Here is a 119,702-nt window from a genome sequence, read left to right on the forward strand (position 1 = left end):
TTCAATAAATATTTTATACATTATTTTATAATAAAAAATGTAATTTATTGTAAAGAAATTTTCCACTAAATTGATATTTACATAAATTTTTGTGAAAAGTTAAATATATCTTAAACATTAAAGTTCTCAAATCATTGATTGCCTTACACCTCAAAATATGTTGCATTGACCCTACTTGTGCCAAAATATATATCTTATGAAACATAAGTTCTTCATATGTAAGTCTCATTAATTATTTTTGTTCAAAATCTTTTGTCACTGAAACACTTTTCATGAAATAACTATGTGATTCTTTTAATTACATGTGCAATATAAATTGTCTCGTTTAATTTCATATAGCATGTCTTGTTAGATAAGTCATACAAATATTACACAAAAAGACATGTTGATTACTTTAAAATCTTTCTTTAACAAATTGAAGAGATGATAATTTTCCTCTATTCAATTTTTTGTACATCTAATATCCACACATTAAATACAGAAGGGACCATGGAATGAAGAGGAGGATGCAATTCTAATTGATGCTCATAAAGAAGTTGGGAACAAGTGGGCAGAAATTTCAAAGAGATTGCCTGGACGTACTGAGAATTCCATCAAGAATCATTGGAATGCTACTAAGAGGAGTCTGAAATCCAAGATGAAATTAGAAAAGAGGAGCAACACTAGTCCAAGAAGAAAATTGCTTCAAAACTATATTAGGGAAGTCACAATTGCTCAAGATTGTGAAAAGGAAATGATGGATAATGGGAATGAGGATGACAACAATGACTTCAACTATGAAGATTGGGCAACCCAAGAGGATGATGTTGGTGGCTATATTGATGGAAATGAAATGAAAAATGGATATGGCATAATGGATTATGAGGTTGGAATCTAGATGTTGTTTGAATTTCCAATGGACACCTAGTTAAAATAAAAATCTTGTAGAAAGATTAAGTTAATAAAAGATGTCCAATCACTGAATAATATATTGCACCCTTTTTTAAATAACTTTAAAATCTTAAGAGAGATCTTGGTATATCATTTTAACTCAGGTTTTGGTATAGTCCCCCCAAAATAGGTTGCTTTTCTTTATGTTGACTATTTTAATATATTTTGCGGTATTTTTGGTGATTTATTAGGATTGGAGGGGCCAACATAAGTTTTATGTCTTTTCTCTAATGTGGTGTCTTAACACCGCAATAGCCTTCTCTAAAAAAAATTATTTCAAAATACCACTCATAGTGATCATATTAGTAAGGGTTTAACAATTTATTTTGGTTCGATTTTAAGTCAAAATTACCATACAAGCAAAATTCATGTTGGTTTCTTTTGGTACAGTTTTCAATGTTTTTTAAAAGTGGAGCCAAACTAAATAATATTTAGTTTTTTCAATTCAATTGATCAGTTCACCAAAAAATACAATTAAAAATAATATTGTTTAAATATATGAAAAAGGTGCTTGATTTCCTGTGCTAAGTGGTCGTTCCGCCCAGTTAAGCACGTCGAGCATATTTTTTCATAGTAGCAGGATCACTATAACTGACTCCATTGAGTTCACCCTGAAAGAACTCAACAGTTACACCGACTTGTTGAACATTATACTTCGATTATGCCCTTCGAAAAAGAACATTCGCTCTAACAATTTCGTCTCTGTCTTAGTCTTACCAACATACTATTAAGTATTGCAAAAATAAATGAAAAGATTGTAAAAATAAATATTATTACGAGTTAAACGAATTCAGAAGTACTACATACAAGTACCTTTAAATTTTCGATTTACATAAAGCTAAAAATATCGTCAAAAATATATCTTTACTTGACAAAAGCATATATATATGGGATTTGCTAGAACACACCCACTAGTTTTTATGTGGGAGTGTTTTAGCAAAGCTATATATATATATATATATATATATATATATATATATATATATATATATATATATATATATATATATATATATATATATATATCATTGAAGAAAAAATGAGTTAACTATGATAGATGAGTCAAAGTAAGAAAAAAAAGTTTAAAACTTGTATATTTCCAATGAAGAAATAAAAATTAAGAACTGTGAAATATCATCTTAGTAAACCTAGTGATTACATACAAATTTTGTTTATTTGTTGTTTTGGCGTGAGAGTGTTAGTAATACGTTGGGTATAAGCTAAGTAAAAGTGGACTTAGGATGTTTTGTAAGCATATCTGAAGGTGAGAAAAACACAAGAAGGGAGGTTGAATTGTGTCGACTTTTTCAAACTTTTCTTAGTGTTAACTTATCAGAGTCTGAAGCTACAGTGCAGAGACTGAAGCAGAGTTATGAAATGCAGTGGTATGAAACACACACACACACACACACAGATATATATATATATATATATATATATATATATATATATATATATATATAGAGAGAGAGAGAGAGAGAGAGAGAGAGATCAATTTATACTAGTTCCTCTCACAAACCGAATAGTCTAGTCCCCTTGCACTTCCAACATATTTTCACTATAATCACTAAAGATTACAAATGCTAAAGCACACAAGGAAGAGACTTACAATGCTCAATCACATAAGAAGCAGCCAAACCTCCACATTCAGATATGTGAGTCTATCAAGTTTCAAGAGTACTCATTTAGTTATGTATACTCCACTCCATATGAGTTATAGAACTCATTAAAAAGTTAATTCAACATTTCCCTTCACTACAAGATATCAACCATTCTTTCTCTTTTACTACTCCCTCCATCCCTATATATAAGCTCCCTTTGCTTTTTTTCACATTTCTTAAGAAAAGTTGTTATTGTAATTAATGTGTCTATTTTGTGTGTTAATATTATCAAATTGTCCTTTGTTTGTATGAGTATTAAATTTGACTTTTCATATTTCAAGACAAATTAGTAATATTTTTTTTTGAAGAAACTAAAATGAAATTTCATTACTCATAGAACCTGACAATTCAAGCACAAGGAGTGCCTGAAAACAGGAAAGTCAAAACAATTACATCAACAGTCTGATAAAAGGAACAAAAGCAAAAGGAAGCTCATTACAAAAAGATCCCGAGACAATTAAGAGGATTAAGATACCACAAGTGATAGTTAAAAGCAGAGTTGCGGTTTGCTTTCAGCCACCAGAAAGTTTGAAGCTTAATTTTATCAAGCAATTATTGTAACGAGGATTCTTTTTTACGAAAAATCCGAGCATTTTTTTCCTTCCAGATTTCCCACGCACAAGAGAGGAAAATGAGATTAAAAACTAAGCGAACACTTTTAGAAAAGCCGCCTAAAATTTTAAATCGGTAAAAATGATCTGCTACTTGCGCTTGTTGAACCATTAAGCCAAGCTAATGCAAAATGTCATTCCATATTTTCCCAAAATAGTTAAAAGACAAGAATAAGTGATCAATGTCTTCCATTGAACCGCACCCACCCACACAAGGTTGAGCGTTATGCTGAAGAATGTGTCTCCTTGATAAGTTGTCCATTGTTGGTAACCGATACCGAAACAGACGCCAAACAAACAAGCTGACTTTGAGAGGGACCTCCTTGTTCCAAATTGATTCTGGATGGTCAACCTCCCTGACCATATTGAGCGTCGAAATCAAGTGATGATAGACACTTGTAACATTGTAAGAACGGGAAACATGTAATTGCCAAAGCCACCTGTCAGAAATATTAGACTGCAAAATAATATTAGTTAGCAAATCACTGCACTCACGCACCTGCTCCTCCTCCCACACTAATAACCTACGCCTCCATTGCCAAACTTCACCCTCTTCCCCCATCCAAGAGCATACATTTCAGCCATTGTTCCCATTTTATTAATAGATAAATCAAAAAGGCGACTAAAAGTATTTTTCAACACAACACTGTCAATCTAAGGATCCCACAAAAAAAGAGTATTATTACCATTGCCTACATCTCTACTAATGTTGTCATCAATCCACCTACCAACTCCAACACCAGTCCCTCGCCTAATCGTGATCAAATCATTCCATCAAATCGAATTAAACCTCCCTCCTTCCGCAATACTACCTCCCACCTCTCCATACCTCGCCACTAGAGTAGTATTAATTAAGGATATATTTAGGGAAGAAATAATAAATACATCTAGTAAGTTGAAAGGGGCTAAATACATCTGGTAATGTGTCTAAAAAATATTAAATACATCTAGTAATTAATAATTGATTGATATTATAGTTGGATGATTAATGTTATAATTTGAAACCGAATGAATAATAATTGTAATAAACTAATCTTTAAGTTTTTCAATATTATTTAAGTTTTTAAGTTACTGTAATAATTTGAATATTTCATATCATATGAAAAAAAATATTTAAAAGATTATTAAATAGATGTAAGATTATTAAAGATTATTAAGTGCAAAACTTCAGGGGGTATTTGCAAAACGTCATGTTGACTAACAGAAAAATTTGACGGAAGGGGTAAATTGATTAACGTTGTGCAATTTCAAAGGGGTAATTGAAGTTTTGTTAATTTCAGGAGGTAATTGACGAAACTTACAATTTCAGTGGGTAATTGACTATTTACTCCAAAAAAAAAAATGAAAAGAACAAGTTATTATAATTAAACATTTAAAAAGAATTTAGCCTAATTTAGCGAAAAGAACAGTTATGTACCTGGTGTTGTCGTTACGAAAAGATTTTCTATCTCCAAACAGTCTTGGAAGAAATGAAAGCCCCTTCCACTCTTTTCCTCAAAACCCATTTTCCTTCTTCAATTTCACTCCTTACAAACCCCAAAGGTAAATTTCTTCCGATTCTGAATAAGTTATTCCTTTTTCTTCATTTTAGCGTAACAATTTCAATATCATAATGTCAAAATTGCAGGAACGCGTAATGCTAAGTTGCTTCCACACTTATGCTTCTGTAAGAGTATTCAAACTAGTTCTTATGAAGTTGCTAAAGGAAGTTACGTTCCCACTCCCACTTTGGAGCAGATAAAAGATAATAATATCATGGTATGTTTTGCTTTCTTTGAACCACGACACAGACACGCCGACACAATTAAAAATGAATTAATTGAATGTAATTATATGTGTTTGTGTCGTGTCAGTGTTGGACACTGGACAAACCTTCTATCAGAAGTGTCGGTGCTACAGAGGTTGTTGCTTTGACATGCATCTTTATTGGAAAATATTTCAATGAAAAAATAATTAATGAATGTTTTGGATGGGCGAATGTTAGTATATTAGTTGTTTATGTTAGCATTTTCTCCTTTATAGAGTTTGAACCTCGGTCATTTAACTCTTAGCTCAGACTAGTTGAATTACCCAGTCCCGATGAATGAATCAATTTTGGAGATGGAGATGGAATGGAGATTAGTTAGGATATCTTAATATTTGAGAGAGATGGCTTGGCCACTCTATTTTATGTATTACAGATATGTTTTTTGTTTTTGTTTTTTTTTAGTATTAATTTTTATTTTGAAATAATGTTCAAACAAGATTTTATTCTCCATTGGTGAATTCTTGATGGGAAGGTGAAGTTGTTGACAAGAGGAAAACATTTCTTTGTTGTTTGGTAGTTTAGTAGAATATTTAGCTGAGGAGAACCGAGTGAGGAAACCAGACCGATTGTAGAATTTATAAATTGGTTTCACCTTACAGGCTCTGCGCTTGAAAGACTGTGTGTTATCGTCATGTCATTTATTGGTCGAACCTAGGCCAAACGGGGGAAGGAGGTTTAGAGTATGTTTCTGGACATCCACATAGCACCTCCTGCATTGGAATATCTTCCCTCACGCTTCTGTTCAATTCTTCAATCATTGAATTCATGAAATATCTTGGGATTCGTGATATTTCCGTTTATTGGCCTTGCCTCAATATAAGTTTGACTAATAGGGTATGGGAGGATTTAAACACCTGACGTGAAAGGGGGAGAGAAAAGACACACATTGTACTAGCCTAGAGTTTTGATCTTGGTGATTGATTCTGAGAATTTAAACACACGTGAACAGTCGCAAATAAGATTAATATGAGTTGGAAGTTATAATCTGAAGACCTTATATAACATTAACTCCATATTTGTTCATGCTCTTTTGAAGCTCTGTGCCAGTATCATGTTATTTTAACAATGTTTAAGCTTCCTTTATACTTTGGAGGAACCTTTTAGGAGACTTGGTTTGCTTTTTCCAATAACTATCACACTTAAGAGTGTAAATTATTTTCATCGCGTACTCGTGGATATTATCGGGGATATATATTTTTGGTGTGTGTTTGAACTACTTGGATAGCTTCAGTGTTTTGATGTATCTTTTTAAATTTGTTTATAGGTGATTGGTCATGTTAGGACAAGACTAACAGAAGCCTAATTAAGAACACCGGAACTAATGAAAGTTAGTTTGGTTAAAGGAAGTAGAGCAAGATTGAAGAAAACTTTAGAAGAACCAACACAAAAAAACTTGCTCTGTATGATTAATTGGAATTTTGATTTTCGATAGAAATAAGTGGCATTGTGTGATCCTTGAAACTGACCCCATCTGATGGGATAAGGTTTTGTTTTTGTTGCCTGTCTTTCTTTTTTTTGTCTCGATGTATACTGGGGAGTGTGGATAAATAAGAGGGAATTGTTGTCCCATATGGACATTATATTGAAACAGAGAAGAAGGGTGCTCTTGGACATATCTAATTGTAAAGATTTCCATAGCTGATTTATTTTTAGAATGTTACCTTTGGCCATGATCACTTGGGCCAATCACTGGGCGTGATTTTTTTATTTCTGCTTTATTTCAAGGATGCTGAGTTTTCACTGTTTCAGTTATACATCTTTTTTAGCCTGTTTATGTTTGTGATATTAAATTATTAATATTGTCAGATTGAAGTGGCATTGTTATGTTTTGGCTTTAACATTCAAAGACTCCTTTTTTTTGGTTTTTTAATCCATTATCCGATGTCTTATTCCCTCTTAAGTGTTTTTGTGGTGTATGGAAAAAAAGATTTACCAGCGTTCTCATGTTAACATTCAAATTGTAGGAAAAGCCATCTAGAACATTTGAATCTGTTGGAGCATTTCAAAAGTTGCCTATAGTGATGCCATCTATTGACATTCTGGGGTCAGCACTGAAAAAGGCGAGGAGGATATCTGCAACAAAAGGTTCTTGGTTTTTGTTCTTCAATCCCAATTAGACTTTTCTGTTTGTATCCTAAACCCTGTGGTTGACACTAATTTTTGTAGGAATTGTCAATATTGCAAAAAGAGAGAAAAACAAAGGTGCAAAACAACTTGACGCGTTGATGAAAGTATGTTCTTAAAATTTCTGATCTTGTCATGATTGAAGCTATAATGTCAACTTCAACTTCTATTGTCCATTTTATAAAAAAGCATGTTGCAAAAGTTAATGTTAAAGCTCATCTTAGGAACTTGCTGTTCCATTGAGGACGTATGTGGAGAATTTTCCTAACAAAACACACCTTCATCCTTATGAAAGGTCTCTTATTGAGCTGACGCTTGGAGATGGGTACTATGAAAAGGTATGTCATGAGAATTGCAGCGCAGCACCTTCATTGTACTTTTTATGATGCTTGGACGTATACTGTTTTGACTATTCATTATTCCCATTTTAAAAGGCCACGTGAATAGTTGAATACATACAAACTTGTTTTTTAGTCATTTTCTAATTGTGGATTTAAAATTGTTAAACAGGTGCTAGGGCAGGTAGATGGTTTGAGGAAGAGGGTAGTATCTGTTGGAAAGGAACATGCTTCACTTTGTGCTAAGGTTTTATTTAGCAATATACATTTTGATTTTGACCCGTTACTTTGCTGGGTGATTTTGGTGTCTTCATTTAGGAAGTTTTAGTAGGAAAAATTACGAACCCTTTTGCCGGGCCTAGATGTCATTTGTTATTTGTTTGTGTTGAATCAATGAATATCTTATCTTCACATATATACGACTTTACGATGTTTCAAATTTTCAAAGAGATCTTTATATGATTTTCGTAGTCTCATTTATTTCATCCTAATGGTAGGTACCATTGCCCCTGTCAGTTTTATTTTTTCTGCAAATAAATTCTTTTGAATGGAGAGTTTTGATGTCTCTTTATGTAATTACCTTTTTACTTTGGTGATTTTTTTTTTTTTTTTGTCATCCTTTGCTCTAACTTATAACTTACCATCTGGACAGTCTTTGACAAAGCGAGAAGCAGAGGAAAGATTGACCGAGGTGAGGTGTATATCTTGTGTAGGGATACCTGGTTTCTAATTTCTGTGATTTCACAATATATGTTGATGTTATGCAGGGTCTTAAAATAATTGAAGAGAGTTTTGGTCAAGAACGGAAAGTTGTTGACGATTTGTTAAATATAGCGAAGGTAATCTGCTTTCCAACATCTGAAATCCTCATCGGTCTGTCTGTCTATTTATTTATTTTTTTTTTTGTTCACCCATGCACTTTCTGTAATATACATATCGCTATGTTTAATTAGGTGGTCAGTGAATCTTAATTTTTTTTTCTTTCAATTATTTGCCACCCGAGCTTAATCCATATCATATGCCTGATTGCTGATAAATGTTTCAGACTCTGAGGGCAATGCCTGTAATAAATTTGGAAACACCAACTCTCTGCCTTGTTGGAGCCCCTAATGTAGGAAAATCTTCTTTGGTCCATGTACTCTCTACTGGCAAGCCTGAGGTATGCAGCTGAATTTGAATATTTGTTTTTTAAAATCCTTCTTACATACTGTGCTTTTATTTTACGCTTCTTAGATGGCTTGAATTGAAATATTGATATTGCCAAGGTAACCAGTCCTTAGAAATTGTGTTTTATGCATCTCTCATATTATTTTATGGGTCTTCCACAGTTCCACTCATAAAGGTTATCAGAATTTTCACCCTCTATCCAATAAGTTCTTTGTAATAGGATGTAACCTTTCATTGAAAAAGCTTATTTCACTCAAACTTATCTTTATGGAGAAGAATCTTGGAAAGATAAAGGAAATACATCTTAGGTTATTTAATCTTCCACATCAGTCTGAACCACACCAACCCAAAATTCAACCCCGAGTGAATCATGTTGGTGTCTCAACCATCTCTATCTTCTTTTGAAGCTGAGTCTAAGTTAATGGAAGACAACCTTCCCAATGAAATTGAGTTTGAAAATGATGTGTGGTTTAGAAAAAATCTGGTGTACACAAACAGGTCAAAAGTCATTCCAATTCCAAATTTATACATATTCAGGTCTAAGAGTCGAACTCAACTCTTTCAAATAAAGTAACAATTTTCAATTGTTAAGCTTTACAGGATGAAGTTGAAACCCAGACATCTTAAGATGAAATGCACCAGCCACCAAGTTCCAAATCTCATCGTTATTATACTTTGTTGATTGTTGTATTTATCATATAGTAACCTAAGCTAGATTAAATTCAACAAATGTTTTGCTTTGGGATTCAGCAGATCTACTTATTTGCTGAAGATTACGCTATCCGTATAATCTTTTCTCATGCTTACACCTTTCCTCCCTACTTAACATTTCAGATTTGTAACTATCCCTTCACAACAAGAGGAATTCTTATGGGTCATATTGTTTTTAACCATCAGAAGTTTCAGGTTAACAATATAATCTTTGACTTGTTTGCTTTTTTGCATATTTTATCGCTTAACTACATATCACATAGTTGTAATGGCATGCCTGATATGATTGTAGGTAACGGATACCCCAGGCCTGCTGAAGAGACATGACGGTAACATTTCTTTTCTTTTTTCGTTTCCTTCAATTTTTTAGTAGTATATGCTCAACTTGTTTGTCAAACCTTTACATTACATATCCAAAGTTTTCTCAGTAGAAGATTTCTTCCTCCATTCTTGCTTTTAGGATTAGTTTTAGGATTGATTTTAGGATTAACTTGCTGTTGTCTAGCATGTTAATTACTAATTATATTTATTCATTTCTTGATTACGGATTAAGTTGCCTTGCCATAACTGATGGATAATTTTTGGAACATTTTTTTTCTTTCTAATACAACAATGTTGTCCATTTTCCTTATATTGTTCTGTTGTGGTGTTTTGGAACAAAATGACTCATGAATTATCTTAGACAACCCTAAAAGCTTGCTCAAACAGTGAAGAAATAACTGTTTGCAATAAAGGCCAACTGATTACGATAGGGGTTGTTTTAGGGTAGTTTTCAGTTGATGGTAGGAGCAGGGTATGAATGTTGATTTCAATGAACAATCAAGTATTCTAAGTATAGAAGTCCTATTACTAGTATAGGAAAACAAAATATCCCCCGTGCTCTTACCAATAATCCCTTGATTTAGGATATTTTCACCGGTTTAACCTAATTACAGATTACAAACTAACTACAGATTCTTATACTAATTAATATGGGTTGTTGGCAGATGTTAGTTTTCCTGTTCCTCATAATCATTTCTAGTAAATGATAATTGATTTCTTGGTCTTTAGTGTAGTTTTAGCATAACCATTCTATCCTTATATAATTTTTGTTATTTGTGTTTTGTATTTGTAGATGACAGAAATAATTTGGAAAAGTTGACACTTGCTGTCCTTTCACATCTACCAACAGCAGTTTTGTATGTTCACGACCTTTCAGGGGAATGTGGGACCTCACCTTCTGATCAGGTGTGCTTCTATGACAATTGAATTCTTAAAATAAGCAAAAATTAAATGTGAAATTGATCTTTTTTTTTTGACAATGTGAATTTGATCTTTAAATTGCTAAAATGATTTTTTTGAATAACTCAAAATTAGTGTTAAACCTATATCTTCGTTAAATAGCTATCAAGAGAGTTTTCTGATTCATTGTTTAAATTTGTATTGCAAATGTGATTTGCTTTGAACAACTGAATTATAAGTCATGACCTTCTAACTGCTACAAAGTTGAATTATGTACTTTCTAGAGTCTCTAGCCTTGCTCAAACTTGTGGTTGTATTTAAGTAAGACATTAATCAAAGGCTTCTATTTATGTTTGAATTCAGTGTTTTTTCATTCTAATGTATTTGGGGCAGTCATCTTTTGGATATTATCCATGAAACAAGATTTCCACCTATAAATACACAATAATCTGAAGTGGAACGTCTGTTAATTGGTGATCCTGCCTAATCTGCATTATATAATCCAGTATTTGGGTGCTTCCTTGCAATATGTATTGCTGCGTCCCAATGATCAATATAAGGCGATTGCATAATTGACTAACTACCCCAACTGCCAAAGAAATATCGGGTGTGGTAATTGTTAAATAAATACACTTTCCAACCAATCTTTGATATCTGCCAGTATCTTGATCTGCCTCCCCTTGATAAGGAAGCAACTTATGATTTGGATCCATAAGACTATAAAAAATCTCCAATTTAGCATTCTTGTTTCTTTAAGGATGGCTAACGCGTACTCATCCTACATGAAAAGACAATTCCATTCTTCGATTGAGCCATTTCTATGCCTAGGAAGTGATTGAAGAAGTGCTCTTTCAACCAGAAATTTTTGTATGGTCATTTCCTATGATTCAATCTAATATAAACCACTAAATAAACATGTGTTTTTAGTAGAAGAATGCATTTTTAATGTCCAGTTGATTTAATGGCTAGTTAAGGATAGTAACCATGGCAAGAAAAAGACTTACCGAAGTAATTTTTACTACTGGAGAAAAAGTATTTTCAAAGTCAAGACCATAGATTTGGGTATATGCTTTGGCTACCAATCTAGATTTGAGACGATCGACTTTTCCATTTCGACCAACTTTGATAGCATACACCCATTTGCAACCATCAATTTTCCACATTTGGACAGTAGATTTGGGGTATAGCTTTGAGACAATTGACTTCTCCATTTAGACCAACTTTGATAGCATACAGCCATCTGCAAGCAATAGTTTTCTACATTTTGGACCATATATTTGGGTATACTCTTTGGCCACCAATCTAGCTTTAAGATGATCGAATTCTCCATTTGGACCAACTTTGATAGCAACTATGTTCAAGATCCAACTAACAGGTTTCTTCCCCGGAGGAAGGGGAATCAACTCCCGTTTACAACTATGTTCAAGATCCTGTACTTTTCAATCATGGCTTGTTGTTGTCGCCGTCCTGGATGGGCAAGTTTCTCACAAACATCTTTAGGAATTGTAACAAATGATGATGAAGACACAAATGAAAAATAAGGAGACAACCAATAATAACTTAAAACATTATAGATAGGATGAGGTTTTCGGGTAGATCAAATACCTTAAAGAAATGGGAAAATCAAAATTTGTGTCAGGGGGCTCCACAATATGAGTGAATGATTGAGCAAGACATGATTCTTGTGATTGTTGGACCAGCATCATTTACTCGCCGCTCATATGTGACAAGAGGAGGTTGGACCAGTGCTTGTATTTATATAGTTTATGAAGAGCAATAATCATTTGGGTGTCCATTTATTATTGGTTGCATTCCTTGCTTATGGTTGTCTGCTGGCTCGTATTTATGTTGGACATTTCAGAGAAATTTGGATGCTCCTTGTTATGTTTGCAAGTTTTTTGCTTTGTTGTTTTCTGAACTTCCATGCAAATGTCTCGTGCTAATTTTTGTTTTAAATGATAATGAATTTGGATGGGGACACCACACCGATAAATTAAATGATAATAAATTTTTGTTTAAAATGTCTTGTGCTAATTTCATAATATTCGTATTTTTTTATTTTAAAATTCATGTTTTATATTAGTTTTAATATATTTTTTATTTTTATGAACTATTATGGCCATGTCGTGTCCGATAATTTGTAAAGTATGTTATACTCCCATCTTATCCATGTACCACATCGTGTTTATGTCTTTTAGGTTTATTTGCTTTGTATAAAAATGTTATAGCAGTTGTAATCTTTTTGTAAGTTGCCTTTCGTTAAAACGTTTGTTTCATGATGGTTGCTTATGCAGTATTCAATATACAAAGAAATCAAAGAAAGGTTTGATGGACATTTATGGCTTGATGTTGTCTCCAAAGCTGATCTGTTGAGGACGTCTCCTGTGATATATGCAACAGAAGATCGTGATCTCACACAGCATGAGCTGGAGAAGTACCGTAAATCAGGTCCCGATGGAGCTATTAATGTATCTGTGACAACAGAGGAAGGAATACATGAGGTGAGAAAAATGTATACTAAATTTTCATAGAGGGTAATGGTTGGTATTATGTATGAAGAAATTGTTTATTTTAAGCCTAAGAAATGTCCAATAAAACAAAGAATTTTCATACTAAAGACCTGTAGATGTGATAAGTTCATAATAACATGATTAGTATTCCTAAAAGCATAGCCATATCTGACAGGAAAACAGTTTTTAGTTATTTTTAGCCTTTAAGTTCCGCATTCAATTTTTTTCTTTAATTAAATTCCTCTATATTTTCTTCTGATACTCATACGATGATAGATTTTCTGAAAGTTTGTAGTATGATGGACAATAAACTATAACCACTTTTTATTCCTATTAAATGCCATAATATTAAGGGCGGAAACCTGTAATACGCCGCTATATTAACTAACATTCTTCAAGGTCCTCACGAATGTTGTGTACACTGCATCCTTTTGAGGGCAATAGACAATCTTTTGAGATGATATAAACCAGTTTGCTCCAGTGTATTCTTAACCAACTCTCTAAGATTTAGCACCTAAAATAGTGTGATTTTGGGTTTCACTTTCGATTTAGGACTATGAAAGTGTAGCCAAGAAAGACACACTTGTAGGACTAGCTTAAAAGTCTATCAAGACTGAGACTGTAACTACATGACTTGGCGCTGAATAAAGAGAATAGAGAACTTTGAGATGTGTGATAATGGAGTGAGAGCTCCATGTAGAAGCTTATTTTTTTAGTAATTTTTGTTGCAAACTCTAGCGAGATGCCGATTCTATATTGAAGTTGCCTTACTTTTTCTGAGGTGAAGTATAGGGCCAAAGTTGATTAACTATTTCGGTTATTGTTTTTATTGTGTAGCTGAAGCACAGAGTGAATGAGCTTCTCAATTTGCAGATGGCCAAGATCAAAGATGCAAGCAACAACCAAGAGAACTAGAGAAATGAAACTTGAACTCCAAAATTTATGAAGAAATTTTCGTGTCCAATTGGGAGGTTGAAATCTTCATTTGTAAAGTAAGTTAAACAAGTTCTTTGTGGGCAGCCTCCAAACCGGAAAACTCGCAAAAGTGATTTCAAGCCTCATTACTGCCAGCAAGGAATTAGGCATTGTAAAGTAACTAAACTGAGGAGTGACACTCTGAAACTTGCAGAAAGTTGATTGTTACAGAAAAGTTTTGAGGGGGTCTTTTGTTGTTTCAACCATATTATCGGACCATCTTTATGAAACAAGAAATGCTTGTTTCTTGACTGCCTTTCAAGTCCATCTGGTATTTGGCATTTAATAATATTTTCCTTGGTTGTAATCTTGATGTATCTTAAATCCATTGTTAGGTGTCATCATTAATTTATTTTTTAAACAAATATTAGTATCGTTAGTATTTTGAGCTTTTTTGGTTGAGGGTTGAACCCTTAACTCCTTATGACATTAGTCCTTAACCCCTCCACTCCATCGATTATTGATTTAATTAAAAATAGTACCACAAGAGTTCATTTTTTTTATCCTTGTTTGTGTTTGCTCTATAATTTAAATCCATGAACATGCTAATCTAAATCAAATTTCAAGGTATATCAAATGTCAATCAGCTAAAAAAAAAGCCTAGTTTTAAACAAATTTAAGGTATATCATGTATTTAATTTAACTTTTGGATTTAGTAAAAAAATGTTAACTTTAGGATAAGAGTATAATGTATGAATAAAAAGCCAAAAGAGTGGGGCATGAGAAAAATTGGAGGTGCAACAAGCAATCCCCTATCACTTCAAGCTTGACGGACCATATAAAGCAACAAGTCTAGTGGCAAAATGGGGTTGGCGTTCACATTAAGGGATGCTATTTTCACCACCTAATTTTTTCTACTATTTCAATCTGTTTTATCTTTCATGAATTTGTTCTCATCTGTAGGTGTGTGTGTTTAAAAGGCAGTTCTCCTAAATATATAATTTTGAGTGGAACTTAAAAGTCATTTTGATAAGTGGGGATATAAGATTTACCACACTACTATTCTTTTTCTTTTTTAAGGAAAACACAACTACAATATAATTTATTACCAACTTTGAAACCTGAAGTTTAACTAAATGTAACCTTTTTTTCCTAAACATAATTAAATATTATAAAGGTTAAAAATAGATTTTGATTATAGTAAGGGTAAAAGTGGAAGAAAAAACAATAAGTTATAAGCTCAAACGTTACTTGAAATAGCGTCTGGAAAATAAGCTATAAGCTCGTGATTTCAATCTTTCAAGCTAACGAATTTTCCAAGTGCAATTCCTTCTTTTCATGGTAGGAGTACAACTCCTCAAGAAACTATTAGGATGAACAAGTTTGAATATCTTATACTTTGTACTGATAATGGAGTCCACTGTCTTTTTGAAATTATTTTGAAAGATAATCTATCAAAGGCTAAATTAGGATTCCAATGGAAAGAATTTTGTTTATCTAACAACTTCAATGATTGGGAAACCATCCGCTTCAAATTTTGTGTATTCAATCCATACAAAAGATGTCATGTCTTCAAATTGAACTAATTGACATCAACCCCAATTGCGAGTGTGTAATTTATAATTACCATTCTACCTTAAGGACCTGTGTTGTAATTCTGAATTATGTTCATGTTGCACTTTATATTTACGCTCCAAATTTATTTTATCTTTTTGAATCTACTTAATTACACACTTTCTTTTAAGGATCAAGGCAGAAGGCTTAATTCTAAGTTAACTTTTACAAAATTATATTTGCGCATTTGAAATTTCTGTGTTGCCCAAACATGTAGTAACCACCAAAAGAAATGAATTCTGCTCTTTACCCAAACAGTTTTGTTCATTCCCAAAGTAAATGACGGATATATATTTACGTGACTTAACATGCGCCAGTACAAATTGTGCATAACTTAAGTCAAGTAGCGTGACTTAACCTACGCTAGTACAAAATACCACGTGACTTAAGTCACGTGGCGTGTCTTTAGTCACGCTAGTGTAAACACTGATTCAGAACATGCCCCCAAGCAGACAATCAGTAGCGTGACTTAACTCACGCTAGTTTTAACACTAGGGTGACTTAACTCACACTAGTTTTAACACTAGCGTGACTTAACTCACGCCGGTTCTGGTGCTCTGCTCGCACCAGAACAGACTGGCAGTGGCAGTGGCAGTAGCTACTGTCTTGTTCCTTCATTCCCTGTTTAGAGTACATGCATTCATTGATTCAACCAAAACTCATAATTTAGAGAACATGCATTCATTCATTCATAATATAGAAACGCAATTTTAACGAAAATTAACGATAAATGTCATAAAGAGGCGCAACCGCGCAAATGTAAATATCATACAACCAAAATGTCGAAGAAAAATACTACAAGTCATAAAAAAAAAAACAAGTCAGAAACTAAGACCCTAGTGCTGCTACTCCTGCGGAATATTACTCCTAGGCCTCCTCCTCGGAAGCTGCTGATGGTCAAACACGCTATAATCGGTCTGGATGCCCTCCAAAATGCCAAAGAAGAGTGGATTTGAAACCACCTCTGGAATCTCCATCGCATGCTTCCAAGGCTCGTCGTCTGGGACCTGGGCACCCCTCTGCTGGTGGGGAACGACAAGCAGAGCAAACTCCAAGAAGGCAGCAGCCACATCTGCTGGGGCAAGATACATAACCGTAGTAGGAGGTCGGGGAACCTTCTGAACATGTTCGTACTGCCTCAGCACCCGCTCCGGCAAGTGACGAACCATCATCTGTCTGCCGGCCATGATCCATCCGGAGTACCAGCACATGTCATGAAAAGGCGTCACGTCTCGTCGGTGCTCGTACAACCTCCAGGTGACATGACAATGCTCCATCGAGTCCAACAAGCCTCTGAAGTGGTCAACATCAGCAAACCCCCTTTTAGGTTTCCATCTACCCACATACGGGTCCTCCTGGTCGTAATCTAGATATCTGGACCTCGAAACCACATGTCTAAAGTGAGCTATAACCCATCCCTGCAAAAACAAAGAGACAAATCTATATCAGCACATGAGTGTCATACAAGAAACTATACATTTACGTTTAACTTAAAAAAAGAAGAAATAATATATTACCACAAGCAAGCTCATGTAACCACCAACTGAGCCAACATTTGAGTCTGAGGTAAGATTCAGTTGCTCATACAAGAAAGCAAGTCCCATCGCGCCCCATGACCACGTTGGCAAAAAGGGTGTAGCCAAACAAGAGCAACAAGAACGCCTTGACACAGGCGGGCCTAATACGACTCAGCTCCTGCTCCTCCTCCTCTGATAAATCCTTACCCAGCAAATGGTTACACCTGTTCAACAGGTGGTCATAACGGTCTTTCAGGGCCGTGTAAGAGACAGAGGCACCAAAATCAGTCACCTGCCCAACCGCATCCTCCACCGGAAACAAAAGGTGGGTCACCATAATATCTACAGCATGGTCATGATCTAAATCCTCCTCATGAATGAGCCGTCCAGCGACGGGGATGCCTAGGAGACAAGCAACATCATCCAGTGTGATGGTCATCTCCCCAACAGGCAAATGGAAGCTGCTGGTCTCCTGATGCCATCTCTCAGCCATGGCACACACTAAACCGTGGGAGATGTTGTCGTACCCAGTCAGAAGGAGGGGCCTTAGACCCGATCTATCAACCGGTTCCCAGAACCAAGGGTTAGCATCTACCGGCAACGAAAGGGACAAGGCAGAAAGTTTCAATTTCCTCCCGTGCGAGATGTCTTTCATCTTACGATGCACTTGCAACTGAAATACAAAAAAAATAATTAAATATGTAAAATAAACATGAAATAATAAACTATAAATATTCTACGTATAATAAACATGAAATAATAAACTATATATATTCTACGTAACATAAACTTTGACATAATGATAAACTATATATATTCTACGTAACATAAACTTTGACATAATAATAAACTATATATATTCTACGTTAAAAATTAATCAATTATACTTAAATATGTAAAATAAGCATGACATATTATACGTAGGTATACTTAAATTAAATAAACATATTATACGTAAAATAAACTTCACATAATAGTAAAATATCATTAAATTAAATAAAGCAATTTATACTTACTGTTTTATCGTTCCAAAGCTTGCATGCCACGTGTTTACCGAAGTCCGGTAAAAGTGACAACTCGTAAGGCCCCCCTGGAAAGCCCTCGTCCTCGTCCTCCATAGCAGGCTCTGCATGCTGCTGCTCAGGATCCTGCTCAGGATGCTGCTGAGGAGGCTCGACATACTACTGCTCAGGCTGATACCTCTCGTGAAACTGTGGGTGATACTCATACCCCTCCTGATAGTGATAACCTAGCTGAAATCCAGCCTGCTCCTGATAATGCTGATCCTAATAAGTCAGCTCCTGATAATGCTGCTCATGCTGATACTGTGGCGGGTCCACAATATGGGATGCACCCGTCTGTGACGACGATCCCCCCGCAACATCAACAGTAGCAAGACTCGTGGCACCCAGTCTCCCTCGACCTCGACCAGCCGGAGGCTGTAACACTTGCTTCTCCCTCCGTGCACTACCAGTAGGGGCACGCCTCCCAGCCCTAAAACCGTCATTCCTCTCCTGCTCAGACATATCTGCACAAAAAGCAAAAAATATTTAACACATTTGCACATAATTTCGACAGCAACAACACACGTGTCATCTTTAACAATACAACAACAACACTATAATGTCGACAGTGTCATTTGAATCCATAAACTACCACATTGCAGTCAAATTAACTATAATCAACATTAACAAACATAACTCTAACTAATTACATCATTAACAATCCAAAAAAACAAAAAAAGTATCATTGAGACATTTCATCGAACACGTAGTGTGCATTTTTCAAACAACTATGCAATCTAGCATTTTCGAAACCCTAAACTACCACATTGTACCCTAAACAACATCTAAACAACAATTCCTAAGTTAAATCATCACTAACAATCATAATCTTTAACATGCAAGACAATTTTTTAAAAACATAAAAATGTTAATTTTCTACAAAAATTCGAAAATTTCAACCAAAATAATGCAAAGAAGTAGTATAATAATCACTTACTTGATATTGTGGACGAAATTTGGTTTGAATGACGCAAGAATGGTGAAATTTGGATTGGGGGGTGAAAATTGTATTTTTTAAAAACTTGAGAAATGGAGGAATGGAGGTCCTGTGTTGCTGCTAACTGACTTAAGTAACGCTGTGCAACTTAAGTCACGCTGCGCAACTTAAGTTGCGTTAACGTTATAATTGGCGCAAGTTAACTCACGTAGCGTGAGTTAACATGCGTAAGGGCAAAATTGTCTTTTACTTTGGGAATGAGCAAAACTGTTTGGGTAAAGAGCAGAATTCAAAAGAAATAATCGCGCATCTAACATCGATCGATGATCAATTACGATATTTTGAATTGAGAAAAATATGGAGGTTATTATTTATATTTTTATTTGTATTTTTGTTCCAAAAATTATACGCATGTGTCTAAACTCTAAATGCAGTATCTTTTATATATTTGCGGGTGCAGAATTCTTTTTTTTTTTTGTTTTTTGTTTTTTGGGTGTAGAATTCAAATGGGATAGACAATGTTTTAATTGCTATTACCATGTGGGCTTTCCTCATTAAATTCATATCGTATTGGCGGTTCAAATAATATTGTTTTTTGAATTCTGCTCTTTACCCAAATGGTTTGGCTCATTCTCAAAGTAAAAGATCAAACTGCCCCTACGCAACTTAACTTGCGTAACGTGAGTTAACATGTGCAACGTGACTTAAGTCACGTAGCGTGAGTTAACTCACGCTAAGTATCATTTTTCGTTCAAAACCCAGCAGGCAAGCACAAAGTGCCATTTTTTTCTTTCCCTCCACCTCCAAAAACCCAAAAAGTACGAATTTTTGGGTCATAATCTTCATTCCAAATCATTGCAAATCGTCAGGAAACAAGTTTCTACGCTCATCAAATATCAAAGATGTACCGTCAAAACTCAACCCTTTTTCCTGGTTTTTCCGCTACTTTACGTCATTTTTCCCGGTAGGTTATAGGGCTGAGCGTGAGTTAACTCACGCTAGTTGTAAGTGCTGCGTGAGTTAACTTGCGCAGGAAGATAACACTAACGCGAGTTAACTCACGCTAGTGTGTTGCCCATATTTTGAAATTTTGGGCCTCTTTTTTTACTTGCTATGCTTGCCGCACAAGTCATTTATTTATTTTTTCTTTGTTTTTCTTTATTAAGTAGACATTGAGTGGCATGGTTGAAAATGTGGCGGAGGATGGCGTTGAGCCAAAACCGGGCAAAAACAAAGCTTCCGGTGAAGCTTCCGTCGTAGGCAAACCAACCAATGATGTGAAGTTTAAAGTGGTACCTACCGGTATTCGTGTTATTCAAGTAAACACCGGTACCTACCGGTATTCGTGTTATTCGTGTTATTCAACTAAACCGGTACCTACCGGTATTCGTGTTATTCAAGTAAACACCAGGTCATTTTTTTACAACAAATGAGAGATGGAAAGATCGAGAAGAATTACTTGGTTGGGTTCGTCGACAAGCAGCTAGGGCGGGATTTACTATTTCTATAGATAAATCTAGTACAATAGCGCCATACATGACGAAATGTGAGAGGAGTGGTGAATACAAGCCACCTAAGACGAGGAAGAAACCGAAGCTTGACGGCACGGGATCAAGGAAGTGCAATTGTCCGTTTAGGTTGAAATGCTTCTTTGAAAAAAAAACACAAGAATGGTGGATTGCAATGCTTTGTGGAGTTCACAACCATGAGTTGGCGCCAAAGTTATCCGGCCACCTTCTTGCGGGACGACTAAATGGGGAGGAGAAGCAAAGAGTTATCGACATGACAAAGAGCTTGGCAAAGCCTAGGAATATTCTCACGGATTTGAAGGAAAAAACAAAGAAAGTGTGACACTCATCAAGCAAGTGTATAATGCACGAACTAGATGGCGCAAGGGGCAAAGAGAGGACAAGACCGAGTTGCAATACTTGATTACAAAGTTGGAGAAGCATCGGTATGTCTATTTCACAAGAGCAAATAGCGAGGAAACCACTCTTGAAGATTTATTCTTCGCTCATCTGGATTCAATTGATATGCTCAACACTTTTCCCACCGTTTTGGTCATGGACTTCACCTACAAAACCAATACATATCGAATGCCATTATTTGAGATTGTTGGTGTCACCTCTACAAAATTGACCTATTCGGTTACGTTTGACTTTCTTTCCTTTGAAAGAGAGAATAATTTCATATGGACACTTGAGATGTTGGTTGGTCTTTTGACCTCAAAACACAACATGCCTAAGGTGATTGTCACCGATAAGGACCCCACTTTGATGAAAGCCGTTGCCGAAGTTCTCCCTAAAACGGACCATGTACTTTGCTATTTTCATATTGAGAAGAATGTAAGATCTAGGTGCATCACGGATTGTAAAGTCAATGCCAAGCCTTCGAAAGGAAAAGGAAAAGGTGTTGGCAAAGAAGAAAAGGAAGCGGATGATGACAAGCAATGTGAGCTTGTTATGAAAATAGTGAGTGCTTGGAGAGATGTGGTTAACTCTCCTACGGAGGATTCATTTGCAATTGCATGGTTGACGTTCAAAGATGAGGTATGCGGACCGTTTCCATTGTTTGTTAAATATGTTGAGGAAACTGTTTTGCCCCTTAAGAAGCATTTTGCGAGGGCATGGACTAATACATACTTGCATCTAGGGTGTAGGAGCACCAACATTGTTGAATCGGCTCATGCACAATTGAAAAGATACTTGAGGAGTAGTGTGGGAGATTTGGCATCATGTTGGGATGAAATTGACAAAATGTTGAAAAACCAATTTGGTGAGATACATGGGAGTTTTGGGAGGAGCATAACCGTCATGGTGCACAAATACAAAAAAAAAAAAACAAGTTATTCTCCGAGTTGGAGGGGTATGTCTCTAAGGCCGCTTTGAGTTTCATCGATGACGAATTTGAAAGGTCTAGAAGATTCAGCTTTGCTAAAGAAGATTGTGGTTGTGTGCAAATGACAACGTACGGGTTGCCTTGTGCTTGTATTCTTGTCGAGAAGAGAAAGAAAAAATTGCCTATTCTTTTGGATGAAATACACGGTCATTGGCGAAGGTTAAGTGTAATTGGAGAAGAGGTTGATGCCAATTTTTCCGTTACGGAGGAATGGGACGCCGTTCAAGAACGTATCAAGAGGGCCCCTTACAAGATGAAACTCTTCATCAAATACAAGTTGCGTGAAATAGGATTTCCGAAGGAAACAATGTTGAAGCCACCTCCGAGAAAAGTGGCCACCAAGGGGCACCTAAAAGGGTGAAGTCTACACCAAAAACGAGGTCCACCGGTCGAATCCCCTCTAGGTGGGAGACTATTGATGCTCAAAATCCCGATAGTCAATGCTCACATGCCAAGAGTAAGTCTCAAAAGACTAAAGGTTCACGTCTTGGAACTTGCTCCCGCTCACAAACTTCAACCCCTACTTCCAAAAAACAACCTTATTTGCAAATACCATACATGTCACAAATTCCAAATCTCACGAGACCTTACGTTGAAGACATTGTGAATGTTAGAGGGGATGGTAGGCACATGGTTGGCACATGGGATTTAATGAGGAAGATCATGTTTTGGTTCGTCATGCACTTATTAATGAGTTGAAAACTCACAAGAGTGACTACTTGCCAGTATATGCTACCGAGAGCCGTTACAAACTTATCTTGGATGGTTTACACCCTCCAACAAGTAAAAGTGGTATTGCGCCTCCAGAGAAGTGGTTGACCACTCCGGATATGGGTCACATTGTTGCTAGTTGCTACAATAGAGCGGTTGTTCTATTGACTTTGCCCGAATTGGGTGGTTCATGTGAGACATATTTTCCAATCCGGAGTGCTCCACCACTTAAGCCACATTCCAACATAATGTGTCTTCGCTTGATTCCCGACCACTTTCTTCCTGTGAAGTTGAAAGAAAATTGTCTGCTACCACCTCCTCCTAAGGAGTGGATGACTCACAAGATTGGTGAGGCGGAGCAATGGCTTTTTGAGTTTTTGGATAGAAATGCCGCCTTCGATGAGCTTATGTCTAAGGAGCTGAAGCCGCCAAAGAAACCAACGAATGAGCACAATCTTATTACTTTGGACACTCCGGAAAAGCCAAAGCAAGAGAACGAAGTCATGGATGAAGATAAAGATTATGCACTATCACTAGTCTAGTTAGATAGGTTATGACACTTTTGGGTCGGTGGGTGTTCGTCCTATTTTTTGGTGGTATTACATCCCGACATATTTTTTTGGTGGCCGATTGTGTAATTTTGATATTTATGGCCAATATGTAACTAATATTATATAAATATATGAAATGAATTATTTTGGATCGTTTACGTGTCATTAAGTGTGTTTAAATTATTACGGCTCATTACCGGTGAATTTGTGAAATTTGGACCGTTTGGATCGTTTATGTGTGATTACGTGATTGTGAGAAAAACAATTTTTTAAGTAATTTTGATCGATTATGTCATATTATCCAATATACTTCTTAAACTGGCGTAATTTGGTTAAGTTATGAATGTGGCGTGATTATGGGTCTTTCTAGACTTTTCAAAAGTCTGTTATGTCTGCACTGCATTTAATGCAGTTTCTGTTTCTGCTATGAACGTGAGTTAACTCACGCTAGTGCAAATGGCAACGTGAGTTAACTCACGTTACACATTACACTAACACATGTTAACATATGCTACATTTTTCTACAAATAACACTAGCGCATGTTAACCTACGTAACGTGAGTTAACATACGTTAACATTTGCACTAGCGTGACTTAACATGCGTAGGGACAATTTGGTCTTTTACTTTGGGAATCAGCAAAATCATTTGGGTAAAGAGCAGAATTCTTGTTTTTTTGACATCAAAAGTTTCATAAAAACACAAGTAAATGACCAAATTACCCACCGCGGTATTTAACTATTGCTGACAAATCCGACAGCAGTTAACTACCGTTGGCTCCCAGCTGCAGTTAACTACCGCTGGCTTATCTGCACTTAAGTTCGGTTCATCAATTGTGATTTTGCGCGTTTCAATCGAAAAAATTAAAAAAATCGAGACATATTTTGAATGCTACGGAACTTTGCACATCCTTTATATGTATTTTCCGGTTCAAACTGACCCATCAACGTGAGCCTCTTCCCGAAATCGAATAAATATATATCGATATGAGGTCAGTGTAATCGGTATAGTTTTAATCGCACGGACATCGATATGGACATCAATGCGACCTGAGCAATGATACAGTTACAACTTATTAACAATTTGAAAATTATATAGTTTTGTGGATTCATCGTATCGTGTCGTGTCAATCTCGGGTACTGACTAACACGTATTCGATTTCAGAACACGCTAAATCTGATATTTGGTATGTGATGTTGTGTAAACAAAAGGTAAACTTACTCAACCACACATGATTTTTTTTTTACTTTCTTCTTATAATGATAAGGTTATTGCACGTAGAAAAATCCTCCAAGATCTTTATCAGGGTTGGAGCCCCTACTTGCTCCCCTTCCATCTGTCTCTAGTTCAAGTTAGAACATGTAAATTTCAATAACGTGAATTCAATTAACTTAAAAATCTAAATTCGAACTTTAAACGACAAGTATATGAACCGAGTTTACATTCGATTTGCAAACGAAGAAATAAACAACTAAAACATAATGTTAATGTTTCAAAATGTAGCAATCTACTAACATATGCAATCAAGTATTGATGGAATAATTTGTGATTCAATTTTTTAATTTTTCATTGAACTTAATCACATGTCCAAAGATGTTTGTAAGAGATAAGAGGTGAAGATTTAAAATGAGAGATAAAAAAATAAATTCATATGAACAAGGACAATTTCGATATCATCATTAGATTTGGGTGTATTGAAAAGAGTTTTTCTATCATGTGCAAATATGCACATGTTAACAAGTTTAAAATAGCCTTGTCAAAAACAAAAAAAAAGTTTAAAATAGTATTTTTGTCTTGAAAATTATGCATTTTATGTTAAATATGTAGCCTTTGGGTCATGTTAACTTGTGCCCTTAGGGCACATGTTAAGCAACCCAAAAATGGAAATATTTTCTTAAATTTTGTACATTCAATTATTGAAAAGTAAAAAAGTTAAAGTCAAATGCATTAATTACAATAGAATATTTCTATTTTGAATCATTAACTTGTGTCTTAAGGGCACAAGTTAACATTTTCCATAAACTAAATACATTAACTACATTACCAACTTTTCTTAAATATGTGTGAAATTAGTGAAATGAGTTTTTAATACTACATTACCAACTTTTCTTAAATATGTGTGAAATTAGTGAAATGAGTTTTTAATAAGGGATGAAGACCATAAAAAAATGTTAATATATGCCCTTAAAACACGTGTTAAAGTATTAAAAGTGAAAATTATATATTGGAAATTGTGCTAATTTATTATCGAAAAAAATTACTTTTTCTCATTAACTATTTACTACTCCCTCCGTCCCTATATGTAAACACCCTTTTATTAGAGGGAAATGGTGGTTACATATAGGGACGGAGAGAGTATTTATAATTTTTAACATGTGTTATACTCCATCCATTTCAAAATGAGTGTCGTTTTAGCCAAAAAAATTTGTTTCAAAATAAATGTCACTTTCAGTTTCCAATGCAATAATAACTTTTTCTTTTCAATTGTACCCTCCAATTAATACTCTGCATATTACTTTCAAAGTATTACTTTTAAAACTAACCACTAGTTAATAAGGATAATTTGGTAAAATAATCATTCTCTTTCTTTTTAATCATTGCATTTTTTAATATGTGTGTAAACACTTAAAACGATATTCATTTTGAAACAAAGGGAGTACATGTTAGCGTTCCTATAGATGTACATATATTTCACTACCAAAAAAAAAAAAGAAAAGATGTACATATATTTTCCTTTGTTTAATTCAAAAAAGTATTTTGCCGTGTGTCTAGAAATAATCATCAGAGGTTAGCAACATTCTAATTAGATTTGTCAAAAAAAAAAAGAAATGATATTTTGACAACCACTTTTTGACAACTTTTGGACAACTTTCTCTCTCATACTCACATGATGTTGTTATTCTCTCTCTTCTTTTTTCTCTCTCCATTGTTTTTGACCAATAAGAAGTGAGAAAAACAAGGTTGTCAACAAAGTTGTCATCAAATGGATGTCAAAATATCATTACTCAAAAAAAAAAAATTCTAATTAGTTAATGTATTAATTAATTAGTGAACCAAACCTCAACTAAGCACCTAAAAAAATCAAAATACTCAACTTTACCTATTTTAAAATTGATATACGTTTGCAATTTGCCTAAAAAATAAATTAAGATACGTTCACAATTTACATATTTAATTTAAATAGAATCAAAATTTAACTGAAACTCCTCTTTCTCTCAAGAAAAAAAACTGAAACTCCTCTTAAATATAGATTCTAATCAATAATAATAAAAAAATGTATTTATTTATTCATTAATTATATCTTGATAAAAAAAAAAAAAAAAATAGTAGTAAAGTAAAATAGTGAATTGGATTGGAAGAGTGATCGATTCCTCTTCTAGTTCTAGTTTAGGTTGGCGCCATCATCATAACACACCTTCTCTCACACGTTTACTATCTAAATCAAAGTCAAAATCTTTTCTCTCTCTATTTTCTTTCACAACAACGTTTCATTTGATTTGATTTTTCTCCCTTTGTTATCTTTCTTGTGACATCACTTTTTGTTGTTCTTTTTTCTCTCTGTTCTCTAAGTCTAAGTTACTAACACAGAACAAGAAAGAACAACGTTTTTTCTTGGTTTTGTTCTGTTTGTTTTGTTTTTCATCTCTTGTTTGTGATGGCTGGTGTTTCTAACAGAACTCGTAGCAAGAATGTTCCACTGTTTCGTAGCATTTCTCCTGATGTGTCATTTTATTCCAAACCAAAGCGGCGAAAGAGTGATGAAGATGATAAAGGTTTGGACTCTGTTTCTGGTTTGTCTAGCAAAACTTGTAGTAAGAGTGTTCCGTTATTTGGTGTTTCTAGCAGAACTCGTAGCAAAAATGTGCCATTGTTTGGTTGTCTTTCTGTTGATGGTTCATCGAAACGGAGAAAGTGTGATGAAGGTGAAAAGGGTTTGGACTTTGTTTCTGGTTCTAAGAAAATGAAGGTAAAAGAAGAACCTTTTGTTGTTCCTAACGATGCTAAGGTTGTTATTTCCATTGATGATGATGATGAAGATGTGAATATGTTTGATGCTAAAGATGAAAACTTTGTTGAGAAAAGATGTGGTTTGGAAGAAGATAACCCGATTACAATATGTTCAGATGAGTATGGTGAGAGTGATGATGAACATTCTGTTGGTTTTGGTGCTGATAACGAAGAAGAAAAAGAAGATGATGATGTTAAAGAGGGAGTAAAAAAGGATGAAAGTAAAGGTAGTGGAGGAAATGGTGATATTCATGTCAAAGATGAAAACTTTGTTGATGAAAAGTGTGGCTTGGCACATGAAAACGTGATTATAATAGATAAAGATGAAAATGGTGAAAGTGATGAAGAAGAAGAACACTATGTTGGTTCTGATTCTGATAATGCTGACGACGATGATGATGTTAACGAAGGAGTAAAAAGCGATGAAAGTGGAGGAATTGACGAGTTTGTTGATGAAGATTTTGACGAGAGTGATGAGGATGATGATTCTAGTGATGATTTTAAAGTTGAGGAGCTGAATGAGATTTCTGACAATGATGATGACAGTTCTTCTGACTCTCCTTATGTTGATGAGAAGGAGGAGAAGAAAAAGGGTTATAGAAAAGATTTCAATGTGGTGGAGAAGTTGATTAGAGAGGTTATGGATAGACAATGTGGAATTTCAACAAGTACTGATGAGTTGGAACATGCAGAGCATGCTAGTGTTTCCTCTAGTACCTACGTGAAGAAGGGTTCTTCTTTTAAACTGAATGGAGTATCAGAGGCGCGGAAAGCGAAGAGTGTTGATGTGGAAGTGAAAAACGTCTCTCATAAAAGTGTAAATGTTGGAGTGAATGCCAAATCCGAAGACAATGTTGGTGATTCTGAACAAGGAAAAGATCAATATGTTGGTTTAGATATTGGAGGAGTTTCTTCGGTTCAAACAAAGCAAGAACAGAAGAAGGAATCAGATAGGCAGGGGGAAGAGAATGAAGTGCTATGGGATGAATTGGATGCAGCCCTTAGAGAATCAGAAGCGGTATCTAAGGTAAACCTCCTCTTTAAGCTCATTGAAATTGAACTTTGCATATTAATTTTAATTTGTGAACTATAGGACTGGTGCTTACGCTGATTTTGAACTTAAATTATTCATTTGTTTAAACTTTGGTTATTCTTCTTCATGCCAGAATGAAATGTCAGAGGGGAAAAAAGCAAAAAGTGTAAATGTTGCCAAATTCAAATCCAAGGTCAAAGACAATGCCAAACCTAATAACTCTGTGAATGTTGCTGACTGTGATAATGGAAAAGAAAATTATGTCAAAGGTTTAGATGATGGAGGAGTTTCATTGCTTCAAATGAAGGAATCAGATAAAGAGAAAATGATGGAGAACAAAGGAAGGGACTATAAAGGTATAGCTAACATCCCTATTGTGAAGAAGAAGGAATCTATTGATAACAATGGTTTCAATCAAAGGGGAAAAAGCACACTTTTTATGCCGAAGGAGTTGGGTTTACTTGAACTGCTTGGTAAATGCCTCTGGGACGACAAGAATACCGTTAAGGATGTTTCAATTGTGTTGGAGATGAAGGATGTTGGTGTTGATCAGCAAGATATGCAGAACCAACCGACTTGTGTTAAGACACCTCATGAACGGATATGGAGCCTTAAAAAGGTGGAAAAAGTGCCAAAACCCAAGGAGGAGGAAGAGCAGGAACCGTTATGGGATGAATTGGATACATCCCTTAGAGAAGAAGATGCTGTATCAAAGGTAATCCTCCTCTTTCAGAACATTTAAATTTGACCTTTGCATTTTAATTTTAATTTGTGAACTATAGGACTAGTGCTTCAGATGATTTTGATTTTAGATATAAATTGTTTATATGTTTAAACTTTGGTCTAAACGATATCAGTAAGATGCTCAATGAGATTTGTAAAGAGACATCAGTGACATTGATTAACTTAGTGTGTTACTATCTGCAGATTGGAAAGTTAGAGACAGATGAAGCTAGTGGAAGTCCATCATCTTGTTGTGAACACAACATTTTTCTCGATGAAGAGATTGGTGAATTTTGCAAATTATGTGGCGTGGTTATTACTGAGATCAAATATATCTCAGAACTAGTGGTAAGCAAGGTTTCATGTCGATCATGTAAAATAACTTGGTTAATTTTTTTATTTTTATCTTGACTAATGAAACTTTAACAAACTATTGTTATTGTGCAATACGCTGCGATTCATTGCTAAGTGGTGTTTAATTGCTGCTACAGCGGTGCTATTTTGAATATACCGCTATTTTTTAGGAAAGGAGGCACTGATGTAGTGATGTTTGTATCTTTGATTTTATTTTCATTTTTATAAAAACTAGTTTAAGTTTTGGATTTTTGGTTGACTCTAAACCAAGCTAGTTGTTGCACCTTATGGTAATTTCTTTTCACTATTGAGTGTTTGCATTCTTTTCTTTTTTGGTTGACTCTAAATAGAAGTGATTGACGATAACTATATATGACGATGTAGTGTTTATTTCCATAAATTTCTTGTTTTGAGATTCATGTATTTATATCATCCTGTTATTCAAGGCCTATGTTGTATGTTTGTTCTGAATGACTGAGATATATGTGATAAAAGGTATTGATTTTTTTGCATACTTTTTTTGTACATGACACAGGACGATAGATGTCCTAATGAAGGTTCTGGAAAGAGAGCTTCATCTGATGATTCAGTAAATGCCTCACTCTTTGATGGCTCTCAGTTCAATGTTCCTGATGGTGATTCAGATGCTAATTTCTTTCATAAAGAAGGAACAGTTTGGGACCTAATTCCGGATGTTAAACAAAAGTTATATCCTCATCAACAAGAAGGCTTTGAATTCATTTGGAAAAACTTGGCAGGAAATACCAATCTTCGCAAGTTAAAGAAAGCCGTTCCTTGCAAGGAGGGTGGCTGCATTATCTCCCATGCTCCTGGAACCGGGAAGACAAGGCTGGCTGTAGTATTTCTCATGGCTTATTTGAAAGTGTTCCCGAAATGCTTGCCGGTTATTGTTGCTCCTGCAAGTTTGTTGCATACTTGGGAAGAAGAGTTCAAAAAATGGGACATTCCATTTCACAATTTGAACAATCGTGAGTTATCTGGTAAAGTGCATGATGATGTTGTTAATTTGCTTAATTGGTCTAATTCACAGCATAGTATAGATACAATGCGGATGGTGAAACTGATTTCGTGGTACAAAGAAAAGAGCATTCTTGGAATCAGCTACAGTTTGTACGAGAAGCTAGCCGGAGGAGGAGGGGAATCTGACGATGAGAGAGGGGAAGATGAGAAAAAGAAAAAACAATCAAGTTTGGAGAAAAGAAAAGAAATTATGGGAAATGTTCTACGTCAAATTCCTGGTTTGTTGGTGTTTGATGAAGGACATACGCCAAGAAACAAAAAAAGTGGTATTTGGCAAGTTTTGTCGGAAGTTCAAGCACGAAAGCGAATCATCCTTTCTGGAACTCCTTTCCAGAACAACTTCATGGAACTATACAACACTTTGAGCTTAGTGAAGCCTTCTTTTCCTAACACGATGCCACACGAGCTGAAAAAGTTTTGCCAAAAGCGGGACCATAAAAAAGCATCTAAAGAATGTATTTGGGAACCAGTTCCTGAGGAAAAGATCAAGCAGTTAAAATTGCTTATGGATCCCTTTGTTCATGTTCACAAAGGCGCGATCCTTCTAAAGATGCTTCCCGGGTTAAGAAAATGTGTGCTGCGTTTGATGCCGGACAGCTTTCACAAGAAAATTCTTGAGGGGATTCAAAGTTCTCAGAATACATTGATCTTTGATATTAAGGAGACAAGGGCATCAGTCCATCCGTCTCTTCTGCTCGAACGCGACCTTTTGGAAGAAGAGGAGTCTGTTCTTGACAAGGACCGGCTAGAAAAGCTTAGATTGAACCCCTACGCAGGCGTCAAAACAAAGTTTTTGTTGGAGTTCGTTAGACTTTGTGCTGCTTTAAATGAGAAAGTTCTTGTGTTCAGCCAATTCCTCAGTCCTTTACACTTAATTATAGAGCAGTTATTAAACTCGTCTTTAGAATGGACGATGGAGAAGGAAATCCTCTTCATTTCTGGAGAGATAAAGGACAGGAAGTCCTTAATCGATACCTTCAATGATGAAAACAGTCATGCAAAGATTCTCCTTGCAACGATAAAAACTTGTTCCGAGGGAATCAGCTTGGTTGGAGCTTCAAGGGTTGTACTACTCGATGTCGTATGGAATCCCTCTGTTGAAAAACAGGCTATTAGTAGAGCTTATAGAATTGGGCAGAAGAAAGTTGTCTACACATACCATCTACTCACTGAAGGGACTAGAGAGTGCGATAAATTTCGCCAACAGGCCAAAAAGGACCGGTTATCTGAACTAGTTTTTTCGGCTAAAAATGATGATAATAAGGAGGAGTTGAGGAGCTGTGCAGCGAACATTGAAGATAAAATTCTTGATCGGATGATTCGGCATGAAAAGCTCAAAGACATGTTTGTTGAGTGTTTGGTACAACCGAAGGAGCGAGAATTTGAGTTTTGGTATTGATTATGATGAATGTTAACTTTTCTATCACTCCAGTTCTTTAAAGGTAAGATCATTTCTAGTGGATCAGATTCATTTAGGAGTTTTGTTCAAATTTTTTGTTAGTACTCATGATGAATCAGTGATTTATTTTGACAGAAGGATTATTGAAACATAAAAGTGTAGTTGGTCTTATTTTCCACCATACCGTGAACAAACTTATTTTCCACCATTGAATCATTAAATTTCATCATATTTAATTTAATAGTGCGATTTATTTATCATATGGTAGAAAAACAACCTTTTGCATGGTGCAATGCATATGGTAGAAAAACAACCTTTTGCCTCATAATTAAACAGATTAGGAAATACATTTGTGTGCCAATGACATATAAATATTGTCATTGTTCCTAATATACATTATTTATATTTTAATTGAAAAAGTATAAATTATGTATAGTTTGGGGTAACAAGGTTTGCACTTTGAAGAAGGGAAATTAATGTTAAACCAAATTTTACCTCATCAATTATCACTATAATCTGATTTGAATTATGGTTTTTGATTTTCCAGGGGACTAAAATGTCTGCAAGAGCATATGGATAGTGTGCAAAGCTTGATTGGATCAGCATATAACATTATTATATTCAGATTCTTATTTGGTAGTATTTACATATTTTGTAAATCCTGCATATAACTAACTATCAGTATCTTGAAATTGAGAACAATTTGGCTTGATTGACTTTTAACTTAATTATATATTTCAATAGTTTATCCAATTAGTTTAACAGTTTAATTGCACCATAAACATAAAATTTTCCATTTTATGTTTAAATTAGAGGAGTAACATTTTATGTTTCAATATTTTCCAAAATTAATTCAATTACGGGAGAAAAAAGAGGGCCAGTTGAATTGAAAATCACTCTTGCAGTGTTTGGATAGCTAAGAAGTCTATTTTGGTAAGCAAATATTTTGGTAAGCATAAATTGGTTCAAGTATTACCACATATCTTCCTTGCAACCAACTTTAATTGAAAATAAAAAAATATTGTAAATGTTGAACCATACATTATTGAGTGTGAAGTTTCAATTATACTACTTTATAGACACATATACCAATGGTGGCGCAGCTAGTGACTATGATGGATTGGCAATTTGACATTATGAGTAAAAAAAAAAAAGGCTAATTTTTGGATGAGTTAGAATTTCAATGATGATTCATTTTTGGGGGTTTTTCATGCTGCTACTTTTTATTTTTACAGTATTTTATTTCAATATGGCGTTGATAACTTGATATTGATATGAGAGGACTTTCTATTTTCTTGTTTGTCATTACTAAGCAGTTTGCATCATTGAACTCTACTTATTGTTACTGTTACTTGGAACTTGGAAGGTTCAAGTAATAATTGTAAAAAAATTGCTCCAAAAGCCCGTTAATCTTCAAGGCTACAAAATACAATTACTACAAATGAATTTTAAAGTTGTAACAGGCAAAAACTGTCACGTTTGTAAGATTATTTAATCTTAATTCAAGTATATGAAACATATACTCCCTCCGTCCCGGAATATCTGACTCATTTTCTAAAAAAAAAGTGTCCCAAAATAACTGAGTCATTTCAATTTTCAATACAACTTTCATCATTCCCAATACAATATAACTCTAATTAATACTACTTTTATCATTCCCAATACAATATATTCCACTTTCCCCTTTATTTATACATTTTTCTTAATTTGTGTGAAAAACCAAACTGTCTCAGATAAAACGGGACGGAGCGAGTATAAGAATAAGACACTAACTACTTTTATTTGCTGCTAAAAAATCCAGCCTTAATATTTGTTACATGTTCTAACGAGAATTGAACTAGACCAGTTTATGGAGTAACATGAATGGAGTCATTCAAACAATTGAAGGCGTGTTTCATGTAAGTGTTGGTGGCTTTGACATATACAGCACTCACACATGTAATTATTGTTGTAATTTTATAGGTTAATTAAGTAAATGGTTCATATAAATATTCATAATTTTGTTTTTAGTCCCTATAAAATAAAATCACACTTTTTAGTTCCTATAAAATTTTCCATTAGTATTTTTAATCCCGATAAAATTTTTCCATCAGCATTTTTAGTCCCTAAAATACTTAAGAAAAATGTCACAGAGACTAAAAAGTGTGATTTATTTTGTAGGGACTAAAAACAAAACTGTGAATATTTATAGGACTAAAAACTTAATTAACCCTAATTTTATTTAATAATTTATTCTAAAGTTAATTGTTATACTTATTATATTAATTATTTTTCTCTTTTTAATGAGTCCTACGAATGTCAAGAATTGATTGTTGTATCTTGTGGAGTACTAGTTTTGAGATCAATCACATTGAATAGCTGACATATGAGTATTCTGAAGTTCAATGATTTTACACCACTCAGTCAAATTCAATAAATTTACTTACTCTATTTTATTTTATTTTATTTAAAGCTTTTTCTTGTTGTTTATTACTTTAATTATATGTTTAATTTTTTCAAATAGTATATTTAATTTTTTTTCTTTCTAAAATTATTACAAGGATCAATGTGTCTTTTCTTTTTTAATAACAAATATTAGTAATTAATTGTTAGTATTAATTAATCTTCCTTTGTCGGGGTTTAAACTCTTAACCTTCAACTTCTGTCAAAAAAAAAAAAAAACTCTTAACCTTCAACTATTTATCTCCTAGCTCAAATCAATTGAATTTCCCAACCCTTTGATCAACATTGGTGATTTGCAGGAGACCATTGATTTATTCCCTCAAATTCATCCTCCCCATTCACAATATAAACCTCTCTAAAACACAAATCCAACTTTGATAACTTGTTTTGATGATATTAATTTTTTTGACAACTTTGATAACTTGTTTTGATGATATTAATGACTTTTCTCTATCTTTCTCTTAACTAATTATTTTCTTTTACTAAAAATAGTAATTTATTTTAATCATTCCTCTATCATTCTCTCATTAAAGTACATTAAAAAATAAAATCATAAAAACTAAAAGTCACACAAATATTTTCCCTTGAACACCCCCACAATAACTTCCCAATTAGTTAGTACTCAGTACATAATTGGTGAATTGTCCTATACACTTTTACTAGTTATATACTCTCTCCGTCCCGGAATAACTGACACATTTTCTAAAAAAAAGTGTCCCAAAATAACTGACTCATTTCAATTTTCAATACAACTTTCATCATTCCCAATACAATATAACACTAAATAATACTACTTTTATCATTCCCAATACAATATATTCCACTTTTCCCTTCATTTATACACTTTTTTTAATCTGTGTGAAAAACTAAAGTAGGTCAATTATACCGGGACGGAGGGAGTAATCTGGTAGCTGTCTCATACATCATGTCATCGCCATGCTTAGTATGCATCATTGTATTCCTTTGCCGTCACTTTCCTACATTTCCTATTTTGTTGTACATGTCACTTTTGTTTCCCAAAATACAGTCTGAATGTATAATGCTATAAAGATAAAGATTGTGGATTATTTCCAATTATTTAGCTACCTACTGTGTGGTCCTATATTCCTACGTCATCATCAAATCTCAGCCTACATATTTGCAGAAAGTGCTAATTTATCATCCATTATTAAAGAAAAATAAGGGTGCTAGTTAGAATTGACCATTGAATTTGTTGGACTAATTTTTAAGATATAAATTAATTTGGAAAATGATATCCTATAAATTTTTATAGCTATTGCATTTAGTCTATGTTTTATTTGGGTGCCTTTGAACGCAGTTCTTGTTTGAATATCTTTGAGAAGAGTTTTTTTGGGTCTATTCCTGATCTTATGTGTCTTAAATTTAACTTGGTTTGGTTCATTCCCTTTGTTTTTGGACACTAGAAGGGTGGGAGGTTTGTTTTTTGTTTTGGTGATTTTTTGTGATGTTGTCTGTGTTTCAGTTTTCTCTTTTGATTTTGCAGGCGTCCTTATTTGGTTTTTGTTGTCTGTCATATTACTCTTGAGAAATCAATTTGTTAAATGATTATTTGTTGATAATAATTTCAACAAAACTCGATTACATGATTCTCTAGCAAAACAAATATTTGTACATTGAATTCTTTAAAAAAAAATATTTTTACCTTGAAAATTATTTCTATGATATACATCAATCACAATTAATGTTTAAAACTCATATTTAAATTTTCATGATATTCGATTTTTTTTTTCTATTTATAAAGCTACAACTTGGTCTCCAAGTTTATAATAGGTTCTCTCCAAAAAAAAAAGTCTATAATAGGTCTTTTTCTTCTAATTAAAGGCTCATGTAACCCTACTTAGTTCATTTAAGACGTCATGGTCGAGAAACGATGCCTAATTCATACAACAATGTTAAGTAGTGGAGTTTAAATTCTACAAAACCATCAAAGTCAAGTGGGTTAATAGGTCTTTACCCCCTGTAATATATGGTACTTTTGGTTTTGCCCCCAGTAAAAAAAAATTTTTGGATTCGGTCCTTGTAAAATTTTTTTGTTTTAGAATATCCTTTAGGCCAGCTGACTGTGCATTTTTGCTGACGTGGCACGTTGCGTCACTTTTTTGGATGACGTGACGCGCTGATTGTATAATTTTTTTTATTTTTTTATGGGGTACATGTGGCATTTGTGATTTTTTTTAATAAAAATAAAAAAAAATTAAAAAACGAAAAAATGAAATAAATCCTGGAAAAATAATTTAAAATAAAGAAATCTGAAAAATTAATAAAAATGAAAAATATGATTAAAAATGAAAACAATTCTGGAAAAATTAATAAAATGAAAAAAAATATGGAAAAATTAATAAAAATGAAAAAATTTCTTGAAAAATTTAAAAATGATAAAAAAATCTGGGAAAATTTAAAAAAAAATGAAAAAATCTCGAAAATAATTAATATATATCGAAATTTTCGAAAAAATTATAAAGAACATTTGAATTAAATTAAAATTATAAAAAAATTCAAAAATATAATATTATCTAATTAATTATTTTGATTTTGAAAATTAATTTCCAGAACTTTTTTTATTCGAAAATATAATCTAGATGAATAACAGGATACAATGGATATTGATTGACACCGGTATATAAAATAAAACTTTTTTGAAGGAATAAAATAAAACTTATTATTATTTTCAAAAAAAAATATGAATCTTTTTTCATTTTTCCAAATTTTTTTAATTTTTCCGGTATTGAAACATATCTGGAAATATGAATTTTTCGAAATATATTAATTTTCTAATTTTTAAAATTTTTCATTTTACCAAAAAAAATTTCATTTTTATTAATGAAAAAAATATGGAAATATGAATTTTTTCCATTATTTTTTTATTTTTTAAAAATTTTCCCAGATTTTTTTCATTTTTTTAATCTTTTTTATTTTTAAATCATTTTTTCCAGAATTTTTTAAATATTTTAAGAATTTTTTTCGTTTTTTTAAATTTTTTAAGAATTTTTTTTATTTTTATTTAAAAAAAATACAAATGCCACGAGTACCAAATAAAGAAATAAAAAATAAAATTAATTATACAGTCAGCGTGCCACGTCATCCAAAACAAGTGATGCAGCGTGCCACGTCAGCAAAAATGCACAGTCAGCTGGCCTATGGGGTATTCTAAAACTAATTTTTTTTACAAAGACTGAATCCAATTTTTTTTTATAGGAGGCAAAACCAAAAGTGCTCTATATTACAGGGGGTAAAGGTCTACTAACCCTGGTCAAATTATCCTACCAAGTCTTATATCGTCGAGTCATTCACATTATTCTTGAAAAAATATCTATCCATCAAATAATTATTCGTCAAATAAATCCACAAATCTTAAGAGTAAATAAATCCATCAAATAATTATTCGTCGATAATAACTTTCACAGTCACTTGATTAAATTAGTATCTGACAAAAAAAAAAAGTAGTTGCTATAGGTGGTTGTTTGTTGTCTGTGACATGTTGATTTTCAACATTTAGATTCCGTGACCGTTTCAGTTTCGATGATAAAACAACCTCATCATTCTCTTCTGGTACCAGCTCGTGGTTACTCATGATGGCAGTAGGGGCCTTGCCGACTTTTGCAACTGATCGTATCAGATTCGGGTTCCGCAGTAAATTGGCTAAGGCTGCTGGTTTAGGAGGAATAATTGTCTCATTAATTGTTGAACTATTGACGGAGGGAGTAGCCGTAACGGATGGCAATACGGTTGCAGCCACCTTGGATGTTGTGTTGTTTCTTTCGCTGCCACTAGAAGAACGTTGTTTATCGACACGTAGGTCTGGACCCCAAAGCCTTGTGCCGTCATCCTCTTGCAGGTCGTACAATTTTTCAATCACACCAGAGTCCCAGTAGCAATAGTCCCAAAGGCGATGCATCTTCTCCAATGGACGCGTCTCAACCAAATCCTTTTTTATCGGCAGAGCCTGGCTCCCAGGCCTGCCGGGCAACATGAATATCATCTCTTGGAACTGCCGAGGCCTGGGGAATGTTAAGGCAGTTCCTTCAATTAAAGACTTGGTCCAAGTCTATAAACCGGATATTATAATCCTCATTGAAACTCTAGTGCATGATAATAAAATTGCTGATTTATGTTACACTATTGGCTTTGAATGTCATTTTTCTGTTGATAGAATTGGTAGAAGTGGTGGCATAGCTGTACTTTGGAGAAATTCTATTAAATGCTCTCTGTTAAATTATTCTCAGAACTTCATCAATCTTTCGATCCAGGACTCTCTTGTTGGAAATTGGAGACTAACAGCTTTCTACGGATATTCCGACTCTGGTAGAAGGAGAGAATCATGGGACCTCTTGAGAAATCTAAACAACATGTCCAATGAACCATGGTGCATCATTGGAGATTTTAATGATCATCTTTCACCTGATGATAAACGTGGTGGTCCGGAGCGCCCTGCTTGGCTCATTAGAGGATTCCAACATGCGGTCACTGATTGTAATTTGTACGATTTACCTCTTCTTGGCTACCAATTCACATGGTTCAAAAGTATTGGCACCTCATCCTCCAAGGAAGCTCGTCTAGATCGAGCTCTTGTTACTTCATCTTGGCAAAACCTCTATCCGAATGCAACACTTCAAACCCTTGTGGCTCCAATCTCGGATCATACTCCGCTCTTGCTTCAACTTGATCCTGTTCCCTGGCGCACCCCCCATCGTTCTTTCCGCTTCAACAATTCCTGGCTTCTTGAACCGGACCTCATCCATCTTGTTAAACAAAACTGGGGTTTCTATCCTTCCTCTCACATTATTTCAAAAATAAATTACTGTGTGGAAGATATATCCACTTGGAGCCGAGAAGCCGCACCAAATTACAGACATTTAATAAAGAAACAACGTGACAAAATCGACGAGATTCGTAAGGTCATGCTTGATGGTAGCGACCCCCAGTTGGAAGGTATGCAGAAATCTCTTGCTTCTTTAATTCTTCAGGAGGAATCTTATTGGCGTCAGCGATCTAAAATCTATTGGTTAGCGGACGGAGACACTAATAGTAAATTCTTCCATGCTGCTGCCTCGGCCAGGAAAAGGAAAAATACTATAAAACAGCTGCGTGATTCTTCTGGTAACTGGATCACATCGCAAGACGACCTTTGTGCCCTTGTGCGTGATTACTTCACCTCCATCTTCTCTTCGCAGCATGGTGACCACCAACACATCATCTCCTCGGTTCAATCAAGGGTAACAGAAGATGATAATGTTCTACTCACTCAACCTTTCTCTGAAGCTGAATTCAAAGATGCCATTTTTAGCATGCATCCAGATAAGTCTCCGGGCCCTGACGGACTTAATCCGGCTTTTTACCAAAAATTTTGGAATGAAATTCACGATGATTTATTTACCTCAGCTCTATCTTGGCTGGAGTCTAGCTCCTTGCCCATGGAACTCAACGCCACAAATATTGTTCTTGCTCCCAAGGTTGACACCCCTGAGACTATGAAGGACCTCCGCCCTATATCCTTGTGTAATGTGCTATATAAAACTATCTCTAAGGTCCTCGCCAACCGCCTCCGTCCTCTCATCAACAAATGGATTTCTCCTGAGCAGGCAGCCTTTGTTCATTCTCGCTCCATCATGGATAATGCTTTAACGGCTTTTGAGATTCTCCATTATATGCGTTGTAAAAGGAAAGGCAAAACTGGGGAAGTAGCTTTGAAGTTAGACATCTCTAAAGCCTTTGACAGTGTAAGTTGGTCCTATCTTGAAGCTATTCTTACAAAAATGGGGTTTAATTCTAAATGGATTTCTTGGATGATGATGTGTGTTACCTCTGTCGAATATCATGTTATTCTTAATGGAGATCGTATTGGTCCTATCAATCCTCAACGTGGTCTACGCCAAGGATGCCCACTCTCTCCTTATCTCTATATCTTATGTGCCGAGGGACTCTCCTCCATTATCAAAAACTATGAGCTTTATGGTAAATTGCACGGTTCTCGTGTATGTCGCACTGCTCCACGAGTTAGTCACCTTTTATTTGCTGACGATAGCTTCCTTTTCTGCAAAGCAACAATCTCTGAAACGCAAAGCCTAAAGGAAGTTCTCTCTTATTATGAATCCGCATCAGGGCAAGGTATTAATTATGGTAAATCTGCTATAGCCTTCAGTGCAAATACGGACTCTAGTGTCATTACAAACATTTCATCTCTTCTTGGTGTCTCTAATACTATTGGCTCTGGGAAGTATCTAGGACTTCCTTCTATGGTTGGTCGTAGCAAGAAGGCAATCTTTTCTTATCTTAAGGATCGTATTTGGAAAAATTGCAAAGCATGGAGTGCTAGATCTCTTTCACGTGCCGAGAAGGAAGTCTTGATTAAATCAGTTGCCCAGGCCATTCCTTCTTACTGTATGGGCGCTTTTCTTCTTCCCACCTCCCTCTGTGATGAGATCGAAAAAATCATGAACTCCTTTTATTGGGGTTCGAAAAAGAACGGTAGTCGTGGAATTAACTGGATGCGTTGGGACAAGTTAACTCTACACAAAAGTTTGGGTGGACTCGGCTTTCGAAACATGGAAGCTTTCAATTTGTCCATGCTTGGTAAGCAAAGTTGGAAACTCCTTTCAGACTCGTCTTCTCTACTTACCCGAATCCTCAAAGCTAAATATTTCCCGCGAAGGGATTTCTTGAATGCCCCTCTCGGTCATAATCCAAGCTATACATGGAGAAGTCTTTGGAGTACTCAACATTTACTTACCTTAGGCCATAGATGGAAAATTGGAGATGGTTCTAAAATCAAAGTGTGGAGCATGCCTTGGGTGCGTGACCTTCCGTCCCTTAAGCCATCCACTCCTCCTCCACATAATTATGAGGACTTAACTGTTAATTATCTGATGCTACCGGATCTATCTTCTTGGAACCATGGCCTCGTTCATTCTTTATTTAATCCCGGTGATGCTGCTGCAATTTTATCTACACCACTCTTTAATAGACGAAGTGAAGACTCATGTATATGGAAGGCTACGGTCGATGGATCTTACTCAGTTAAATCGGCTTATCGCATTTGCATCGACCTCCTTAGTGATTCTTTACCGCTGCCCAACTCGATACAATGGCAGCTCCTTTGGCACCTCCATGTTCCCCCAAGAGTCCGGGCCTTCCTATGGCGTGCAGCTCATCATTGTCTTCCTACACGAGATAATCTTTCCAAGCGAGGCGTCCCTTGTTCCGAAACCTGTGTATCATGCGATCTCCTAGCTGAATCTCACATGCACTTATTCTTTGTCTGTCATAAAGCAATGGCTTGCTGGAACCTCCTTGGCATAGGTGGCATTATTCAAGAGTTACTACACAGGGCAGATTCTTTCCAACAAATGCTTTTTGACTTATTTAGCAAACTCCAGGATCAACAAAGGCAACTAGTAGCTATGACCCTTTGGAGTTTGTGGAGGAGTCGCAACCTGTTACTTTGGGATGACAACGACACTACTCCAATTCTCACTGTCACTCGTGCCCAGGACGCTCTTCATGAATGGAGTTGTGTTCAAAAAGCAAAGCACCCGGCGCATCATGATGATCAACCCCCTACATGGGAAAAGCCTCCCCATGGCTCAATCAAGTGTAATGTTGATGCGGCTCTTCTCAATGGCAACTCGGTAATGTGCTATGGCTTTTGCTTTCGAGACTCTTCCGGCCATCTTCTCTTTGGTAAGTCTGATTTCAAAATCTTGTCGACCACCGTCCTAGAAGCTGAGGCTATAGGTTTTTTGGAATCCCTCAGAATGGCAATCTCCAAAGACCTACGCAATGTTGCTTTTGAAACAGATAGCAAACTTTTGGTTGATTTACTAGGAAATACTAATCATCCACTCAATGAAATTGGTGATTTAGTTTCGGAATGTAAAACTCTCTTGATAAGTAACCCCGACTATGTAGTGTCGTTTGTTAGGAGGCAAGCAAATAGTGTGGCTCATAACATTGCTAGAGCTGCTCTATCTAATCCTAGCCCCCATGTCTTTTATGATGTTCCTACTAGCTTGTACTCTCTGTTTATGAATGAAATGCAGTAAGTTTGCCTTTGCTCAAAAAAAAAAAAAAGTAGTTTTTCTTAGAAAAATATTTCTACAACATACATCGATCATATTTAATGTATAACCCTACTATTTAACTTTTTGTTGATTTCCCTAAAAAAAATTTTTTTTTTGTTGAATTCTCAGTTTATTAGAAATTCAAACAAGGGTTAATATTTCCTGATTCACCAAACAAGTATAAAATTATACTAGAACTTTTACCCGTGCTACCGCCCGGGTCATAAAAAATGGAGAAGTTAATATATTGTGATATGATCCATTACATAGATAATAAAAGAATTAAGAACATACAATGATTGTTCACACATTTTGGAAAATCTCTTTATACACTACATTTGAAGTGGTGTTAATACAGTCCTCATTGTCATCTGTTAATAATATTTTTAGTACATTATAAATGTAGTAGACAAAAACAAAATTTTATAATACAATCCCAACTTATAATTTTAATGTCATAATTTTAAATAGAACTATAAAAACAGATTGTGCAATTGATTCAAAATATTTTTAGCGACATTAAGCAGCAATCCATAATTTTTTAACGAAAGAGATTTTGGCAAAAACACCACACAAATTATAAATTATTGAAACAAAGCAAATGTATTCTCATTCCTATCAGTTCTGTATGTAAGTTTAAAATATCTGTCATGATTCTATATTTATGTCATTTATATTGTGTGCTTAGTTTTAATGATAATTTTCCTTGGAAGTTATCATACGTCAACTATACTACTGTAAATCATCCTACCACTGTTTGTTATAGTAATATGTTTAACTCCCAAAAACAACTAACATAATTATGGCCGAATAAATTAGATTGATGGTAAGTTGAATAACTTATACATAAACTATATAAGAATAGAAGAACGAAAAAATCCAAAACAATTAGATAATACAGAAACAAATTTGCATAAATGGTAAATCCCTTCCTAGTAGTAAAATTTGTTGCTTGTTAAAATATTTGAGGGATGTAACAAAACATAAAAATAACAAAACCTAAAAAAATTAGGGTTAGTATTGCAGACTTAACAAAATTAATAAATAAGGATAAAAATATATTTGAGGGATGTAACAAAACGTAAAAATAACAAAACCTAAAAAATTAAGGTTAGTAGTAGGAGGGAAAATATTAGGTTTAGTTGCTACATACTTAACAAAATTAATAAATAAGGATTTGAATTTTCTATTTATAAAGCCGCAACTTGGTCCCCTAGTCTTGGAAAATACTATAATAAAGTCTTTTTTCCTTCTAATTAAAGGCTCACATAACCTTACTTGATTCATTTAAGACCACATGGTTAATAAATTGTGACTTGGATTTACTGTGGTCAGGCATCTTTGGTCATTTGATCTTGATCGAACATCGCATGATCGATGATGCATAACCGGAGGGACTTAATGACCGCAACAATTCAGGTCCTATGAAATAATTAAATATGGTTCCCTAAAAAAACAATTAAACACATTTCAAAAAAAAATCATTCAGATTAAACAATTAAATATGGTTCCTTAAAAAACCAATTAAATAAGGTGAATTCTTACCATGAATTTTTATTTTTTTGGTGGTGTCCGGAGTTCGAACCCCAAACCTTGCATATATTATGCATTGTCCTTACCAACTGAGCTAAGCTCACGGGAACTTACCATGAATTTTGATTAAAACTAACAAGAAAATTTTATTTTATTTTTAAATAACATAATATAATAATACTATAAAATACAACATAATTGGATGAATTTGAGAGGTACCAAAGAGTTACCAAACACCCCCTAAAAAATGAGATACCAAAAACATTCTAATTAATTATAATTAGTTTTTTTTAGACAAAAGGAAAATTAAAATAAATAAAAAGAGAGAGATACAAAGACTGCGAGACATGAAACCTGACCCACATACAACCCAAAAGAGGATACATCGATATAAAATGGACCTAGTGGATCAACCCTAATCTATCATAACAAAAATCTACTAATTATGGCACAACCCAAAGAACCCACATAGAGGCGCAAAACCATGTTACAAAAAATATGAGAAGTAAACATCTACCAATAATAGTTAGGGTTTAAAAACGACGAATTAATCGATCGTCAACACGAAAATTCAAGTGCCAACAGCTCCCTGAACAAATCAGCAAAAATAAAAGCTCATTTGAGCATCAATACAGAGTGTAAGCAGACAAGATGATTTGAAATCTACAGATCACAACAAACTTGGAAACATCAGAGTTGAAGCAGTCAGGCCACCAAACACATCATGATTCAAACATACGCGTAGGAACTCAGATCGTGGATGAGTCCAATACGTTAGTAATCAGAACCTTTCGGGTTAACAAAATCGTAACCTTTCAGGTTTTAAAAACCAAACCACATCAAAAAGAGGCCAAAAGTCTTGAACCACCCAGTCTCTGATCACGAACATCACGAACAAAAAACGAAAAATATACCAGACGTCGATGAAGAACATCCGGTAACACACTCCACCAGCAACCCAAACAAACACCAACCATCAGCCACGACAACTCCACCTACCAACCAACCTTCGACGCGAACAAGAACCAGCACCAAAAGAAGGCGCACCAACTCAAACTTGAAAACACAAAACCAAGAAGCCGGATACCCATTACAACGGTGAAATCAGGCTCCTTCACCACAAGTACAAAATGAAACGAACAAAAAGTCCAAAAAACTAGATCTGGCTTCAAACAATCAAAACCATAAACCTCCTAATATGTCCGACCAAGCCATCACGTTCCTATTAACGACGACGAGCCACTGGAACGGCGACGGAAAAGGGTTAACACATGTGGATCTACCGCCACCAGAAGGAAAGATAGAGAAACTAGGGGTGTTCAAAACCGAACCAATCCAATAGAAAAACCGCAAATCGAACCAATCCAAACCGAAACCGCAAAAAACCGCATTTGGTTCAGATGTATTCGGATCAATTTTTTACTCAACCGCATGGTTTGGTTCGGTTTGCGGTTTTGATTTTACCAACCGAACCAAAGCAAACCAAACCGCAATATAAGAAAAACACTAATTAAATATATATCAATTGGACCAATACTCATAGAAACAGAATGGAAACTTTAATAAAATGATATATTTTTTCTCTTGTTAAGTTTCTTCTTTGTTTTTTCTTTTAAAAATGTATTTATGTACTACTTGAACTCTTAGAGAATGATAAAAAATTTAGTCTTTTGTATTTCTTAAAAAATATGTTACTTTTTGTCCGCGTTTAAATTTGGTCTACGTAGTTGGGAACATTGTTAGATGAAAATAAAATTGTGATTTTGGATGAAATTTAAAACAAAACCGAAAGTATGTTGCGTTTTAACTTTTTAATTTGATTTTAATGTTGGAAACAAAAACAAAATTATTGTCTATAAAAACCGCACCAACTGATCCAATCCAAACCGCATTGGTTTAGTTTGGTTTGGTTCGGATTTTATTTTAAAAGTCAACCGAACCAAACCAAACCGCATACTTATTTATCTTGTGGTTTGGATGACTTTTAACCTCAAAACCGAACCAAATCGCACCGCGAACACCCATAACAGAAACCCCATTAGAAAAGGTACGGTGCTGCGGAGGAACGAGACCCTCGTCGCACCACCATCGATTGATGCTACATAGCGGTAGCGGGTTTGGATTTTGGAAGATAATTATAGTTGACCAAACCTCGATTAAAAAAAAAAAACCAAAGTAACATACAAAATATATAATCCGAAACTCAATTGTTAAAATTCAGAAATAAATTCTCCTTCAAAAAAAAATTCAGAAATAAATTCAGACACATTTACAATTTGCCTACGTTCACACACATATGTGTTTGTTTTAAGTTATATTTGTTGATTCTAGGGAATAAAATGATAGGAATATAGATGCCTATGTTTGTTACAAGTTTATTAAATTTTATTCCCGGCTATAAAATGTTCCTGGGAATAGAAAAGTTTTCCCAAGAAAAAGGGTGGGAATAAAGTTCCTATGGAGATGAGAATAAATTCATAAATAGTTACCTATTATAATCCCTATTTTCATGGTTCCTAGGAATATTATAAAGTTAACCAAACATATTTTTCTCAAATACCTTGGAATAAAATTCTCATCTTTATATTCCAAGGAATGTTATTCCTAGGAATAAATTTGGTAAACTTGAAACAAACACACATTTAACTAAAATTAATCTTTCCATAAAAAAAACTAAAAAAAAATCTTAAATATCACCTAAAAAATATTAAATATACATTCAAATCAATAATAAAAAAAGAAAGAATCTATTTACTCATTTATTGTATTGCTAAAAAATACGAGTAAATAAATAAAATAAGGAGTGAATATTGGAAGAAGATCTTGGAGTAATATTTAGTTTGATCGATTCTTCTTATAGTTGGCGCTATTATTGCACTTTACATATTTAGCATTCTCTTCACTTTCTCACTTTTTTCTCTCTCTACTTCTTCCATACGTTTTCTATCGATCTCTCTTTCTCTTCACCAACGTGTGATTCTTTTTCCTTTGTGAACTTTTTTATTCAGTATATATATCTTCAAACCCTTTTCATTATAACCCTAACACAGACAAAGAGACATTAAAAACCCTAACACAGACAAAGAGACATTAAAAGAATACAAGTTGTTTCTTGTTCTTGTTTATTTTATTTTTTTGTTGTTTGTGATGGCTGGTTTTTCTAGTAAGAATGTTCCGTTATTTGGTGTTTCTAGCAGAACTCGTAGCAAGAATGTTCCGTTGTTTGGTTCTCTTTTACTTGGTGGTTCATCAAAGCGGAGAAAGAGTGATGAAGAAGATAAGGGCCTGGAATATGTTTCTGGTTCTAAAAGAAGAAAGATGAACGAAGAGCCTTTTGTTGTTCCTGCAGATGCTGAGGTAGTTTCCATCGATGATGATGAATATGAAGATGTTGGTCAAGAAGGGTTGGAGCATAGTGATGAGAAGATGTCTGAGGGTGGTGTTGCAAGTGGAGGAAGTGGTGATTTTGATGCTGAAATTGCAAAGTTTGTTGATGAAAAGTGTGATAGGGCACAAGATAACCCGATTCCGATAAGTTCAGATGAGTATGGTGAAAGTGATGAAGAACTCTCTGTTGATTCTGATGCTAATAATGAAGAAGAAGAAAAAGAAAACGAAGATTATGTTGTCAAAGAGGGAGTAAAAAGTGATGAAAGTGAGGGAACTGGTAGGTTTTCTGATAAAGGTGAAAAGGTTATAATTGATTTGGATGATTCTGAAGAGAGTGAGGAGGATGAGGAGGATTCTGACGAGAGTGAAGCAAATGATTCTAGTGATGAGGATTTTGTAGTTGATGAGCCAAATGAGATTTCAGACAATGATGACAATGACTGTTCTTCTAGCTCCTCTTATGTTGATGATGATGATGATGCTGAGGAGGAGGAGAAGAAGAAAGAGGGTTATAGGAAAGATTTCAATGTGGTGGAAGAATTAGTAAGAAAGGTGAAGAGTAAAAAAAGTGGAATTTCTGAGAGCAATAATGGGGAGGTAAATGTTGAGAATAGTTCATCTTATGGTAATGATGATGAGGAGATGGTGAGAAAGGGGAGGGATAAGAAAAGTGGAATTTCTGAGAGGAAATGTGAGGAGGTAGAGAATGAGAATAGACCATCTTCCACAAATACTGATAAGTTGGATCATGCAGATCATGCTAGTGTTTCCTCTAGTACCTATGTGAAAAAGGGTTCTTCTTCTAAACTGAATGGAGTATCAAAGACATTGAAAGCAAAGAGTGTTGATGTGAAAGTGAAAAACGTCTCCGATGAAAGTGTGAATGTTGGAGCGAATGCCAAATCAAAAGATAATGTTGGTGATTCTGATCAAGGAAAAGATCAATATGTTGGTTTAGATGTTGGCGGAGTTTCTTCGGTTCAAACAAAGCAAGAGAATGAAGTGCTATGGGATGAATTGGATGAAGCCCTTAGAGAATCAGAAGCGGTATCTAAGGTAAACCTCCTCTTTAAGCACATTGAAATTGAACTTTGCATATTAATTTTAATTTGTGAACTATAGGACTGGTGCTTAAGCTGATTTTGAACTTAAATTATTCATTTGTTTAAACTTCTGTTATTCTTCTTCATACCAGAATGAAATGTCAGAGGGGAAAATAGCAAAAAGTGTAAATGTTGCCAAAGCCAAATTCAAATCCAAAGTCAAACCTAAGAAATATGAGGAGGTAGAGAAGGAGTTGGAGCATGCAGACCATGCTAGTGTTTCCTCCTGTACCATTGAGAAGAAGGGTAGTTCTTCTTCTAAACCGAATGGAGTATCAGAGACACTGAAACCAAAGAGTGTAGAAGGGAAAGTGAAAAATCTCTTTGATGAAAGTGTGAATATAAGAGTAAATGCCAAATCAAAAAACAAATCCAAAGAAAATGTTGGTGATTCTGATCGCGGAAAAGATCAATTTGTTAAAGGAGGCTTAAATGTTGGAGGAGTTTCTTTAGTTCAAAAAGAGAAAGAAGAGATGAAGGAATCAGATAAACAGAAAACAATGGAGAACAAAAGAAGGGATTATAAAGGTAGAGCTAACATCTGTAATGGTGAGATGAAGGAATCTATTGATAACAATGGATTAAATCAGGGCGTCAGAAGCACACATTTTATGCGGAAGGAGTTGCGTTCACTCGAACTCCTTGTTAAATGCTATTGGGAAAGAAAGAATACCATGAACAATGATTCAATTGTGTTGGAGGTCAACGACGATGGTGTTGGTCAGCAAGATACACGGCCACCACCAGTCTCTGTGGAGACACCTTGTGAACGGATATGGAGCCTTAAAAAGGTAGAAAAAGTTCAAAAGACCAAGGAGGAAGAGGAGGAGGAATTGTTATGGGATGAATTTGATACAGTCCGTAGAGAATCTGACGCTGAATCCATGGTAATCCTTCTCTATAAGAACATTTAAATTTGAACTTAAGCTGATTTTGATTTTTAATTTAAATTGTTTATATGTTTAAACTTTGGTGATCTAAATGATATTTATAAGATTCTGAATGAGATTTGTAAGGAGAAATCAGTGACATAGTGTGTTACTATCTGCAGATTGGAAATTTAGGAGAAAACGGAGGTTCATCATCCCGCTGTGAACATGATACTTTTCTCGACGAAGAGATTGGTCTATTTTGCAAATTGTGTCATGAGGTTGTTACTGAGATCAAATATATCTCACCACCTGTGGTAAGCACTGTTTCATGTTTATTTATGTAAAATAACTTAGTTAATTTTTTAATTTTGATCTTGATAGTGAAATTTGAAAATGTGCTATTGTTCCGCAATAGGCGGCGATTCAATACGAAGTGTTGTCTAATTGTGGCTAAAGTGGCGTTATTTTGAACATACCGCTATATTTTGTGATCCTCGATCGACAAACTGATTCACATTATTTTTTTTCATTCTCAATACATGTTAAAACTGAAGAGAAAGGACTAATTGCTGTGATATCCATGCTTGGTATTATTAAAAGGTATTGATTTTTTTGCATACTTTTTTTGTACATGACACAGGATGATAGATGTCCCAATGAAGGTTCAGGAAAGAGGGCTTCATTTGATGATTCAGTAAATGCCTCACTCTTTGATGGCTCTCAGTTCAATGTTTCCGATGGTGATTCAGATGCTAATTTGTTTCTTGAAGGCACAGTTTGGGACCTAATTCCGGATGTGAAAGAAAAATTATATCCTCATCAACAAGAAGGATTTGAATTCATTTGGAAAAACTTGGCAGGAAACATTGAGCTTCAAAAGTTAAAGAATGCCGATCCTCGAAGGGAAGGTGGCTGCATTATTTCACATGCTCCTGGAACTGGTAAGACAAGGTTGACAATAGAGTTTCTCAAGGCATATTTGAAAGTTTTTCCGAGATGCTTGCCGATTATTGTTGCACCTGCAAGTTTGTTGCTTACTTGGGAATATGAGTTCAAAAAGTGGGACATAGGCGTTCCATTTCACAATTTGAACAACTCTGAGTTATCTGTTAAAGAGCATGACGATGTTGTTAATGCAAATAATTGGTCTAATACACGGCAAAGTACAGAGGAGACACGGATGATGAAACTGATTTCATGGTTCAAAGACAAGAGCATTCTGGGAATCAGTTACAGTTTGTACGAGAAGATAGCCGGAGGAGGGGAATCTGAAGACGGAGATGGGAAAAAGAGAAAACATGCAAGTGCAGATAAGAGAAAAGAAAACAGTTGTATGAGAAAGGTTTTACTTGAAACTCCTGGTTTGTTGGTTCTAGACGAAGGACATACACCGAGAAATAAGAATAGTCTTATTTGGAAGGTGTTGTCGAAAATTCAAACGCGGAAGCGAATCATCCTTTCTGGAACTCCTTTCCAGAACAATTTCTTGGAACTATACAACACTTTGAGCTTGGTGAGGCCTTCTTTTCATAAAACGATACCGCACGAGCTGAAAAAGTTTTGCCAGAAGCAGGAACATAAAAAAGCACCTAAAGAATGGAGTTGGGAACCGGTTTTGGGCAACACAACAGGTAATACTTCTGACGATAAGATCAAGCAATTGAAATTGCTTATGGATCCCTTTGTTCATGTTCACAAAGGCGCGATCCTACAAAAGAAGCTTCCTGGGTTAAGAGATTGTGTGCTGTGTTTGAAGCCGGACAGTTTTCATAAGCAAATTCTTGAGAGTTTTAAAAGTTCTCAAAACTCATTCATCTTTGAGAATAAGCAGACACTGGCGTCAATCCATCCGTCTCTTCTCCTCGAGTGCAAACTTTTAGAAGAAGAAGAATCTTTTGTTGACAAGGACCGTCTAGAAAAGCTTAGATTGGACCACAATGCAGGCGTCAAAACGAAGTTTCTGGTGGAGTTTGTTAGTCTTTGTGCTGCTCATAATGAGAAAGTTCTTGTGTTCAGCCAATTCCTCGATCCTTTACGCTTAATTATAGACCAATTAAACTCTGCTCTTAAATGGACTGAGGGGAAGGAAATTCTCTACATGTCTGGAGAGGTTAAGGACAGGCAATCCTTAATCCATAACTTCAATGATGAAAACAGCCAATCGAAGATTCTTCTTGCATCAACGAGAGCTTGTTCCGAGGGAATCAGCTTAGTTGGAGCTTCTAGGGTTGTACTACTCGATGTCGAATGGAATCCTTCAGTTGAAAAACAGGCCGTCAGCCGTGCTTATCGAATTGGACAGAAGAAGGTTGTTTACACATATCATCTGCTCACTCAAGGGACTAAAGAGTGTGATAAATATTGCAAACAGGCGGAAAAGCACCGGTTGTCTGAACTAGTTTTTTCGGCTAAAAATGCCGATAATCATAATGAGCCGAAGAACTGTGCGGCAGACATTGAAGATAGAATTCTTGATCTAATGATTCGGCACGAAAATCTCAAAGACATGTTTGTTGAGTGTGTGGTACAGCCGAAGGAGCGAGAATTTGAGAGTTTTGACTATTGATTATGATGAATGTATAGGCCTAGGACTAACTTCAGAGCTAAGATAATTTCTAGTGGATTAGATTCAATTAGGAGTTTTGTTCTTATTTTTTGTTAGTACTTAAGATGAATCAGTGATTTTTTTTGTAAGTACTTATGATGATGAATCAGTTATTTATTTTGATCATTATTGTCATTGATTTATTATTGAAACAAAAAATACAGTTGACCTAATTGCTATCATTTTTATTATTTTTAACTGTAACTAATTTGTTTTATTTAGTTCATGCTTCTAATGTAACTCTTTATTTGGTTTTACATATTTTTAACATTGATCTCTTTGAAAAATTTAAAGCAGGCTTGTTAAATTGAACAAAACATATTTCATAAGTTAACAGATTAAAGGTGGTTTAGGAGGTGTGACTTGGGACTTGGTTGGTTCATATAAATATTGTCGTTGTTACTAATTTACATTTGTTATAGTTTCAATTTCTGAAAATTAGTTCTAGTTTAATTGAAAAATTCTATACTATAGTTTACACTTTGATGAAAGGAAATTAATTAATAGTTACAGAACTATTATTACTAAACAATTTGCATCATTGAATAATTATAAGTTTATTTAAATTTAACACTAACACATTATAATTGCTCCAGGTCTGTTAAACTTCAAGGCTGCAAAAATGCAAATACTAATGAATTTTAAATTTGTAACATGTGGCAGCTTTCTTTGTTCTTAATTCAAATATGTTATTTTCGAATTTAAAAATATACCGAACGAAATTATCGGGGTGAGTCACAACCAGGTCGCTTTCTTTAATACGTTTCGCGGCACTACCCTAGTTTGTGCAAGGTAGACTAACAACCGCGCCGCCTCCAGGATAAAACAGCCCAGATCATTGTTACGATTACGTACTGCACAGTATGTAATCGCTCGAGAATTACACCTCAGAATATGGTTTAATCATTTGATTAAAGCCACTCGATACGGTACGTAACCGCTTTAATCGAAACCGAAAGGGACAGAAAGGAGTAGAAGCAGAAGAATGACTCGTTAACACAAGTCGGAGGGAGAAGAGAGGAAAAGCACAGGAAGCATCGACTGTGAATTTCGGTGTGAAGAATGAATGGGGCGAGCTCTCCTTTTATAGGGAGAATTTGTAACAAAAAACGAGTGACTTGGGGATTAAGTCTGCTTAATCCTTAAGCAAACGCGTTTTGTTTCTTAATTGGATATATCCGAAAGTTTCTGGATACGCGTTTTGGATCGGGTCGGATCGTAACAAATTTATTTGTTACGCGTAGCGCTTACGGATAATGATTAAATTAATTAATTAATTAATTTAACATTTTCAAGTGACAAAAAAATATATATATTATTTTTGACCCACCCACGACCCAAGCCCAAGCCCGACCCGGTCGGTCGGACGGACGGCGGCGTCGTCGTGGGTACCCCAAGGGCACACCCTTGGAGGTCACTCTACCCTTATATAAACACGTTCTAGTTGGTGTGGCTCACCAATGTGGGACATTTTTAAGTCACACACTCACACTAGTTCTTACATTGTGTTTTCCTATCCAATTTTCTCACTAGATTCAACTAGTGTTCCAACAATCCCCCACTTGACTTCAAAATAGTTTCGAGAAATAACGTAAACGTTTTCATAAGATTTGCTATTAAACAAAGGTGTCGCCAACAACTTGAACCTTTGCATAGTGGAAGGTATTCTGATTTAACAAGAGTTGCTTACAGCATTGAACTCTATCTCAGACATAGAATCCACACACAAACCCTTTCTTAGGTGTATTCTAAAAGCCCGTGTGTTTTAAGGCCATGCACATGTATCCCGGTTTTAACGAATGCTCTAGGAATTCTTCCTCAAAATTCCATACGACCGGCCTAAGTTCCACATTCATATAGGTGAGTCTATCAAGGGTACTCCTGTAGCTATGTACCCTACTCAACATAGAGTATAGATCTCATTAAGAGTTGCTATTAACTCATCCTTCTTTCACTGCAGGATCATGCTTTCTATAGCATGTTCTATCACTTCATGACTTGTTATTACCCATTGAACCTAAATCTTGGGATCTCCAGTCATGTAGGTCGGGTTACCATCACTTAGTGACCAATAGGCATTAGTCCCATCCTACTGGATGTTTCTCGGACTTTCTCTCTATTTAGTCCTTTCGTCAAAGGATCAGCTAAGTTTTCATTAGTACATACAAAATCAACTCTAACCGCTCCATTAGAGATACACTCTCTAATTGTGCTATGTTTTCGCCTTATCTGTCGTCTCTTACCATTGTAATAACGATTCTTAATCTTTGCAATAGCCGCGGTACTATGACAATGAATTAACACAGCAGATAACGGTTTTTCCCATAAAGGAATCTCAGCTAGCAAGGATCTTAGCCAACTTGCTTCTTCACTAGCAGTAGCTAGTGCTATCATCTCATATTCCATTGTGGACTGAGCCAGAATAGTCTGTTTCTTAGACTTCCAAGAAACAGCTCCTCCAGCTATGCTAAATATATAGCCGCTGGTCGCTTTGGAATCATCCGACAAGGTGTTCCAATCTGCATCACTGTACCCTTCAAGTACAACAGGATCTTTTTGATAATGCAGTTCTAATGTCATAGTCCCTTTCAGGTATCTCATGACTCTCTCAATAGCATGCCAATGCTCCTTGCTTGGCCTACTTGTGAATCTGCATAAGAGTCCCACGACATAGGCAATGTCGGGTCTAGTACAATCAATGGCATATCTGAGACTGCCAATGATGCTCGCATATTCAGTTTGTCTAACACCAACTCCAGTGTCCTTAAAAAGTTTTACACTTGGATCATAAGGTGTGCTTGCAGGTTTACAATCAAAATAGTTATATTTCCTTAAGATCTTCTCAACGTAGTGAGATTGATCCAAGGAAATTCCTTTATCTGATCTAGTAATCTTGATGCCAAGAATTAAGTCAGCTTCTCCTAGGTCCTTCATATCAAAGTTGTTACTCAACTGTGATTTCACAGAATTTATGGCAGGAATGTTTAACCCAAATATGAGTAGGTCGTCTACATATAGACATATGATTATGCAAATGTTTTTATCATACTTGTAATAAATACATTTGTCACTGTCATTCACTTTGAACTCATTCGAAATCATTAAGTTGTCAAACTTTTCATGCCATTGCTTAGGGGCTTGTTTTCGACTATACAGAGATTTGTCTAACTTACAGACCTTGCTTTCCTGTCCATGAACTACAAAACCTTCAGGTTGTTCCATATAAATTTCTTCTTCTAGCTCACCATTCAAAAAAGCAGTTTTCACATTTATTTGGTGTACAATTAAGTTATAAACAGCAGCTAGGGAAATTAGTACCCTTATGGATGTGATTCGAGTAACTGGTGAGTAAGTATCGAAAAAATCTATATTTTCTCTTTGTCTGAAGCCTTTGGCTACAAGGCGTGCCTTGTATTTATCAACAATTCCATTCGGTTTCAGTTTCTTTTTCAAAATCCATTTACAACCTATTGGTTTGCATCCTGGAGGCAGTTCAGTCAAGTGCTATGTTTTGTTGGACTGTAGAGAATCCATTTCATCATTTATGGCTTCTTGCCATAAGTCAGCATCCAAGGAAGACAAAGCTTCCTTGAGATTTGATGGATCCTCTTCTAATGTATTGACCACATATCCAGGTCCATACTCTTTAGCAGTTCTTGCTCTCTTACTTCTTCGAAGTTCTGTAAGATCAGTTATGATGTTTTCATCACTATTTTTGATTACTGGATTGTGATCAGGTATAGTGTTCATATTTGCGCCCCCACTATTGCCCCCACTATCTCTTGATAGAAAGGGAAATTTCGTTTCATAGAAATCAGCGTCATTTGATTCTATGATCACTTTAGCTTTAAGGTCATAAAACCTATATGCTTTACTGTTTAAGGCATACCCAATGAATACACATTCATAGGCTCTACTGGCTAGTTTGACTCTCTTGGGATTAGGAATCCTAACATAGGCTAAACAGCCCCATGTTCGAATATAAGACAAATTTGGTTGTCTTTTCTTCAAAATTTCATAAGGAGAAATTTTGTTCTTACTTTTAGGTACTCTATTTAGCACGTAGTTAACAGTCAATAAAATTTCCCCCAACCAATGAGGCGCTGCACCGGAATTAAGCATGATTGCAACTACTAACTCGGTAAAGGTTCTATTTTTTCTTTCCGCTTAACCGTTCATTTCAGGAGAGTAAGGTGCAGTAGTATCATGAATTATTCCGAGCTCTTTATAATACTCATTGGATGTGTGTGATAAGTATCTGGTGCCTCTGTCACTACGATAACGCTTGATTCTTTTATTGAATTGATTTTCAATTTCTTTAACAAATATTTTAAACATATCAACCGCATCACTTTTGTTTTTCATTAAATACACATAAGTGTAATCAGAGCAATAATCGATAAAAGTTATAAAGTATCTTTGTCCGTTTCTAGTCAAGTTACCATCAAGTTCGCATATGTCAGAATGTATTAATTCAAATGGTTCGGTTTCTCTTGTTACAGATTTATACGATTCTTTTGTTATTTTTGCTTGACTACAAAATTGACATTTTTCAAATTCATTCGAAGATAACTTAGGAATTAAACCGAGACCGCTCATATTAGAAATGATTCGTTTGTTAACGTGACAAAGTCGTGCATGCCAAATATTAAAATCACACAACATATAAGCAGAAGAAGAAAATTTATTCATGATATTCAATTTAAACATACCGTCAGTAGCATACCCTTTCCCAACAAAAACCCCATCCTTAGTAATAGAGTACATATCAGATGCTATGATCTGTTCAAAACCAGCCTTATTCAATAAAAAACCAGAAACTAAATTCTTCCTAATTCTAGGAGTGTGCACCACATCCTTCAATATGAGAGTCTTCCCGGAGGTGAATTTCAGCTCCACATCTCCCATTCCATCAACTTCAGTGGTGTGGGAATCTCCCAGCAACACCTTCTGATCCTCAGCAGCAGTGTATGTCTTGAACATAGCACGGTTATAACAGACATTTCGAGAGGCGCCAGTGTCTATCCACCAACCATCAGATCCACCCACCATGTTGATTTCAGTTATCATTGCAGTATACGGCTGCTCCTCATTTGTTGTCAAGTGAGCCTGAGCTTGAGCCGGTCTAGTGGATGGGTTTCTACACTTTCGTGCCATATGACCTGGTTGTCCGCAATTGTAGCAATTAAACGGTTGAGCAGGGTCATTCTTTGGTGGTTGTGCTCTTGGGACCTTTTGTGGGTTCCCATTATTATTCCGATTGGAATTCTTATTTGCAAGGCAGATCTGATTCTTAAATTATTTGCCAGTAGGCTTCAGAACAGCACCCACAGATTTCTTTTTAGTGTTGTTGTTCAAGACAGCAAACACCTCCTCATTCAGCTCTTGTTTTCTTGCCTCTTCTTCAATACGAAGTCGAGTAATCAGACTTTCAAAAAAAAACTCCTTAGTCTTATGCCTACGGGCATTCTTGAAGTCCTTCCAAGCAGGGGGCAGTTTATCAATTATCACAGCAATTTGAAACTGCTCAGGTAATTGAATCCCTTCAACAAAAATCTCATGAGCTATATTCTGAAGCTCCTGAGATTTTTCTTCGACAGATTTCTCGTCGTTCATCTTATAGTTCAGGTACCGGCTCACAACAAATTTTTTCGAGCTAGCCTCTTCAGTGTTATATTTATTCTGAAGAGCATCCCAAACATCCTTAGCTGTCTTATGAATAAGATGCAGATAATATAGATGATCCGCAAGACAGTTCAAAATGTACTTCTTGCACAGGTAATCATTTTCTTGCTAGATGAGTATATCCTTTTCAGCCTGTTTCACCTTTTCAGAATGTTCGGCAGTGAGCCTTTCCAACCGAACATTTGTAGCAGAAACAGAAGCATCTGTAGCCACTGCTGTCTTACCGTTACTAGTCGTTTCCATAGGAACTGACATCGATGGTATCATAGGTATGTTCTCCTTCAAGACGTGGGCAACCTTTTTCGTAGTTAGAAAAAACATCATCTTTGTTTGCCAACGCTTGAAGTTACTACCGTGAAACTTAAACGGTTTGTTGAAATCGATAGCTGTTCTAGATACGGTAATTTCGTTGTAGGTACTCATGTTTTTCAGAAACGTCTTAAAATTGTTGTTTTCGAATTTAAAAATATACCGAACGAAATTACCGGGGTGAGTCACGACCAGGTCGCTTTCTTTAAGACGTTTCACGGCACTACCCTAGTTTGTGCAAGGTAGACTAACAACCGCGCCGCCTCCAGGATAAAACAGCCCAGATCACTGTTACGATTACGTACTGCACAGTATGTAATCGCTCGAGAATTACACTTCAGAATATGGTTTAATCGTTTGATTAAAGCCACTCGATACGGTTCGTAACCGCTCTAATCGAAACCGAAAGGGACATAAAGGAGTAGAAACAGAAGAATGACTCGTTAACACAAGCCCAAGCCCAAGCGTTTTGTTAACATTTTCAAGTGACAAAAAAATATATATATATTATTTTTGACCCACCCACGACCCACGACCCAAGCCCAAGTCCGGCCCGGTCGTCGTCGTCGTCGCGCGTGTGATATATATATATATATATATATATATATATATATATATATATTTTAGTAAGCATTCACCTGTTCACAAAAGTAGGTACCCCAAGGGCACACCCTTGAAGGTCACTCTACCCTTATATAAACACTTTCTAGTTGGTGTGGCTCACCAATGTGAGACATTTTTAAGTCACACACTCACACTAGTTCTTACATTTTGTTTTCCTATCCAATTTTCTCACTAGATTCAACTAGTGTTCCAACAAAATATAAGAAACATATATAACACCACTAACAATTGTATTTGTGGTTAAAAAAAATCCAATCTTAATATTTGTTACATGTTCAAATGAGAGCTGAACTAGATAGGTTTATGGAGTAACAGGAGACAGGCCACTCAAACTTTCAAATGAAGGTGTGTCCTAGTTTACCAGGTTTGTTAGGGCCTCGTTCGTCTCCGGCGGTGGTGAAGTTCGAGAATCGGAACTGTTTGACTTTGGAGAACTTGGATCGTCGAACGCGGTGCTTGAGAGGTGGAGGAACAACTCGCGGCGGTTCTTCTGGGAGTTCCAGCCATTACTTCGGAGAGAGGAGCAGTAGCTGTTAACCGTTGTGGTGGAGGAACGTGTACCTGAAAATGGTTACGGCGGAGATACGCGTAACAGAAAATGGTTTTGGTGGAGGATCGTTGGACCATGGAAGTTAGCGAATGATCCCCTCCTTCTAGCGCCAAACGATCTGTCCGGTGAGAACGGTTGAGTGGTAACGAGGGCAGAGAATGCTCTGGTGTGACGGTAACGGCTTCCAGTACGGCGGCGATGAGTCTTCGCGGTGGAACGAAAGGTGCCTGCAGGCACGTTAGCACTCTAACGCTCAAGTCAGTAATGGAACTGAGAAAGAGTGTGTAAGAAGTGTTGTGAAAAGTGATGTGTCCCTTGAAGGTGAATCAAGTTCACCCTTAAATAGGCGTGTGTTGGCCATAACCGTCTCCGAGTTATGCGGCGTGTGATTAGGGACGGAGCAGGACACATGTAGGGTGATCTTTGCGCGAGGGCACGCTCCTATGTGGCACGGTGCATGCGAGTTGGCGTGCTCCTTCAGACGTGGAGCCTTAAGGCGGTGCAAGTTTGACCACGTGTCATTGTGTGATTGGTATTTTGAACATATAACTTAACAAATAGCTTAACAAAACTCTTAAGATATTGTTTTCTGTTTAATATCTTTCAAATTGTATTTTGAACATAGTTCTGTTTTCTGTTTTAGACAAAATAGATTTAAATTTTAAAATAGTAAACGCAATTTAAAACTCACTCTTTCTTGAATTTTTTAGTACCCTCATTATACACTATAACAATATCAAATCATATTTTATTTATTACATACATAAAGAATAATTCATATACTAAAAGTTCACATATTCTTCTATTTCAGTTTTAGCAATTTTGAATATGTGTTGTTTTTACCAATTTAATAATTGGATATCTCTTTTTTTTTTTTGAAAAGAAAGATAAAAATTACATTTGAACTTAACTATTAAAATATTCTTATAGGTGGTAGGGTTGAAAAAAAAAGTGTGATATGTGTGGATTGCATGCCACGGTAATAGCTAAAAATATACGAGATAAGGAGACACTATAAATAAAGGAAACAAAACAAAATTGATGACTTGTGGAATATCCAACATAAGGAATAGTGTACAATTATTTTGCTAGTGCAATAACTCATTAGTGTCAATATTATTTAATACAATTTACACTCAAATTTACACAAAAGCCTTTACGGCACCTAACATTATTATTTGTGATTCGTGGACAATCTTTATCAATAACACAAGGAGGAGCTATATTGAAATATTTAGAATCATATACTGTCAGGACAAGAAATATGGAAATAAATAGAATCGCAACATAAACAAACTTTAACATTTTAGCCATGTTTTTTCCTTTCTGCATATAAATTATAGGATACGACTTGATCTATTTATAGTGTATAAAATTCATGTTCTCGTAATAAATAAATAATTAGTTTAAGAATTTATGAAGTTTTAAAAACTGTTCATAAAATTAGAATCATTACTAAATGCCTATACAAGTTTGTTGTATTTGTCCCTTCAGAGATAGGAGTTAATATCATAACTTGATAATCATAATAATTGAATATTACTAACTAACTTATCATTAATTTTTTAACCTTTCGTGATAGTAAAGGGTGAAATTATTTTTTTAGACAATTGTAAGGTTTGTTAGAACCACGCAAATTAAAAGAACAATATATTTGTATTATGTTTTAAAGATAATGATGACAAATTTGGAAAGATCACGAAACCTAATGTAACGCCCTATTTCTATTAAAGCGATAAAACACGCGAATAAAACATTTATTCAAGAAATAGACGCTATGTCTTCAACAACAATCCAACAACATGCATTTATAAAAATTCTCAACAGTCGCAGCGTCATAAGATCAACATACATCCATAATAAAATCTCCGAAACCCGACAAATGAGCAAAATCTCCATAACATAAATAAATCCAGAATATCATAAAAGCGACACCTAATCAGAGCCTAATCTAAGACTCTAAAGAACCGATAACGGAGATTAGCTCCCGCTATCCAAGCAATCACCGAGCAACTCACCGAAAGCAAACTAGTCCTGCATTTCGGCTACCCATTCATACAAACAGGTAGGCAGTCAAAACCACTGGGGGTAAGCTTCACATCAATCATAATCAGCATAAACAATTTGACATAAATGAATCAAATCAAGTCTCAAATAATTAACATGAGTAATTAACTTGCATATACGCATTCACACAACAATTCCAAATATCACAAGTATGTATTCATCATACACTTATCATCAACAATCATCATTCAAATGCAACAATTAAGACTCATGCCAATATGATATGCGCCTATACTCGACACATATATGCATGTGGTACCAAATCACCTCAAGGTCGTCACCCATGATGCAACAAAAACATCATATGTAAGATTTCACACCCGTCTTACATTATCACCGAAGTAAAAGAGTAACCCTCCTTTACAACATCAAGACTCAACATGACTATGATGCATGGACATACAAGCAAAGACTCGACAATGCCAAATCACCTCATAAATATTCAACAACAATATAAAGGATAACCTCCATCTATATTGATCGACTTCAAAACCCTCTCTCAAGCTCCTTCTCTCTACCTCTCAAAATGTTTTTATAAAATGAACAAAATGACATTATGTGACCTAATTTCCTCCAAGACTAAGGTTTAAATAGGCTAACTACTATTGGGCTTAACCCTTAATGTCTTAATGGGCTCAACTCACTCATTAACCAACTCAAAATGTTTCTACTCACTTAACGGTAAAAATAATAATAACGATCACTTACCAGTTATAAAATAAATTACTACAACCCACTAGTAACTTAATAAGATAATAATGGCTCTCACTTAAGCATTAAAATAATCCTCACCAAAATTACTAAATTACCCTTACTCACAAAATGACCAAAAATACCCCTGAGTCCAAAATGACTCAAATACCCTTCTAACACCGAATTCTAATAATCCCAACCAAAAATACACACAGAGACAGTTAATCACATATGAGCACATATAAACACATATTAAACAATTAAAAACGACTAAAAATTAAATCTAGCGAAAATCAGGCTGTTACACCTAACAAGGAACAAAGTGTAACACCCTATTTCTATTAAAGCGATAAAATACGCGAATAAAGCATATATTCAAGAAATAGACGCTATGTCTCAATAAAATCTCATAACAACATTGATGCATAAATATATAAGAATATCTCAACAGTCGCAACGGATACAAAACATACATCTCCAAAGATATATATATATATATATATATATATATATATATATATATATATATATATATATATATATATATATATATATATATATGCCATGGTCAATACACATCATCATATAAATTCTCCAAATCCCAACAAGTGGGTCAAATCTCAAAATAAAATAAATCCAACAAAAACATAAAGACACCGACAACCTAATCAGAGTTTATCCTAGACTCTAACACACGATAGCGAAGAAAGCTCCTGCTATCCAAGCAACCACCGAGCAACTAAAACCTGCACAACGTCTACCCATACATACAGACAAGTAGGCGGTCAAAACCACTGGGGGTAAGCTTTACATCAATCATAATCAAAATAAACATACATAAGCATTCAAGGATTCATGCATAACACATATACATAACCATCCCTCATAGAATACTAGCATCACATATCCCCCATTCCATACACCTCAAGCTATCACATTACTAACATATCATAGCAAATATATTCAATCTCTAGTCAAGTCATCGACATAAGCTCATCATTCATCAACATCAATCAATGAAAGGATAACTCACCTTATTTTTCATTTAGCATACTTAACTCAACAAGTTCAATTCATCATTTCAAAGTTATAAGCAAGCAATCATCATTATCAAAGAAATCACCACATCATATGTATATACATATACAATTCTCACCTCATCATTATTATCAAAATAGTTATCATCAAATTATTCACCAAGTATATAAGCACAAACAAGTAAGGCATGCAATTAGAGCATAGCTCAATTATTTACAACCATCAACAAAGTCCACCAATGTACGTACACACCAATCCACATAGATCACAACATTTAACAAATTTCACCAATGCACAAATTCATCAAGTCACATATTCAATTATGACACAATTCATCAACCAATCAATTCCAAACGTCACAAGTATGTATTCATCAAACACACTTATCATCAACAATCATCATTCACATGTAAACCATCAAGACTCATGCCAATTATGCTATGCGCCTAATCCCGACACATATATGCATGTGGTACCAAACTCCTCCAAGGTCGTCACCTCATGATGCAACAAAAACATCATTATCAACGGCTATAGTCAACGGCTATATGGATATAAGTATCCGGTCAACGGCAATATGGATATAACATCCGACACGACATATGATGCATGAACATATGACTCAATCCACCATGCATATGTTCACAATAATTCAACGGCTATAATCAACAGCTATAATCAACGGCTATAATCAACATCAACCATATCATATAGTTCAACAACTCCATACAATTGCTCACAATCCAAGTAAAGGAGAAAATACAACTCATTATGATAAACATCATATTCAACACCTAACAACCATTCACACATCTTCATATAATCATATCAAACTATCCACAAAAGATTTGCCAAGTATTTGGTCTTAAAGATTATTTTCTACAAAGTTCGTCTCTCATTTACAACTTTAAAATAATTGAACAAATAAACCAAGACCAATCAAACAAGATCCAATGCCTCAACTATGTATACACCTAGACCACATATGAGTGTAATAGAGTATACATGTGCGTTTCATCGGCCAACTAAGGCCAAATCAACAAAATCATAGAGTTACGACAAGTTCGTATCGTTTTGCAAAACCAAATCATTTTCAAAACAAAACTAAGTTTGATTCAACAAGACATAGGTTAATTACTCTTAAACATCCCAATAAGACTCTTAGTAGTCAAATTTTGAAGCTTGGAAACAAATCCTAAGTTTTGGGTTGACATGGAAATAGTTATGCTAAGTTTCCTTAAAATTTCTCTAAGACCCACTTGGAGTGTTTTTATCATAACTCAAAATCCACAAAACATTTTCAAGTCAAACCAAAGCCATTGTAAAGCTAACAAAATTGTCTTAAACTTTCATGTTTACACCAAAAGCCAATTCAAAATGAAAAAGGGTGAAAAATGTGAATGTTTCCCAGATTTGCCTGACATAAAATCGGGGGCTGATTTTGACAAATCGGTGGCCGATTTTTGCAGAGTCAAAACTGGAAAAACAGCTCATAAATCGGTGGCCGATTTTGGCAATTCGGTGGCCGATTTTGGGCTTCACAGCAGTTCAAAAATCAGCTTAACATTACGTTTTTCACTTAAGATTCACTCTTAAATCACTAGACTCAAACACAAGACTCCCAAATTAAATCAAAACATTACCTATAATCATAACACTTGTATCACTTATATCACTTATATCACTTCAAATCATCAAGTTCGCATCCAAAATCATAATCAACTCATTTTAATTCAACTCATTAAGAAACAACAACTTGGTCATAATTCATATCCAAACCATGGTATGAGATTATCAACAACAATTAACAACAACCACAACTTATAATCATGTATTCAACCACAAATCAACAACAACATGTCACTACAACTAGAGCACGAATTTCAACAGTTAAGTTCATAATAATCACTTATCTCAATTAAGCACTTATGCAAAGAATTAGGGAAGAAGTTAAACTAAAAGATTATGATTGAAATCTAACCCTCTTACCTTAATTCTTCACAAACCCAAGCTAGTGCTTCACTTTAGCTCCAAATCTTGTAGCTCTACCTCCCTCTAGCTCTCTCTAGCTTTCCTTCTTCAAACCCTTTCTTCTCTTGCTCTTTCTCTCTCTACCTCTTCTCTCAAAATTGTGAAATGATTATGTAAACCCTATTTTTCTGCCAACACTAGTGTTTAAATAGGCTCTATATAATTGGGCTCAACTCACAATGTCTTAATGGGCCTAACCCATTACTAATCTAATTCAAAATGTTACTACTCACTTAACGGTAAAATGTAATAATAACGGTCACTTACCGGTAATAAAACAATTCACTACAGCTCCCTAGTACTTAGTAAAATAACACTAGCTCTCACTAAGCACTAAAAATAATCCTCATCAAATTACTAAATTACCCCTACTCACAAAATGACCAAAATACCCCTGAGTCCAAAATGACTAAAATACCCTTCTAACACCGAATTCTACAATTCCTAACCAAAAATACACACAGAGGCAATTAATCACATATGAGCACATATAACACACATAAATAAATAATAAAACAAATCTAGCGAAAATCGGGTTGTTACACAAAGTAGTAACTTATCGTCTCCACATGAATGTCATCAACTAAGAATCTCACTATACCTATTTCACAACAAGAAAATATGTGATTTGCTATGACGGTTTTTGTAGCTAGAAAAGCAATTAATGGGGTTTAAGGGGTTTCACTTTTAAATTGTGTGCTCAATGCGAGTAGTCGTTTGAAAAAAAGTAAAAGAGTTTGTTTCATAGGTTAGACATCGATTAGGATTATTTGAATCCCCTCTGTCTTCTTTGTAGGATTAATGTAATAGTCAATACCAATTATGATAAAAGTGCTTAATAAACGATGTGTCGATTAAAAACCCATGATTGATTTGTAGAATCGTCTATACGTAACTATGCCTAAATAGAGATGTACAAAGTGAATTATAGAGTGATGAATCATGAATCTAGCATTATACATACAAACCCTAATTTTTCATATTAAGATAAATAAGAAATTCTCAATTTTATTTCTTGATAGGAACAAAGCAAGGTAAGTCAGCTTGATAATCATAATAATTGAATATTACTAACTAATTTATAATTTATTTTTTAACCTTTCGTGATAGTAAAGGGTGAAATTTACAATACAAAGAAAGGTTGGAGATTTTAGATGAGAAATGAGGTAATGAGGTTCTGACTGCCTTTATAACAGCATGCAGCGTGAGTTAACTCACACATATTTGCCTTTAAAACAGCATGCAGCGTGAGTTAACTCACGTATATTAACACTAGCGTGAGTTAACTCACGCAGGGGTAATTTTGGAATTTCAGTTGGTAATGAGCAAATGTGTTGGGTAAAGAGCAAAATTCTTTCTTCATAGATGTGTAGAGTTTGGGAAACAACTTTGAATCTTGTTGTTCCCACATCAAAGGATTTTAGAAAACAGCACGAAAATATCAAAATAACTTCATCGGTAGTTAACTGCTGATGGATGTTAACCGACGGTAGTTAACTGCAGATGGAAATTGGGGTTAAATTTGTCATTTCATGGTGCTTCTTTGCTTTGTGCTAAGTGTAACCAACAATTTTCGACAACTTTATTAAAATAGGGTGCAAATATCCAATAAAGAATGTGATTTACTTTTCCCACCATATCACCTTCTCGCGCCCCCTATGTTTTTTCACAAAAATGCCTATGTGATTTTCAGATTCTAGAATTCGAATTGAGTTTTTCCTTTTTTATAGGGTGAAAAATGAGTCTTTCACCAATTCGGATTTTATAATCCGAAAACCTCAAAAAATAGGGCGCGTTCCTTGCTTTTTTTTTTCTTTTCAGATTATGGAATCTGAACACCCGAAACACCCTTTTTTCAGGGGAAAAACAGTTCGGATTATATAATTTGAACTGTATCAGCACAAATTTTGGGTCTGTTTGTAACATTGATAACCAATTTACGGACAATATTAATCTTCATAACTTTCATCCTTCTATTTTATGTCATTACTAGCTGTTCTTAGTAAAAAAAAAATCTGGTTTCCAGGCTACTTGATCAGATTGCTCTAAAACTTCCCCAAAAATCTGGTTTTCACTCTCAAGTTTTGTCACATATTCATGGATGTTTGTGAGAGGTGACGATTTTGAGTAAGAGATGAAAAAAGGGGTTTGAAAAAATTTATTTGAAAAGGACGATTTCGATATTAACATTTAATTTTGATTAAATCTAAGTGTAATCGGATATTTTTAGGATGCCACCGGGAAAAAAAAAAATCAATCATTGATTCCTCTTAACTCTCTGAAGTACATCCACTTCGTTCAATATATTTTTTCTTGAGTAAAGACCAATTTTGGACCTTGACAAATTTTATACGGGTCAAATCAGTCCTCAACAAATAAAAAAGACCCTATTAATCCCTAACAAAATTCAACCGAAATAATATAGTCTCTCTGTCAATATTTTTCTCCAACCAGTTTTTTTCTTCTTATTTTTGACTCTTATGTGGTAGTCCATTTGTCTTACTAATTGGCACATGTAGTGTCTACAAAAATAAGGGACATTTAAGTCCCTACCAAAAAAATTGGGAAATTTGATCCCCATAAAAATAAAAATAAAACGTAGTCATTATTTTTCAATTTCTTCATGTCAAAAAAATATAAAATGCAGCTTGTTTTAAGAGACCAAATCGATGCTTTTATCTTTTTGTCGGTAATCTTATTTGTTTGAACAGTCGTGGTCGCTGAGACTTGCCGAAAACAAAAAGAACAAGAAGCATGAAACAAGATGCAAGAAATCAAAACAAAAGGATGTGTTAAACACGACCATTCATTCTCATATCGTGAAACAAGAAACAATTCATTCTCTTATCGTGAAAAACTGACATTTTTTGTTTTATTTTGCTTTTTTTTTTTTTACAAGAGACTAATTTGTCTCTTAAAAATTCTTTTAATACCATGTTGGCACTTAATTGACATAGTTAAGGCCACATAGCTAAGCTAACTTACATGTCATAGGTTTAATGATAAAAACTGATTTAAAGACTAAATTGTTTCGGTTTAATTTTATAAATGACTAAATATGATCTTTTTATTTGTTGAGGACTAATTTAACTTCTATAATTTTTCAGGGGCTAAAATGGATCTTCTCTTTTTTTTTTTAATCAAGCCTCGTTCACAGTAACCACTCTAATGTTTTGTTTTTTTATTTTTGAGGAAGAACCACCCTAATGTTGGCCTCCTTAAATTACCTAACCGGACATACCAAAGGTTTACTTTAAACATACCAATCTATCATATCAACAGTCCAACCAAAAAGGGTAAATATATAGGTAGTAATTGAGTACAAACTTTTCCATTGGCGAATAAATAATTGATCTGGACAATTCATTTGAGATAGTTGATTTACAATCATACCTTCATCAAATCTTTTCAAGAGAATTAGCCGTACCTAAGAGAAGAAATACATCTGTAAATGAGGAATCACAGATGTATTTTTAACACAGAATAGAAGTGTTGTATATTCTCAGGTTCGATTCTCCCATTAATGAATTTTGGTTATATCAAAAGTTTTACTTTTAAATTTATATATTTTTTATTGGAACATTTACATTTTTATCTGAAATGTAATAATTTGGAACGATCAGAGTCCTTTTTCAATCTATACTTTTATTTAGTTATCCAATTTAATCTTTAAGATTAACATAATTTTTTTTTTTTGAGGGAACATAAATTAATGGCTCGAATATTATTGAGTGTGAAAAGTTTCAATTAAAGATAAAAATACAGTGATGCTTGTACACAATTCTCTGAACTACTTTTACTAATGAAGGTAACTAGTGATTACAATTTATTGACAATTTGACATCACAGGTATTAGTGGCTAGTTTTTGGTGCAGCTAGAATTTCAATGAAATTCTATTTTAAGGTGTTTGCTGCTGCTAGATTCATTTTCGTTTTTGTATCAAAATGGTATTGATATTGACATGGGGTCTTTTTATTTTGTTTTTGTCATTATCACTAATTCTTAGCAATTTGCATCATCAATGACTCTAGTTTTCACTTTTTACCTACTCATTACTACTGTCATGTGATGCTAGCCTATACTGTTGTTATTATTATTAATTTTTGGGGAATTAGTCATTTAGTCCTTGAATGGGGAACGATTCGTCAATTTAGTCCCTGAATGCAGATAATATGCAAAACAGTCCCTGCATGGTCAATTTCAGGGACTAAAGTGACTAACAAAGTCTACATTTAGGGACTAAATTGACTAACGGAGTCTGCATTCAGGGACTAAATTGACTAACAAAGTCTACATTCAGGGACTATTTTGCAATTTATCTTCATTCAGGGACTAAATTGACGAATCGTTCCCCATTCAGGGACTAAAGTGACTAATTCCCCTTAATTTTTTTTGTTGCTTTATGTTATTAATATTATTATTAATAATGTAATCTGAAAAATAAAATAAAATTGAATAATAAAGTGGAATAAATTGGGCCATTTGATCTCCTCATGCTTGTTTGTTATTACTTGAAATTTTCTTGTGGCAGGGAAGACACTTCAGTCAACTCGGGAGCTGCAAAAGCTGGAAAATTTATCTCTATACTTTTGTTGTTTATTATTTTGAATTTGATTAAATAAGTTTTTAATCCTTATAAACATGTTATATTTCATTTTTAGTTCTTCTATAATTTGTTTTTAAATAATATTCTTTTAAATGTTTTCCGTCAACATTATGAAAGAATGTATAGAATATTATAAAATCTCTTCAACAAAACTTTAGAATTTTTTGACAGAGAATTAATTAAATATGATTTTGAAGCGCCAAAATCTTAAACATTCATATCTAATTTATCCATCCCTTACTAAAATACAAAATTTTGCATGAGATATTATTAAAATGTCAAAAACATGGTTGAAAAAAAATCATTCAAACATTTAAATGATACATATGAATTGACTTAAAAGTAGTTAAAATGCTGACAAAAAGTATTTAAAGACTAGTTATTTAAAAACAAATTTTATAAAGACTAAAACTAAAATATGATTATTTATATAAATCAAAGACCTATTCAGCCCTATTATTTTTTTATGTACTGTATTCTACTAGATCAAATAATTTACTCACTTAATGGAGAGAGGCTCTTATTCCCATCATTCCCTTGACCATACTTAATATCTATGTAGTTACCAAACTACAAAAAAGAGCACAATTCTTATTCCGCATCCACCTGATTCACTGTATACAAGTCTCTCCTACAAAATGAGAAAAAGGCTCTTATTCGATCATGTAAATTGTATTATTAACATGCAATCAGTCATATAAATAATTTGTCCATTTATTTTCCCACCTTGTTAGTTTCTTATTAAAACATCATTTAAAACCCTCCAAACACATGAAAAAACCCTTAGAAGCCCTCCATTTATTCGATTTTATAATTTAAATAGAGTGCGCGAGAAGAGAGAATGGCGGAAAAAAAATGCCCAAATAATTCAAGTAATGGTGTCTCTGGTTAACTACTTTAGGGCTAAATTGATGGATGTGAGCATAGTTTTTATATACCTTTTAAATTGATTTTAATAGTTTAGAAAATAAATTGATTGTTTGTTGATAGAGTTTTCTTTTGATAAACAGGTATCAAACACATATTTTGTACAAGTATTCTAATATTTGGTTGAATCATTATTTTGTACATATTTTCAAGCATACAATGACAAAATTAAAGTGTATGAAATACACACTTTCGAATTTGTAACATTGACGATATAAAAATTATTGGTTGAATCTACATTAGACTAAACCAAAGCGAATTTAACAATTTGTGCTTTATGATGAAAGTGCAAAACAACATCACACCAAGATAAATGACGAACAAAACAACACGACAATCAGAAAAATTATATATGTGAAAATAATTTTTTCTTCTTTTTTATTTTTGAAGAAGCAAAAAATAATTTTTTTCTTCTTTTTTACAAACCTTACTTTTTATTTTATGGATACAAACCTTACTCTTGAAACATTATTACTAAATGGTATGGTAATAATATTAGTTAATATTTTTCATATTCATCATATATTTAAATTTTACATAGGAAACAAAAACACAAAGATGATTGGTTCCATGAATATTAGGGGACGATGTAAAATCATTTTACACCGTCGGTGCATAGTCATTAACCTCCTTATAGAAATACATTCAAACAAATTAAAAAAAGAAAGACCAATATAAAACAAATTTATTAATTTATTATTATGTTCACATTTATTAAACATAGGAAATTTTTTATTTAGTTTGGTGTTCATAAGTGATGTTTTCCTCATATAGTTTGGCGCCAGTCACACGTCTCTCTTTCTCTTTGCTCTCTTTGTATAACACACCAATGTCTGATTCTTTTTTCTATTACCATCTTTTTATAGTATTTCTCATTACATCACTTTCCTAACATTAAACTTCATCATCCTTAGACAACACTCTTTCTCTCTCTCTTTTCTCAAATCAAATCAAACACACTTTTCTATTTTCTTTGTTCTTTCTTCTGCTTCTGTGTCTTTCATTTTTTCCACAACAACGTTTCATTTTTTCTCTTTCTGTTCTCTAAGTACTAACATATAACAGAGAAAGAACAACGTTTTCTCTTGTTTTTGTTCTGTTTTTTGTTTTGTTTTTCATCTCTTGTTTGTAATGGCTAGTGTTTCTAGCAGAACTCGTAGCAAGAATGTTCCGTTGTTCCGTTGTCTTCCGCTGAAATCGAAGCGGGGAAGAAAGAGTGATGAAGATGATATGAGTTTGAACTATGTTTCTGGTTTTAAGAAAAGGAAGACTAAAGAAGAACCTTTTGTTGTTCCGAAGAATGTTAAGGTTATTTGCATTGATGATGATGATGATGATGATGTGGAGATGTTTGATGCTAAAGATGGAAGCTTTGTTGAGAAACAATGTGGTTTGGATGAAGATAATCCGATTTCTATAGGTTCTGATGAGTATGATGAGACTGATGAAGAACATTCTGTTGGTTTTGGCGGTGATAATGAAGAAGAAGAAGAAGAAGAAGAAGAAAAAGAAGGTGTTGATGCTAAACAGGAAGTAAAAAAGGATGAAAGTAAAGGAAGTGGCGAGTTTGATGATAAAGATAAAAACTTTGTTGATTTGGATGATTCTGCAGAGAGTGGTGATGATTCTGATTCTGTTTCTGATGAGAGTGAGGATGATGATGATTCTGATGATGAAGATTTTGATGTTAATAAGGTGAATGACATGGATGATGATAGTTCTTCTGGTTCTCACTATGATGATGATGAGGAGGAGGAAGAGGTGGTGGAGGAGGAGGAGGTAGAGGAGAAGAAAAAGTTTGGTAGAAAATACTTGAATGTGGTGGAGGATTTGGTTAGAGAGGTGATGGATAAACAAAGTAGAATTTCTGAGATGAATGATGAGGAGATAAACGTTGAAAATAGTCCATCTTCCACAAAGAATGAGGAGATGAAGGATAAAAGTCCTTCTGTGAACAATGGTGAAATGGAGCATTCAGATTTTGGTGAGGAGATAAAGGATAAAAATCCTTCTGTAAACATTGAAGTGGAGCATTCTGATCATGGTAGTGTAGCAACCTCTAATACCTTTGAGAAGAAGAAGGATTCTTTTGTACACACTGATGAAGTGGAGCATTCAGATCCAATAAAGGGTTCTTCTTCTTCTTCAAACCAGAAGGAAACATCAGAGATTCAAAAGGCAGTGCAAAATGTCTCTGATGATGATTTAAATGTTACCAATGCAAGAGAGAGTGTGAATCTTCATGATGATCTCGATGTTGTAAATTATGATGATGTAAATGATGTAAATGTTGGCAAAGCCAAAGAAAGTGTGAATCTTCCTGATGATATTGATGTTGCAAATGATGATGTAAATGTTACCAAGGCTAAAGAAAGTGTGAATCTTTGTGCTGATATTGATGTTGCAAAAATCAAAGTCAAAGTCGAAGACAATACAGACACTAATGAATGTGTGAAGGTTGCTGATTCTCATAAAGGAAAGGAAAAATATGTCAGAGGTTTAGATGTTGGAGGAGTTTCTTTGGTTGAAACAAAGGAAGAAGAGATGAAGAATGAATCAGTTGTGTTCGAGTTCAAGTATGATGCTGTTGATCGACGAGATATGCAGCCACCACCGGTTCCTGTGGAAACACCTCCATCGATATGGTGCTTTAAAAAGGTGGGAAAAGTGCAGAAGACAAAGGAGGATGAGGAGGAGGAAGTGTTATGGGATGAAATGGAGACAGCCCTTAGAGAATCAAAAGCGGTATACAAGGTAATCCTTCTCTTTAGGAACATTTAAATTTGAATTTCGCATTTGCATATCAATTTTAATTCGTGAACTATAGGACTGGTGCTTAAGCTGATTTTGAACTTAAATTATTTATATGTTTAAACTTTGGTTCTTTTTTTTCATACCAGAATGAAACATCAGAGGGAAAAAAAGCGAAAAGTGTAAATTTTCCCAAAGCCAAATTCAAATCCAATGTCAAATACAATGCCAAACCTAATGACAGTGTAAATGTTGCTGACTGTGATAAGGGAAAGAAAAAATATGTCGAAGGTTTAGGTGTTGGAGGAGTTTCATCGGTTCAAACGAACCAAGAAAAGATGAAGGACTCGGATAAAGAGAAAATGATGGAGAACAAAGGAAGGGACTGTAAAGGTATAGCTAACATCCCGATTGAGAAGAAGGAATCTATTGATAACAATGGTTTCAATCAAAGCATCAAAAATCCGCATTTTAAGACAAAGGAGTTGCGTTCACTCGAACTCCTTGCTCAATGCTATTGGGAAAGAAAGAATACAATGAAAAATGATTCAATTGTTTTGGAGTTCAAGGACGATGGAGTTGGTCAACGAGATACACGGCCACCACCGGTTCCTGTGGTAGAGACACCCCAATCGTTATGGAGCCTTAAAAAGGTGGAAAAAGTACAAAAGACTAAGGAGGAGGAAGAGAATGAAGTGCTATGGGATGAATTGGAAACAGTTCTTAGAGAATCAGAAGCTGTATCCAAGGTAATCATCCTCTTTAAGAACATTAAAATTTAAACTTTGCGTTTTAACGTTAATTTGTGAACTATAGGACTAGTGCTTAAGATGATTTTGATTTTTGATATAAATTGTTTATATGTTTAAACTTTGGTCTAAACAGATGCTCAATGAGATTTGTAAAGAGACATCAGTGACAGCGATTAACATAGTGTTTTACTATCTGCAGATTGGAAATTTAGAGACAGATGAAGCTAGCGGAAGTACATCATGTTGTTGTGAACACAACATTTTTCTCGATGAAGAGATCGGTGAATTTTGCAAATCATGTGGCGTGGTTATTACTGAGATCAAATATATCTCACCACTAGTGGTAAGCATGTCGATTTATGTAAAATAACTTGGTACTGTTTTATTTTGATCTTGATTATTGAAATTTGAACAGACCGCTGTTAGTGAAATAATGGGATTTGTCGGTGGTAGAGTCACTGATGTTTGTATCTTTGGTTTTATGTTGATTTATATGAAAACAATGTTAGTTGTTAGCACCTTTAAGACTAATTTATTTTCACTGTTGAGTGTTGATTATGATCTCTCGAACCGTTATGCTAAGTACTTAACTATATTTCTATTCTTTTCGTTTGTTTTTGGGTACAAGTTTCTATTCTTTTCTTTATTATCTACGAAACTATGATTAAAACGGAAATTGATCGGTATGGGATCGAAATAATTTGCATACATAGTGTTTGCATTGATACCCTTGTATTATGGCATCATACTTTAATTTTATCCCAATTCTCTGATTTGATAATGAAATTTGTTTAATCTATGAAGCTCTGGCATAGACACAAATACTTGACACTTCACTGATACAAACATTGATAACAATTTAACTTTTTTAGAGGGAATTGATAATAATTTAATGAAAATGAGAAATAGGATTACATTTTTTACTACATAAGCGACAGTTAAAAAATATTGGAGGGAGTAGTCAAGTATTTTTCCATTTATTTGTTTTCCTAAGGTTATGTCAATAAGTTCAAATAAATTTTCATGCTGTTAGATTCATATTTTGACATCATGCTGATATAATGTTTGATAAGAGGCACTGAATTTTGCATACTTGTTTTTCACGTGGCACAGATTGATAGATTTCCCGGTGAAGGTTCAGGAAAAAAGGCATCGTTTGATGGAGTAAATGTTTCACATGTTGATCGATCTCAGTTAAATGTTTCTGATAATGGTTCCGAGACTAATTTCTCTCGCAATGAAGGCACAGTTTGGGACCTAATTCCTGGTGTGAAACAAACTTTATATCCTCATCAAATAGAAGGCTTTGAATTCATTTGGAAAAATTTGGCAGGACACACTGAGCTTCAAAAGTTAAAGAATGCCGATCCTTGCAGCGAAGGTGGCTGTATCATTTCTCATGCTCCTGGAACCGGAAAGACAAGGCTGACCATAGTGTTTCTCAAGGCATATTTGAAAGCCTTTCCCAAATGCTTGCCGATTATTGTCGCTCCTGCTAGTATACTGCTAACTTGGGAGGATGAATTCAAGAAATGGGACATTGGAGTTCCATTTCATAATTTAAGCAATCCCGAGTTATCTGGTAAAGAGCATCCTGATGCGGTTGAAACGTTTGATATGTCGAATACACAGCATAATGTTCATGAAACGCGGATGGCAAAACTGATTTCTTGGTTCAAAGAGGCAAGCATTCTTGGAATCAGCTACAATTTGTTTGGGAAAAAATGCCAAGATAAGAAAGATAAGAAAAAGCATGAAAATGTGAAAGAGAGCGAAGAAAACTGTGATATGCGAAAGGTTCTGCTTAATTCTCCTGGTTTGATAGTTCTAGACGAAGGACACACACCAAGAAATCAAAGAAGTGATATTTGGAAAGTGTTTAAGAAGCTTCAAACGCAGAAGCGTATCATCCTTTCCGGAACTCCATTCCAGAACAATTTCTGGGAGCTTTACAGCACCTTAAGCTTGGTGAAACCTTCTTTTCCTAACACGATACCGCCTGAGCTTAAAAGTTTTTGCCAAAATCAGGGATATAAATCATCAAAAAAATGCAATTGGGAACCAGTGTTGCTCAACAAAACAAGAGACCCTTCTGATGATCAGATCAAGAAGTTTAAATTGCTTATGGATCCCTTTGTGCATGTGCACAAAGGCGCGATCCTTGAAAGTAAGCTTCCCGGGTTAAAGGACTGTTTGGTGACTTTGAAGGCTGGTAGTTTGCAGAATGAAATTCTGAAGAGCATTAAACGTTCTCAGAACACAATATTTAACTTTGAACGTAAGGTAGCATTGGCATCCGTTCATCCATCGCTTTTCCTTGAATGTGCTCTTTCAGAAGAAGAAAAATCTGCTCTCGACAAGGATCATCTGGAAAAGATTAGACTGAACCCACATGAAGGTGTCAAAACAAAATTTTTGTTTGAGTTTGTTCGGCTATGTGATGCTTTTCACGAGAAAGTTCTTGTGTTCAGCCAATTCCGTGCTCCTTTACAGTTAATTAAAGACCAATTAAACTCGGCTTTTAAATGGACTGAGGGAAAGGAAGTACTGGTCATGTCTGGCGAGGATCCTCCAAAGGTCAAGCAATCTGTAATCCACAGCTTCAACGATGAAAATTGCGAAGCAAAGGTTTTACTTGCATCTACAAAAGCTTGTTCCGAGGGAATTAGCTTAGTTGGAGCTTCAAGGGTCGTACTTCTGGATGTTGTATGGAATCCTTCGGTCGAAAGACAAGCTATCAGCCGAGCGTATAGGATTGGTCAGAAGAAAGTGGTATACACATACCATCTGCTCGCTGAAGGGACTACCGAGGAAGAAAAATATGGTAAACAGGCCGAGAAGGACCGGTTATCTGAGCTCGTTTTTTCAGCAAAAAATGCCGCCAGTAAGTCCAAGAACTCTGCTGTGAACTTCGAAGATAGAGTTCTTGATGAGATGACTAAGCACGAAAAGCTCAAAGGCATATTTGTTAAGTGCGTAGTACTGAGGAAGGAGCGAGATGTGGTCTGAGAGTTTTGGCCGTGGATCCAATGTCGCGCTTGCAAGGACTACTTGCAAAGGTAAGAATATTTTAGGTGAATCAGATTAAATTACGAGTTTTGTCTTTGTATTTTGTTAATAATCATGATAAATCAATGATATACTTTAATCAAAGGTTAAACAAAAAATTGAAATGCTCTTACTTTAACCATTTTGATTAGCTCTAATTATCTCTATGTTGCTTTATTCAAATAATGTTTCTGATTTAGCTCTTTATTTGGTTTTGCAGATTCTTCAACATTGGTCACTATACAAAATTTAATGCAGGCTTGTTAATTTGATGAAACTAGCTCTTTAATTGGTTTTGCAGATTCTTCAACACATTAGGATATCATTTATTAGGTTTCATATGTTAAGTAAGCAATTTCTTTCCTAGGACTTGCAACTTAGGATATATATTACTATCTGTTAAGTAATGTAATTACTTTGCTAACTTTCTATTTTCTTTGTCATTATTAGTACTAAGCAATTTGCATCATCAATGAACGATAGTTTTCACCTACTCACTACTACTGTCATGTGATGCTAACCTGTAGTAACTTGGAAGCATCATAATTCATTTAGTATTAGCTTTTAATCACTTTGAAAATTAAGAATAATTGCAAGTTCAAATTTATATATATTTTCTAAATTAATGCAAACCTTATAGCTAGAACAATATTACCTGCTACAATAACTATTGATTCTCTTGAGAGAATTTTTTTCAAAATTAAAAATTATTAAAATCTTATGTCCAATGTTACAGGATCAATTAAATCTATACTACTAATAAAGTGGGTACATGGATTTTTTTGGTGTAGCCTATTTTTAATATATCAAAATTACCTTGAAATAATTTTACTCCTTAAATCTATTAATTATATGTTTCGGTTGACATAAATATGTATTTGTTTAATTTTCAAATTTAAACTGGGTTATGGAATGGAGTAGAGATACATAATTTTTTAAAGAACACTAATAAACATATTTTTTTTGACAAATAACAGTTATACTTGAATTGCTATTTTTTTTTTTGACAAATAAACAGTTATTTATACTTTTTTTTTTGAGGGAAAGTTATTTATACTTGAATTGCTATTTTTTTTTTTAAGAACTTTGATTATGAAGATATTATTAATACGTTGCAACCAAAAAATGTTAGGAAATATTTTGAGTTATTATAAGCGCATTAATTTCATGGCTTAATTGCACTTTTGGCCCCCTATCTTTCCAAAAGTTGCGGTTACATCCCCTTAACTAATTTAAATACAAAACAGCCCCCTAAGTATTGAAACTGTGGCGGTTTTGGCCCCCCAAGGCAAAAAAAAATAAAAAAATGACACGTGTCACCTTACTTAGGGTGCCACGTCAGCCTTGGGGGCCAAAACTGCCACAGATTCAATACTTAGGGGGCTGTTTTGTATTTAAAATAGTTAGGGAGCTGTAACCGCAACTTTTGGAAAGATAGGGGGCCAAAAGTCCAATTAAGCCTAATTTCATAGTTCGACCAAAAAGGTAGCAATTGAGTGGACCAACCCTTTAGTCCTCATTCAGAGTACTCCATAAGCTTCAATACTTTCTCCGTCCCGCAATAGATGACCCATTTGAAAATGTACAATTTTGACCTAACTTACTTTGACTGTATTTTTCTACTAATATTTAAAGATAAATAATATCATATAAGATGTTGTTAGATTCGTCTCGATCAGTATTTTCAAAAAAATTTCTAATATATTATTCAAGATATTTAAGCTCAAAGTTATGCATTGGTATCCGTAATAAGGTCAACTGTGTCAAGTATTATGGGACGGATGGAATATCTTTTTAGATTATTCGATTGGACTTTTTAATAATTTACCTAACTGAACATAAAAAAGTGTGCTATGAAACATACCAATCTATCAGATCAACAGTTCCACCAAAAAGGCAAATATTGGAAGCAAGCAATTGAGTGGATTTAGATAGTGTAAAGTGTAACAATATACGGTCAAATTTAGAGTTATATGTGGACCGTCCAAGCAAAATTGTAACTGGGTGATTGGATAGTCCAAATTTTAACCTAGATTCTAATTATTTTTTGAAGTGTGTATATATAATATTGAATTTTAAATCTAGATGTTTGATAATTTTTTAAGAAGATAACATGAAATATATTAAATAAAAAAAGCTTCTCACCTATCGAAAGAGTGTTAGGTTATGACTCGAGTAATTACACCCCGACATACAATAAACACAACCTTTAGTTAGACAACGAGAAACAACTCCGAGTATAGCACTTAATGAGGTTATTTCATCAATGATGATAATCAAACGATAAATTTGATATTTTTTGCTTTTAGCCATCAAAAGGAGAATAGTTTTCCTTTATTCAACCAACTTATGTAACATGAGTGAAGCCATCGTAAGGTTCAGTGTGACTATAACCACACCAGAATATTACTCGATAAATATAATAATATATTTTTTACAACTCATGAACCATTCATCATATATTTACCATGTCATTTAATAAGACATATGTTTCAATGGTGAAGCAAAAGAGTATTTGCTTTTTCAGCCGTGCAATCATAGGTTCAACTCCCATATTTTGATTTTTACTTCATAATTTTATTTAGATATTGCTCTATAGTGCGAAAAATTAAAACGCACTAAAAAGTTTTAATTTTTGTAGATTTATTTCATTTTTTTTTTTGACAGATTGTAGATTTATTTCATAATACTTCATAATATTCTTTTGCTCATCGTATTATATTTCATAATATTCATTCGTCGCACTAAAAAGTTTTTCCCATTTTATTTTTGTGGTTAACAAAGTTGTAAAATCAGTTGATGTCACAATTCAGATTTTGTGTTACAAATTATTATAAATAATGACTATTCTTTTATTAAAAATCCTCCTCTAGATGTCGCCAATTGTTCTAAAAATATCCAATATGGTTTTTTTTTTTCTTTCTACATTATTCTTACAATTAGTTATCATTTTCATATAAAGAAAAACAAATTTTTTCATCTAATTTCTTCAAAAAAAAAAAATTCATCTAATTCGTTTAAATGTGATCTTCATTTTCTTCATTGTAAAATCGAATTCTACTTACCATTAGGATAAATTATCCTCAATTCATCAAGAACCAATCTCACAAAAAATGTGTCTTCAAATATTGAGCGTGCTTTGTTAAAGAACAAAGCTAGTAAAGTTTAACAACATTATACTAATTTGCTAACCAAAACTCAATTGCTAAAATTCAGATACGATCAAAATATTCAATTTAATTTGATTAAAATCACGATTTAACTGAAAACCCTATTAAATAAATACATTGATATAAATAGTTATACTTGAATTTCTATTTTTTTTTTAAAAGAACTTCGATTATGAAGATATTATTATGACGTTGCAACCTAAAAATGCAGGGAATTCAGTGGACCAACCCTTTTGTCCTCATCCACCTCATTCACAAAATGGAACCTCATAAGATTAAAACCTGAATATAATGAATGAGTATACTTTGGTTAAAAGAAAAAGGTGTTTATTGCTGAAAAAAGAGCTGCAACCTAAAAGAAAATTGTTGCAGCCTGCAAGCTATAAATAATGAATAAAGATATGAAGATATGATCCTATATACTATAAAGAAAAAGCTGTAATGATGATTACTTGAGTTAACAAAAAAACAAAACTGATAAAAAATGTTGATCAGAGAAAAATGAACAAATAAGGAAACCTAGGAAAGGAGTAAGAGAAAGAGGTGGAAGAAAAGTAATTGTTTAGGGTTTGATTTGTATTGCTAGAGAGTTGGAGTACCTAGGTACACAGTACGGTGCTAGTTATAATATGTATGTATAATGTATAATACTGCACAATGTCGTATAATACTGTATCAAAAAGGTAATATTGGAAGCAATTGAATAGATTTGGATAGTGTAAAAAGGTAATGTCGTATAATACATCTAATTGCATGAAGTATCTCATCAATTAATACTCTACTTTCTTGCATGATTTTAGGACCTATCCAATAGCTTTCATATAACAACGATAACAGGGATTATTCCTTCCACAATAGTAGGCAACATTCTCATCAATTGAAGCACAAACATGAAGCATAATAACAAATGGTGTCTTGTGGAGTCGCATATGCATTTGCAACAACAAAATGAACAACGAAATTGCTTCTAACATTCCAATCTCAATAAAACTTGTCACTAAACTATCAACAAATAAAGCAGATTCACAAGTAAACACAAATATTCCTTGATGACTCACACTACAAGCAGTCCAATCACAACCCCAATCCTTCACGAAATTTAGACTGTACCTGAAGATGAAAATTTCATTGCAGACAACAAATCTCGAACAGTGACAGATAACGTTCAAATTTACCCTCTTGTTGTGACCCATGTCGGGAGGCTCTGGAGGTGGCGGAGCCATGGTGAGGTTCCCGGTCACTTGAAATTCCAGAGAAATCTTCATAAAACTTCGATCTGGAGGTTTTGGCGGCGGCGGTGTTGGAGTGCATAGTCGAGCATCAGAAAATCTCCACCACTCAAAAACTTCACAGGCCACAATAGTTTGTGTTGGCAAAATGTCAAACATGTTGCATGCATTATTATTACCACAATAGGAGGCACAACCTGAATTATCTCATGATTTTTCATTAGGGAATTAAGACGCCCAGTAAAAGATACCCATATAACACTTGAAATGTGGTAAAGTTTATCCTTCACAATGACATGTAAACTAGTCAATCTAGAAGTAGGACAAACTCTATTTGTACTAAAGCCATACCTGATTTCTTCAACAAATTTTAAGCTGCTTAGGTCGAGGTCCGGTGGTTTTTCTGGAGGTCGCAATGTAAGCCAAATCCCACAATCATCAGCAAAAGAATTCAAGTTTTGCACCATTGAATTTTCAACTTGATCAGGTGGCTTTGGTGGTGGTAAAAGCATGGTGTGTTCCCATGTCACCTTGAATTCCACTGTCACATTCTGAATACTACGACCCAGTAGCGGCAGCATCGAATTTGGAACGATTAATTGGGCATGAGCAAATTTGGTCAAATTGAGCAAGCGAAATTCACCTGAGAGAGAATGGCGAGTGTCATGGTTAAGAAGAGGCATATGAACAATTGGTGTTACTAATTCCACCGTTGTTGTTCTCGCACCAACCGAATCATCAACTAATTGTTCATCGAGTAGTTCCATGGACGGAAGAGTTTCTTCTGAAGTCAGAAGCGCATCCTTCGTCGATTCAGTAGCATCGATCTCCTCTTGCAACAGCTTGAGAATTCTAGCACAGGACTCTCGGATTTCCCGTGTGTATTCAGCCATACGCGTATTGTGTTGTTTGTTCAATTCAGCTTCACCATGATCAAGTTTTCGCGATGATTCAACGCTTGGAGATGTGAAGAGTGACTCAACTGGTTGTGCTAAGGTCTCTACGGGTGAGTTCACAACACCATGGGAAGAGCTCCGTGAGAAGTATTGTCGTTTCAGATCTGATTTAGCTTCAATTCGATCCCATACTGTGTATCCTGGTCCGTCCAAATATACCAATTTTGCCCATTCAGCATTGTACTTTGCTTCTATTTGTTCCCAATGAGCTCCTACTGATGTAGCCCATGCCATGGTGACAATGAAAGCACCAATGTAATGATTCTACTTAATTGAAATAAAAATGTAAATGAAATTTCATTGATTCACTCAATTAAGCATTACAACTTAGTAATTGGAATCTCTCATAGAGAGTAATAAGCATTGTCACAATCTGAGTAATTGCACCCCTTCAACAAGAGCGCCATTGTCCATGAGTGACACAATGGCATTACGTCTACGACGACTAGATAACACCGAATGAAAATACTTAGAGTTAGCATCTCCATCACTCAGCCACAGTAACCTCGATTGTTGCCAACTAATGCTAGTATTAACACGTGACATCGAATGAATGTCGTGCGTAATACCCCTCATTTCATCGATTTCTTCATCTGATAAGCCACTAACCGCTCCTTTTTCATCAAATTTCGACAAACGAGCTTTCAACGAATTAATCTTGGCCGGAAGATTTTTAGCATGTGTCGCATGCCACTCCTTCAAAGCTACCTTTATCAGTTTCAATTTTTCTTTGAGCACAAACCCTCCCCACCCCTCAATTTGGAAAGAACGCCATTTTTCTTTAACAAATTCAGTGTACCCCGGCAATTCTTGCCAACACTTCAGCATCCTTGTCGGTCTAGGACCCCAATTTTCCTCATCAATAGATAGCTGTAACGGACAATGATCAGAGAGACCCCGGAGAAGGGCCACCTGAAAACAATTTGGCCAGCTGAAACACCATTCTTCGGACAACAAGTACCTATCAATTCTACTCATCGACGACCCATCACCCTTAAACCAAGTGAAGCTACGACCATTCAACGGCAAATCTATCAACCCGTTCTCTTCAATGAACATATTAAAAGAATTGATATCCAGTGACACACCGCCCCCTCTGACTGACCTTCGTTCTTCCGACTTTCTCACTGCATTAAAATCACCACAAATACACACCTTTTGACCATGTAACGACTGCAATCTTACCGACAAAGCTGCCCACAAATCCTCTTTAGCTCTTGAATCACAAGGGGCATAAATATTAATTAAATAAAATTCCTCATTATTACGTAAAAATCTGCCATGAATTTGTAACATGTGTTCCTGACTACACGAGGACCATACCTCCACTTCCTTCGTATCCCACACCGTCAGTAACCCACCTGATGCCCCCACTGAAGGACGATAAGAATAATCATAGTTCGAGTCGCCCCACAGAGATGAACACACATACCCATCACACGCCATCAACTTAGTTTCTTGTATACATAAAACTGTAGGACATTTCTCCCTCACCATCAACTTATTAAGTTTGTTTGTGATTTTTTGTTAGACCCGCGGGCGGGACGCGCGGGTATAAATTCTAGTTTCAATTCTTTTTAATTAGTAAATTAGTAAACGGATCCATAGACCAAAAAGAAAATTTTCAATTATTTTTAATTAGTAAACGGATCCTTAAACAAAAAGATTTGCTGATTTTTTTTTTAAGGAAAAAAGATTTGTTGATTTATATATTTGAAGAAGAAACACGGTTACTAGCCCAAGTGAGAAAACCCTAATTCACATGTTTTCAAAGCCGCTTTTAACACAAACTAGACTTTTCACCCGTGCTATCGCACGGGTCTGATATAGATGAAGATTATTTTTGAACAAATGATTTTTAAATTGCTAGTTGCGACTAACATGTATGACATTTATATTATATTCGCAATAAGACAATCGAATATAATGACATGAAACAAAATAAATTTATCACAACTTTACACTAATATAAGATTTTATCTTACAAAAGTAGTCTAAGTTATAAGTTTTTGCTGGATGGGGTAATAGGAACGTGATCACTACTTGATATTTTTTAGACAACTTGATCACAACTTAATCATATTAATGTCCTCCACATGTTTGATTGTTTCCTCTGTGATCCAATTCAGTTCACTCTCTATACATCCAATAGCTTATTTTGTTGTTTCAAAAAAAAAAAAAAAAAACCAATAGCTTGTCGCAAAAGTGTGTCTAGGAAGCTTATTAATGCATTGTTCAATATCAGTGATTTATGATTTTTAAGATTGAATTAGTAATGTGACATAAACACACTTCAGTGGAATACAATTGTATTTTACTCTTTATTCTCTTTCAATTTTACTAAAAGTGTGCCAATTGATTAGGAACATACCTAATATGCAAAACCTGTAGTTTTTGAAAACTTGGAAATAAATTGATACTTCACTTGCTGTTAAAAAATAAATAATTTGATACATCAGACAACAATAGAACCCTTATAAGAGTGTGAAAGCCACTGATCCAAGATGACATCACTTCACTATAAAAAAATCACGTGGGAGTGCTCTTGGCTTAAAACAATATGACTTTTTTAGGAGAATTGATGGTTGTTCTTTATATAGTTAGTAAAATTAATGTATTAGAATATTTCAGCATAACTATAACTATAGTTTACATAAGTATTCAACACCAATAAGTTGGTCACGGACTTACACCATTACAATGTGGGAAAAAGAGTGTTATAACACCAAAGCCACTAAAAAAATTCATCAAGACACATTATTTGCCTCAATTGAAAGAAACTTGATCACTTATACTCAGCAAACTATACAGAGGCAACTTCTGCCACCGAGAAGCATGAGTTGCACAGTTATAAGGCACCTCTCACAAAATACAACAGTCTAAATGAATTCGGCAAGCTGAAAAACAGTGATATGGATAGTCTGCTAGCTACGTCTCTCTTGATTGATACATCAACTCCCCACTGAAGATACAATACAGCAACCAAAATCCTGAAACAGTATGCATATATCAACACTGCAAAAACTACAACACACTACTCAGACAGAACAACTCCAACTCGAAGACAGGCTAAATCAAAGGCAAAATGACCAAACTATCATGACTTGACTTCCCCTTTTTTGGATAAGAAAACATGTCAAAAACAATAAGATTAAAGAAAACATGTAGAGCATCTCATCAAATATAGCTTTAGTTGACCACATTATGCCAGGTTTTGGTTGTGATATGTCAGGGTAAAAACAACATACTCTATTATCATATATCTTTTCTCTATCGAGACATGAAAAACTCAGGGCATGTGAAAAAGTAAAATACATCAAAACAACTTCCAAAATTCCTACAGGAACCAAAAAACATGATAAGTAATAAGCCTCCAAATTATTCATCAATGTATATCTAAAGACTAAAGAAAGCAAAATATAATCAAGCATCATTCTCATAGTTAGGGTACGTAAAACAGTAATTGTAGCCATTAGGGTTTTGGAAAAATTAGGGCTTCAAAATTGGCTTGGGACAACTTTTCAAAATTGGCTTGGGACAACTTTTATATATAGATAGATTAAACAAATTGGAATTAAGCATTAGGGTTAAAACAATAAATTTAAGCATTAGGGTTTAGGTTAAAATTAGGGCTAAAATAAGGTTTCGGGTTAACTTTTATAGATAAAAATAGATTAACGATTTAGTTAGGGTAAAACAGTAATTGTAGCCATTAGGGTTTCGGAAAAATTAGGGCTTCAAAATTGGCTTGAGACAACTTTTATATATAGATTTTAAGATTGAATTAGGAACATACCTAATATGCAAAACCTGTAGTTTTTGAAAACTTGGAAATAAATTGATACTTCACTTGCTGTTAAAAAATAAATAATTTGATACATCAGACAACAATAGAACCCTTATAAGAGTGTGAAAGCCACTGATCCAAGATGACATCACTTCACTATAAAAAAATCACGTGGGAGTGCTCTTGGCTTAAAACAATATGACTTTTTTAGGAGAATTGATGGTTGTTCTTTATATAGTTAGTAAAATTAATGTATTAGAATATTTCAGCATAACTATAACTATAGTTTACATAAGTATTCAACACCAATAAGTTGGTCACGGACTTACACCATTACAATGTGGGAAAAAGAGTGTTATAACACCAAAGCCACTAAAAAAATTCATCAAGACACATTATTTGCCTCAATTGAAAGAAACTTGATCACTTATACTCAGCAAACTATACAGAGGCAACTTCTGCCACCGAGAAGCATGAGTTGCACAGTTATAAGGCACCTCTCACAAAATACAACAGTCTAAATGAATTCGGCAAGCTGAAAAACAGTGATATGGATAGTCTGCTAGCTACGTCTCTCTTGATTGATACATCAACTCCCCACTGAAGATACAATACAGCAACCAAAATCCTGAAACAGTATGCATATATCAACACTGCAAAAACTACAACACACTACTCAGACAGAACAACTCCAACTCGAAGACAGGCTAAATCAAAGGCAAAATGACCAAACTATCATGACTTGACTTCCCCTTTTTTGGATAAGAAAACATGTCAAAAACAATAAGATTAAAGAAAACATGTAGAGCATCTCATCAAATATAGCTTTAGTTGACCACATTATGCCAGGTTTTGGTTGTGATATGTCAGGGTAAAAACAACATACTCTATTATCATATATCTTTTCTCTATCGAGACATGAAAAACTCAGGGCATGTGAAAAAGTAAAATACATCAAAACAACTTCCAAAATTCCTACAGGAACCAAAAAACATGATAAGTAATAAGCCTCCAAATTATTCATCAATGTATATCTAAAGACTAAAGAAAGCAAAATATAATCAAGCATCATTCTCATAGTTAGGGTACGTAAAACAGTAATTGTAGCCATTAGGGTTTTGGAAAAATTAGGGCTTCAAAATTGGCTTGGGACAACTTTTCAAAATTGGCTTGGGACAACTTTTATATATAGATAGATTAAACAAATTGGAATTAAGCATTAGGGTTAAAACAATAAATTTAAGCATTAGGGTTTAGGTTAAAATTAGGGCTAAAATAAGGTTTCGGGTTAACTTTTATAGATAAAAATAGATTAACGATTTAGTTAGGGTAAAACAGTAATTGTAGCCATTAGGGTTTCGGAAAAATTAGGGCTTCAAAATTGGCTTGAGACAACTTTTATATATAGATAACACCAAAGCCACTAAAAAAATTCATCAAGACACATTATTTGCCTCAATTGAAAGAAACTTGATCACTTATACTCAGCAAACTATACAGAGGCAACTTCTGCCACCGAGAAGCATGAGTTGCACAGTTATAAGGCACCTCTCACAAAATACAACAGTCTAAATGAATTCGGCAAGCTGAAAAACAGTGATATGGATAGTCTGCTAGCTACGTCTCTCTTGATTGATACATCAACTCCCCACTGAAGATACAATACAGCAACCAAAATCCTGAAACAGTATGCATATATCAACACTGCAAAAACTACAACACACTACTCAGACAGAACAACTCCAACTCGAAGACAGGCTAAATCAAAGGCAAAATGACCAAACTATCATGACTTGACTTCCCCTTTTTTGGATAAGAAAACATGTCAAAAACAATAAGATTAAAGAAAACATGTAGAGCATCTCATCAAATATAGCTTTAGTTGACCACATTATGCCAGGTTTTGGTTGTGATATGTCAGGGTAAAAACAACATACTCTATTATCATATATCTTTTCTCTATCGAGACATGAAAAACTCAGGGCATGTGAAAAAGTAAAATACATCAAAACAACTTCCAAAATTCCTACAGGAACCAAAAAACATGATAAGTAATAAGCCTCCAAATTATTCATCAATGTATATCTAAAGACTAAAGAAAGCAAAATATAATCAAGCATCATTCTCATAGTTAGGGTACGTAAAACAGTAATTGTAGCCATTAGGGTTTTGGAAAAATTAGGGCTTCAAAATTGGCTTGGGACAACTTTTCAAAATTGGCTTGGGACAACTTTTATATATAGATAGATTAAACAAATTGGAATTAAGCATTAGGGTTAAAACAATAAATTTAAGCATTAGGGTTTAGGTTAAAATTAGGGCTAAAATAAGGTTTCGGGTTAACTTTTATAGATAAAAATAGATTAACGATTTAGTTAGGGTAAAACAGTAATTGTAGCCATTAGGGTTTCGGAAAAATTAGGGCTTCAAAATTGGCTTCAGACAACTTTTATATATAGATAACACCAAAGCCACTAAAAAAATTCATCAAGACACATTATTTGCCTCAATTGAAAGAAACTTGATCACTTATACTCAGCAAACTATACAGAGGCAACTTCTGCCACCGAGAAGCATGAGTTGCACAGTTATAAGGCACCTCTCACAAAATACAACAGTCTAAATGAATTCGGCAAGCTGAAAAACAGTGATATGGATAGTCTGCTAGCTACGTCTCTCTTGATTGATACATCAACTCCCCACTGAAGATACAATACAGCAACCAAAATCCTGAAACAGTATGCATATATCAACACTGCAAAAACTACAACACACTACTCAGACAGAACAACTCCAACTCGAAGACAGGCTAAATCAAAGGCAAAATGACCAAACTATCATGACTTGACTTCCCCTTTTTTGGATAAGAAAACATGTCAAAAACAATAAGATTAAAGAAAACATGTAGAGCATCTCATCAAATATAGCTTTAGTTGACCACATTATGCCAGGTTTTGGTTGTGATATGTCAGGGTAAAAACAACATACTCTATTATCATATATCTTTTCTCTATCGAGACATGAAAAACTCAGGGCATGTGAAAAAGTAAAATACATCAAAACAACTTCCAAAATTCCTACAGGAACCAAAAAACATGATAAGTAATAAGCCTCCAAATTATTCATCAATGTATATCTAAAGACTAAAGAAAGCAAAATATAATCAAGCATCATTCTCATAGTTAGGGTACGTAAAACAGTAATTGTAGCCATTAGGGTTTTGGAAAAATTAGGGCTTCAAAATTGGCTTGGGACAACTTTTCAAAATTGGCTTGGGACAACTTTTATATATAGATAGATTAAACAAATTGGAATTAAGCATTAGGGTTAAAACAATAAATTTAAGCATTAGGGTTTAGGTTAAAATTAGGGCTAAAATAAGGTTTCGGGTTAACTTTTATAGATAAAAATAGATTAACGATTTAGTTAGGGTAAAACAGTAATTGTAGCCATTAGGGTTTCGGAAAAATTAGGGCTTCAAAATTGGCTTGAGACAACTTTTATATATAGATAACACCAAAGCCACTAAAAAAATTCATCAAGACACATTATTTGCCTCAATTGAAAGAAACTTGATCACTTATACTCAGCAAACTATACAGAGGCAACTTCTGCCACCGAGAAGCATGAGTTGCACAGTTATAAGGCACCTCTCACAAAATACAACAGTCTAAATGAATTCGGCAAGCTGAAAAACAGTGATATGGATAGTCTGCTAGCTACGTCTCTCTTGATTGATACATCAACTCCCCACTGAAGATACAATACAGCAACCAAAATCCTGAAACAGTATGCATATATCAACACTGCAAAAACTACAACACACTACTCAGACAGAACAACTCCAACTCGAAGACAGGCTAAATCAAAGGCAAAATGACCAAACTATCATGACTTGACTTCCCCTTTTTTGGATAAGAAAACATGTCAAAAACAATAAGATTAAAGAAAACATGTAGAGCATCTCATCAAATATAGCTTTAGTTGACCACATTATGCCAGGTTTTGGTTGTGATATGTCAGGGTAAAAACAACATACTCTATTATCATATATCTTTTCTCTATCGAGACATGAAAAACTCAGGGCATGTGAAAAAGTAAAATACATCAAAACAACTTCCAAAATTCCTACAGGAACCAAAAAACATGATAAGTAATAAGCCTCCAAATTATTCATCAATGTATATCTAAAGACTAAAGAAAGCAAAATATAATCAAGCATCATTCTCATAGTTAGGGTACGTAAAACAGTAATTGTAGCCATTAGGGTTTTGGAAAAATTAGGGCTTCAAAATTGGCTTGGGACAACTTTTCAAAATTGGCTTGGGACAACTTTTATATATAGATAGATTAAACAAATTGGAATTAAGCATTAGGGTTAAAACAATAAATTTAAGCATTAGGGTTTAGGTTAAAATTAGGGCTAAAATAAGGTTTCGGGTTAACTTTTATAGATAAAAATAGATTAACGATTTAGTTAGGGTAAAACAGTAATTGTAGCCATTAGGGTTTCGGAAAAATTAGGGCTTCAAAATTGGCTTGAGACAACTTTTATATATAGATTTTAAGATTGAATTAGGAACATACCTAATATGCAAAACCTGTAGTTTTTGAAAACTTGGAAATAAATTGATACTTCACTTGCTGTTAAAAAATAAATAATTTGATACATCAGACAACAATAGAACCCTTATAAGAGTGTGAAAGCCACTGATCCAAGATGACATCACTTCACTATAAAAAAATCACGTGGGAGTGCTCTTGGCTTAAAACAATATGACTTTTTTAGGAGAATTGATGGTTGTTCTTTATATAGTTAGTAAAATTAATGTATTAGAATATTTCAGCATAACTATAACTATAGTTTACATAAGTATTCAACACCAATAAGTTGGTCACGGACTTACACCATTACAATGTGGGAAAAAGAGTGTTATAACACCAAAGCCACTAAAAAAATTCATCAAGACACATTATTTGCCTCAATTGAAAGAAACTTGATCACTTATACTCAGCAAACTATACAGAGGCAACTTCTGCCACCGAGAAGCATGAGTTGCACAGTTATAAGGCACCTCTCACAAAATACAACAGTCTAAATGAATTCGGCAAGCTGAAAAACAGTGATATGGATAGTCTGCTAGCTACGTCTCTCTTGATTGATACATCAACTCCCCACTGAAGATACAATACAGCAACCAAAATCCTGAAACAGTATGCATATATCAACACTGCAAAAACTACAACACACTACTCAGACAGAACAACTCCAACTCGAAGACAGGCTAAATCAAAGGCAAAATGACCAAACTATCATGACTTGACTTCCCCTTTTTTGGATAAGAAAACATGTCAAAAACAATAAGATTAAAGAAAACATGTAGAGCATCTCATCAAATATAGCTTTAGTTGACCACATTATGCCAGGTTTTGGTTGTGATATGTCAGGGTAAAAACAACATACTCTATTATCATATATCTTTTCTCTATCGAGACATGAAAAACTCAGGGCATGTGAAAAAGTAAAATACATCAAAACAACTTCCAAAATTCCTACAGGAACCAAAAAACATGATAAGTAATAAGCCTCCAAATTATTCATCAATGTATATCTAAAGACTAAAGAAAGCAAAATATAATCAAGCATCATTCTCATAGTTAGGGTACGTAAAACAGTAATTGTAGCCATTAGGGTTTTGGAAAAATTAGGGCTTCAAAATTGGCTTGGGACAACTTTTCAAAATTGGCTTGGGACAACTTTTATATATAGATAGATTAAACAAATTGGAATTAAGCATTAGGGTTAAAACAATAAATTTAAGCATTAGGGTTTAGGTTAAAATTAGGGCTAAAATAAGGTTTCGGGTTAACTTTTATAGATAAAAATAGATTAACGATTTAGTTAGGGTAAAACAGTAATTGTAGCCATTAGGGTTTCGGAAAAATTAGGGCTTCAAAATTGGCTTGAGACAACTTTTATATATAGATAACACCAAAGCCACTAAAAAAATTCATCAAGACACATTATTTGCCTCAATTGAAAGAAACTTGATCACTTATACTCAGCAAACTATACAGAGGCAACTTCTGCCACCGAGAAGCATGAGTTGCACAGTTATAAGGCACCTCTCACAAAATACAACAGTCTAAATGAATTCGGCAAGCTGAAAAACAGTGATATGGATAGTCTGCTAGCTACGTCTCTCTTGATTGATACATCAACTCCCCACTGAAGATACAATACAGCAACCAAAATCCTGAAACAGTATGCATATATCAACACTGCAAAAACTACAACACACTACTCAGACAGAACAACTCCAACTCGAAGACAGGCTAAATCAAAGGCAAAATGACCAAACTATCATGACTTGACTTCCCCTTTTTTGGATAAGAAAACATGTCAAAAACAATAAGATTAAAGAAAACATGTAGAGCATCTCATCAAATATAGCTTTAGTTGACCACATTATGCCAGGTTTTGGTTGTGATATGTCAGGGTAAAAACAACATACTCTATTATCATATATCTTTTCTCTATCGAGACATGAAAAACTCAGGGCATGTGAAAAAGTAAAATACATCAAAACAACTTCCAAAATTCCTACAGGAACCAAAAAACATGATAAGTAATAAGCCTCCAAATTATTCATCAATGTATATCTAAAGACTAAAGAAAGCAAAATATAATCAAGCATCATTCTCATAGTTAGGGTACGTAAAACAGTAATTGTAGCCATTAGGGTTTTGGAAAAATTAGGGCTTCAAAATTGGCTTGGGACAACTTTTCAAAATTGGCTTGGGACAACTTTTATATATAGATAGATTAAACAAATTGGAATTAAGCATTAGGGTTAAAACAATAAATTTAAGCATTAGGGTTTAGGTTAAAATTAGGGCTAAAATAAGGTTTCGGGTTAACTTTTATAGATAAAAATAGATTAACGATTTAGTTAGGGTAAAACAGTAATTGTAGCCATTAGGGTTTCGGAAAAATTAGGGCTTCAAAATTGGCTTGAGACAACTTTTATATATAGATAACACCAAAGCCACTAAAAAAATTCATCAAGACACATTATTTGCCTCAATTGAAAGAAACTTGATCACTTATACTCAGCAAACTATACAGAGGCAACTTCTGCCACCGAGAAGCATGAGTTGCACAGTTATAAGGCACCTCTCACAAAATACAACAGTCTAAATGAATTCGGCAAGCTGAAAAACAGTGATATGGATAGTCTGCTAGCTACGTCTCTCTTGATTGATACATCAACTCCCCACTGAAGATACAATACAGCAACCAAAATCCTGAAACAGTATGCATATATCAACACTGCAAAAACTACAACACACTACTCAGACAGAACAACTCCAACTCGAAGACAGGCTAAATCAAAGGCAAAATGACCAAACTATCATGACTTGACTTCCCCTTTTTTGGATAAGAAAACATGTCAAAAACAATAAGATTAAAGAAAACATGTAGAGCATCTCATCAAATATAGCTTTAGTTGACCACATTATGCCAGGTTTTGGTTGTGATATGTCAGGGTAAAAACAACATACTCTATTATCATATATCTTTTCTCTATCGAGACATGAAAAACTCAGGGCATGTGAAAAAGTAAAATACATCAAAACAACTTCCAAAATTCCTACAGGAACCAAAAAACATGATAAGTAATAAGCCTCCAAATTATTCATCAATGTATATCTAAAGACTAAAGAAAGCAAAATATAATCAAGCATCATTCTCATAGTTAGGGTACGTAAAACAGTAATTGTAGCCATTAGGGTTTTGGAAAAATTAGGGCTTCAAAATTGGCTTGGGACAACTTTTCAAAATTGGCTTGGGACAACTTTTATATATAGATAGATTAAACAAATTGGAATTAAGCATTAGGGTTAAAACAATAAATTTAAGCATTAGGGTTTAGGTTAAAATTAGGGCTAAAATAAGGTTTCGGGTTAACTTTTATAGATAAAAATAGATTAACGATTTAGTTAGGGTAAAACAGTAATTGTAGCCATTAGGGTTTCGGAAAAATTAGGGCTTCAAAATTGGCTTGAGACAACTTTTATATATAGATAACACCAAAGCCACTAAAAAAATTCATCAAGACACATTATTTGCCTCAATTGAAAGAAACTTGATCACTTATACTCAGCAAACTATACAGAGGCAACTTCTGCCACCGAGAAGCATGAGTTGCACAGTTATAAGGCACCTCTCACAAAATACAACAGTCTAAATGAATTCGGCAAGCTGAAAAACAGTGATATGGATAGTCTGCTAGCTACGTCTCTCTTGATTGATACATCAACTCCCCACTGAAGATACAATACAGCAACCAAAATCCTGAAACAGTATGCATATATCAACACTGCAAAAACTACAACACACTACTCAGACAGAACAACTCCAACTCGAAGACAGGCTAAATCAAAGGCAAAATGACCAAACTATCATGACTTGACTTCCCCTTTTTTGGATAAGAAAACATGTCAAAAACAATAAGATTAAAGAAAACATGTAGAGCATCTCATCAAATATAGCTTTAGTTGACCACATTATGCCAGGTTTTGGTTGTGATATGTCAGGGTAAAAACAACATACTCTATTATCATATATCTTTTCTCTATCGAGACATGAAAAACTCAGGGCATGTGAAAAAGTAAAATACATCAAAACAACTTCCAAAATTCCTACAGGAACCAAAAAACATGATAAGTAATAAGCCTCCAAATTATTCATCAATGTATATCTAAAGACTAAAGAAAGCAAAATATAATCAAGCATCATTCTCATAGTTAGGGTACGTAAAACAGTAATTGTAGCCATTAGGGTTTTGGAAAAATTAGGGCTTCAAAATTGGCTTGGGACAACTTTTCAAAATTGGCTTGGGACAACTTTTATATATAGATAGATTAAACAAATTGGAATTAAGCATTAGGGTTAAAACAATAAATTTAAGCATTAGGGTTTAGGTTAAAATTAGGGCTAAAATAAGGTTTCGGGTTAACTTTTATAGATAAAAATAGATTAACGATTTAGTTAGGGTAAAACAGTAATTGTAGCCATTAGGGTTTCGGAAAAATTAGGGCTTCAAAATTGGCTTGAGACAACTTTTATATATAGATAGATACTAAAATTAGAAGAGAAGAGGAATAAATAGTGCTCTCGCTCGGACGACGAAGGTGAGAATAGAGATTAGAATTGGAATTCTCGACATCCTTAATTAAAGAGGAAGAACTTGCTTTTTTTTTTTTTTTTTAACAGATGGAAGAATTTGTTCTTAATCACTCAAGAGTTTTCTTCCTTGTTGTTTATGTTTTTGTTTGCTTTGTACTCTCTTTTTTTTTTTATAGGTTTTATCCCTCTGGGTTTGAGTTTTGTGACAAGATTTTAAAGAGCCATACAGAGTTCCTTTGGTTATTGGGACTAATGTGTTGGTCCCGAAGCATCTTTGAATCTTTCTTTTTATTTTAATAATATCGCTCAATCTCGAGTGTTGTAGTCGATAGGTGCAATTATGGGGGTACAAACATAGTGGGAATGTATTCGTTTGTTGTCATTGCACACTCTTATCTGTTTAGAAAAAACAATCAGCAATTTTCATCTCATTAAATCCATGGTTTATTTTGCTACGAGTTTCCTTGGTGGTCTAATCTCCTAGTTGTTGCGTTTATGTAAACAATTTTACAGCACTTACAAGGATCAGTTTCCTTTTGGTCTAAACATGAATGTGTAATCTGCTTTTACTTGTGGTGTTTATGTTCGATATTTTTCACAACCTATGAAGCACAGATACGGATACGGATACGGACACCGGACACGACACGGACACGGACACTGACACGCTCACACGGCTAATAATTTGAAAAAAATCACACAATTTAGTGTAATTACAAGTGTCGGTGTCGTGTTGGTGTCGGAAACGACACTTGTCTGATACCGGGACACATCTAATCCGAGGAGTGTCCGTGCTTCATAGTTCACAACACATTTGGTTCGTTAGCAATATTGCTTTTGTTGAAGTCGAGACTTAGCATTTTGGTTTATTTTTTGTTGTGCAGCATTTCAAGTTTTGATACACCAGAAATGTCATCAAGAAGAACAAGAAGGAGGTATGACGTCATCAGCAATTTACCAGATACCATTCTAGGCCATATTCTCTCTTTTCTCCCAACCAAAGAGGTTGTTGCCACTAGCGTCCTATCGAAGAGATGGAGGCATCAATGGTGCTCAGTTCTTGATATCAACTTAACCAACGGCAAAGACAACAGAGGGAATTACGACCCGATCGAATTGGATGATGAATATACCCTTTTTAGGTTTAACGAGTTTGTGTTCTCCGTTTTGTTCAAGCTAGATTCCATCAAGAGTTTCCACCTCAAGGTTGGATATGGTAATTCTGCTCTTGAAAACCGTAGCATTCCCAGTGTGGTCAAATGGGTTGACCATGTTGTGCAACATGGTATTGAGAGCCTTGGTCTCACTCTTTTCACTAGCATTGATATGAAATTGCCTGTTAGCATTCTTAGTTGTAGGACCCTTGTTGTTCTCAACTTGTTTGCCATGTTTGTGAAGGGTTTTTCTTCTGTTAGGCTCCCCTCCCTCAAAATCCTTTATTTAGAAGTTTGTTCATTCCTAAATGATCAAGATTTAGTGTTGCTTCTAGTTGGATGTCCAATTCTTGAAGATTTACATATAGAACATTTAGAATTCCACTCCAAGTACTCTTTTACCCTTCAAGAGTGTGAAAGCTTATGCTTAAGCTTAAGCAAGTTGACCAAAGCACAAATGCTTTACTTTTATCGTCATTTTCCGTTGAAAGCACTTCACAATGCGGAGAAACTATACATAGAACTAAATCAGGTGTGAAATTTATTATTGCTATATGAATACACCAATGGTGATGGAATAAAAGATAAGAACATGTTGATTTTGTTTTTGCTTTGTTTTTGAATACTTTTTACCTTATTTTTGACTGTATATATTTCTATGTTTGTTTTCCTTTGTTTTTTTAGATATATCGAAGTTTTGATGAGATTCCTACCTTTCATAATTTGACTAAGTTGAAACTTCACTCTATCAACTCTAATTGGAATTTGTTAGTGCAAGTGCTCAATCATTGCCCTAAGCTTCAAAACCTTGAGCTGGATGAGGTTTGTTAAGTTTAGGGATCATATCTTATTTTATTTTATCTTACATGCTTTTAAGATTTAATTAATTCTATCTATATTAATAGGGCTCGAGATATGCTGATCCAAGAAAATATGTCCAGAAAATCTGGGTGGACCCGAAATTGGTTCCGCAGTGCCTTCCACTACACCTCAAAACTTGCATTTTTCAGAACTTCTTAGGCCAACAGGGCGAGCTTATGTCAACAGTATATATTCTGAAGAATGCTAGAGTTTTGCAAACCATGATAATCTGTGGTGCTAAAGGTCTCAAAATTGAAAGAGAATTATCGTTATGTCCAAGGGCCTCTCCTGCATGTGAACTTATACTAACTGCAGATAAGATCTCCCCAGATAAAGTTCGCAGGTTTGTTGGTTTTGATCGTCATGAAATTTGTCTTGGTGAACAAGTATAGGAAAATTATCCTTTAAATTTCTAGGACTGTCCATTTTTCGGTAGTTGTTGTATGCTAAATTATGATTTGATGCATGACCTCGTTGACACAGAAGCATGGGCAGAGATTATACGAGTAGTTGATTTCTCAAAGGAATTTGTGTAAATTATTAATTAATTTGGAGTTAAATTTATTATTTATTATTTAGAAGTTAGAGTTAAATTTTTCAGACTACTAAATGTTAACTTAGGGAATGGATCATGAATAGGCCTAAACTTGAAAACAAAATGCACGGTCATGCATATTATTATGGTACTTAACACAATCAAATAGGATGATGATGTATATCCTAAGTATGGTATATAGTGGTAGTGATTTATGATGATGATCTCGTCATTGTTGGGAATAGAATAGAAATGAATGTGGCAGCTGTAAATCATATCTCAGTATGTGCTTCCATATTTTGTGCCTAGGAAAGTACACTATAGATTATTCAGTTTGTGATCAAATTGGTTGGGCGTGGAATGGAGACATGAAATGATGGCGAGAAATCACCCATTAGAGTAATCTAGAAAGTACACGGATTTGGATACTCATCAGCCAATTTCTTTATCGTTGGATTAATCTCACAGATGAGATTTGGCAGCAGAGGAGGCAATAGAGAAATCGGCTCCTGAGGATCCAATAAAAGACCGATATAAGAAAGTGGCATTAATGACTTTCATGTTTTAAAATGGATGAAACAAATAAAAGACTTTCTCAAAAATGTGAAGGTGCGCTTATAGTCCATGGTTTGTTATCAATCTCATTGTCATATGAGAAGCAATTATTCCAGACTTCAACTCTAAAGGAAGTTCAGAAACTATGCGATCTAATGTTTCCTAGACTCGTGGTTATAAGAAAAATGATCTATGTTTTTGAAGAGCATGGAGGCCATGAAATACAATGAAAACAATCAAAACTGGAATTGCATGATTACATTGCTGAATATGTTAACAGCAGTGTGAATAACTCATTGATATTTACATTATCTTTAAACTACTTTTGATATATAGCATTCTTTTAACTCAACAAGTATGGTTAATTAAGAACAAACTAATTTCGAAGACACGACAGTGGCAACCGACCAGCCTGGAAATTACACATCTATAGACCATGTTCAGACAGAGAAGTTCCTAAAATAGAAAGGCCATATATAGAAGAAAATGTCGATTTTCATATCTATAGACCATGACTAAAAAATCAAATGGCCACAGTGCCAGTGATTGTAGTCATATTTTGGTCATACATATGACAAATTTGCATTTATGAATCAATTCAATTTTCACTATGATATCTATTTACCAATTGAGTTAGATACTGACAGCAGAAATGAGGCCCCCAAGATCCAATATTTCAACCAGAATTTCACATAAACCAGAGCTTCTTGAAAAGGAAAATACAGAAACATTTGAAGATCATTCAGATTTTGACAACCTCCCATGCCCTAGTGTGCTAATGTTTTCACAAAATTTCCTGCATAACACATGCTCACCCTTCTCTAACATTTGTTTCACTCCCCCACACACTGAATTCTTGTTGTTTCCTCATCTGTCAGTTATCACTAACATTATGCAGTCTTTACATGGATTAAAATAGAAAATGATGGCTAAAAGTAAAAAATTGTAATTTATAGCAACTAGCACTAAAAAGAAAATTTACAGAAACAGAAAGAAAAGAAAGATCATCGGGAAGATTAAAAACATATTTCAAAACAAAGTTCATATTTTTACATTTCAGAACTGTTTATTGCCACTGCTACTTTTCTTCTAGTTCTATACTCATGTATATCTTGTTCAATTTTTCTTCTGTTCTCTCGTTTTCTTGCTTGTATCTATCTAAACTATAGTTCATGTGTCTCAAAAAGATAGAGAGGAGAATCAGAAGACGAAAATCTTGATTAACGGCATTCGTAATTAACCTTCTTGTGAGTATAAAAAACATGCTCTTTCAATCACTCTTCCATAATCTGCAATTTTCATCTCATATATCTGCATGCACATGCGTCTTGAATGCTCTAAACATTCATGTCTATTGGCATTCTGGTTTATTTTTGTTGTGTAGAAAATTCAGATTTTGATACACTAAAAATATCATCAACCAGGGATTATGATATCATCAACAATTTACCAGACACGATCATCTGTCATATTCTCTCTTTTCTCCCAACCGAACAGTTGGTTGCCACTAGCGTCCTTTTGAAGAGATGGACACATCTCTAGTGCTCAGTTCTCCATATCGACTTAACCAACGACTAAAACCAAGGCAAAGACCATTATGAAACAATTCAACTGTATGATGAATATACCCTTTTTCGCTTTAACAAGTTTGTGTACTCTGTTTTGCAGTTTTGCTCAAGCTAGATTGGATCATGAGTTTTCACATCGGGCTTGTATATATATGGTAATTCTGATCTGGAAGCTTCCCTAATGTCGTCAATTGAATCAACCATGTTGTACGACGTGGTGTTGAGAGCCTTTATGTTACTCTTTTCACTATGAGTGATGACTGATGATTTCAAATTCAAATTTCCTGTTAGCATTCTCACCTGTAGGACCCTTGTTTTTTTTTTTTTGAACAAAACCTGTAGGACTCTTGTTGTTCTTGATTTTTTTGTATTTTATGTGGAGGGTTTATCTTCTGTTAGAATCCCCTCCCTCAAAATCCTTCATTTCATAGAAACTAGCTTTCTAAGTGCTCTAGATTTAGTGTTGCTTCTGGTTGGATGTTCAAATCTTGAAGATTTATTTATATCTCATATAAATTTTGACTGAGTAGTCTTTTACCTATCCAATCTGTGAAAGCTTATACTTAAGGAAATTGACTGTAGCACATATGGCTTTAACTTGTCATTTTCTGTTGAAAGCGCTACAGAATGTGGAGGAACTGCACAGAGAAATAAATAAGGTTTGAAATTTATTCTTACTATATGAATACAATGATGCTGATAGAATAGAAAAGAAGAACATGTTGATTTTGTTTTTACTTTGTTTAGGAGAATTTTGATCTTACTTTTGAAGGCGATTTTGAGGGGTTTTGAGATGGTATCGAGTTTGAAGGTTAACTTTTGGAAAAGTTGCTTGATAGGTGTGAATGTCCCAAGAGATTTTATTTAAATGGCGTGTGTGTGACTTTCTAAATGGTAGTGAAGGCGTGTTGCCTTGTGAGTATTTGGGTCTTCCGGCAGTAGCTAACCCAAGAAAGATGGCGACCTGGGAGGCGTTGATAGAGAAAATTAGAAGAAAATTGATATTTTTTCGAGGAATAAGCATGTGAGTTTTGGAGGCCAGATAGTCTTACTAAATTGTGTTGAATGCAATAGCTGTTTTTTTACCTTTCTTTTATGAAGATGTTGGTTTGGTGTGGAAGAAAATTATGGCTATTCAAAGAGAGTTTCTTTGAGGAGGGGTCAAAGGAGGTCAGAAGATAAATTGGGTGAAATGGAAAAAGGTCTGTCAATAAAAAATGAAGGGTGGTCATGGGTGAAAGATGTTAGAGCGGCTAATTTGAGCCTTTATAAATGGGGGTGGCGGTTGCTTCACAATGATCGTCCACTTTTGAAGGAGGTCTTATTTGCTAAATATGGAGATCATATTGGTAGTTTGATGGATTTGGGAAGTGTGAGATGCCCGACATACTCTTTGAAATGGTGGAAGGATATTGCGAGTTTAGAGGAACCGGCCGGGACCAATTGGTTTATATGGGAAATAGTTCGAAAGGTAGGGAATGGTACAAGTTTTGGGTAGGATCGTTGGCTGGATAATAGTCCATTGAGACAACAATTCCTTAGGTTGTTTTCTATTTCAAACCAAAAGGACACTTCCGTGATTGATTTTCGGTAAGGGAGGGGGAAGAGTGGAATTAGAGGTTTTTGTGGCGTAGAGATTAGTTCGAGTAGGAGTTGATTTTGGTGGCAAATCTTGTAGGGTTTTTGGAAGGCTTTCGAGGAGGGGAAGGTGAGGATGAATGGGGTTGGTGCCCGGAGAATGAAGGAGGTTTCTGAGGTTGACGTATATGTTGCTTCAAGGTCTGTTGGTTATAGAGGATAATAGGGGGATAGAAGAAGAAACGATGTTTGATCTTTTGTGGAAAAGTTCGGCTACATCAAAAGCTATTGCTTTCTTGTGGAAGTTTCTTCTTGACCGAATTCCTTCAAGGCAAAAATCTAGTGGTGCAAAATCTTCTTACAGTGAAAGACTCACAAATGTTTGTGTTTTAAAATGGTTGTTAGGAAGCGTCCTCACCTCTTTTCCTCCATTGCAAAGTAGCATTTGAGATGTGGTCGCTGATTTTTAAGGGGCTTGGTATTGCTGTTGTAACTCCTTAGAACCTAGTTGTTCAGTTGGAATGCATTAATTGGAAATCAAGGAATAAGAAATTACAAAAGGGATATTGGCTTATGTGGCATAGAATCATTTGGGTGATTTGGAAGATTAGGAATGAGAAGATCATCAAGAATATTATAAAGGATACTAATCAAATTGTAGAGGAGATTAAAGTGTTGTTGTGGAAGTGGAACCTTAATAGATTAAAGTTGTTTCTGTGTCTTTTTTACAAATGGTGTTAGGATCCGAGAGATTGTTTGAATAGATAATGTAGCTTTTAGATTTGAGTATTTATTAAGTGTGTTTCCATTCGGTGTGGTGGCTGTTGTTGTGATCTTATGCTTCCTTGAGAGGTTTGTGTATCACAGTTATTGTTATTGTTGAACATGGACTTCACTTTGTCTTTGTGGCTTTGTTAAGTGTATTGTTTATGGGACTTGAGTGTATCACAGTTGTTTTCTGTGTTTTCGGTTGTTCGGTTATGTCCACAACTTGGTGTAAATTCTATGAAGCATGAACACAAACACGGACACCAGACATGATACGGATAATAATTTAAGAAAATGTCATAATTCAGTGTAATCATAGGTGCCGTGTCACTGTCGGACACGCACGCCTAATTTGAGAAGTGTCCGTGCTTTATAGGGTGTTATTCTGCTGCTTGCAACATCTTGAGACATGATATATTTTTTTTTACAAATAAAATTGGTTGATTAAAAAAAAGACATGTAATCGGATGGACTCATGGATTCTCAAGTTCAAAAGGTCAAATCTAATACCTAAATCATTTACTTAATTGTTTTTACAATTTTATCATTCCTTGTCAGTAAAAACAGAAAGATGGTCATGTTAGTGTCTGCCTTGACATTGGTCACTATAAAGAGTACTTGTTACAACTTAAAAAATATCAGTTTGTTACAAAATTGTAAACCATTTGAACTTTTGAACTTGAGATTTGAGAATCCATGAGTCCATGAGTCCATCCGATTACATGTCTTTTTTTCAATCAACCATCCGATTTACATTAACATTGAAGCTTATTACACAAGACATTAAGGCTCTGTTTGGTAAAAATAAGCTATAAGCTAGCTGATAGCTGATAAGGTAGCTGATAGCTGAAAAGCTAGCTTATAGCTGATGACTGATAGCTGAAAGCTTATAGCTGAAAAACTAGCTATTTGAAATTAAAGTGTTTGGTAAAATTAGCTTTTAAAATGAGTGCGTGATAAATATAAAATGACACAAAAGTACATGTATCTTTGTTTTTTTATAAATTACATTTATAAATATTTTCAACTTATATATTTATCTTAAATATTTAATTTATTTCAAAGTATTTTTTATCTTTAAAATGAAAACTGTGATTTATGAATTTAATTGATATTTTTTTTTTACAAATCTTGTCTGACTTCATTTTTATATTTTTTTATTTTTTAATGATTTTTTTCTTTTTATTTGAATCAGTAAATAAGTTAAAAGAAAAAAAAATGATAATATGAATATATAAGTCCAATAGAATGTGTCCCTTTTGGAACAATATTTCAAAGAACTAGAATTAATCCTAAAAAAATGTGTCCCTTTTGGAACAATATTTCAAAGAACTAGAATTAATCCTAAAAAAATAAAAAGAACTAGAGTTATAAAAATAAAAATCATCGAAAAAAAAAAGAGAATTAAAGAAAAATGAATAATAGAGTAGTAACTAAGTGGGCAGTTTTCTTCAACAACAAAAAGAAAAAGGAACGTGGACAGTTTTTTCCTTTTTAGTGGGCAATTTATTTTTATAAAAAATAATATTAAAGGTTAAAAATGGAAGAAAATGTAAAAAGCTACCAGCTATAAGATAAAAAGCTACTTGAAATAGCTTTTCAAAAAAAGCTATAAGCTCTTGAAAAAAGCTTGTTACCAAACACAACACGTTTTCATCCAGCAAGCTTATAAGCTAGTCCAACAAGCTATAAGCTAGCTTATTTGTGTTACCAAACACAGCCTAATTGTCTTGAACTTGATCTCATTGCCCTATCAATAGAAATATGTCAATTGACAAGACATCATGATCAAGCTCAAAAAACACCTCTTAGATTACCTTCCTTTCATCACCACTTCTCTTATTATGTTGTTTTACGTTGTTGAATTATGTCGTTTACTTTTTTTCGTGTTATTCACCATGAAAAACCTCCAAAGATGAAGGTTAAACATAGTTTGGGACAATTTAGATTATACAAACTGAAATTTTTAAGAGGTATCTGGCATATATAATTTGAATATGGACGATGGCGTTACACCAAAGGTTTAGACGGTTTGCGGTGTGTTAAATGAGTTTAAAATTGTTAACATATTTTATCGCTATAAATAGCTTTGTATCCTTCAACCTTTTCATTCATTCTTCACTTATCATCTATTCAATTTTTTTTTTTTTTTTATAGTTTGAGTGGTTTATGATATCAGGGTCACTACTGCCCATTCATACAATCTCTGCAATTGCTTTGCAGTTTATGTGGAGATTGTACGATGGTTAGCAGAGACATTTGATATCAATCAGTTGTGATGTCCTGCAATTATGGGAATATAAGGTTTCAACTTATATAATCCAAAATATAGTTCAAATTATATTTGCCGAGTAAAGGGTAATTTTAAAAAGAAAAATATGGTGCATGAGTAACACATAGGGTGGAAAAAATAATAGCCTTTTATATTTATGCTTCATTCCATTGTTGTCCTGGACTGGCTATAGGCCCAACCCACAAGATAGTACTTCTTTTATAAGGTAATGACCAATAAAGTGTCAAGCCCAATATTATATCTTATGCATATATAAAGAACACACCAAGAATAATCAAGGTATGTCTATTCATCCACACAAAACCTCTCATCCGTCTCATTAACATGCTGACTTGAGCGTTGAAGTGTCTTTTGCAGGTACACCCCCTTTGTTCTATCATTGACGAATCTTATTCCATGGATTACAGTGAATCCTTCAAGAACAGAGCACTTTCTCATAATCCTTAATTAAAGAGGAAGGTGAGTATAAATAACTTGTTCTTAATCACTCTTTCATTCTTGCATAATCTTCCTTTTTCATCCTTTTCAAGGGTTCTCTTCATTGTTGTTTATGTTTTTGTTTGCTTTGTACTGTTTTTTTGGATAGATTTTATCCCTCAGGGTTTGGATTTTATGACAAGATTTTTAACGAGCCAGATCTAGAGTTCCCTTGGTTATTCTAGCTTAGGTTTTGATCTCTTGAGTGTTGTAGTTAAAAAAAATCAGCAATTTTGAACCTCTGTTGTCAAAAGCGTCCGCTCCGGACGATATAGGGGTGCAATGCGGAAAAATAAAGCCCCCGCTCCCAATCACGTCAGTGCGGCACAAACAGGTGATGTGGTGGGAGTGGCCGCTATTGCCAAGATCGATTGGGAACGACGTTGGTCATATCGACCTGTAGATCATTTTTTATACTCAAAGTGAAGAAGAAGGAGAAGAAGTGAAAGAAGGAGTGAAGATCTCTGTATAAGTACGATGAAGATGATTTTGATTTACATGCATTTGTTTCTGTCGCAGACAAGAAAATTGTGAAAAAAATGGGGAAAGCAAATCGTGAAAAAAGGAAGAAGGTGGATTTAGTGTGTGGATTTATTTCTGTCACTAACATGCAAATCATTCATAAAGAAATCGGGAAAGCAAATCGTGAAAAAAGGAAGAAGGATGAAGATGGATTCTGAATCTGTGGCGGCCGATGGGAGAGAGAAAGAAACTAGGGTAGATGATTGGATTGGGCTAGGCCCAATAACCTAAGCTAACAGATTGGGCCTTCTTGTTGTTACCATTTTTTTTGAATCCTGCTCTTCACCCTGCACTTTTCACTCGCGCCCTGCAGCCATGCCGAAAATGCCCTTGCGCTAGTTAACTAGCGCAAGTGTCAATCAAACATGTCTTAAATTTACACATGCGTGACTTAAGTCACGCTGCATGAGTTAACTCACGCAGGTTATAAACCCAACGTGAGTTAACTCACGCAAGTTTATTTTCCATAGCACTGGTAGCCATGGTATCTTAGATTATCTATTTAGATTAGTTTTCATATTTCTTATCATTATTTGTTTCGCTATATAATAATGGTTTGGAATCTTGTATTAGTGTAGATACAAGTTAGTGCTTAACGATTTTGCATCAAATCATAATCATAATTCAAAGTCTTTATTCTTTCTTTTCCCTGTTATCTAAAACCTTATATTATTTCTTATTCACTAGTCATGATATGGCCTTCCCAATCTTCCCAGTCGTGCTTGGCACATGTTACCAATTCCAAGATTATGGATTGCTACGTAAAATAAACTTGCGTGAGTTAACTCACGCTGGGTTTATAACCTGCGTGAGTTAACTCATGCAGCGTGACTTAAGTCACGCATGTGTAAATTTAAGACATGTTTGATTTACACTTGCGCTAGTTAATTAGCGCAGGAGCGTTTTCGGCATGGCTGCAGGGCGCGAGTGAAAAGTGCAGGGTGAAGAGCAGGATTTTTTTTTTTTTTTTACTGTTTTGTTATATGAAATCAATTAATTTAAATAAGGAAACTATCAATGGTATTAGTACCAAATATTAATAAAAATTTATATTTCAATCATAATAATAATATATGTTTCATTTATATTATACCTTTTATTTTTGTCTTCGTGAGCTTAACTCAGTTGGCAGGGACATTGCATAATACATGCAGGGATTGGGGTTCAAATCCCGAACACTTTACTCATTCACCTTCAAAAAATGAATTTGTAGCCACGAAGCTACTTGACCAAAAAATAAACGTGTTATATTTTTAATACTAAAACAATTAATCATCTTTAACTTTTCATTTTTTTGTCAAAAAAAAAAAACTTTAACTTTTCATTTATATTTATATTAAATATTTGTTGTCCTCGTGAACTTAGCTCAGTTGGTATATACAATGCATAATTAAATATTAAATATTAAATATTTGTTTCATGCTTTCGTTATACTTAATTAATATTATAATTTTTAGTTTTAGTGTTTGCATGGCTGAAATAGTGTCCATACGCACCTTGCTTCTGCTCCGCCTCAATTTTTGGGTTGACCGCACCTCATTGACAACAAAGTTTTCATCTCATTAAATCGATGGTTTATTTTAATACAATAATTTATTCTTGGTCTAATCTCCTTTTAGTTGATGCGTTTATGTTAACAATTTTGCAGCACTTACGATGATCAGTTTTCTTTATGGTGTAAACATGAATGTGGAGTATGCTATTACTTGTGGTGTTTATGTTTGATATTTTTCACAACACATTTGCATTTGGGGAACTTCTACGGTACACTTACAAAGTGAGGTGTACCGGTACTCTCGCTTCATAATTTTACAAACTAACGATCATTTTTCATGTAAGAAATAGCTATTTTTCAATATTTATATTTTATAGAACATCATTTCGTAAGAAAAAACATCATTTCATTGTTTATAAGAACCATAGTAATTTTTTACATATTATCGTAAAAAATAATCAATGTTCTCAATCATGAGTGATAAAAATTAAAAAAAAATTAATTTTATTTCGTTGACACTTTTGATGAATAAGATTTAGTTATTATAATTATAAGTGATAAAAAAACAATATTTTTCTTCAAAAAACAACTCATTTAACTATTAATTTAAAGAGTGAGTGTACCGGTACACTTAAATATATTGGGTGTACCGTAGAATTTGCCTCTATGGTACACCCAATAAATTTGGATGTACCGGTACATTAAGTCGTTAAATTAATAATAAATGAGTTGCTTTTTTGAAAATAATTATTCAAAAAAGCAAATTCTATGGTACGCCCATATGGCTCATCTGTACTAGGACATCAAGATATGGACCTCAAGATTAATGGGCCTGGACATCCAAAGAAAGGCCCATTAGGTCAAGAAAGCGAGACCTATAAAAGGAGACAACTAGAGAGCAGTAAGGGAATCAAATCTATTATCTTAAATAGTGTATTTTACATCTAAGTCTCTTGGAATTCCACCTAGGACATTTCACCGAGCAGCTCACCTGTTGTAATTTAACTTGTGTTTACATACGCGAACAATTACTAATATAAAAGAAACTCTAACCTAACTTCTTAGTTTGTATTTATCGTTTGATTATATAATTTTTCTTTGTTTTGAAATCTTTATATAATACAAAAGCTTATTTCTATGGGCAAAAGTACACGTGGCATCTTCACATTCTTCATCACATTTAATGTTTTCTTATCATCCAATCAAATTGAATTATGACTCATTTGTTTTTTTATTAGCCAATCAAGATGGACAATGACTCATTTAGTTTTCATCAACCAATCAAAATTGATCATGCCATGATTTTTTCCCCTATATATAGACAATTTGTTTTCATTATTTTCATGCGTCTCTTCCCCCATCAACAAATCCTTATTTTTTTTCATTATTTTATATGTGTTTTGAAATCATAGAAGTTTCATCACTAGGTCGTAGATTATGGGGTTGATTTTCTTTTTTATTTGTATCTAATTGTTAATTGATAATGTTACTTTCCCAGGATCTCATTGGAGAGCATGTGTCTACATTCTACGACTTCAAGATGTTCAACATCAACAATATAATTTTTAGTCAAGACAATGTTTTGTATTTGATATAGAATCAAGATGTTAGAGTTTAGATACCTTAGGTTTATTGAATATTATTTAATGAATTTATATCTCGATAAACTAATCTCAATAAATTGATTTAGCCTTTATCTATATCTATTTTATGAATTTTTGTCTTGCACAAAAACGTATATTACACATGAACTCTTATTTGATGAATCCTACACATGAACTCTTATTTGATGAATCCTAATTGATGATTTTAAACACATCTCCGGACATGTTAAACATCATCATAAAGGTTGCATACAATTGGTTCACATCATCTAATTTGGACAAACCTTTTCTAATAAGAAGACATCTTAAATCATCATGTTTTACTATGACGGCTTTTCACTTATCATGGTTTCTTCAATAGAATGTATCAAAAGCTTCAATCAACCATTGAGCAATATACATGGTTTCTTTTTTATTTCTTTTGACCATATATGAGATAATACACAATCCTTTAAGTGCCATTTAATCTTATTTATTTGATAATCAACATATGACTTTTTCTCCTTTAATTTGTCAATTAGATAGTTACTATTAAATAAATTTTTTTGTGGGGACTATTAAATAATATTGTTAATTTTGTTATCTACCCTTTATTATAAATATCATCCATTTGCAAACAATTCCACCCACCATTTCAATCAAAAATTGTATTATTTTCAATCTTTTGTCTCAATGTCATTCCTTTTTTCTTTTTGTTTTCTTTTTTTTTTCTTTCTAAGTTTCACGTATTTGGTATTTTTAACAAGCCAAAATGTTTTTTTTTTTTTTGAGAAAAAATCCATTTAATAATTTAATAACTAAACAAAATGAATTATATTAACACAAAATTTTCATGTATTTTTGTATACTTAATAATTTAATATAGTTCTCAAATATAATTATTTTCGCATTTATTAAGGATAATATAATGATAAAGCAATTTAAGATTAATTAATATGTCATTTAAATTAGAATGATTATATAAAGGTTAAAATTTATCATTTAATTATTTAGAATGAAAATGCCTCATTTGATGGATCAGACAGGAACAGAAAAAAAAATTAAATGATAGCGTTAATTATACCCTTAATTAAAGGAAATAACTAAACACTACCAAAAAAGGAAACAACTAAACCAAAAAAAAAATGAAAACAAACAAATATTGAAGTAGTATATTATAAAAAATAAATGGAAGACATTTAAAATTCAAGTAGTTCGATTTTCCTATCTGTATAAAAAAATGAATTATTTGAATCTTTTAACCTTTTAATTAATGTTTTATATTCATTTGTTTTAAGGGACTATTTAATTCACATAAAAAAGTTTTTGACAAATTCGCAAAAAAATTTCATTAAATTTTGAAATTTATATTTTTATAATTTAAAATAATTATATTTTATGTGTCATTTTAATTGGGTTGATCCAATAAATATTAAACTGTGTCGTTTAATAGGCCAGACAAATAATAGACTAAAAAATAAAAGGTTCTTTAAATAATAGTCATTAATGTGGTAATTTAAATTAAAATGATTTTGTTAAATGTCTGATTTCTTTAGTCAGATGAAAAAATGTTATTTAAATGATAACATTATATGATATCATGTTTTGATTCACTATTTAAATAATTGGTTTTGCTAATAATGAGTTGACTCAATTTCAAGGGTGTGGATTCAATCTCCGCAATTAGCGTGAAGATCTCTTTGACAAGGGATCTCTAAAAAATTTGAAAGTGCTTATTGAGTCATGACCTTGATGTGTCCTCAATTTTTTTTATGTAAAATTAAAGTCTATTTGCCAGATTCTAAAGGAATTTTTTTTGTGAAATAATAATAACAAAGATAATTTAAAAGGAGAATTGAATGATATGTAAAATTAAATTTTACCAATAACTCGGTAATTTTTCAAATTTCAATTTTACGAATTTCCTACAATGTTTATCTTTATTTTTTTTAAAAATTATGGCATATGTTTTAATAACAAATGCACGTATTTGTCAAAAATAATAATAATAACAAATGCACGTAAATGTGTTTTAATATATAAAAAAAGACTTTCTCTATTATAAAGATTTGACTTCAGAAAATGCAAAAGTACACGTGTACATATATGGTGCTTAAGCTCATTAAATGTTATCAAACTAATCCCCATCAGCATGTACATTTTCAGTTTTTAGTGAGAAAGGAATGCATAAATATAATATTCAAGATTAGACATTTATCATATCATTAGTCAACTATGCATTTATCCATTAAGATATCCATACATTGATCATATCACAAAATTAAAGGGGTAATTGATGTTTTTCTTTTTTGAGGGGAAGGGGGTAATTGAAGTTATTTAATTGATTTTTATTTTTTAAAATATTGTTTCTAACTTTCAACATTTTCACACTGTTTCAAAATTCAACGTTCATTCTAAAATTTGAAATTCTTCTCGAATTCTCAAATCCCTTTTTCGTTGAGTGGAGAGTTTGGTTTTCGATTGTGTCCTCCTTCAATATACATTGACATCTAAATGTAAATTTTACGTATCATATTTGTAATATTTTTTTCTAAATTAAAAGCACAATTTAAAGAGAATATATGATGTCTCAACTAGACTTTATTCATTTGTGCTTATATATATTATATTATTAAAAAAGGGGGAGATACAAATACAAATTAGGAGGGACATAAACCTAACCCAGTAAATCCACGCAAAAGTGTAGGTCGACCCTAAACGGATAATACAAAAAATTAAAACAACACAGGTGGGTCAGCTCTAATTAATCCTAAAACTAATCAAAGGTTTTGCGTATATATGTAACTCATCAAATTATTTCCCTAATTTATCTATCATATATTTTTTTAATAAGCATGTATTTTGTCAACTTAAAATATCACATTAGCGTTTTTCCATTTTTAGATTCCTCCAAAGACAAAAAATGAAGGAATTTAAAATAACGCAAAAAAATAAAATGATTTTTTTATATTTAATGTAAAAAATTAAGCTAATGAGATTAAAAAACTAACAAAATATTTCATCATAATGTTTGAAGTTATGAGGGAGTCTTCAATGGGTTGGATCTTCATATTTGGCTAAGAGAAACCCCACAAATGAGATTGACATACCCCTAAAAACAAATGAGATTGACACCACATTTCACTTATATGCTGCTCAATATGTACTTTTGCATCTAATGTGTAGAAGTTTAACTCACACACGACACATTAACATCTCTCCCTTAAGCGTGAGACTGTTTGTATCTATGATATGGTGAAATAACCAAATAAGGCCATTTCGTAGAGAGATGTTTTCACTCATTTATTTCATGAGAAGAGAAAAAATAAAGTAGAAAAAGAAATCAGATGAAAAAAGAATTTGAACATGAGAGAAAAAGTAAGGGAGAATAGTGAGTTGTTGGTAATTTTATGGGTTTGTTACGTTGAAGAAAATTGAGATAATTTAGTAATTATGCTATCAAAGTATCAAACTCATTAAAAAGTCGACATCAATTTAAAATGTCTAATAAACATCTATAATTTTCCTTTTTCAGATTCCACCAAAGACCGATAGTGAAGGAATTTGAAATAATAGATGTTGAATAAAAATATATATTGCCTTGACAAAAAAAAATTGCATGAAAATGAATGACGTCCAACATCTAAATGTTAAGATTAAAAATATTAAAAAAATAACACGCAAAAACTAACAAAACAAATTATCATAATGTTGGAATTCCCGGTGTAGCCTACATTAGGTTATATCGTAACATTATGCTAAGAGAAACCACAAAAACTAGATTGATACCACATTTTCATACAATTTTTTTAGTTCATATCACTTATATGTTATTCAACATCTTCTCTTTTCTCCATTATAATTTTAACTCACATTTGACATATTAGCATCTCTCTCTCAAGTGTGCGAGTCTCCACGTCTGTAATTATGTGACATAGGCAAATAAGGTCAAATGAAGGCACAACATGGTCATAAAGATGGGATGGTAGTAATTAAATAGAAGGAGGTTTATATTTCTTACTTTTATGAGACGAGAGAAAGGAAATTGAAAAAGAAAAAAGATGAAAAATAAATTTGAGATTGTGATAAATGATACAGGTAAAAAAAAAAAAAGAATTGTGTATTTGTCGATGAGGTTATAAGAAATAAAGTGAGTTGCTGGTAATTTTATAGGTCTATCGAAAAAGTTTGATATTTTTGGGTAATTAATTTGCCAAAAAATTATACCTAATTAAAAAACACCACAACATTTAAATCTTTTTAATAAGCACGAATTATGTCAACTCAACATTCTACGTGAGAATTTTTCTATAGTTAAATCCAACCAATGATCAAAAGTGAAGAAATTTGAAATAATAGAGATTGATTAAAAAATAGTGCATGAAAATGAATAACATCCAAAAACTTATATTTAATATAAAAATGAAATAAATGACATCAAAAAACTAACAAAATAGTTAATCATAATGTTCGGAGTTTTGAAGAAGACTGAAATAGGTTAGAACAACACATTAAGCTAAGTGCGACTATAAAAGTGAGATTGACACCACATCATCACTAAAATCTTAACACATTAGTTATATTGATCATCTCACGTATCTGTTTCTTAACAATTGACACATTAACATATCTTCGTTAAATGTGAGACTCTCTTCGTTTGAGATCTGGTGACATAGCCAAATAAAGCTAGACGAAGGCAAAACATAGTAAAAAAGGTTGGTTGATGGTGGTTTCATGGAAGGTGATTTATGTTACGACATTTAAAGAAAAAGAGAGAGAGAAAAATAGAAAAAGAAATAATATGAAAAAGAAATTTGAACATGAGAGAAATGATAACGGGAAAAAAGTAGTGTGTGTTTTGTCCGTGAAAATATTAAGAAAAGAGTGTATTAGTGATAATTTGATGGGGTTATTTGAAGGAGTAAGAGATTTATGAGTAATTATTTTACCAAAAAATAGACTCAATAAAAAAACTCCACATCATTTTAAAATGTCTAATAAACATGTACACATGTACTTTATCAACTCATCATAACATATATGTAGTTTTCTATTGTTCAATCTCATCAAAGATCAAAAATGAAAATATTTGAAATATAGAGGTTGGATAAAAAATTGAATGAAATCGAACGACATCCAAAAATATATATTGAATATTAAAAAATTAAGATATTATATTAAAAAATAAAAAAATTAAATAATTCATCATAATATTTGTAGTTATAAGGGAGGCTACAGTGAATTTAATCATCACATTTGACTAATAAAACTCCAGAAGTGAGATTGACGCCACATCTTCACCTAAAACTCGAGACATTAGGCATATTATCAACTCATTCATATGTTGCTCAATATATATTATTGCATCCAAAATAGAAGTTTAACTCACATGACACATTAACATATCTCCCTTAAGGGTAGGAATCTCTGTGTATGTGATATAGTGAGATAGCGAAATCAGATCAAAGATACAACATCGTAAAAAAATTTGGTTGGTGGTGGTTTCATAGAGGAGTGTTTTTGTTTGTTTCTTTCATGCGAAGAAAGAAAGTAAATTAATAAAAGAAAGAAGATGAACAAGGAATTTGAACATGAGAGAAATTACGAGGGAACAAACTAAGGAAAGTATGTTTTACCCATGAGAGTAAAGGTAATATAGTGAGTTACAGATAGTTTATGGATTTGTTGAAGGCGTTGGCGATTGCTGGTAATTATGCTACCAAAATATTAGACCCATTAAAAAAATACCACATCAATATAAACTGTCTAATAAACATGTATTTTGTGACCTAACACATCTATATTTTCCACTATGATTCCACCAAACACCAAAAGTAAAGAATTTTATAGTAACAAAGGTTGAATAAAAAAAATTGCATGAAAGCGAATGACATCTAAAAATTAAAATTTAAGGCTAAAAATTCAACAAATGACAGCCAAAAACTGAAACAAAAAAATCATCATAATATTATGTCTTCTTGGAAGCCTACAATGGGTTGTATCATCACATTAGACTAAGACCAATCATATAAGTGAAATTGATATTGCACCAATCGTAAGATATTAGATATATGAATCACTATACATATATGTTGCTCAACATCTATTCTTGCATATAATGTGAAATTGTTTACTCACAGTTGACAAATTAACATCTCTCCACTAAGTATCATAGTCTCTGTATACGTGATCCACCACCAAGAACAACTCCCCCACAATGTTGAACCGGGATATGATACCGTCGTTGGACCTTCAAGGGGAGACATCACTGGTGTGGATCAGCACATTGGAGAAAGAACAACCACACAAGTGAGAATGATACCACATCTTCATTCAAAACTTTAAGGTTTAAGTATGAGTTTTTTTTTTCGATTTGTTTGTTGTTCAACCTCCACTATTTTATCAAATCTTTAGCTTTAATCGATACATGATACATAATAATATTCTCTACGTCAAGTATAACCAAATTCTAGCCCGTGCTTGGCACGGGTGTCCAAACTAGTAGACTATATAATTTTGTTGTTTGGTAAATGCTAATATTCGCAAAAAACCTCAAAATATGTTTTTTTTTTTTTGAAGGAACCTCAAAATATGTTAAATATCAATTAGCGAATATTTGCATGAATGTGGAGTGGATTTTTTTTTTTTTTTTTATCCAATGGGGTAAAAAGCGGATGACTATTATCCTTGTACGTGGATACTCACAACCAACCCAACCGTGAAATAAAATATTTCACTAATTACTCTACTTGGGGTCAGTTTGATGGTCAAGATAGATTATATACATGATAGGATATACTTTGATTGGAATAGAATACGATAGAAGTAGGATATGTAGTTATCATGTCTTTGTACTAGTGTAACGTCCCGTGCTAAGCACGGGATGCATTTTATTTAATTTCTTTTAATGAATTTTACATATAAATAAGTTTTTTAGATATTATTTGATTTTTTTAGTTTGATTTCATTCCAGAATTTTGACATTATATAGTACTTTATCCTCATATTTAAAATTGAAAGAATAAATCATCGTTTATTGAAAATTAAAAAGTTAAAATTTATAAAGATATAATTATTTTTGTGAGAAAGATAAAATAGTGGGCAAAACTACAATTATGTTTAAAATATAAAAACACTATGAATAATTAACATATTATGGGAGTTCTCTTTTTTCACTCGTCTCTGTCAAACACAAAACCCTAGCCGCAGTCCATTACTTTCCATGTTGTGTCCTCTCCTTCAAGGTCATCATTTAGTTGTCGTGTGAGTGGTGTGGTCGCTTCACTGTTGCACCACTTCACGGATGAGGATAGAGTCGATTTGGTGCCCACGTTGCCGCCGGTCGATTTGGGCTCGTTCATAGTCACTGGTGCTGCACCCCGTGACTTGTTTCACAACACGGTCTCGTCGTTCACACTTGGTGGTTCGAGGTCTTAGTGCGGGTCTTTTGACAAAAAGAAGGTATATTTTGGGTCAAGATTGCTTTGGTGGTCTTGAGTTACATATCTGGCCTAGAAGGTAGAAATAAAAAACGGTCTTTAATGTTTATATATATTTTAGAATTTATGTAAAGTTTAAGACAGAAGTAAATTGTAAATTAATATGAAAATTGAAATATTTTTTTATTGAAGGATCAATACATGGAACAATATTGATTTATTCAATTGAAAATAGTAATTCCATTGTCAATGACATGGACCTTATTTTGGTACGTTAAGAATAGACATGGAACATTGACATAATGGACAAACAACTTGAACACGATAAAACAAAGTCACTTGAAGACACTATTTCTCTATCTTCACAATCTTTTTAACCGGTTGAACAATTGCGTCAGTTGTTCCACAATCTTCATTTGTTGGTAAGATTCTCTTCTTATGAGGTGCAAATGATTCACAATCTAATTCAATAACACCTTTCGGGTCCATAGATGATGGAGTTGTGGGACTTATTTCAGAAAACTTGTCCATTAAGTCCTTTGATAAAAAATATGTCAATTTATAGTAAAATAAGTATATATTATAATCACAACTGTCATTTACTTTTCTTCCAAAAAATCAAATAAAATAAACTTCAAATAGTTATTAAATACCATGACAACATTGTCTTTCTCGAGACAAACTGTCTTCGAAGCATACCGGCTATGAATTGCAAGTTCAACCAAATCATCTTATTTGTTTAAACATGCACACAAACAATAAAAATTACAATTTTGTATTACATTAAGGAAACTAATGTCCACAAAAATTGTTTCAAACAATTAGAGTGTTACGATACCTCGAGTGTCTCAACTTTTTTAAACTTTAAAAGGATGTTTGGATCGTTGCTAAGCTTCATAACACGATAACGATAGCTAATCTCATACCTAGAGTTGAATCTAACACTCACGTCAACCTTAAATAATAACTTGGTACCAACCAATTGTACAATCTCATTGGGTAAATCATGAGATGGATCACCCTGCCAAAATATCGTAAGAATAAAAGTATCATACATTTGTTATTATTATTATTTGTGTACAATTATACATTTCCAAAGTAAATATTAGAGCTTTGTATTATAAAATAGGTTGAAAAAATACATATGACAATGTTGTTGGACTCGATAATGTCAGAACATGATTTATTAAGCAATCCAGAAACATATCGATCAAATAAAACAAAAAGTGCACTTCTGCTGTTATCATCCACTCGACTCTTGATTTTGAACGTGCATCAAACAGTTGGATGTGTTAATAACAAACTTAAGGATGTCGCTTTACGCTGATTTAAAATCTCAACAAATTTAAGTTAGCATATACCTAGGTGTGACATGCACAACATGACGATCACACTTTTCACAAAAGTACATGTTAGAATCAGCATACACTTTTTTGTTGCATGAGCAAGCGGTGTACCACCATCCATCCCCATCAATAATCTCACTTATTGTTCCCAAGACAATAAAAGATGAGCCCTGCATCACCATACAAAATAACATTATACTAAAAGGCGTACAAACTTTATCAAAATAGATCGCTAATAAAACAAAAAACCTTATTAACATTCTTCAACTTCTTGATAGTGGTCCTAGGAGTAAGTTTGAGAAACTCCTCATTTACAGGCATGCGAGAAGGATCTGGTAACTGGATCAATCCTGATGCAGGAGAATTTGTATTTGATATAAGAAAGTTGTAATAAAAAATATTTGTCAATAATATTATAATTTAATAAAAATGTTATATTAAAATATATATATATATATATATACACACACACACACACACACACACACACATTTTCCTTAGTTCCTTTGTTTCATCAATTTTAGGATCGAAGGTGATTCTAGTGGAAGAAAATGCATTTTGCAATGCTGGTTTTCCTATCATTAAGATACAAAAGTATATCATTCAAGTGTATGTGTTATATATATATATATATATATATATATATATATATATAGACACACACACACACACACACACACACACACACACACACACATAAACAAACAATCACAATTGCGAGTAATAAATTATCACCGGACGATAGAAAAGAGTTCAGTTCCTCAACATACTCTCCAAAAAGAGTACATTTAAAACGATGGGGAAAATGATAGTTTTTTATTTTTGTAGTCTTGAACAAACCAAGCACGAACAACTCTCACAACCAATGTTCACGATTGTTTTCTTGGCGAAACATCAGAGATGAAGTCGTGTTTCGTAGACATTTTTCTTTTCATAGAAAAAATTACAGAAATAACTTAGAATATAGATATCAAAGAACCAGAGAACAGAAAAAGAAGAACTATATTTTGTGATTGTTGTCTACTCGTATCCAAAAGCGCTACTATTTATATAGAAAAATAGTACCATAACGGTTAATATCAATTAATTAATAATTTGACCGTTTTAAAATTAATATTATCAACGTCTTTAATATTATAAAATGTGCATTAAACGATTAGATTATATTTCATGTAACCTACAAAAAATTAACTTCATAACATTTGAAATTTAATAATATCTTATTAATATTAAGTAATATAATTATGTAACAAATAAAAATTAATTATATAACCTTAAAAACTAATTACTACAATTAAATTTTTAATTAGTAGGTTAATGTCATAGTGTAACGGACCAAAATTCAAAATATAATTTATTCAAGTTATTTATTATAATTTTTCTCTCAAAAAAAAAGTTATTTATTATAATTTTGTAACCTACCAAAATTTTAATGTACCGTATAAATGTTAATCTAATACTAATTATATTAATAATTATTTGATTGTAACATACCAATTTTTTAATGTAACATATAAATTTTAATCGAAAAAATAATTATATTAATAATTATTTGATTGTAAGATACCAATTTTTTAATGTAAGATATAAATTTTAATTGAAACAATAATTATATTAATAATTATTTGATTGTAACCAACTATGTATTTAATGTACAATTTAATGTTAAATAAAAAACGGTTTTTAATAATAATTATAATTATTAAGCTTGTATTAAAAATTAGGAGAGATTTTTGGAACAAATGCCAAGTAGGAATATGATGATGTGGACATCTTTAGAGGAGAGGATTTTGGAATAGGCTATTTCTAAAAACTCTAAATTGTTAGTATAAAGATTTGGCGTGTTCATGATAACAAACATAATAATATTATTATACCATTCAAAAAATAAACATATTTCTTAAATAATAAAAATATCTTATATCCTTTTTTGGTACTACAAACCTCATAATGACATTATAATATATATATATATATATATATATATATATATATATATTTAAATGGCAAAATTACCCTTATAAAAATCGGATGTATTTTTTTGAAATTAAATTTTATAAATTGAAGACACAAGTGAAGGACTCTCAGTTCGAACCTCGATCGCGGCGTTTATCTTAACAATTTGACATTTTTTTGCAGTTAAACTAAGACTTGTAGACTAAGTGAATAAATAATTCTATATATGTTAGATCAAATAAATAAAAATACGATTTATATTTGATTTTTTTTTTTTAGGGAACGATT

General features: G+C 33.8%; 10 protein-coding genes across 10 annotated transcripts in view; 7 read left to right on the forward strand and 3 right to left on the reverse strand.

The window, feature by feature from the left end:
- The window catches only part of LOC146906451 (uncharacterized), a 2,280-nt gene extending 1,283 nt beyond the window's left edge, over window positions 1-997 (forward strand). The window contains exon 3 of the mRNA XM_085727306.1: window positions 482-997. Coding sequence (XP_085583432.1) covers window positions 482-877 — 396 coding nt within the window. The 3' untranslated portion in view covers window positions 878-997. The remainder of the gene's footprint in view (window positions 1-481) is intronic.
- Window positions 998-4,648: 3,651 nt separating this feature from the next.
- On the forward strand, window positions 4,649-14,531 carry PDE318 (P-loop containing nucleoside triphosphate hydrolases superfamily protein). Its single transcript, XM_085722481.1, has 14 exons — window positions 4,649-4,744; window positions 4,830-4,960; window positions 6,974-7,094; window positions 7,176-7,240; window positions 7,358-7,471; window positions 7,644-7,718; window positions 8,124-8,162; window positions 8,239-8,310; window positions 8,517-8,630; window positions 9,473-9,544; window positions 9,642-9,678; window positions 10,464-10,576; window positions 12,865-13,071; window positions 13,918-14,531. Exons 1-14 carry the CDS (start codon window positions 4,672-4,674, stop codon window positions 13,993-13,995), a joined length of 1,311 nt encoding a protein of 436 aa, XP_085578607.1. The 5' UTR covers window positions 4,649-4,671; the 3' UTR covers window positions 13,996-14,531.
- An 8,135-nt stretch (window positions 14,532-22,666) lies between these two features.
- On the forward strand, window positions 22,667-23,278 carry LOC146906453 (uncharacterized). The gene has a single exon (XM_085728832.1). It carries the CDS (start codon window positions 22,667-22,669, stop codon window positions 23,276-23,278), a length of 612 nt encoding a protein of 203 aa, XP_085584958.1.
- Window positions 23,279-26,780: 3,502 nt separating this feature from the next.
- LOC146906454 (SNF2 domain-containing protein CLASSY 3-like) lies at window positions 26,781-32,597 on the forward strand. The gene is made up of 5 exons (XM_085722484.1): window positions 26,781-28,321; window positions 28,461-29,042; window positions 29,255-29,398; window positions 29,940-31,887; window positions 32,392-32,597. Exons 1-4 carry the CDS (start codon window positions 26,942-26,944, stop codon window positions 31,842-31,844), a joined length of 4,011 nt encoding a protein of 1,336 aa, XP_085578610.1. The 5' UTR covers window positions 26,781-26,941; the 3' UTR covers window positions 31,845-31,887; window positions 32,392-32,597.
- A 14,343-nt stretch (window positions 32,598-46,940) lies between these two features.
- LOC146906455 (SNF2 domain-containing protein CLASSY 3-like) lies at window positions 46,941-52,012 on the forward strand. Its single transcript, XM_085722482.1, has 4 exons — window positions 46,941-48,343; window positions 48,483-49,277; window positions 49,442-49,576; window positions 49,903-52,012. The coding sequence occupies exons 1-4, from the start codon at window positions 47,045-47,047 to the stop codon at window positions 51,826-51,828; spliced, it is 4,155 nt and encodes a 1,384-aa protein (XP_085578608.1). The 5' UTR covers window positions 46,941-47,044; the 3' UTR covers window positions 51,829-52,012.
- A 5,153-nt stretch (window positions 52,013-57,165) lies between these two features.
- Window positions 57,166-57,975, reverse strand: LOC146906456 (uncharacterized). Its single transcript, XM_085728833.1, has 2 exons — window positions 57,694-57,975; window positions 57,166-57,579 (listed from the first exon to the last, which is right to left on the reverse strand). Exons 1-2 carry the CDS (start codon window positions 57,973-57,975, stop codon window positions 57,166-57,168), a joined length of 696 nt encoding a protein of 231 aa, XP_085584959.1.
- A 13,324-nt stretch (window positions 57,976-71,299) lies between these two features.
- LOC146906457 (SNF2 domain-containing protein CLASSY 3-like) lies at window positions 71,300-77,442 on the forward strand. The gene is made up of 5 exons (XM_085725702.1): window positions 71,300-73,152; window positions 73,299-73,898; window positions 74,101-74,244; window positions 75,015-76,960; window positions 77,170-77,442. The coding sequence occupies exons 1-4, from the start codon at window positions 71,530-71,532 to the stop codon at window positions 76,908-76,910; spliced, it is 4,263 nt and encodes a 1,420-aa protein (XP_085581828.1). The 5' UTR covers window positions 71,300-71,529; the 3' UTR covers window positions 76,911-76,960; window positions 77,170-77,442.
- Window positions 77,443-80,940: 3,498 nt separating this feature from the next.
- LOC146906458 (uncharacterized) lies at window positions 80,941-82,711 on the reverse strand. Its single transcript, XM_085727254.1, has 2 exons — window positions 81,700-82,711; window positions 80,941-81,545 (listed from the first exon to the last, which is right to left on the reverse strand). The coding sequence occupies exons 1-2, from the start codon at window positions 82,536-82,538 to the stop codon at window positions 81,524-81,526; spliced, it is 861 nt and encodes a 286-aa protein (XP_085583380.1). The 5' UTR covers window positions 82,539-82,711; the 3' UTR covers window positions 80,941-81,523.
- Window positions 82,671-83,750, reverse strand: LOC146906459 (uncharacterized). Its single transcript, XM_085728834.1, has one exon. The coding sequence runs from the start codon at window positions 83,748-83,750 to the stop codon at window positions 82,671-82,673; it is 1,080 nt and encodes a 359-aa protein (XP_085584960.1).
- Window positions 83,751-95,275: 11,525 nt separating this feature from the next.
- LOC146906460 (F-box/FBD/LRR-repeat protein At4g00160-like) lies at window positions 95,276-97,822 on the forward strand. The gene is made up of 4 exons (XM_085727026.1): window positions 95,276-95,839; window positions 96,169-96,970; window positions 97,123-97,260; window positions 97,344-97,822. The coding sequence occupies exons 1-4, from the start codon at window positions 95,832-95,834 to the stop codon at window positions 97,689-97,691; spliced, it is 1,296 nt and encodes a 431-aa protein (XP_085583152.1). The 5' UTR covers window positions 95,276-95,831; the 3' UTR covers window positions 97,692-97,822.
- The last annotated feature ends 21,880 nt before the right edge of the window (window positions 97,823-119,702 follow it).

The sequence above is a fragment of the Medicago sativa genome, chromosome 7 (genome assembly GCF_051527215.1).
Source record: "Medicago sativa cultivar Bolivia chromosome 7, Bolivia_mono, whole genome shotgun sequence".
In the NCBI taxonomy this organism is placed as follows: Eukaryota; Viridiplantae; Streptophyta; class Magnoliopsida; order Fabales; family Fabaceae; genus Medicago; species Medicago sativa.

What these genes read in the sequence shown, in the direction of transcription:
- PDE318 (XM_085722481.1), top strand. Translation starts at nt 4,672, where the DNA reads ATGAAAGCCCCTTCCACTCTTTTCCTCAAAACCCATTTTCCTTCTTCA. An exon ending in TAAAAGATAATAATATCATG is followed by an intron (nt 4,961 to 6,973) that starts GTATGTTTTGCT and finishes TTCAAATTGTAG; the next exon opens with GAAAAGCCATCTAGAACATT. An exon ending in GAGATGGGTACTATGAAAAG is followed by an intron (nt 7,472 to 7,643) that starts GTATGTCATGAG and finishes ATTGTTAAACAG; the next exon opens with GTGCTAGGGCAGGTAGATGG.
- LOC146906453 (XM_085728832.1), top strand. Translation starts at nt 22,667, where the DNA reads ATGGGATTTAATGAGGAAGATCATGTTTTGGTTCGTCATGCACTTATT.
- LOC146906454 (XM_085722484.1), top strand. Translation starts at nt 26,942, where the DNA reads ATGGCTGGTGTTTCTAACAGAACTCGTAGCAAGAATGTTCCACTGTTT. An exon ending in AATCAGAAGCGGTATCTAAG is followed by an intron (nt 28,322 to 28,460) that starts GTAAACCTCCTC and finishes TCTTCATGCCAG; the next exon opens with AATGAAATGTCAGAGGGGAA. An exon ending in AAGAAGATGCTGTATCAAAG is followed by an intron (nt 29,043 to 29,254) that starts GTAATCCTCCTC and finishes TACTATCTGCAG; the next exon opens with ATTGGAAAGTTAGAGACAGA.
- LOC146906455 (XM_085722482.1), top strand. Translation starts at nt 47,045, where the DNA reads ATGGCTGGTTTTTCTAGTAAGAATGTTCCGTTATTTGGTGTTTCTAGC. An exon ending in AATCTGACGCTGAATCCATG is followed by an intron (nt 49,278 to 49,441) that starts GTAATCCTTCTC and finishes TACTATCTGCAG; the next exon opens with ATTGGAAATTTAGGAGAAAA. An exon ending in AATATATCTCACCACCTGTG is followed by an intron (nt 49,577 to 49,902) that starts GTAAGCACTGTT and finishes TACATGACACAG; the next exon opens with GATGATAGATGTCCCAATGA.
- LOC146906456 (XM_085728833.1), bottom strand. Translation starts at nt 57,975, where the DNA reads ATGAGTACCTACAACGAAATTACCGTATCTAGAACAGCTATCGATTTC. An exon ending in CTGCCGAACATTCTGAAAAG is followed by an intron (nt 57,580 to 57,693) that starts GTGAAACAGGCT and finishes CTTATTCATAAG; the next exon opens with ACAGCTAAGGATGTTTGGGA.
- LOC146906457 (XM_085725702.1), top strand. Translation starts at nt 71,530, where the DNA reads ATGGCTAGTGTTTCTAGCAGAACTCGTAGCAAGAATGTTCCGTTGTTC. An exon ending in AATCAAAAGCGGTATACAAG is followed by an intron (nt 73,153 to 73,298) that starts GTAATCCTTCTC and finishes TTTTCATACCAG; the next exon opens with AATGAAACATCAGAGGGAAA. An exon ending in AATATATCTCACCACTAGTG is followed by an intron (nt 74,245 to 75,014) that starts GTAAGCATGTCG and finishes CACGTGGCACAG; the next exon opens with ATTGATAGATTTCCCGGTGA.
- LOC146906458 (XM_085727254.1), bottom strand. Translation starts at nt 82,538, where the DNA reads ATGGCATGGGCTACATCAGTAGGAGCTCATTGGGAACAAATAGAAGCA. An exon ending in AAATTTGTTGAAGAAATCAG is followed by an intron (nt 81,546 to 81,699) that starts GTATGGCTTTAG and finishes GAGATAATTCAG; the next exon opens with GTTGTGCCTCCTATTGTGGT.
- LOC146906459 (XM_085728834.1), bottom strand. Translation starts at nt 83,750, where the DNA reads ATGGCGTGTGATGGGTATGTGTGTTCATCTCTGTGGGGCGACTCGAAC.
- LOC146906460 (XM_085727026.1), top strand. An exon ending in TATACATAGAACTAAATCAG is followed by an intron (nt 96,971 to 97,122) that starts GTGTGAAATTTA and finishes TTGTTTTTTTAG; the next exon opens with ATATATCGAAGTTTTGATGA. An exon ending in AAAACCTTGAGCTGGATGAG is followed by an intron (nt 97,261 to 97,343) that starts GTTTGTTAAGTT and finishes CTATATTAATAG; the next exon opens with GGCTCGAGATATGCTGATCC.